Source organism: Trachemys scripta, chromosome 5 (assembly GCF_013100865.1).
Source record: "Trachemys scripta elegans isolate TJP31775 chromosome 5, CAS_Tse_1.0, whole genome shotgun sequence".
Taxonomy (NCBI): domain Eukaryota; kingdom Metazoa; phylum Chordata; order Testudines; family Emydidae; genus Trachemys; species Trachemys scripta.
This window is the reverse complement of record NC_048302.1, coordinates 119294016-119417487: the sequence shown is the minus strand read 5'-3', so window position 1 is coordinate 119417487 and position 123472 is coordinate 119294016. Positions and strand designations below refer to the sequence as shown.

At 41.9% G+C, this 123472-nt stretch overlaps 1 protein-coding gene across 1 annotated transcript; it reads left to right on the top strand.

Moving 5' to 3' along the window:
* The first annotated feature begins 2971 nt into the window (after nt 1–2971).
* On the top strand, nt 2972–104304 carry DOK7 (docking protein 7). Its single transcript, XM_034772337.1, has 12 exons — nt 2972–3109; nt 3291–3336; nt 11456–11686; nt 17817–18017; nt 32109–32228; nt 44190–44297; nt 46385–47259; nt 79431–79473; nt 89814–89879; nt 90927–90998; nt 93132–93284; nt 101262–104304. The coding sequence occupies exons 1-12, from the start codon at nt 3056–3058 to the stop codon at nt 101396–101398; spliced, it is 2106 nt and encodes a 701-aa protein (XP_034628228.1). The 5' UTR covers nt 2972–3055; the 3' UTR covers nt 101399–104304.
* Nucleotides 104305–123472: the final 19168 nt, after the last annotated feature.

Genomic DNA, 123472 nt, shown 5'->3' with positions numbered 1-123472 from the left:
ACCCTTGATCAAGGAATTAGGTGCCGACATAACTTTGAGGATCTAAGCCTAACTTAGAAATTTGTTTAGATGGAAATTTTAATTATGCCTCATACTTCACCATTCCCGTATATTTACAGATGAGGGATTATCTGACTGGAGAGAGAAATCCCATCCTATATTTATGCTCAAATTAAAGATGCTTTTAGCTAGAAATTGAGCTAAAGGAAAAAGCCAGTTAATAAAAACAAGTCGCTAATAAAATACAAAGCACATGTCATGCACAATTTAATAAAATCTCCTTTATTATGTATCAGGAGACATCTCATCCAAAGTGACTAATTCAAAGGAAATAAATACATTTAAGCATCTAATGATACCAGCTAAAACCAGAATATTCTATTATGCCATTGTAAGAAAAGTCTACTGTGATGTGGCTACAGAAGCTCAAAGAAATTCAAAAGATGGAATTAGTTACCACCAAATTAAAACTCTGGTAGGAAATATTTTTAGAATGATCGACTCTAATTAATTCATTGTTTAATTATGTAAATCTAAGGCAGTCAAATACATAACCAATTTTATTTATTCTATCAGCTAGGGGTTAAAATTAAGTGGGACTGTTCCACTTCATTATCTTGGGCAGTCCCTTTTGAAAAGAAAAAAAAAAATTATTCATCTCAAGTAATCAGCATCTTGTCTTATATCATCTTTGAGGCGGTCTTGAGTGGAGTTTCCAGAAAGTATTTTGTGATAGAGCTTTTATATTATGTTAAATACATTTTAAAAAAGAGAAATTTGGCATTATTTTATAACGGAGGGATGTTTATTGTTGCAGTTTTCCACTAATCTGGTGGCAGCTAATTCCTCTTGTAAGTAGTCAAACTATAGCACCCTGGGCTGTATATTCCTCCAAGGGAGAGGAGAACTTCTGTTTGATATGATTTACCTTTTGTTCATATAGCCCTCAGTCCTGCAACAGGATCTGTATGAGGTGTGGATCCTTGCACCTGTGCAGTGCCCCATTGATTATAATGGATCTGTGCACTGGATTGCAAGAGAGAGGCTTGGCACCGTAAACTCTTCCAGGCACAGATCTGTCTTAGGCTAGGTCTACACTACCCGCCTGAATCGGCGGGTAGAAATCGATCTCTCGGGGATCAAATTATCGCGTTTTGTCGGGACGCGACAATTGATCCCCGAATCTACGCTCTTACTCCACCAGCGGAGGTGGGAGTAAGCGCCATCGACGGGGAGCCGCGGAGGTCGATTTTGCCGCCGTCCTCACCGTGGGGTAAGTCGGCTCCGATAGGTCGAATTCAGCTACGCTATTTGCGTATATTAAATCGACTCCCCCCCCCCCCCCGTAGTGAAGACCTGCCCTTAGTCTTTGAATGTAAAGCACCTAGCACACTTTTGGGCACTGTGAGTGAGTGCGGAGACACACAAGACAATTAACTGCTTAACTCCCCTTCATTTCCCAACTGCCCTTTGTGCCTTGGGAAATCTCCTCCAGTATAAATAATAAACATGTAGAGCAATTGTGTACTGCCATGTACCTCAATGGCACTGCATACACGGTTAGCTCAGACTTTTTGGGAAAATTCACTTCTGGGTTGAGATGAAGCACAGAATATTTCGGTTTCTAATGGAACGAATGTGCCCAAATTCCAATCTAAGGGGATGGAGCTAGAGTGGCAGTAGGGAGCATTGCTCACGTTTCATAGGATAACGAAGTAAGTATTTATGTCTTAATCCCGACTCTTGTCTTCCTGCCTATGAAAAGATGAGAGAGTGTGGGAGGCCGGAATAGAGCAGCCAGGCCCAGGAAGCGGGATGGTGACGGCGATGGGGCTTTGGTTCCTGTCTCTCTCCCGACGGGCTCTGTGTGCCCCCCGCCTGACCTCGCTCCCTGCCCGATGCGGCTATCGGGGGGAGCTCCCCGGCCGACTCGCAGAAGGACCTGCTGGAGATCCCCTTGCCCCCCTGGCAGGAGCGCCCCAGCGAGCCCCTGCAGGCCAAAAGAGCCTGTTCGAGAGCAGGAAGCGAGCCATGCTGGAGAACTGCCTGCTGCTCAGCCTCTTTGCAAAGGAGAATCTGAACAGCATGATCGAGCGGCAGCTGAACCTCCATGACTGTCTGATCAACGAGCCCAGCAACGACTGGGATATTTACTACTGGGCAACGAAAGCAAAGCCCCCCCCCCGGAGGTGTTTGGGAATGGTGTCATGGTGAGTATCTTGGTGCGAGAGAAATAGAACGTGATAGCATTAAAGAAAAAAAGAAAGAAAGGTAGAGATGACTCTAAATGGCAGAGTTCAGTGCCATGGTTTTGGCCCAGCACATTAAGCACGTGCCCAATACTGAACACCCGAATTCTCCTGCTGGCCTTTCACAGGCCTACGCGAGTGCTTGAAGCCATGCCTGGAGCTCAGCCCTTGGTTAGATCAGGGTCCAAACCCAGTTCCCAGGGTTCCTCCGGGGCGTTGGGACCAGGGCGCCGCTTCATCCCCTGGATCAGCAGCTAAGTTGCCTTAGGGTGGGTGGGGATCCAGTGTTTCACCCTGGCCCATTATACTAGGGTGACCAGATGTCCCATTTTTATAGGGACAGTCCTGTTTTTTGGGGACTTTTTCTTATCTAGGCGCCTATTACCCCCCATCCCCTGTCCCGTTTTTTCACAGTTGCTATTTGGTCACCCCCATTTCACAGCCAAGCGCCTCTCCCAAAGTTCAGGGCTGTGCCCATGTGAGTATTTGCCGCCTGCTCACACAGGCGAGGGAAAAGGGGGATCTTTCACACCGTGTCTAACCACTTGTCCCAGCCCGGCCAGAGCGCAGACAGCCGCCCCGGCTCGGGATGGGGGGGTGCATTGGCTCGGCCGTGCCGCCGCAGGGCGCGCGTGGCTCCGGCTGGCGCAGCCCCCGCCCCCCCCCGGCCGGCTGTCCGCGTGCAGCCGCGAGCTAATAAAGCTATTTTGAAAGTGACCCCGCGGCCCCGGCCCCGGGAGCGAGCAAGCGCCGCGCCGCGCCGCGCCGCCGGGAGCAGCTGTCTGGCTCCGGAATCATGACTGAAGATGACGGATTCCGTGGTGGTGGAGGGTCATGTCAAATTGAGAGATGGAAAAAAGGTCGCCGCTTTGCACCTTCCCGCGGCTTTGTGCTTGCAGGGGAGGGGGAGGGGGAGCCCCCCCGGGACTGCCCCCTCTCTCCCCACCCCCGGAGGGCGCTTAGCCCCGGGCGCTGCTTGGCTGGCGGGGGAGGGGAGAGCTGGCCCCGGGCTAACTCTGATGTCTCCTTGTTTCTCTGCAGTGGAAGAATAGGTGGCTGGTGCTGCGCAAACCCTCCCCGGTAGCAGGTAAGTGCAGCCGCGGCGGCCTGTGCGCTTCGCACGGGCGGGGAGTGGGAGACAAATCCCCCTCCCCCGGGCTCCTGGCAGAGGAGACCGACCTGGGAGCTCGTCCCCCTGGGCCGCGGGAGTGGGGTGGTGGTGGTGAGGAGATTAAACTCTCCCCGCACCCCCGCTTAGCAGCACCTCCCCAGACAGTGGGCTGGGCTGGTTTCTCCTTCTTCCCTCCTTTTCTATTAGCCCGTCACTTGGCAAGGGCCAAGCAGCTAGAAATAGCAAGAGGATATGGAAGGCGCCCCAAAGTGTAATCGAAAGAGAGCATGGGAAAGCACCGGGCTAGTGCGGAGACCTGGAGAGCTTCATGATTCCTCCCTCGAGGTCTGGCTGGCTCGCTTTACCCTCTTGGGGGTCACTGCTGGGTCCTGGTGCGGCAGCGCAGGACTCGATTTCTTTTCAAGTTCACACATCTCATGTATTCGGGGCTGCTTGCTACCCCTTTTGCTCAAACTCTGGTGGAGCCTTGCTGTTCCCTGTTCAACAGCACTGGGTTAAGTATCAGAGGGGTAGCTGTGTTAGTCTGGATCTGTAAAAAGCAACAAAGAGTCCTGTGGCACCTTATAGACCGGGGTAGGCTACCTATGGGACCCTGATTTTCAGTGGCACTCACACTGCCCAGGTCCTGGCCACCAGTCCGGGGAGGAGCTCTGCATTTTAATTTAATTTTAAATGAAGCTTCTTAAACATTTTAAAAACCTTATTTACTTTACATACAACAATAGTTTAGTTATATATTATAGACTTATAGAAAGAGACATTCTAAAAACGTTAACATGTATTACTGGCACGTGAAACCTTAAATCAGAGTTAATAGATGAAGACTCAGCACACCACTTCTGAAAGGTTGCCAGGCCCTGTTATAGACTAACAGATGTATTGGAGCATAAGCTTTAGAAGTGGGCATTCACCCACAAAAGCTTATGCTCCAATACATCTGTTAGTCTATAAGATGCCACAGGACTCTTAGCCCCTGGGTTGTTTGCTCCATCTAATCTGGGCTCCTCTCTTGTAATATCTGACCACTTTGTAAGTGGCTTTTTTCGCTGGTGGAAGGGGTGGTTCCTGAATTGTTAGTAAACTTATTAGGGCCGTTTGAAAATCATTTAGTTGAAAAGCTAGGTCAGTACTGTGCTGTTATATTGTCAAATCTGGAAATATTTTCAGTGTCACATGGAATGCACATATGTATGTGAGCCTGCATTACCTGAAAGCTGATTTTGGAATCACCATGAACTATTTGTTTGCTTTGGACTCAAGTTTATACTTTTATCTTCTTTAGGGTTCATTTTTCACATGTACGTGCCTAAAGTTAGGTACCTGTATCATTATTTTAGTAACCTAAATTCTTGTTTTTATTAATATTTACATGCTGATTAAATCACCTACATCTCTATTTAGCATCCAAAGTCTGTTGTTCATAAAGCTAATGTTTAGGCTTCCGAATATGAACTTAGGTTCCTGACTTTAGGTACTCAAAGTAGGAAACTAGATTCTTCAGAAAGTGGCAGAACAACAAAACATGAATGCTAATTCTACACTTTAAAATGTATTATTTTTATTATTTAAAATAGACCGTGATTGTTGAATGTCCATAAACCAGGGTGCCCTTTCTTTGATGTGTTTTTAGTTTTAATTTCTTTAGACAGTTATACGGTAAAGCTCTTAAATTTTGCATTTGCAGCTGTTTCTGCTAACAGGTGCAAGAATGCAATCCAAAATGTCTGTTAGTTAATGTACAATGTAGTTTTTTCAGCTGTTTTTCACCTCTTTGGAGGGATGCCCATTCTTTGCCCAACTGAGCCCTCTAATGGCAAGTTGCCAGGCGTCAGAGCGCCACACCTAACATTCATAAAAAACGAGCACATGCAGCTCCTGTTGTTTCGCTTGGAAGTAAGTGTGAGCTATGGAAGTTAAATCTAAAGATCCCTGCTTGAGATTATCCATTTATTTCACTTAAGAGACAGCACAGCCTGCTGGGAAGGGAATCTGCACCCTGTGGATGGGGCTGGGGTGCATTTCTGTATCAAGGACAAAGGAGGTGGTAAGCTGCACTAATCTTCCTTGTGGATCCCGATATGTTTGTGAAATGCACTCCTCCAGTGAGACCTTGAGATTGTGATGTTTCATTTTGTTGTATAGATGTTGTCTATTAAAACATCTTTAGGAAGAGGTTAAAACAAAAGGTGACAAAACCAAATATTGAAAACCAAAGGTGCAACACAGAATGATTATGCAACAGTAGCTACTGTGAAGCATTCAGCTAGGAAACCTGATCTGAGATGAACAATTTGGCAGTGTAGACCACACTATTTCGTATTTGACTAAGTTGTCAACTACTGTAAGAATTTCATTTATGGTTCGATATGTTCTAATGAACATAAGAACAGCCATACGAGTTCAGACCAATGTAAATCTAGTCCCGTATCCTGTCTTCCGACAATGACCAGTGCCAGTTTTTTGAACCCAGTTACACTTTTGGCCTTCATAACATCCCCTGGCAATGAGTTCCACAGGTTGACTCTGCGTTGTGTGAAGAAGTACTTCCTTATGTTTATTTTAAACCTCCTGCCTATTAATTTAATTGGGGACCCCGGTTTATGTGTTATGTGAAGGGATAAATAGCACTTCCTTATTCACTTTCTCCACACCATTCATGATTTTATAGACCTTATCATACCTCCCCTCAGTTGTCCCTTTTCCAAGCTGAACAGGTCCAGTCTTTTTAATCTCTGCTCATATAGAAGCTGTTCCATACCCCATACCATTTTTGTTGCCTTCTCTGTACTTTTTCCAATTCTAATATCTTTTTGAGATGGAATGATCAGAACTACACACAGTATTCAAGGTGTGGGTTTGCCGTGGATTTATATGGTGGCACTATGATATTTTCTGTCTTATTATCAATCCCCTTCCAAATGGTACCTAACATTCTGTTAGCTTTTTTTGATTGCCCATGCACACTGAGCAGATGAGTGAACTATCTGTGATGACTCCAAGATCTCTTTCTTTAGTGGTAACAGCTAATTTAGACCCTATCATTTTGTATGTATAATTGGGATTATATTTTTCCAGTGTGCATTACTTTGCACTCTTCAATATTGAATTTCACCTGCCATTTTGTTGCCCACTCACCCAGTTTTGTGAGATCCCTTTGTAACTCTTCACAGTCTGCTTTGAAGTTAACTATCTTGAGTGACTTAGTATTGTCTGCAAACCTTGCCACCTCACTGTTTATCCTTTTTTCCAGATCATTTATGACTATGTTGAACAGTACAGGTCCCAGTACAGATTCTTGGGTGACCCCTGCTATTCACCTCTCTCCACTGTGAAAACTGATCCTTTATTCCTATCCAATTTCCGATCTTTTAATCAGTCACGGATCCATGAGAGAACCTTCCTTCCTTGTCTCATGACTGTTTACTTTTAAGAGCTTTGGTGAGGGACCTTGCCGAAGGTTTTCTGAAAGTCCAAGTACACTCCATCAAACAGATCACCCGTGTCCACATACTTATGACCCCCTCAAAGAATTCTAGTAGATTGGTGAGGAATGATTTCCTTTACTAGAGCAGTATTGACTCTTCCCCAACATACTGTGTTCATCTATGTCTCTGATCATGCTGTTCTTTACTATTGTTTCAACTAATTTGCCTGGTACTGAAGTTAAGGCTTACTGGTCTGTAATTGCCAGTATAGCCTCTGGAGGCTTTTTTAAAAATCAGCATTACATTAGCTATTCTCTAGTCATCTGGTACAGAGGCTGATTTGGGTGATAGGTTACATATCATAGTGGTTCTGAAGGAATTCAAATATGAAACTGCAGAACTCGGGTGAATACCATTTGGTCCTGGTGTTTTATTGCTGTTCACTTTATCAGTTTGTTCCCAAATGTCCTCTATAGATCCCTAAACCAGGGACAGGTCCTCAATTTGTCACCTAAAAAGAATGGCTGAGGGAGGCATGAGAATCTGATGCAAATAATTCATTTAGCTTCTTTGCAACAACCTTGTCTTCCTTGAGTGCTGCTTTAGCACCTCGATCATTCAGTAGCCCCTGCTTCTTATGTACTTACTATTTTTTTGGTGTTAGATTTTGACTCTTTTGCTAATTGTTCTTCAAATTTATTTTTGGGCTGCTTAATTATACTTCTACATTTAACTTGCCAGAATTTATGCTCCTTTCTGTTTTCTCCAGTAGCATTTGACTTCCAATTTTAAAAGATGTCTTTTTGTCTCTCACTGTCTCTTTTACCGTGTTTAGTCTTGATGGCATTTTCAGCTCAGGCTCTGGAGGCTCTGCCCAGCTTCAGAGTCTGAGCTCCTGTCCAGGCTGCAACATCTGCAACAAATAATAAAAGTTGACAACATGGCAACTATAATATTTCTTAATAACGGTGGCCCCCATCTTGCATTCTGATAGCGCAGACAAACCCTGGACACTTTTAACCCTGGAACTAATGTCACATAGGGGTCAACAGGACTGCAAGCAGGCTTAGGAGTCTGCCCATGAGAATTGGGTTGTAGGATTGGGGTTTGTTTCCATTTCCACACCAGAGACTGTTGGGACAAACTGTTGCCAATTTTACATTTTGTAAACCTGAAGAATTTACAAAATTTAAAACCAAAACAAATGTTTCTATGATATTAAAGAAGATCCACTGGATTTTTTTTAAAACAAAGAAATATCCCCCTGAAGTGTCTATAATTCAAACACTGCAGTGTTCTGCTAGAACTCAAAAAGAGTGACGCTGATCATGAACAAAGAGGTTACTACTGGCTCATCTGTTTTCACTGTCAAAGCTGAAAGAAATGCAAATAATAAATGAATGATATTGTCCTAAGTTTGCAGCCCTCACTCAGGCAACATTCCTAATGAAGTCAATGGAAATTTAGTCTGAGAAACCGGGGAGTGACAATTTGAATCTCATAAGTAGTGAAAAGTAAAAAAAAAATTGTAAAAAAAGAATCCTTTTCATTTTAATGAACGATGGTGTTACAGTCTTGCTCACTTTTTGGTTTTTATTGTGAGATTTATCATATTGGGTATTTTTCTTGAACCTGTAGCTCCTGGAATCATATGATTATGTCTCATTCTTTCTTTTTCATTTTCTTTTTCTTTTTTAAAGTATATTTCATGGTTGTGGAGAAAAAGCTTGGAAGTGTTCCTCAAGTATAGCCTAAAATTTCAGAAACCAGAAAGCAAACAAAAAGAACCCCAAATCTGTTATATTTAAAATTTCATGTTTGGGGGCCTAATTCATGAATTTTGACTGCATGGAGTTGGCAATAGTGGTGTTATTTGTAACATAGATAAGGAATGTTGTAGGGGTTTTTTACACTATCAAGTTAAAAACATGTTTTTCATTAAATTTAGAGCATCACAAAGATGTACTACTTTTACTACTGATGTCAGCACTAGCTCTTTTAATATTTAGTACCTTAATTTTAGGAAATTAAGGAAATTGCTGGTTATGACATGAAGCACATGGAAAACCGTATGCATGTCTATAACGTATACAAAATGTGTACATTCGTGTGTGTTAATCCTAGGGTCATGAATTTCAGTTGACTTAGGCCCTGGATCTGCACTTTACAGTGCATAGATGGGCTGATGTGCCTACAAAAAGCTCCCTTGATGTCCGTGGGGCTGCCCACTTGCACACTGTAAATTACCGCAGTGATCTGAAGAGGTTAGCCCTGCAAGGTGTTGATGCCTTTGTGTGATGAGTCATCCGTGAGCCTAAGTCTGATGAGTCATCAGACGTAATTACCTGGGAGTCCTAAGGGTCCAGTGAATCCACAAACTGGGGTCTAATCAGGTGACCCCAAGCTAGGTAGGTAGGCTCCTAATGAAAGCAGCCACTCAATGGCACTAAGTTGTCAGGGATAGGCCCTGCTGCCTGGTAGCTCTGGTGTATGCTCCTGACCATGCTTGTTCCTGTTCCAGCTCCAATCACAGCTGGCCATTCCACTGCTAGAGGCTATGTCTGTGTGCACTTGAGGCCTGCCAGTCGCACCCTGGTTTTTACCAGCCTGAACTATACTGCAACACACTCCCCAGTCCCAGATATTTCCCCAGAAATGTATGTCTTGTGTTGCCCAGCTCTCTCCTGGACAGTACAAGCTCACATAATACAAATGATATGCACAAATCCTGTTATCCCAAATGGAGTTTCCCAAACTCTTCAATTCAAACACTCTGGTTTAGATAAAACGACAAAGAGCTGAATTTTAAGTGACTACAATTAATGAGGCATACAAATCAGAAATAGTTACAAGAAAAATAAAGATAAAACACAACTAATACCTAACTTAACAAACAATGTTAAATTCAAAGTAAACGTTTTCCCCACCACATGCTCTCAACAGTCTTACTGGCCAAACTTGTTAGGCCAGGACCCCTTCTTCTGTTTAACAGCTGCTTCCTTTGTTCCTTCTTGTGCAGTGACTCAATGGACAGAGGGAGGGGTGCTCTTTGGATGTCTCCCCTTTCTTTTTATAGTCCTCTTCCTCCTTTGAGAAGCATCTCCAGCTGAGATTCAGGAGACAAAAAGTTTATGTGGACGGGAATACTATGCTGTTTCTTTGCTAAAATGTAGATTTTTCGCCCAAGTCCCCTTTCCTGCTAAAGAATGGCCATTTAGGCCTGGTCTACACTGTGTGTGTGTGTGTGCGGGGGTTGATGTAAGATACACAACTTCAGCTACAGGAATAGCATAGCTGAAGTCGATGTATCTTATTTCGACTTACCTCCCATCCTCATGGCGCGGGATCGACATCTGCGGCTCCCCCGTCGACTCCGCTACCGCCGCTTGCCCTGGTGGAGTTCTGGAGTCGATGGGAGCGCGTTTGGGGATCGATATATTGCGTCTAGACGAGATGCGATATATCAATCCTCACCCGCCGATCCGGCAGGTAGTCTGGACGTACCCTTAGTAAGTAATGGCCCATTGATCTTGTTTACACCTGGCCTGAGGCATCAGCTCACCTTTTGTCTCTGAGGAATTGGTTTGACCACTCCCCAGACTTGGAATATGTTTTAGTAACATCATACAGTGGAATCTTGTAACTTTACATAGAGTGTTGCTAGAGATATTTTACCAGGACTGTAATGACCAGCAAATTAAGTTTTCAAATGATACCTCACAAGGCATACTTTATACAAAGATTATTACAGTAGTGCGCAAGGGGTGAATACAGGGGTATACAGTCTGTCGCACCACTGCATAGCCTGAGATGAGGAAGACCGTCATAATGATGGAACTTACAGTGAGACTAGATTTTAAAACATAATTTAAAAAGTGTAACAATTACTGTTATCAAAAGAATACCAACAGTATAATAGCATCAAAATAAAAACAGAAATGTCAAATCTTAAGCAAATAATTCAAGTCCTGGACACATCCTACAGGGGCTCACACAGACACCATGAATAAAAAGAAATTGAACATAAAGCATCAAATGTTGACTTATACAATTTAAGCCCAAACCTTGCAACTTCTTGTGCAAGAGGGGACTGATGTGCCTGCACGGTGCCCCCTGAAGTCACTGGGGCTCTGCCCAGGCTCAGCAGTCCATTCACACACAGGGAATTGCAGGATTTGGGCCCTACATCAAATACTACACTTCAGAACACAGTGAATTCTAAGAAAGGAAATATGAGTGTGAATGCTAGCTAAAAATGAGAGGGCATAGATTTAAGTGATTCTCTACCTGATCCATTATTGGCATTATCCAGAAGAGATTCTTTACTCTTGTTCATCATTATAAAAGTAAGATTATAACTTTAAAAATCATGATTTAAGCATAGTTTTGACAGGAAATAAAGCTGAAAGGCAGAATTCCAGAGAGACACATTCATCTGTAAAAAGTATTCTTCCCTGTCTTATCTTAAGTCACCTTAAAAACAGCCTGGAGAATATTCACTTCTTACAATTTTTTTCAGTAGTCTCCACAGAATGAAAACTGAATTGAGCCAGCCTATGGCACAGTTGCCAAAAGTGTTTTCTCAAGTTGAGTACTGAGAATTGTGTTCCGTTACGCATCAGGTTCTCTGACAGCTCTGCTTCTTTCAGATTGTTTAGTCATGTTGGTGTACAAGGATAAATCTGAGCGAGCCAAAGGACATAAGGAGAGGAGCAGCGTGACCTTAGAAGACATCTGTGGCCTGGATCCTGGGCTCTCCTATGAGGGCTTAAATCACACACTTGCTATCATCTGTCTATCTCAAGTCGTGATGCTGGGATTTGACAACAAGGAAACTATGTATGCATGGGATGTACGGATTCGGTACAGTTTGGGGGAAGGTAACCTTTGTCTTGTCACATTCTTCTCTTTTGGAAAGAACACAAACAAAGCCTTAGTTGAAAGGGCCGAGATTGTCGCTGGCCTTGGAGCAAAGAGCCTCATTCCTTGTGAGCTCTAGATCAGCTGTCACGTGCAGTGTAACGTGTGTGTACTGCCCACTAGAGGTGTGCCACAGAGAGAGTAAGGTAATAACTGTCAACGTGCTTCTACTATCTTCTTTGGCTCAGATATTAAAGGCTTGTGGTTTTTGGAGCTGAGAGGCCAGGGCTCTAGTCCTAGCTCTTCAGGTCAGGGGTTTGTCAGCTTTAGCTTTTAATTGTGTCTATAGCACATGGATTCATGACAAATCCTTGTGCTCAGGGAGGACAAAAACTATGAGTGGCAGAGCCATGATTAGAACCCAGGAATGGCTGACTCCCACTCCCCAGTTCTGTCCAAAAGACCAGATAATGTGCAGTGCTGCTGAACATCCACTCTCAAATACATGTAATGAGAGAATCTCACAGTAAAGATGCCATTCTCACCTGTATGTTTAGCTTTATTCTAGCATGTCCTTCATTTTCAGTTCTGTAGCTCTGAAATGCATTGTAGTGGCTGAGAATTTATTATATGGGGATAATCCAGGGTAATTGGCTTTTAGTGTTTGGTAAAGCATGAGGACATATATTTATTATTACTGACCATCATTATTATTTATGTATAGTTTATCACCTGTTAAGTGTTGGCAACGGGCTTGTCACTATACAAAGACAGCCCTTGCCCTGAGAAGCTTATGGTCTAAAACAGTGCCTCTCAAAGCCGGTCCGCCGCTTGTGCAGGGAAAGCCTCTGGCGGTCCAGGCCGGTTTATTTACCTGCCGCGTCCGCAGGTTCGGCTGATCGCGGCTTCCACTGGCTGCGGTTCACAGCTCCAGGCCAATGGGGGCTGCAGGAAACGGCGCGGGCAGAGGGATGTGCTGGGCGCCCTTCCCGCAGCCGCCATTGGCCTGGAGCAGCGAACCGCAGCCAGTGGAAGCCGCGATCAGCCGAACCTGCAGACGCGGCAGGTAAACAAACCGGTCTGGACTGCCAGGGGCTTTCCCTGCACAAGCGGTGGACCGGCTTTGAGAAGCACTGGTCTAAAAGACAAATGCAGATAAGAATAGATGCGCTGAGAAAGGTGGAGGAGGGTGCAAGCTTGGCAGGGTTTGTTTGGTTTGTCTGATCTCACTCTAATGCAGTGTTGGGGTGGGGAAAACATGTGATATAAGTTTGTGTGCCGGGGGGGGGGGGGGTATAAGTGAGCCTTTAAGAAGGACTTGAATGAGGTGTAGGGGGAACCAACTATATCAGGATAGAGAAGTTGTTTCAGGCATAGGGGGCAGTGTGGAAGGCATGGAGATAGGAGTGGGGGAAAGAACTGGAGAGGCGTGAAGGTTGGCACAGTTGGCAGAGTGAAGGACAGGGCTTATTGAAAGGACTGAATGGATATGTAAAACTTGATCAGGAAAAGCTCTTTGGAGCTCTTGGGGAGAACAGTTTCAATGGAGCACAGAGTGCAGAAGCAAGACAGGAGGCAATTCAGGAGGGATTTAGAGGAGAGGGAGGTAAGGCAGTGGATGTACACCGTCCATTCGGTTTAGATGTGAAGGAAACCAGGAAAATGGGACAGTAGTTGTTTGGGGTTTGGTTCTTTGAAGATGGGGATAATAAAATGTGCTTGTATGCAATGGGGCAAAACTAGGAGTGGGGTGGAGGAGTTGGAAACAGACAGTGAGCAAGAGACCTCAGAGTCTGACTGAGGTAAAGGAGGAAAGGATATTAGGAAGGGATGGAGGAAACTCACATGAGAACCTGACAATTTTCTCCTTGAAGTCAACAAGCTCCTGGGCTGAGGGGGAGGTAATATGGCCTGTGTTATGCAGGAGGTCAGACTACGTGGTCAGAGGGGTCCCTTCTGGCCTTTGAATCTATGAATTTAAGGATGGTGGTTAAGGACTTGAGGGGGCAGTAAAAGGTGGCAAATGAGCATTGGGGGTTATAGGTATGGAATGCCATTAGGGAGGAGAAGTGGAGCTATTTTTCAAGGAAGATGGCAGAACAGAAGGAGGAGTGGGTGAAGTTGGAGTAGAGGGTTTCTTCCATAAGTGTTCTGCAGAGTGAATAGATACAGAGGGGGTTAGTGAGATGGATGGTGGGAGAGAGAGGCAAGAGAGTCAGGGTTAGAGGATCCAGTGGAATTAGGGGAATTAGGGGAGCCAACTATAAAACTGAGGAAAATGAGAGAGTAAGCCTACAGGTGCAGAGATGTCAGGAGGTCACAGAAGGACTAAGGGTAGGGGAAAGGATAGTGAAGTTAAAGGAAATAAGGAATGCAGACACATCTCAACAAAGGATCCTAAGTATAACTGAGTAGGTTCTGTATTTCTGTGTAGAGTGGGAGTGGAGATTTGGGGACTACACTGAAAAGGTTACATTTCAGGTAGGAAAAACTGCTGCTTTCTAAAGCTACATCAGAGCTGGGCTTATACCACAAAGTTTCTATCCAGATCTAAACTTTCCTCAAATGGGGTGCTTAAATCTAGGTGTTGACTTGGCAGTTGGCACATTTTAGGGGTGATTCTGGAATTCTAGCTGCAGATCTTTATGCAGCCATTGGAGTTTGCAACCATTTGTTACCCTGTTCATCATTTAGATGCGGTGGAACAGAACCACTAAGCTCACAGTCTGGTAGCCTCTAACCTAGGGCTACTTACAAAGCTCCATCTTGTACAAACAGAAGTAACCTCCAAGGGATGTCTAAGTTGATGTAAGACTAAACAAGGAACATTCTATAATCAGTGATGATTTGGTTTCACTTGGTAGTGTATTGGATTTTTCTAAATAAGTGGTGTTACATAATCACACAGCGGACAAGCAACATCACCTGAACATAGATTTGTTCCCCAGCAGTGTTTCGGGGCCAGGTGAGTTCTCTCTCTGGCTTCCTTTTACATTTCTCTTGAATTACTTTGTGGCTAATTCTGTTAGGACCTTAGGGAAGTTATCAAAAGAAGATGGCTACCTTTACATCTGCTATTGTGTAGCCATCTTACAGCAAAAAAACTTCAGGACCAGACTTCAAAGAGAAACTGCTGAGCTTCAGTTCATTTGCAAATTTGACACAATCAGATCAGGATTAAACAAAGACTGTGAATGGTTAGCCAACTACAAAAGCAGTTTCTCCTCCATTGGTGTTCACACCTCAACTGCTAGAAGAGGGCCTCACTCTCCCTGATTGAACTAACCTCATTATTTCCAGACTGATTCTTGTCAGCATATTTATACCTGCCTCTGGAAATTTCCATTACATGCGTCTGATGAAGTGGGCCTTCACCCACGAAAGCTTATGCTCCAATACATCTGTTAGTCTTTAAGGTGCCACAGGACTCTTTGTTGCTTTTTAGCTAGAATACAGCAGAATACTTATATGAGAAGCAAAGATCAGATGCTGTTAAATCTCCTGACATTTTAAAGGTGAGAAAATCTAGTCAAGGGGAAGGGAAGAATAGTTCTAAGAATTGGTTCTTTAGTGCTATCCTGTGGATTTTAGTGATGAATAGGCAGCTTTTGGGTTTAGTGTGTGCCTGTGATGCAGAGGAAATAAATATACATTTTAAATACGTAGTAATACTTTAGATCAAGGTAATCCTTAGGAAGTTGGTCCGTTTCCAGGTGTCTGTCACCTGAGAATCAGCTAACTTCCTGGGATACAACAATAACAATAGTAATCAGCGCCTTTCATCCATAGATCTGGAAGTGCTTCACAAAAATGGGTAGGTGTCATTATCCCCATTCTACAGGTAGGGAAACCAAGGCACTGAGATTGGGGATGACTTGTCAAAGGTGACAGTGAGTCAGTGGCATAGCTGGGAATAGAACCTAGCCTGCTGTCCTGTCTACTGAACCACATGGATAGTACCTGTGGGGAGGAGAGTCTGTGACTGTTGGGAGAATAGGATGGGTAAGAGCCCCTGCATAAAGTGAACCCCTATTTAGTTCTTGGGGTATCCTCCTGCTCAGTCAGCTCCTAGTCCCGCCTTCAGCCTAGGAAACATCAGAGCAACTCAGAACAGCCAGAGAGGGGTCAACGCTCAGTGGCTCCTTTCTAAAGAGCAGGCCGGAGGGTGAGAGCAGGAAGTGTCAAAGTGAGACCCTCCATTCACACCCTCTGATTTCAGCAGCCACGCAAGTGCCTATGGAGGCCTGACATGGCGGAGGAGGGTTCATTTTGAAGAAGGAGGGTAAAGGAGGTGGGAGGATATGCAGCCAAGAGTTGAGCAATCAATGGAATTGAGGTAGAGTGTGGCCAAGATTCTGGATGATTCTACTCCCTATTGTAGTTCAGTTATCTGGGGATGAATATATTTGTCCTCAGGTCCTGATGGTTAAACATGAGGCGAATCATTCGGGCAAGACAATAGGGGTAGGAAACAAAACCACTGAGGAACGTATTGTGACGGGTTGGATCACAGATACCCCCTTGGGAGCTGCCACCAGATGTGCAAAGACTACCCCTGCTTCTGTTTTCCCTGCCAGCTCAGGACTCCAGCACCCTGTCTTGCTGAGCCAGACACTCCCGTCTGGCTCCAGACACAGACCCAGGGTCTGAATCACTTGTCCCAAAGCTGCAAGTTTACCTGAAAACAGCTCGCAGTAGCGTGCTTGTCTTTAGCACTCAGATGCCCAACTCCCAATGGGGTCTAAACCCAGATAAATCCGTTTTACCCTGCATAAAGCTTATGCAGGGCAAACTCATAAATTGTTCGCCCTCTATAACACTGATAGAGAGATATGCACAGTTGTTTGCTCCCCCAGGTATTAATACATACTCTGAGTAAATTACTAAATAAAAAGTGATTTTATTAAATACAGACAGTAGGATTTAAGTGGTTCAAAGTAGTAACAGACAGAACAAAGTAAGTCACCAAGGAAAATAAAATAAAATGCGCAAATCTATGCCTAATCAAACTGAATACAGATAATCTCACCCTCAGAGATGCTTCAGTAAGTTTTTCTCAGACTGGACACCTTCCAGGCCTGGGCACAATTCTTTCCCCTGGTACAGCTCTTGTTGCAGCTCAGGTGGTAGCTAGGGGATTCTTCATGATGGCTCCTCTCTCTCTCTGTTCTCTTCCCCCCTTTATATATCTTTTGCATAAGGCGGGAACTCTTTGTCTCTCTGGGTTTCCACCCCCCCTCACTGGAAAAGCACCAGGTTAAAGATGGATTCCAGTTCAGGTGACATGATCACATGTCACTGCAAGACTTCATTACTCACTTGCCAGCACACACATATACAGGAAGACTCACAGGTAAATACAGCCATCTGCAGACAATGGGAGTCATCAAGATTCCAAACCATCATTAATGGTCCACACTTTACACAATTACAATAGGCCCTCAGAGTTACATTTTATATTTCTAGTTTTAGATACAAGAGTGGTACATTTATACAAATCAGATGATCATACTCAGTAGATTATAAGCTTTGTAATGATACCTTACAAGAGACCTTTTGCATGAAGCATATCCCAGTTACGTTACATTCACTTATTACCGTATTTTCTCTAAAACCAGCTCAGTTACATTATATTGACTTATTATCAAGTTTTTATAAAACCATATAGACTGCACAACGTCACACGTATCACCCTTTAAGGATGTTTGGGAAAAGCTGTCTCTAGTCGGTCATGTTGCTGATCTATGGCTTACGGCCTGAATGCATTACTCCAAAAGCTAAATTGGCCTAATACCTGTGCAACTGATCGGTTGCCAGTTTTGGTTGGACTTATTCCTGGAGATTTAATCACATGACATAATCTTTAATTAAAGATTAATCTTTAATTCCTGGAGACTCCAGGCCAATCCTGGAGGGCTGGCTACCCTACTGCCGTTGCCAAGCTATCTGGGTGCTACCCAGAACTATTAGAGGGGGAAAAAATGCTCTGAGTTCCTTATCTGATAATGGTAGATCCAAATGGCATAGTAGCTAGGGCTCAGTCTACACAGTACTATTAAATAAACTGGTTTCTGTTACAAACATGCTTGCCTTTTTTTCTGTTTGCTACCATAATTAATTGATTTATTTGTATTTTTTTTGCCCCCTAAGTTCATAGGTTTCATGTTGCTGTAGCACCTGGCACTAAGCTGGAGAGTGGACCGGCTACTCTTCACTTCTGCAATGACATTCTAGTCCTTGTAAAAGACCTTCCACCCACTGTCATGGGGCAATGGAAGCTCTCGGATTTGCGCCGATATGGAGCGGTCCCTAATGGATTCATCTTTGAAGGGGGCACCAGGTGCGGCTTCTGTAAGTACGAATGGAAACTGTCTTCACTTAAAAGTTCTAGTTTTTTTAAAGATATTTGTAGATAAATAAATACCAGTCTGGTTAATGTGCAATTTAGGGACCTAATCCTGAAGCTCTTCTTGTATGAGTAGTCCCATTGACTTCAGTGGGACTATTCATGTGTGCAAGAAGCTGCAGGACTGAGCACTGTTATGCAGACAAAAATAGTATTGGTGTGATGGATGCTGTGTGAATATTGCTGGATGCCTTTCTGGAAGGTAAAAAGAACAGGAGTACTTGTGGCACCTTAGAGACTAACAAATTTATTAGAGCATAAGCTTTCGTGGACTACAGCACACTTCTTCGGATGCATATAGAGTGGAACATATATTGAGGAGATATATATAAACACCTACAGAGAGCATGAACAGGTGGGAGTTGTCTTACCAACTCTGAGAGGCCAATTAAGTAAGAGAAAAAAACTTTTGAAGTGATAATCAAGATAGCCCAGTACAGACAGTTTGATGAGAAGTGTGAGAATACTTACAAGGGGAGATAGATTCAATGTTTGTAATGGCTCAGCCATTCCCAGTCCTTATTCAATCCTGAGTTGATTGTATCTAGTTTGCATATCAATTCCAGCTCAGCAGTCTCTCGTTGGAGTCTGTTTTTGAAGTTTTTTTGTTGTAAGATAGCCACCCGCAGGTCTGTCATTGAATGGCCAGACAGGTTAAAGTGTTCTCCCACTGGTTTTTGAGTATTATGATTCCTGATGTCAGATTTGTGTCCATTAATTCTTTTGCGGAGAGACTGTCCGGTTTGGCCAATATACATGGCAGAGGGGCATTGCTGGCACATGATAGCATATATCACATTGGTAGATGTGCAGGTGAACGAACCCCTGATGGTATGGCTGATGTGATTAGGTCCTATGATGATGTCACTTGAATAGATATGTGGACAGAGTTGGCATCGGGCTTTGTTACAAGGATAGGTTCCTGGGTCAGTGTTTTTGTTCAGTGATGTGTGGTTGCTGGTGAGTATTTGCTTAAGGGGTGTTGGGGGGTTGTCTGTAAGCGAGGACAGGTCTGTCTCCCAAGATCTGTGAGAGTAAAGGATCATCTTTCAGGATAGGTTGTAGATCTCTGATGATGCGCTGGAGAGGTTTTAGTTGGGGGCTGAAGGTGACAGCTAGTGGTGTTCTGTTATTTTCTTTGTTGGGCGTGTCTTGTAGGAGGTGACTTCTGGGTACTCGTCTGGCTCTGTCAATCTGTTTTTTCGCTTCAGGAGGTGGGTATTGTAGTTTTAAGAATGCTTGATAGAGATCTTGTAGGTGCTTGTCTCTATCTGAGGGATTGGAGCAAATGCGGTTATATCTTAGAGCTTGGCTGTAGACAATGGATCGTGTGGTGTGTCCTGGATGGAAGCTGGAGGCATGTAGGTACTGACCGCTACACTTAGGTTTCTGGTATAGGGTGGTATTTATGTGACCATCGCTTATTAGCACAGTAGTGTCCAGGAAATGGACCGCTTGTGTGGATTGATCTAGGCTGAGGTTGATGGTGGGATGGAAATTATTGAAATCATGGTGAAATTCCTCAAGGGCTTCTTTACCATGGGTCCAGATGATGAAGATGTCATCAATGTAGCGCAAGTAGAGTAGGGGCGTTAGGGGACGAGAGCTAAGGAAGCGTTGTTCTAAGTCAGCCATAAAAATGTTGGCATATTGTGGGGCCATGCGGGTACCCATAGCAGTGCCGCTGACTTGAAGGTATATATTGTCCCCAAATGTGAAATAGTTGTGGGTGAGGACAAAATCACAAAGTTCAGCCACCAGGTTAGCTGTGACATTATCAGGGATACTGTTCCTGATAGCTTGTAGTCCATCTTTGTGTGGAATATTGGTGTAGAGGGCTTCTACGTCCATAGTGGCCAGGATGGTGTTTTCTGGAAGATCACCGATGGATTGTAGTTTCCTCAGGAAGTCAGTGGTGTCTCGAAGATAGCTGGGAGTGCTGGTAGCGTAGGGTCTTAGGACAGAGTACACATAACCAGACAAGCCTGATGTTAGGGTGCCAATGCCTGAGATGATGGGGCGTCCAGGATTTCCAGGTTTATGGATCTTGGGTAGCAAATAGAAGGTGTACTTCAATCAAACACAACTTTTTGCTCTCAGTACAAGAATAACTGAATGAAATTCTATGGCCTGTGCTCTGGGTCAGACTAGTTGGTTCCTTCTGGCCTTAAATCTATTAAACCCTAAGATTATATTATCATTTGTATTGTAGTAGAGGATAGTTGTTTCCTGTAGGTCTCAATACAACCAGAATCATGGTTCCGTTTTTGCAGACAATAACTGAGAGACAGTCCTTGCCTTGAAGAGTTTTATAGTCTAATTTGAGATGAGAAAAAACAAAGGCATTTAAGAAACAAAAGAAGGAAAGGCGGAGGGAGGACAAGGATAATGAAAATAAAATCCTGTGGTTATATATGTTAGTTATTACACACCTTAATGATTCTGGGTATTTCAGAGAAATTTATTTGGAACCAAGCAAAGGCAGATTAAGATTTATTGGGGTCCTGGGCACAAAGAATATTGGGGCCCCCAACACCCCGGGGGCCTACGGGGCACCAGAACTGGGGGGGAGGCAGTGAGGGGGCCATGCCCACCCACTTTTTAACATGGGTGTAGTAGCCTTGGGCAGGCGTGGAGCAGCGGTGGAAGGGGCTGTGCTTCGTGGGGGGGGGGGGGGGAGATAAGGTAATCAGCTCCCCTACTGTGAAGTGCAGCCCCTACTAGCAGCGCCAGCCTCTTCCTGGTGGGGGGCCTGATGTGGCCCTTAGCCCCTCCTCACCATGGGGCCCTGCCCCTGCTCCTCCTCCTCCTTGAGGCCCTGCCCCCTGGTCAGGCTGGAGACCGGCAGAGTTGGGCTGTGGTAAGAGCCACCCTGGGAGCCTGGGCCACTGTGGGGAGCCCTGGATCCTCCAGCTGCCTGGGTGGTGGAGACATGGGCCAGGGGCTCCTCACTGCGGCCTGTGCTTCCTGGGCGGCTCCAGCCTCTGGCCTGGACTGGGGCAGAGCCTCAGAGGGAAGAGGAGGAGCAGGGAGCGGGGCTACAATACCATTGCTGGTGGCTCCCCCCCCACTTCTACCCAGGTTCCGGTGCTCCTGCTCCTGCCCCAAATTTGCTGGGGCCCTGTGACATGGGCCCCATGCGCTTGTGCATTAATCCACCACTGGAACCAAGTCTCAGTGTATCATTTATTTTACTAAACTAAACTGTCATATCAATCTATCCATTCAAATCTAGCAGTTGATCAAAATTACATCAATCACTCTAATATAATTTTTCAGGATGCCAAATCCTAGCAGTCCTTTAGCATCACATTTTCAAAAGCAAACTTTGGAACTGTGCTTGTCAGTTATGTGCATATCCATTTTCACTTTCAGATCATGAAGTCAGAGGTGCAGCTACTTGATTTGCATGTGAAAAAAACTGTTTATATGCAATTTACGGTTGTGTGTTTAAACAGATGTGTATGCTGTACTGCAGGAGTAATTTCAGAGTCCACGTTAGAAAATGTGGCCCTGAGTTACTAGCTGAAAATGCTAAATGTATTTAGGTTTTGAATGGAGCAGTTTACCGTGTAGGGTTTATGCACAAGCATCTAAAACTGAGTGAAAAGTCCTTTAGAAGCTGTTGCTGATTCCTGACAATTTGTACAGAGTACCAAGTTTTGAACTGATGAAATCTGAAACAGCTGCAATATTTAGCTCCTCATCCCCACACTGTAGGGAATTATCATGGAAATGCCAAGCAACCTTTAAATAAATTTAGTAACAGATTGGTAGATTAAATCAAGTATTAATATTTATTAACTTAAGCACCTCAAAGGAGACAGTATATAATTTCACTGTTTGAACTGAGTACTGTATTCACTTAGAACTGAGGCTCTCTTGGAGATAAGAAGTGCTGTGATTTGTACTAGATAAATGGTACAAAAGTGTTGCGATGCTTTGGCGTCAATTTTTCCCCTGACTCTTCAAACAGATGCCTCAGGAGAAGACATGCTCCTTCCCTCTCTGAGCAATGGGGGCTTTAAATGTTGTCTTGATGAGCAGTTCTGTGGTTTGTGGGATGTTGCAATTGGAACATGTTGGCTTCAGAGTGTTTTGTTTTAGCAACTTTCATTGGAAAAAAACTAACGTTTTCCTGAAATTTCTCAAAAGTGAAAATGGCAGTTTTTGTACCTTATTGGCAAATAGAAAACTAATATGAAGTCCAGGCCTCTGTGCCCATAACAAACAAAACCTCAACACTTCTCTCTGGTGCCTTCCCCTCCCTTTCCCAGGGAGAGGTTCAGTAACCACTGAAAATGTATCTGAAATCTGCATTGTTTAAAAGGTTCATTTGTTTAGTGCTTTGCTTAGCTGAGAAGAGGAGAATGTTATTACCGCGTGTGTAAAGCAGAGAGATTTACTGCTACTTAGTGTACATGAGAAGAGAATGACTGGATGCAATTCCATTTTTAGTTTTCTTTCTTGACAGTAGAAATGTTAGGGGTAATTGAAGACCAAAATGAAATATGCTAACTTAACAGCCATCCAACTCTGGAAGGATGTTTCTTCAATGGCTGCCCTGACTGAGCCAAGACATCTGGGAAATGCATGGTTCATTGCAGGAGTTGGGTACTTTGGAGAAGGCAGTTGTGCTGGTTGTCTCACAGCTGGCCAGTAAATTTATGCCATGGTGCTGTGTACTACTGCGGTCAAACCACCTCATTGTGTAACATGGCTACAAGAGGACATACAAGGACATGAAGTGTTCACAGAGTGCAACTCTGTAAGGAATAGTGAATGTCCCTTCAGTTAGGGCAGGGATTCTCAACCACTAAGTTAGGGGACAATCCGGTCATTGATGTTCAGCAGGAGCAGTTGACTGGTCACTGATGAGCTCCCCAGGGAGGGTGGGGAGAAATTCACTCCTAAAGGCCATAGAGTGGCAGCACCAATATCCTATAGAGGCTTTTCCATCCGGATAACACTATTAGGCCCTGCAGCCCCCTCTGTGGGGTGAAGGCAAAGGACTGTAAGGTAGCTGTAGATCTTCTGTCTCAGTCCCATGCTTGGCTCAACTGTGTCTGCCTCTGAATGCTCCCTGCACACTTCTTCACAAAGAGGCCCCATGGAGCTAAGATCTATGCCATGTAGAGGGTATGCACTTCTTGTGTGGCTTCCCCAAATTGCCACCGTCCCACCTCTGGCAGTGGAACTGCTTGAGTTCTGCTGTCTGGGGAACCTTGGCACCTAGATACCTCGGGGTGGGATTTGGCCCATACACATGCTCTCATAAAGTTAACTGAAACTGACTATTCACAAGCCGTTATAAAAGAGTAAAGGGCGAAAATGTGTTTAGCAGAGTCCAGCTACACCGCCCTCGCTACCCCTAAATTACACTTTCTTCACAAAAATTATATACCTGTAAGAAATACTCACCTAAACATTAGAAAGACTAGAAATGAATAGATAATTGAACCAGCCAGTTCCATATAATCCACTCCAATACCTGATCTGTAGTACCCAGCCAGCCTTAACCTTCCCCCTTGTTACGTTCTCTAATGGAAATGGATATATACTGTTTATTATCTATATTGTATTAATAATCTGTAGTTACAATTTGGAAAGGAATATAGTCCCAAGGTACGTTACTTGAGAGTTCTATGCATTTTCTCAGTGTGATGTGCTGATAGAAAAGGATAGAGTTAGAGTGATTGATCTGTGTGATGTTATTTAATATGCTGATGTTGAAACACGATTGTGTAAGTGTATATAGACCTTACAAGTTTTGTATTTTTCACTTTATTAAATATATTGTGTAGGAACTAGCAAATATAGTGTTTTTTCTTGTAGTGAATAATGAAGTGTATATTAATGTCATTGTATATTACTAAAGATATATAGGAGGTGCTTAGACATTTCTTTTTAATGAGGAGGTGTTATTAATCAAGAATCTTGGTATATATATTTCATGCACTATTGCTTTATTCGATAAAATACAGACTTACTAATTCACATTATTGAATGGTGAAAATTAGTGAACAAAATAAAAATGATAAAACTCAAGGAAGTAAAGCATCTCAAATGTAATATGTTCTATTTTGTCAATTGAAGTTTAGTTTTATGTATATACTTCATACAGTACAAGTAAATGTGCTGTAGTTTATTTTGCAAGAATGACATTTTAGCAATACAGGATTTGCTACATCATCTCTTCAGTCTTTCAAAAGAAAGGGATAGGATAGATCTCCCATTTTTTGCAAAGTTAACAAAGTGCTGATTATTGAGGGTCTATCGCACATAGTAAATAATGTTTTAGTTTAATGATAGGCGTTTATACGTTTAGCTACTTAAGTATCCTAGGATACACAAAGGGCTTGATATTCCTCTCACGTACACAGGGTAAATCAGGAGTATTGCCACTGAAGTTAGCGTAAAACTGTTATCAGTAAGAAAAGAAATAGGCCTGCTATCTCTTATTGAATGGGGCATTTTCACAGACCCAGGAAGACGTGCTGTATGTCTTGGTATGATGTTGATTAAAATGGTCTTTAAACACATGGTTAAGTCTGTGCAGGTGAAGTGTCTGACTTCTGGATGGTCGTCAACTATTTATCAATGTCTGGTGTTATGAATGTTGGTGTTGCTATGGCTCTGTAATCCATGTTTAAAAAACCCCACAAAGTATATATTAGCCATAATGTAGTATGAGTTTTATAGGTGTAACTGAATGTGCAGTATGTCATCTGATGCAGAGAGTGCTATGAGCAGTATCCATGTTTACTGAATATGTTGGAAAATAATCAGTGGGAATATTCTGAGACCAGGCTAAGAAGAACCCTGTAGACTTTTTTTCATTTTTATTTTTAAAAGTAACATTTGCATATATTTCTATTTTGGTGTTTTTGCTGCTGGGGGTGGGAAGCGGGGCACTAATCTATGATCAAGAGTGTGCAGCTGATATATTCAGGTCCTGAATGCCCACAATTCCCATTGAAAGATGTGCCATCGTCTGCAAGTCGTACATGTGCTACAGAAGAGCAAGAACGTGTGCATTTATTTGTTATAAGTTGCACCAAAATGTTTCATATTTATATAATTCGCAATTAGCAACATTCAAAACATTATCAACGTATGTCTATACCGAATTAAAAACTCGGGCTTGTGAAGCTTGGACTAAGGGGCTGTTTAATTGCAGTGTAGACATTTGGGCTTCGGCTAGAGCCCACGCTCTGGGACTCTGTGAGGGGGGAGGGTCCCAGAGCTCAGGCTGCAGCCTGAACCTAAATGTTTATGCTGCAATTAAACTAGGGTGACCAGACGTCCGGATTTTATCGGGACTGTCCCGATATTTACTTGTTTGTCCCGCGTCCCGATGGATGTTCAGTCGGGATGCAAATTGTCCCGATATTTTGCACCCTGGCGCACAGGCGGAGGGGGCTTGTGTCTGGCCCCTCCTTGCCCCATTGGATCCCTCCCCAAATCCCTGCCCTGGCCCCGCCTCTTCCCCAAGCACACCACATTCCTCCTTCTCCCCCCTCCCTCCCAGGCTTGCACGAATCAGCTGTATGGTGGTGCAAGCGCTTGGAGGGAGGAGTAGCAGGATGTGGCAGCCCACTCGGGAGGCGGAGGTAAGCTGGTGCAGTGGGAGGTGGGGAGCTGCCGGTGGGGGCTCAGCCCCCACCAATTTTTCCTATGCTCCGGCGGCTTTTTTTTTTTTTTTTTTTTGCTCCGGCAATGACCTCCCTGTCCCCCCCGTGTCCCAGTATTTCATGTCTCTCATCTGGTCACCCTGTGAACCAAGTCAGTTAGCATGGGTCATCCATGGGTGTCTAATTGCAGAGTTGCTATGCATCCGAAGAAGTGAGGTTTTTACTCACGAAAGCTCATGCCCAAATAAATCTGTTAGTCTTTAAGGTGCCACCAGACTCCTTGTTGTTTTTGTAGATACAGACTAACACGGCTACCCCCTGATACTTAATTGCAGAGTGAGACCCTGGTTCAGGACAGCACTTGTGTACATCCCTATACACAACAGCATTTAAGCATATGCTTAATTTTAAGTCTCAGTTAAGAATTTGCTTAAGAGCTGTCCCAAACAGGGATGCTTTTCTGAATCAGTACCTAAGTAGAATGTTATTCTAATCGATTGTTGCAGAAAAAATTGTGGCACAGAAGAGCGCATCCTCATGCATATATTTAACTCTCCCATCTCCTCATCCCTTATTCTTCTTTACTGTCCTGTACTATCAAAACTGGGCTATTTAATGAAGACCACCAGTTAAAGGGACGTATTAATTTTATAGACACAAGAAATCTGGTTACAAAAAGAGCTGAAAGCATATATTTGCACAAGTTGGCTGCCTAGGTTCTCCAAAACCTCCATAAACTCCAAAACCTTATGTAGAGTATTGGGAAGTGTGTTTTTATTTGAGTTACTGTGATAAGTCCTACATTCTAATACTAGTTGTTAGGTCATCGTAACAGTGGTGCTCTTTGTTATGTAGAGTCTTCTAAAGTAGTCTTGCTTTATGTTAATCCATCATTATTCCCTCAGACTATCACTCTTCCTCCCCAGTCAGAACGAGTTTAAGATTTTATTAATAGATTCCACAAGAACATATTCATTATTAGGAGGAGGAGGAGATGGTCATGCGGTTAAAGCACTGGACTGGCTTTCAGGAGAACAGAGTTCATTTCTGGATGTTACTGAATCATAGAATAGCAGGATTGGAAGGGACCTCAGGAGGTCATCTAGTCCAACCCCCTGCTCAAAGCAGGGCCAATCCCCAACAAAATCCCTAAATGGTCCCCTCAAGGATTGAACTCATAACCCTGGGTTTAGCAGCGCCAATGCTCAAACCACTGAGCTATCCTTCTCTCTGCCAACTTTTTTTTTTTTTAAACCATGAGACACAGAGGGTCTGAATATTACCACAGAGACTGTGCCTTGCTTCCTCCTAATACTTTCCCCTGGTGAAGATAAATTGATCAATATAGGTAAGGCACTAATAACCTGTGCTGGCAGGTGCTATAGAAGAACCTAAAACAAATGTACTTTGATGATAATTATTGATTCAGGTAGGAGTTTGAACACGTTCCACTTTAGCACAACTAAATTGCCAGCATGAAGAAGATTTACAAGCCCAGTTCAGATAGGTGGGACAATATTTAAGAATATGCTGCCAATATATTTTAAATCAAACAGCATTTCCATGGGAGTAACTGATTATTCTTAAAGTTGCAAAACAAAACATCCACCCAACCCAAGTTTACCTTAATTTCTGATTCTTTTACCCTTAACAGCACTATTTTTATACTACAATTTCAGATATTGGAAAGTACTTTCTTGTTCTGTTTCCAGTAGTGCAAACAAGTGTGCATTCAGGCCAGGGATATTGTATGCACAATACGCACAACATTTACAAAAAAATGTGTTTTGGCTAAAAATAAATTGAAAGAATTATCTAGGGAAGGAATTGCTCACATGGTTGGTAATGACTGGTTCAAATATAGCGTAGATTTGTAGTGACCACAAATTGTTACCCTTTACTTAAAGATTTTTTGATTTAGAGGGTGCTGTGAAAAATTCATGAAGGATGCGCAAAAAGCCACTAAGATTCAGCCTGGGCTCAGGTTCTATTACATTTGTGTACTTCAGTCCAAGACTGAGAAAATGTTCCTAAGCCTGGTCTGAAGCTGCCCTACCTTCCCCACAAGTGCATCTCCTAGGAGGAGAACCCTTAAGACGATGCCAGCTACTGTGCTAGGGTGTACGCAGCTGGCTGGCAATGGGAGCAGGAGTGTTTTCCGTGATCTCACTGACATTTTGGGGACAGGGAAGTGGGTGCTTCCTAGCTTCTCCACTACAGTGGGTGCCCCTTGAAAAACCTGCTGGCACCCCCATGAAGCCCAAGGGAGAGCAGAGGCGGCCATTTAATCAAAGGAGCTCCGCATGGGGAGGTCAGTGGGCCTTTTCTTGAAGACAAATGATAAGGAGGGGATCATTGAGGCATAGATTGTGTGTAATGGCGGAAGACTTTTCTGGGCAGTTCTGGTTTGTGTAAAGTCTCCATGCCAACCATTTTTACCATGGCTAGCCCTTTGCAAACTGGGCCCTGGAGGTTTCATGCAAGTCTAGGATAGGTAAACTGGGTTAAGCTGACTATCCTATTCTTAATGGATGCAGTTTCAAAAAAGAGGACAAGGCCTGACTGAGCTATCTCATCTCTACAGGGGGTCCTTCAAGGTCAGGATTAAGGCACGTTGATGGGAAAGTGTGAAGAAACTTGCATTGCTGCTGTGTAGTACTTTTTCTGTGGACTTTGGTCCACAGGATTGTCTACATGGCACTTTTCATGTGTAGTAAACTCACTGAAAACTATGAACCTTCCTCCTACACAGACAGACACGCAGAGTCTTACTTGTTCTGGGGTTCCATGTGAATAGTTTGCCGGTGCATACCATTCCACAGTATAATTACAGATCAACTTCTGTGGGGTTTTTTATGTAGAATTAAAAAAACACTAAGCAAAGTTCAGCAAGATATTATTTAGTTTCACCACCGGTTTCCCTATCATAATTTCTCTAACATTTGAGGACTGATTGTACAGTATCATACTGCCAACTGTCACTAACGAATGGCTTAGTGTTTCAGTCTTGCATGATTGGTTGCAGGCTGCTTTCCACTAAGTCCCTTACCCACGAAGAGAGAGCTCTTCAATCTAGTAAACAGCTGCACGGTATTACAGTGATGCATACCACATATTCCTGAGCTTCCAAATGCTTGTGCAGTGAACTCTGTTCCAATGCACGACTGAGCTGTATAATTTCTAGTAGCAGAGAACTTCTCAATTAGAAATTTAACACACTAGAAATAAATAAGTAGTAGTCACCTGCATATACATATTTAACATTTAAAAGCACACCGGAAGTCCATCTATCCACCATGTAGCATCTTACCAGGACTCATAAACTACTATTTTCCTTATTGTCAATCTAGTTTTAATTGGTAAAGCAAGAGACAGAGGTCACTGTTGTCACTTCTTTTTAAGGGTGGGGATCAAACAGTATTGTGAAAAGGCACATAAGAGAACCTAGATAGATCGATATTTATTTTGCTGCAGAAGCCAACATGATTGTCTTTCTGTTTTTCTCTCACTGGGTCTCTGAATTCATTGCTTTTACTTCCAGTAAAGTCATAAGTCTGTTTAGTAGCTGTTGTATCGGAGCCCTCAGGAGCGCAGGTAGGAATTGATCTATTTTTAAATTAAGTTTTAGGTTGTTGAGTCCAATTTTATGCAATTTGGTGGAAGTTATCCCCCTTTCAGAAGGCCCTCCATGTCATGGAAGCCCTGTTGTACTCCTCCATGGCAGTGGAAGGAGTGTTTGGTGGGTAGGCAGTAGGAACCTCCACCAAAGCTTCTGCTAATTGCGGGGGGCAGAGTGGGGAGGAGGGCGTGGGAAGAGGGCAGAAGGCAAGCTTGTGTCCACACTTACAAGGATCCATGCACAGAAGCCTGTCCAAATGTGGTCAGGCAGCAATGGTTTGTAGGCATCATGGCAAAGGGACTTGAAGGAGGACAAGGTGACAACTTGACAGAAATTGTTTCCCATATGTAAGGCGCAGCATGGGTGAAAACACAAAAGTGCTTAAGCAAGATGTGCACTAACAGCTAATAAAGGGTGCTGTTGAACAAAGATGGAGGACGATGTTGCCATAGAATACCAGATCTCATAGGCAGTATGGCACTATAAGATGAAGGGCCTTGAAGATGAATACAGAGGTGTTTTGTTTATTGTGATGGGGAAGTGGGCGACCATGGAAGGGCACTAACAGGGATGGCATCCCAGAGCAATAAGTCAGGAAGATGATTCTAGCAGCAGTATTTTGAATGGACTTGAGTGGGGCAAGGAAGGAGGAGGCAAGGCCAGAAAGAAGGAAATGACAGTAGCTGTGGTAGGAGATGATGAGAGCTTGGACAAGAGCATGTTCTGTGGCAAGAGGTGACAGGATTTACATACAGGCTGGAAGAGTCTAAAGAGGGCTGAGTCAAAGATTATGCCCAGATTATGGGCCTGTGTCACAGGGAGGATAATGGCTGAAATCTTCTGTTTATCCGCACTGCAGGGCACAAGCTTCCACACATTGCCCTTCTAGTGTGTCTCAAATCCAACTTGCAGGAACACTTTAGGGTGGTGCATATAATAGTTCAGTCTTGATGCCTGTTCAGTCATTGTTGTCTCTGCTGAGGTGGTCAGTCATGGCAAAGCCCTTTCTGATGTGGACACTTGTCCACTGGGAACTGGACTGAGAGCAGCAAAAAACCAGCAACAGAAGATAATTTTTTGGTCATGTCTGACCTGAGCTGGATTTATACTGGCCACCTAGAAGTAAAGGATTCTGTATGGCCTAGCAATCCCTGAGCTATCCAGCCTGCCACACAACACACAGCTCAAAGCTTGCTTATTTATTTACTTATTTAGGATTCTTATTCTAAGTTTGCTGAGTGCTATTCTTAATGAATGGAAAGCAAAGTACTAGAACAGAGTGAAGGGTAAAGATCTGATGACAACTCATGGGATCGCCTTACATTCTGTTAATAATAGGCACACAGAACTGATACGAGTAGTTTGGGTACGCAGGAAAATGGGTAAAATATTTCTTAGCTCTGCAGAAAAATAACTCTTTGTGGACCAAGTCCTGACCTGTTTGAAAATAATAGGTCAGGTTCTGCTCTTAGTTATATTGGGCTGAATATGGAGTAACTTACTTAATTTCAGTGGAGTTACTTTGGCTATACACCGGGGTCACTGAAAACAGAATTTGACCCAATGGGAGTTTGTCGTTGACTTTACTGCAACCAGGATTCAGCCACAATTGATAACAAAATGTCCTGTACCTTTTTAACGTTTTCCAAACTTTTTAAAATAAAAACATTGTTTCATTAAAGCCACAAGTCTTCCGTGTATTTATAGACCTCAGACAGTGCAATTCTAAACAGCAGCAAGTGCAGAGGCAGGCTGCAGCCCAAACATTTGAGCAGACCACACTGCAGCCTGCGTGGTTGACTCAACACAGACTGAGTCTCTTCCAATTTCTGCTCTTGAACCACCAGCAGCTTCAGGCATTTTAGTTGCACTTTGATTGTGGTCAGTTATGGGCCTGAAGAAAGGTGGACAGATCTGTTTGTCTATCAGTATTCATAGCTCACCAATCATCACAATATCTAGGTGTTGTGTATAGTAACTTAAAAAGCACCCCATAAACTATGGGAAAATTCATACCTGAGCTTCAAGACTCAGGCCTGTCACAGTTCAAGGCCTTAATCAAACCCTAATGCTAGCAAAAATTTAAGAAGGGAGATTTAACCTCCATGCTTCAGTACTTAAGCCATCTCTAAACTATTGGAGGTCAGGTTGAGACCTAATGTGGGGGAGCAGATTATCCCACATTTGCCTACTGTGGGGTCCTTTCACTTTCTTCTGAAGTATCTGGTACTGGTCACTATTGGAGATATGATACTGGACTAGATGGATCTTGGTTCTGATCCAGCATGGTAATTCCTATGTTCCAAATCCAAACACTCCTAAACTTGGGAGAGGTTCAGGTCTGAAATTCACTGCTCAGCCCCATCTCTAACTACGACTTAGATTTCTACAGTAAATACTTGATATGTAAACAAATCTCCTAAGTTCTAAAGCAGAAGACTGATCCAGCTCTGACCCCAGAAAGTTGATGTAGAAATATGAATATAAGAAACAGGCAGCTGTTGTTTCCCATTTTGACTTGGTTTAATTTGTTTTTGGTTGCATGACTCTCAGAAAGCTAACTGAGAAGGTAGAAATGATTGAATCTGCTGCTTACAGTTTCTCGGATCAAAATGTGTTTCCATTAAATTTATTCCTTTTATTTTTTTCTCAGAAAATCTCACTGATTTCTTTCATGACTAGCACACAACATTCTTTTGATCACCACGTATAAATGTTTAATCTTTATGTTTCTGTTATGCGTGCAGATGAAAAGTCTGTATTACTGTTGTGCTTTCTTTCAGGGGCTGGCGTCTTTTTCCTTTCTTGTGCCGAAGGAGAGCAGATCAGCTTTCTGTTCGACTGTATCGTTCGTGGCATCTCCCCGACGAAAGGCCCTTTTGGGTTGCGTCCAGTCCTACCAGGTTAATATAGGAAGTATAGAGTAACCGTGCAAAGTAGGAACTTGCCCTGTCTAGCACTTATTGCTCAGATTGGAATTACAGCTTGCAGACACTTGCTGGGCATGGAAAGTGCAAAGTGATTTTCATTCTGAAATGTCACAGTACAGATTTATCAGTTGAATGTCCCAGTTTCCCTTGCTGCTCTAGCTCATTCATATTTCTGCTGCTGCTGGCCTTTGCCTGGTCTTATCTAACTGTACCAAAATATAATAATCTGAATAGAGATGGGCCCAAACCAAATCTGGGGTTTAAATAGTTCCAGTTTGAACCTAGAGCCATATCTGAATCTGGCTGCTGGTTGTAATATTGAAAATTTGCTGAGCCAAACCCCTAGAATACTAATTTTGGGGCTAGATGACATCTGAAGCCCATTCCAAAGCCCCCTGAAATCATTGGAAAAACTCCCAATGAATTTCTAGTGCTTTGGACCAGGCCCCTATATCCTGATCTCAATCTTGCAGTTCAGGCTCTTCTCTGGTGAGTAAGGATTAAATTCCTTTTTCTGTTTTGTGGTACATGCTGCATGCACTGTAGTGTTCAGAGAAGAAATTAGATGTGATCTTGCAGGAGTTCTATGGCCTTTTGGTTTTAGTAGGTGAGGAAATGTAATACGCAGTTAGAAGGAGTATGTCAAGCAGGGCAGGAAGGTGGAAGATGAGCTTGTCGAACAATAGCTGTGAAGTTTCTGTGGTGAAGGAGGAAGCTTTTAAAATGGTGGAGGAAGGGGGATTTCACATTTTTAGCAAATGTTTGCACTTCCATAGCTAGGGGGATTTAATGGCTTTCATGATAAGAATAGTTTTACAGGATTTTTACCATTGCTGTAAACATCAACCAAACCAATCTCTTGTGTTGAAATGTGATATAAAAGATTTACAGTAGAACCTCAGAGTTATAGATTCATAGATTCTAGGACTGGAAGGGACCTCAAGAGGTCATCGAGTCCAGTCCCCTGCCCGCATGGCAGGACCAAATACTGTCTAGACCATCCCTGATAGACATTTATCTAACCTACTCTTAAATATCTCCAGAGATGGAGATTCCACAACCTCCCTAGGCAATTTATTCCAGTATTTAACCACCCTGACGGTTAGGAACTTTTTCCTAATGTCCAACCTAGACCTCCCTTGCTGCAGTTTAAACCCATTGCTTCTTGCTCTATCCTTAGAGGCTAAAGTGAACAAGTTTTCTCCTGCCTCCTTATGACACCGTTTTAGATACCTGAAAACTGCTATCATGAGTTACCACACACCTCATTTGGAACCAGAAGTACGCAATCAGGCAGCAGCAGAGAGACACACACACACACACACTCACACACACACAGTATTTTTCTTCTGCATAGTAAAGTTTCAAAGCTGTATTAAGTCAATGTTGTACTTCTTTGAAAGAACAGTCATAATGTTTTGTTCAGGGTTAGGAACATTTCAGAGTTACAAACAAACTCCATTCCTGAGGTGTTTGTAACTCTGAGGTTCTCCAATAGTTTAGATGTGAAATTTATGGAAAGATTGAAAAAACCTCTCGGTCCTGCCATTTTAAAATTAGATGCATATTGTATCCAGCATTTGATTCATTTTTCGCTTCCTTGAAATCAATGGTTGTATACCACTGTAAATAAAACCAGTGAGAGAAAGGCAAATCAGGCCCATAACAGCTCACTAATTTTATATGCTGTTTTTTGCATTTGTAATGTGAACGTTAATTAATTCATTTTAAAATTGCCAAACAGCTAATTCATAATAAAGTCTTTTTGACATGTACAAAAGTGGTTGGGATGTTCAGATTTATAATTTTGTCAGTTTGGATATACTCAGAAAATTGTAATTTACATAAAGACTTTTATTGTAGACATGCAAAAACAAATTATTTAATTACATACAAACTTATATGGTCTCCAAAAGAGGTTCGGTTCAGGTAAAGAATTATGACAATGGGCCACTAAAGAAGGCAGCCTTAATTCTAACTTTTGAGTGCTTGACTTTTGCAAATTGAATGTTCTTTTAACATATATTTTTTATATAATTTCCTTTTTTTTTTAAATTGAAAGTTATAAACAAAAATTGCATCATGTAGAACTATACTGACCCCCCACAGAGCCACAGCACAATCCTCTATCGCTTGAGGTAAGTAGGTAACTACTTGCAGTAGAAGCCCGTTATCTTCTGTGTGGGCCTAACAAAAGAGTAGGATGAGACCTGCTTTGCCAGTGGATTTCTGAGCTATTTACTAGACAGGAATAATAGGTTCAATTCCAGGTTCTAGAGGAGAGTGTTCTCTAGTGATTACAGACCATTCTGCCCCATCCTCTCCCCCAGCTTCTCCCTCTCCTCATCCCCATCCTTGTCCCTCACCCTGCCCCATCTTTCCCCTTCCTCCTGCCCCCGTCCCCTCCCTCTGCTGCTCCAGTCTCAGTCCCTGCTGAGTTCCCCCTGCCTGTTCCTATTTTCCCCACCTGTTTCTCATATGCCCCCATTCTCAGCCTCTGCTTCTCCCCTCCACCCTGCTCATATCCTTCGCAGTTCCTTCCCCTTCCCCCCTATTTTCTGGCTGCCTCTCCTGGCTCCAGTTCCTAACCCTTCTACCCCTTGAGCTTCAGCCCCTGTTCCTTAACCCTGCACCTCTTCCTATGCCCCATGTTGCTTCTCATACCCCTCTGCATTCCAGTCAGGCTGTTTCCTCCTCCTCCACCATGTTGCCTTGGTGAGCACTGAGAGTACAAGAAAGATGATTTCCCTGTTCTCGGTTCCTGTGCCTGGTGTCAGAGCAGTCCCCAGGTGCCTGGAACAGCAACCGCAGGAAGGCCCAGGTCAGCTATGCTCAGTGCAGATGGAGTCTTCAGAGAATTTAGCTGTTCAACTCTAACAAATCTCTACTGAGCACGTGTGAACTGCAATATTTTCAGAGGCTGATAACTGATAAGACAGCTATAGCTTCTCAACAAAGTGGTAGTAAGAATTTTTTTTTAACACGGGCGAAGCAACCTATTTTCCCCTAATCTCATTTTTGGAAACAGCTGAACCATTTTATCTGAAACTCTATAAAATAATCCAACAAATTATTGATAATAAATAAGTTCCAAATTGAGGCAAACATCTTGGATAGAAAATTCCAACCTGAATTGTTTAAGTTTGGCAAAGTTATTAGCAACTGAAAACTGGTTCTTATAATGGAAAGTGTCAATACCTGTGCCACCTATAATACATTTTGAGACGAATTGTACCCTCTGTTAGTCCAGATTTATCATAACCTCTTCCACTGGAGTTACACTAACTTCAGTGGAGTTATTTCGATTTATATTAGTGTAACAGGGAGCAGAATTTAGCCCTATGTTGGCTTTGTACAGTATATTAAGATTTTACATTGCTAGTAGCCAATTCTGCACTAGTTGCATGCCCAAATCTCCCTTTGGCTTTAATGGGAGTTTTGGGTGTGCAAGGAATACGTATGAAACCCATATTGGAACAGATTTGAAAGAGCTAATCCAATAGGTTGAGTAAATAATATTTTCCCCTACCAGTTTTTTATTTTCTGGAAAATCCAGAACAGCAGCTACTGTTGTCTGTTATCGAAAATGTAGTTCATAATCTTGCTTGAGAGAATAAAATGTGCAGCCAGAAGGCATGAACTAGAAGCAAAATGAGAAAGCAAGAATAATCAGGATCTCTAATGATAGACAATAGCTTATGAGAACCGGGAGAAGTATTTTACCCATGTCATAGCACTGCAGAATTGATTTGGGTGCGTTTATAGCTTATTTAGTTGTTTTGTCTTCCACTGAAGCATTAGAATTGGCTACTCCTTATGCAGGCTTATGAGGATTGCAAAGCATATGTATCTGAATGATGGGGTACTTTTTTCATTAAGCTAATACAAATCAAAGAATTGTAATATAAAACCACCAGTGAAATGATCAAAACTGACAAGAGGCATGTGATGTATTGTCTGTTGTTCTTGCTGTTAAACTCTCCCCCCCCCCCCCACCCCACAGCACTAGGGAATGTGTGCTGGCTCCTCCTGCAAGCTCTGCAGCAGTGGTTCACTAATAAACATTATTCTTAGAGCTGGCCACATTCCTGCTGATAAAGTGTTGGGCAGACAGAGGGAAACAAAAGTACACAGATCTCTTGAGGTGCTTGAAACCTGTCCGGGGGGGGCAGAAATGCTTTGAATTTTTTCTTTTGTTTCTTTTTTTCATTACAAAGAAGATTGAATGTGGTTATAGAAAATTGTCACTTTGTTGACTAATCGATTCAGACACTGTCACTGCAGCTCAACCTGCTGCCAAACTCCCCCTTTAATTGAAAAGGCCAGACCCTCACATGGTGTAAATAGCACAGAATCATAGAATATCAGGGTTGGAAGGGACCTCTGGAGGTTATCTAGTCCAACCCCCTGCTCAAAGCAGGACCAATCCCCACCTAAATCATCCCAGCCAGGGCTTTGGAAAGTCTGGCTTTAAAAACCTCTAAGGAGGGAGAACAGGAGTACTTGTGGCACCTTAGAGACTAACAAATTTATTAAAGCATAAGCTTTCGTGGGCTACCGCCCACTTCTTCGGATATATGCATCCGAAGAAGTGGGCGGTAGCCCACGAAAGCTTATGCTCTAATAAATTTGTTAGTCTCTAAGGTGCCACAAGTACTCCTGTTCTCCCTCCTTAGAGGTTTTTAAAGCCAGACTTTCCAAAGCCCTGGCTGGGATGATTTAGGTGGGGATTGGTCCTGCTTTGAGCAGGGGGTTGGACTAGATAACCTCCAGAGGTCCCTTCCAACCCTGATATTCTATGATTCTGTGCTATTTACACCATGTGAGGGTCTGGCCTTTTCAATTAAAGGGGGAGTTTGGCAGCAGGTTGAGCTGCAGTGACAGTGTCTGAATCGATTAGTCAACANAAGAACAGGAGTACTTGTGGCACCTTAGAGACTAACAAATTTATTAGAGCATAAGCTTTCGTGGGCTACCGCCCACTTCTTCGGATGCATATATCCGAAGAAGTGGGCGGTAGCCCACGAAAGCTTATGCTCTAATAAATTTGTTAGTCTCTAAGGTGCCACAAGTACTCCTGTTCTTTTTGCGGATACAGACTAACACGGCTGCTACTCTGAAATCTGTCATTAAGGAAGGAGATTCCACCACCTCCCTAGGTAACCCATTCCAGTGCTTCACCACCCTTCTAGTGAAAAAGTTTTTTCCTAATATCCAACCTAAACCTCCCCCATTGCAACTTGAGACCATTACTCCTTGTTCTGGCATCTGGTACCACTTAGAACAGTCTAGATCCATCCTCTTTGGAACTCCCTTTCAGGTAGTTGAAAGCAGCTATCAAATCCCCCCTCTTTCTTCTCTTCTGCAGACTAAACAATCCCAGTTCCCTCAGCCTCTCCTCATAAGTCATGTGCTCCAGCCACCTAATCATTTAGTCCCATTGAAGTCAATAGAGCTACACTGGATTGCTCTCGTTAGGGATCCATAAAGGGGGGGAGGGGTCAACTTTTTCTGCAGGGCACTTTTTTGATATTTTTAGTGGTCTGCTACCTCCCAAAACTTGGGCGTAATTGTACTTTGGTATAAAAAAATCCTCTGTGAATACAGATATGTATGTGTACTTCCCTCTGTTTTCTAATGATCTGTTGTAACAGGATTTATGCTGTATCAATCACCCTGGATGCCTAAGCATCTGTGGGCCATTTTTCTGTCTTTTCCCTGATTTTCGTAGCTTTCCACTGTTGTCATTCCTGTACAGAAATCAAATTGTGATCTACTATTTTTATATCTTCACCTCCCACATCAACACTTCAGCTAATATATCCATCTAATGTTCCCAGAAATGCATTTATAGATTTTTCTAAGGCCTCATCTTTAGCAACAGTCAATATATGGTTTTAAAGTTTACTCTCCCACCTACGAATTTTGAATGCTTCACAGATACATGTAATATTGTCATAGTTGATTGGAAAATTTACATGGCTTTAATCAGTAGTGAATGGCAGAACAATATACAGACATATTGAAAGCAAATTTTAAAAAGGCGACCTCACTAGCTTATATTACTGTAAGAGGCGTATCTTTGCATGCAACTGCATTTCAGACTTGTGTGTTGTGTGCCATTCAGAAGTTTAAGACATGTATGGTAAAATGACACAACCTATCCTAACTTGTGTATAGTGCTGGACATGCATGTGCAGTCTAGTTTTCCTTATCAAGTATTGTATTACACAGAATGTACTGTATTACTTGAAAAGGTCAGATTGCCAGCAGCTGCATACTGTATCTGGCAAGAGTATCAAAATCCACCCAGTCTGTTGAAAGGAATATGTTAAATAGATAAATCATCCCTGCACTTTAGCTAACTAGATCTAAACTTCCTCGTAGTGGGTTATACTCAGAAATCCTCAAGTTATTAATATTATTTACATTTACATTAATTAATGCAAAGTCGTGTTGGTTGTTAATACATTCTTCCTAGGGGCTTTATTTATGAAATCTTCTGAATTACATAATTGGGTGGTCTAGAAGCTTAAGTATGAACCAGATTTCTCTCCACAATTTACTGGTGGATTTTGAATTTTTGCCCTTGACCACCTCTCTCAGACTGCTTGGAACTTAGAGACATGCCTCCTTGACAGCTTCAAGAAGGAAAAGGGTCCGTTAATGTTTGCTTGATGTAACAAAGGGCATTTTTGTGAAAAGAGAGAGAATTTAGTGCAGTGAAAGGAGTCAGAGATTGAATTTTCCACTATCCACAGAATAGGTATAGACTGGGGAAGCAACAAGTCAGCTTCCCCAAACTTCCTTCCAGTAGGTCTGTGGATAGACATGGTGATGTCCACCTCTGGTAGCCTTTTATGTGCAGAAAGTTCACAGAGCATCTTTGCTAAATGGTGCTCTGTCATTACTAAATATTGACCTGAAAAAACTGTAGGGGCACAGGGGAAAATACTAATTGGAAAACTAGCATATTATCTTGTTTTTATTCACAGTAGTGATAATTTGTCTAATTAAAAAACCATCCAATTTCCAAAGGTGGCGGCATTAATTGCATACATAATTGAGCAAATAGTTACGCAAATGTGACTATTATACCGGTATGTTTAGGTGCATCCTTGTTTGCGCAAATGCAGGATTTGCATGTGCAGTTTAGGTGTTCAGTTTTGAAAAGTATAGTTCAGTTGTGTAGAAAACTTAATGAACTCTTGATACAAAAGCATTTTCCTGATCCATACTTTTTTTTTTGGTGTATATGAAACTTGTTCTACATTTGAATAACCACTGCAATGCTTTGGAATGGATCATCCAAACAAATATAAATATCTCTATAATAATTAACCCATTATCCATAAATCCAAAATAAAGTTTAGAAGGAAAAGATGTGATAGTTCCCATTTATTAACAACTATTATTACATACAGTATTTGTTGATGGAGCAACATGCAAGCATTAAAGACGCAACCCCAGCTATGAAGATGTTACAGTCAAAGAGCTTGATTCTGCAGCATTTTAAATTGCAGCAGCATCCCCAGGCTGCCCTATAACTGGAATGTCTGCAGTGTTACGGCCCCATTTCAGCATGCCCTTGGTACACTTACTGTGTCAGGGCTCGTGAGTGATGATGTGCGTGGGCTTATGGTTGTTAGCTTTATGGCTGTCTTCCACGGTGCCTGTGCTGAGGGAATCCTCCTTCAATCAGACATGGAGCTTTTTAGGGCCCATTTACATTGCTCTCTCCCTTTTTACCTGGTGTAAACAGGCTGGAACAGGTGTAAGGATCACCCTAGACTTGTAACAGCAAGGATCTGACTTACACATGCAAAGGAAGGAAATGCAGAGATTGAGGCTGCTGCTCCATCCTTGACTGATTTTTGTAAAATAATGTAACATAACACAGTAATACATGTTTATGGCATCTGTAATGCAAGAGCATCTCAAAAAGTTACCGATTCATATTTTATGGATCGAAATAAATAACTAATTTTAAAATAATTGATTTTTACTAAGGCTTTTGACACAGTGCCTCATGACATTCTCCTAAGCAAACTAGGGAAATGTGGTCTAAATAAAATTACTATAAAGGGAGTGCACATCTGGTTGAGAGGCCATAATCAAAGAGTAGTTATCAATGGTTCTCATATCTGGTGGCGTCTAGCAGGAGTCAGTCCTGGGTCCAGTACTCCTCAATATTTTTATTAACGACTTGGATAATGGAGTGGAGAGTATGGGAGTTTGTGAAAGCCCCATCATTGGAGGTTTTTAAGACCAGGTTGGACAAACACCTCTCAAGGATGGTCTAGGTTTACTTGGTCCTGCCTCAGTGCATGGAGCTGGATTAGATGACCTCTCGAGGTCCCTGGCAGTCCTACATTTCTATGATTCTACATAGTGCTCATCCCATGCTCTTGGAGCTTTTAAATACATGAATAAAATGTCACAGTATGAAAGTATTCAAAATATCCCACAATGGACTGCTCAGCTGGTTCTAATGAATATCCACCAACGCTCATGGTAAAAATAAAATCCCTCCATCATAGGTATCTCAGTCAATTCAACCTTCATATAACCCCCTGCTAATTGACCAGGAAAGTAGGGCCAGGGGAAGATTTCAGCAGCTGATGCGCAGCTTTCTTCACACAAGGGGATCCATTTCTGTTTGGAAATGATGAAGTCTTTTTCTTAATTTGAACATTTGCATGAATCTAAGTGCTTAGATACTGTGGAGTCAGGTGTATGGAAAACCTGGGGGGTGGGGTGGGGGAGAGCAAGAGAGAGTACTAGTGTTCATGAAATGATTCTCTGGCTGGAGCTCTAATAAGATGTTGCGTGGGAAGACATTGTAAAAACGTCCTCAGACAGCTATGTCCATACCGGTCATGCTATCACTGTCCTGGGATTCTCTGGAGCAGAGACTGCCCATCATGGCAAGTTATTACACATTGTTTAGTGGTTTTGTATTGTGCACAAATGGGATGTAGGATGACACCACCAACTCATTTTTACTTGTGACCTAAACCAGTATTTTAAAAAAACAACAACAATTCTCCGGAGATCAGAAGCTAATACACTTTAACCCACGTTTCCTCCTAGCCCATCTTAATCAACTCTTTCATATAGATTCAGTCTGGTTTTGCTCACTCCCTCACTATACCAGCCTTGCACATGAAGTGCTTTGTAAAACTTATCTCTGCTGATCTAGATCCCCTTTTGGACGTGAGAGCACTTGAATAGAGACAGCAGAAGAAACTACAGCATGGAGAGCATGCCAAAATGGAGGGGCGTTACAGCTAACGGCTCTGCACCCTCAGGTCATGGACAGATACAAGCAGCAATTTGCAACCTGGTATACAAGGCGCCAACTCCTTGTTTAGGTGTGTCTGAGTTGAGCCATGAGGACTAATGGCGAAATCTTTCAATTTATACTGGAAAGATTCCCACTGTACGCAACTGGATTTTTACTTAAGTAAGGATTTGCAGGATTTGATCCTAATCAATGCTTAAAATGGGTTGGGTTGCAGGGGAATGAGGGTGGGGTCACAGACCCAGCCTCCCAAAAAAAAGTCTGTGGAGATACATCTGAGGCATGTCACTAACAAAGAGGATTATAAAGTCAGTGTGCCTCAGGATGGCCTGGGGTTGTGAAGTGGGAGTGACACTGACTTTGTTCCAGTCATGGTCATTGACAGACACAACATTTCTTTAAGAACACTTTAAGCCCTGCCCCTTGCAGAGCAGCTTTAATGTTCAATATAAATATCTATCATTAATACATAGTATACCCGATTCAGTCTGTCAGTGGAAACCAGGCTACAGATCTTCAGAAATGAAAAGCCCACCTAGATGGGGAGGAAAGCTAAAGAGTGCACCATGCCTGTAACCTCTTCTCCACTAAAGGGCTTAGAGCCAGCTGATGCAGCCCAGAAAATCAGTGGTGAGGGTCGGGGCAAGGGATCTGTGAGATATTTTGATTGAGCTCATTCAAGTACATAAAAGGTTGTTACAAGGAGGGGGGATAAAAATTGTTCTCCTTAACCTCTGAGGATAGGACAAGAAGCAATGGACTTAAATTGCAACAAGGGTGGTTTAGATTAGACATTAGGAAAAACTTCCTGTCATGATTAGATTAGATTAATGGAGATATCCCATCTCCTAGAACTGGAAGGGACCTTGAAAGGTCATCAAGTCCAGCCCCCTGCCTTCACTAGCAGGACCAAGTACTGATTTTGCCCCAGATCCCCAAGTGGCCCCTTCAAGGATTGAACTCGCAACCCTGGGTTTAGCAGGCCAATGCTCAGACCACTGAGCTATCCCTCCCCCCCTTAGTGGTTAAGCACTGGAATAAATTGCCCAGGGAGGTTGTGGAATCTCCGTCACTGGAGATTTTTAAGAATAGGTTAAACAAACACCTGTCAGGGATGGTCTAGAAGATAATACTTGATCCTGCAGGGGACTGGACTAGACAATCTCTCAAGATCCCTTCCAGTCCTATGACTCTATGATCTCCTGGATGTCCTTGGCTGGGTGGGTCCTATACAACCTTGGCTGAATCGCTAAGCCTACTGTCTCTGAGGGTGGCCAGCAATAGTTGGCCCATGCTGGTGAATGTCTCCATTGATGCATCTGCACCGTAGGAGTGAACCAAGCCCAAGTCTTTGAGAATGGAGAAACACAATGTGAGAACATGGAAATCTTGGTTTCCACAGTTAGAAGTTGTTCATCATCTCAACTAGCCCATCAACAGCAATTTATTTCTCTCTTTATCCTTCCTCTCTTGTTAAATGATTCCATATATGTTTGTTACAGATGCTGTGACTATCAGTGTGAGCAGGAATGTGGTAACTGCAGCTGTGCCAAAGCTAATCTCTATTGTATCTCACATTTGCTGCTTTTCCTGTGTAATTATGAGGCCAACTGAAACTTCAATGAGAATGAGTTAGCAGACCATATACACTGCAGCTGTTAAACATGCCATACATTTTTAAGATGTTTACAGTAATCTTGTCAAATTAGTTTCAAGAATATAATAATGATTGCTGCCAGCATCTGGTTTTATTGTGCATGGCTGGAAAATGAAGCGATACAGAAAGGAATGGCATGTTTTCTGAGGAAGGTATACGCTCAAGTTTGTGAAGCGTTCTATACCTTCTCTCCCCCTCCACTTTCATTGTGACATTTCATTGAGCTACACTGGCTAAACCAGTAGAAAATGTACTATAAGCAATAGTCCTGTATAGGCAAGGTCTAATTGACCTTTTCTATGTCTAATTTTTACAAGGTTTTAAAAAAAAACACTTATGCTGGGTATCCTTTTAAATAGCTGGCCCAGATGACCTCTTGAAGTCCCTTCCAGCCTCGTATTTCTATGATTCTAACTTGTATGGTAGCAAAAATATTACCGTCTTTGAATTAGTTTATAAATCCACACCAGAAACTCTGAGTGAAAACCCAGTCCCCACTGAAGTTAATGGCAAAACTCCCATTGACTTCAGTGAGGCCAGGATTTCACCCTTAATTTTCAAAGTCACATACTCTCGTCTTAATCCCGCAGATCTAGGGTCTCATCTGGGCACTCAATTGCCCTTGATTCCAGTACAGTACCTTTCAGGACCAGTCCCATAGTTACTACTTTTGCTGACTTTAGGTTAGATCCTGAAAGATGCTGGGAACACAGAACTCCCGCTGACTGCAGAGCACCTCACCAGGTCAGGCCTAAAGGTCGCTGGTCCCCTATCCTATCACCTTCTGGAGCGGGGAAATAACAAGATAAAAAGTTTGCCAATGAGATGTTACTTAGGAAGGTAGACTATGCAAACACATGACAAGGCTTGCTAAAGCCCTACAGTAGAAGATGCAGTATAACATTGTGTTGTTTTTCTCTCAATACTTTCACTGCCTTTTTCAGAAACTTACTCATTTGTTCCTTTCTTAAAGACCCAAGTGCAAATCCAGCCTACATGGAGGAGAGAGTGGCCCATGAAGCTTTGCAATTAGAAAAGCGCCTGAGTCTACTATCCCATTCAAGTCGCCAGGGCAGTGGAGGTAAGAAATGCTCACGATCAAGCTATGATACAAGTCTGGATTTTATTTCAAGGGTCTTTTTCTTGAGGCTTCCGAAATAAGAAAACCATAGCATTTTAAAATATTGAGCCTTCCAAACATATTGGACAAGGTCACTCTCTTAGGTCCCATTGCTTTAAGGGCATGATCCAAAGTCCACTGATGTCAGTGGGACTGTTTCTGTTGTCTTCAGTGGGTTTTGGATCAGGCTCCGGAGCCGCAAGTCAGGAAGGTACTTAAGCATGTGCATAACTTTAAGCATGTGAGTAGTCCCATTGAAGTGAGCAGTCCTGTTGAAGTCACATACGTGATTAAGTACCTTGCTGAATTAAGGCCTATGGCATGAAGTGACTTGCATAAGTCACACAGCAAGTCTGTGCCAAGATGAGGAATAGAACCCTTTGACATGAAACCTTTCCTTTCTCTGTGTCTTTGACAGCGTGTATGCATATCAATCTTAAAGACATTTTACATGTGGAGGCATAATTTGGTGCTTAGTGCATAATTTGGTGCTTCTAAATATACATTTACTTCCAAATACTTTTAAAAGCCAATAACCACTATAACTTTCTTTATCCCCAGTAAAAATCTCCTTTGTAAATAGATTCACTCATTCCAGGGTGTATTTCTTATGCGATACTCTGGATTTATTATTCTGATTTTTACTTATTATATATCTTCTGATAATAAAGCTAGGTCTTCCCATCTGGAGCCAAGGCACATGAAAAACAACGGTCAAGAGTCAATGAACGTAGCGGGGAAAAAAAGGTTAGATTTAGGGGGCTATATATTTGATCCGTGCAAATCCAAAGTGACACCACAGAGTCCAATGAAGTTACCATTGTAACTGAGAATAGAATTTGACTCATGCTCAGATCACTGAGTGATGCAAATGGACACAGCACCATTGACTTCAGCAGAGGTATACCTATTTACACCAGCTAAGAATGTGTTCCACCAAGTCTAAAATTAATACTAACAAAATGACTCATTGTCCACCCATTAATTTCCTTTCTTATGTAAGAAGGCAGAAAATCACTTTCTATACCATAATACCTTTAATTGGGATGAAAATGCCTGGCTGTCCCTACCATGACAATTCATAGCCCTTTCTTAGTTTTCCACTTCCAGTGAGTGCTTCAGGTATATATGACCTTCTGTGCAAATACTCTTGCTACAGCTACTAGTGGGGAAAATTGTTTTTCAATCCATGAATAAATGTATCATGGGATATGTGTATATATTATGGATACAACACTGTCATCATAGCCATATCAATTACATTTTCATCTGCTCATCAGTTATGTTTTTCTTTGGAACATTGTAGAATTTAGTTTCGGGTCTATCAGCTAAAAGATAATCTTGAGCTGAACAATTGATTTTTATGTCTGATGCCATTTTAAATGTTGACTTTGCAATTGTTCAATTAAAATTCATTGGTAAGAGATAAAAAGCATCAAACCAGCCTTGGCTTGGGGAATGGACTAGATGACCTCTCGAGGTCCCTTCATGCTCTACATTTCAGGGATTTCTATGAAACAGAAACTCATTCAACAGCTTCAAATCAAATACAAACGTTGAAATCTAATATACAGCTTGTAGCAATTTAGAATTAAAAATTTATATTTTAGAACATCCTCAGATATTTTGAGATCATTTGGCCTGCTTCTCCTCTCTGGTGTAAATTAGGAATAGCTGAACTGAAGCCAATGACATAACACTGGAGTAGAATACGCTGAGATATATTTTACCCAGTGTTATGTCATTGACTTCAGTTCAGCTATTCCTGATCTACACCAGAGAGGAGATTCAGGCACCTAATCTTCAATTTTAGCATAGAATGTGATATATTTTCAGAGATACAGTAAATTTACACTAAGGGCACCAAGTTGTTTTTTTTAATATTTTTCTGGGGGTACAAATTGTAACGTGCACTCTGTTAATATGGCAGAAACAGCCCTCCCCTAAAACAAATAGAAGTCCACAGTCCTCTCTGCTTATTTGTCCTTTTTTTGCTTTTAGTTTAATTATAATTTGAACATGGGTTGATCTAGTTTCTTTTATTCCAGGAGATGATAGAAGCCTGTCAAGTTCATCTTCAGATACCAGCCACTCGGACGCTAGTGTTGGGAGTAGGTTAACAATTTGGCCTGAACAGTCTTCGGCCAGCACTTCTCAAGAGAGTCATGGACTGGCAGCTGCAAAGGGCATTCATTTTGGGGAAGAAAAAACACTTGCAGAAGGGGCACGTGGCACCACCAAACCACCTCCTAAGCCTCTTCGGTCTAGACAGCTACAGGAAATAGGTCGTCAGAGTTCTTCTGACAGTGGGATAGCTACTGGTAGTCACTCTTCTTACTCTGGAAGTTTCTCTTCCTATGCTGGGAGTCTGGATATTTGCCACGGTGATGAGTTTGGATCATTGCTTAGCCTACCATTGAACCTTCCTTCAGATCAGAATTTATGTACTTGCCTGCACAGTGAACCCCAGAGGAGCTTGGGCTCAGAATATCAGGTTCCTAGCCCTGTCAGACATATTTATGACACACCCAGGAGTTTATTACAGGCAGCTGCTATAGACGTACAACACAAGAGTGCGGATTCCACCCAACCAAAGGACCAGGACCCAGCACCTCAAGGCATTAGTGACCCTAAGGTGCTGGTACCACACTCAGAAACACGGATGGCACCTGAGCAGAGCCAAGACAGGGGGAGGCATGCATCCTTACTCCCAGAAGGCACCAAAGACTCAAGTGATGAGACATATGTGGATTTTGTTTCGAGGTGGTCAGATGTAAAACCACAAGGACAGGTGTTAGACTCCAAAAGTAGTGAGTTGGCACCACCTAGTGGAGTCCCAGCTGACCCCTGTGAAATATATAGCCCCCACCCTGGGATGACAAGAGCTCTCTTTTCAGCTTGTCCAATCTGTGGTGGACTAAAGGTAAATACCTAATACTGAGCCGATGCTAACAAAGACTTAAGTACCTTATTTAACACCATTAATTTAAATGACTTAAGGATGTCAGAATAGTTGTGAATTGCAGCCTATTTCTTTTTAGGATAATGAAATTTGTGCTGTTTTATGGGTATGTTGAAAGGTTCAGTAGAGGGCAACCTCTCCCCTCCTTAAAAACCATGTCTGGAACAGGAAAACATTGAAACATGTAGCCCATCAAGCATTATCTTTCAATGGACCAGATTCTTTCCTTGGATACACGGGTGACTGGCATTGACTTCAGAAGAAATGTCACAGGCACATTGGAGGGTTGAATTTGTCCTATGATAATTAATTTAGTACAAATGAGGATGTCTTGCTGTTGGTATTTCTTGAGTAGAGTGAAGGGAGGCTGAAAAGGATGGATGATACTCTAGGATAGCCATTTTTAAAAGATGCATATTTATTTTGACAGATAGTTTGTGGTATGTGAGCATCTCATGTGCATGGGGAAGCCAGAAAGGTGGAGCTTCTGACTGGTGAAAGAGAACATAAGAGCTACTATACTAGAACAGATTAGTGGTCCATCTAGTCCTGTATCATGTCACTAAGAGTGGCCAGTGTCAGATGCTTCAGAGAAGGTGCAAGAAACCCTGCAGTAGCTGGTTATGGGAGAGCCAACCCTCAGGGAAAGTTCTTCCCAGCCATCAATAGTTAGAGGCTGACTTAAGAACTGAAGCATGAGGGTTTGCATACTTTCCTACACTTTTGTTTATTTTAAAATATTTACTATTATGATTCTGGATATTCTTGTTATCCATATAAATGTCTAATCCCTTTTTGAATCCTATTAAATTCTTGGCCTCAATGATATCTTCTGGCAATGAGTTCCACACACTATTAATGCATTCTGTGAAGAAAATATTTCTTTTTACCGGTTTTTGAGAAGACTTTTTGTGGTGTTTTTATTGTGGCTGCTAAACTGAAACAAAATAAAGCTGTTTTCATGTTGGTGAGGCATAGAAAACCTGGGAAAGAGAGAGAGAATGTAAAAAATTAGGAAATGATGTATAAATTGGGAATTCAGGCAAAATTATCTCACTTAAAGATTACCTTGTTAAATAAGGTACCGTATTTTCCGGCGTATAAGACGACTGGGCGTATAAGACGACCCCCAACTTTTCCAGTTAAAATATAGAGTTTGGGATATACTCGCCGTATAAGACTACCCCTCTTCCAATGCACACCAAAAAAAAATTAAAAAAACATCAGATTTGATTTCAATATGGTAATTTTAATTCAAATGCTTATGACATGCAGGTACTTAGCAGGAAAACTGTCACTTATAAACATAAGGCTGTTTGTCATCAAACATGTAAACATAAAACAGTGCAAGTGGATTAAACTTTTCCTAATTCACTCTAAAGCTGAAAGGAAGGATAAGACAATAAACCCATGGGAGCTGCCATGCTGTTTGTTTTCTAAGCTGTCAACCAAACTGGAACTGATGATGATAGGAGGAAGATAACAAACAAGAGAGAGAGAGCAAGTGCCGGGCAAGTCCCTGGCAAGTTAGCAACGCCCATCATAACTGCAAGCTACGGCATTTTTACAGGGTTTGCTGGCGTGACAGTTTCCCTTTAAAAGCCTTCAAAATCCTCCTGTTCGTCATCTGATATCATAAGTACATTAATGATATCTTGTGATACATTTGTAAGGCAGTCATCGTATGGATCGAATTCCGTATCAGATGGTGTGGTCTCAGCTTCGGCTTCCTCTTCATCTTGCCACAAGTAGTCGTCCTCCATACCATCTAATGAATTTGATATGCCACACTTCTTGAAAGACTTGATTACTGTTTCTGCATCAATATCATTCCAGGCTTTTATGACAAACTTGCACAAAACATCCAACTGTGGAGCACGCATGTTTCCTCCTTTTGTGAATGACTTTTCGCCGCTAACCATCCATTCATTCCACTGTTCTTGAATGCGATCTTTAAATGGCTTGTTTAGGCACACATCCAGTGGCTGTACCAACGATGTCAATCCTGCAGGAATAACTGCTGCATCTGTGTTTAGTCTTGCAAGCATTTGCTTGGTGCTGGGAGTTAAATGAGCCCTGAACATATCCCACACCAGTAGACTACATTTTTGAATAAGTCCACCTGGTCGCCTGCTCCATACATTATCAAGCCATAGCTTTACCCCTTCTTCATCCATCCAGCCTTTTTCATTCACATGTACAAAACAACCAACAGGGAACTTGAATTTCGGCATTGTTTTTCTTTTAAAAATAATCATTGGTCTCAGTTTGGCGCCATCAGCTGTGCATCCTAGTACCACTGTAAAACTGGACTTCTCATGTCCTGTTGTTTTAATTAAAATTGTTTTTTCACCTTTTTGATGGACAGTTTTATTTCCAACCATATCAAAATTCATTGGAGTTTCATCCATATTTCCAATACTACTTAACGCATAGCCATGTTTAGTGCGCTGTTGTATTACGTATCGATGGAAACTATTTACTTTGCTATCAAGATCTGCAGGTAATTTTGGGGCAATTTTCATCTTTTGCCTCAGTACCATATTATGCCTTCCCATGAATCTAGTACACCAGGATACAGCGGCCTTAAATCTGTTGCTGTGATCTGGGTTAGATTTGGCCCACTGAAGTGCAAACAAATGTATTTTATTTCGTGTCACTCCATAACTGTTTTGGCGATGCTCATTCACCATGTCTGCTACATGTTTTTCAAGTTCTGGCCAATGTGGAGTGCCTCTTCTTAATGCACACTTACCCCTTGGCATACTCTTTAATGCTTTTTCATTTGCTTTCCAGTCCCGAACCATCTTTTCTGTTACTCCATATTGTCTTGCAGCAGCGCAGTTATTATGTTCCATGGCAAAGTTTACAACTTTAAGTTTGAAACTGGCTTCATATTTCTTTCTTCTTGATGGTGGAGCCATGATGGGGTTTTGACTGTTGGACATTTGTATACTGTACTGTATGTACTGGTGCTATACTGTATGAACAGGTACAGATACTGGTGCTGTACTGTATGTGGTACCCAGTATACAACAACCAGCCAATCACGGCAAGCGATGTACCTTACCGGCGATTGGCTGGTTGTTGTATACAAAGCCTGCTTGGATTGGTCAGCTCTCCCTGCCTGCCCAGCCCTCCCTGTCTCCAAGACTATCAGAGCGGTAGCGCAAACACGCCTCTTTCACCCGTCTGGCCCGCCCTTGTATCCTATTACCTCCTTCTCTGCCTCTCAGATCTCGCACATGCGCGCCTGCGCCGCTTCACTGCAGTCCTCAGGAGCGAGATCTGAGAGGCAGAGAAGGAGGTACGGTAATAGGATACAAGGGCGGGCCAGACGGGTGAAAGAGGCGTGTTTTTCTGGGCACAGCGCCGCTCTATCTCTGTTTTCCATACCCCGGGCGTCCCGGACGCCTGCAGCTTGCTCCGCCCTTCACTTACACCTTCCCGGTGAGGCGCCCCCTCACCTCGTCATCGGGCGGGGATGCGGCCGCGGCCGTTTTTGAGCTCCCCCCACCATATGCGGCGACCGCAGATTCTCCAGTCCGGCTCAGAAGTTTCAGCACCCGCCATATAAGACGACACCCGGCGTATAAGACGACCCCCGACTTTTGAGAAGATTTTCCTGGGTTAAAAAGTAGTCTTATACGCCAGAAAATACAGTAATTACCTTGTTAAATAAGGTAATTTAAGGGTATAATTTTAAATGAGTATGTGGGAGTTACATAACTCACTGGAGAGAACAGGTTTTCATATTCAGAAGAAGTTAATGAGCTTGTTGGGCTATTGGCCTTTTCTTGTCCTGCAGTGCTTCATGTGCTTGTAGTGCAGTCTATTTTTAAGTCTCTGGGTACTAGAGGATGGTATTGGCGCTGTATGTCTTCAAAACTGTAAAGGACTGAAGTCACTCCTTCCCCCTTTTCCAGTCCGCTCCCTGATTGGACGATTGATTTTAAATGCATTAGACCAGACCCCATATAGGAGGAAAACTGTGGTGCCACTGTACTTTCAGCCATTCTAACTGTAAGGAAATGTTGAAAAAGGTCTTATGCGGAATGGACAGTAATCTAGAAAATAAATAGTGACATGAGAAAGGCTGCCCCAACTTGAACTTGTTTTAGTACAGGATAAATACTTTTGCTTCTCTTCCCTGCCCATTTTAAAGAACTCTGAAAATATGCTTTATTGAATTATACAAATAACAATTGTGTTTCTGTTAAAAGTAATCAAACCATTATAGCAAGATCAATTGTTTTAGAAATGTCTAATGGACCCTGTCCGTGCCTTCTTCACACGTAATATGATGAAGACACAAATCCCTATTCTGTAATAAAATAATTCCTATTCTACATGCTGTGAATAGGATACATTTGGGATACCACTAGGAGCAAGCTGAATTGAATCATGGATTACTTGACATCAATTCTCCACATCTATTTGAAGATGTTCAGAAAGTCTTTATTGGGCCAATGTTTTGCGTGCTTTTGCAATTTCAGATAAACTGTTAATTAAATTGTGTTGATGTTTTTAAATTCCTGATATTTAGTCTAAGTAAATGAGATGAAGAGAACAGTACAGTCCATAACAATAATGAAGTACAGCAGCAGTTTTTCATGTTCATCCTTGTTAGTGAACTTTTGCAAATCTTATAGTCCTTACTCAGGCAAAAGTTTATTTCAGTGGTAATTTGACCAAGAAAGAAGGGAGTAAAAATGTCAAAACTGGAGCAAGTACAGGTGTGCGGTGTCCTCTGGCAACAGAACCAGTGAGGGAGGCAGGATTTGGGGTTGTGGTGCAAAGGTGCAGACACCTGTGTGTAGGTGAGGTGTGTATCAAGGGACTGAAATGGGTCTGGGGTAGAAGATGGAGAATGCTGGATGTGGAAGGTAATATTTGCCTTTTCTAATCCAGAGTGACTCCAGTAGCTAGTTAAGGAGCAGAATTGAAAAGGGTCATCCACTCCACTAGTAACCGGAAGGATGATGACCAGAATGCAGGACATCAAGATTTGGCATGTAAACTGGGATCTTTCAGGCTCAGACTGAAAATATGGCACTAACGCTTTCCTGTTTCACTCAAGGTGAAGAATATAACCACTGAGAAAATCTATTGTACATTGAAATAAAACACAAAGGAACTAGAAATATATTAGCAGCTGAGGTTTAAGATTAGGAAGTAAATGTGCTTTTGTATTCTGTGGTACATTGGCCCAGCGTGCACAAGATTCCCTTAATTATAAACTGCATTGAGTGTGCCTTTACCACTGTATTTTCATATAGGTATTTTCAGTTATGCAGATAAATATTTTAGCTGAGATCCTTGTATAGTATATACATAGGGCATATTTTAGGCTTAGAATCTTGGATTGTTTTTATTAAGGTTTGCAGATTTATTACTGGACCGTGTTCATTCCATTTCCGACTACCTACTCACTATTAGAATGGGGAATAGCACTTCACTGTACATATTTTTTTTCTGTAACTTCATTTGATGCCATAGTTTAGGAGATAACATCAAGATTTTTATAAGGTGGTGGTGGTGTTTTTTTTCTTAAACTTCTCCATTGTTTGTAAAATTTCATAGAAGCCTGGAAATAAAACTGTCTTTTCCAACTGATTTTGTCCTTTTCCATCTGGCAGATACTGTTTTTCCTGCCCCAAACTGTCATCCTCTTGCATTTTGAATGGATATGAAATGAATATGGCTGTTTTTATTGACTTCCTTGTGGTGTATCAACATCAGTGAGGGTAGCAAGAAATGTGCCTAACTGTGGAAACGCTGGCCCAGATCCTATATTCCTGGCTTACCCAAAACTCTCATTGATTTCAATGGGAGTTTTTTTGCATGTGAAGAGTATAGGATTAGAAGGTTTTGCTAGTTAACTTACTGTGATGCAGTCAGCATAAAAATAAAAATAATTGTTTTTCTGTGGGTCTGTTATGAAACACCAGCATATATTCAGCCAGTTTGATTGCTTGATCATCTGGAAATACCACTACCTCTGTGGAGATGAGGGCCCCTATTCACTTACAATGGTACAAATCAGGAATGATTCTACTGAATTCATCCATCTAAGGTACTTGTATAGCTCCCATTACCATAGTATCTGAATCCCTCACAACCTTCTCCACAACACTCCTGTGAGGCGGGGAAATCGCTGTTATCCCATTTTACAGATGGGAAGCTGGGGCACAAAGGGGTAGATTCACAAATGGCATGTCGATGTTGCAACACCTAAGTTCCAGGCTTTGGGGTATTCTGGGGTGGGGCACTCTCAATCTCTCCTGTTAGAAATTTGTAAATAGTTAAATATTCATTGGGCCAGAGCGCAAAAGGGAAAGTTTGACTTTCTAGCCTGGTGGTTGGGGTACTCACCTGGGATATAGGAGACCCAGTTTTAAGTCACAGGTTCAAATCAGGCAGAGCAGGAATTTGAAAACACATCTTCTACATCCCAGGTGAGTGCCCCTATCTGGTGGACTATTGGTTATAACAGTGGGTGGGTATCTCTGATTTTTTGTGAGAAAGAGCTGGCCTGGCTTAGATTCTTAACTCCAGGGGTGGGTTCACAGGCTGTGACTGAGCAGGGTGAGGAACCTCCCTCAGGCCTGGACTTAAATGCCTACCCACTCCTCTCCTTGGCATTTCCTACTGGCTAGTTTAGGTAGCTACCTTGCTTAGCTTGTTGGCTGTTGTGAATCCCATTCTGAGGAATCTAACTCTGTCCATGCACTGTAAAGTGAACCTGGGTGCCTATGTCATTAAGGATAAACTCATATAAAATGGGTCTGAAAGAAGCACATCTGTAGGATGTAACCTTGTGCAATGGGATGGCCACAGACTATTTTATTGTCGTGTCTGTAAAGGGAAGTTTTTCAGTTTTTTTTTGTTTTAACACTGAAGTTTTCATTAATTAAAAAAAAAGATGCTAAGGAAATCATAGAGGTGCTTTATAATTAGGCTGGCAAAACTAGATTTTTAAAAAATAATTATGATTTTAAAATAATTATTTTAAAGCATTTTTATTTCTCCATTTTAATATTCACAGTTGCACAAAACTTTAAGCATTTATTTTCAATATTTATGTAAATTTTCAGAGTTGTGGGAAATAGTGGGGGGGATCAGATAATTATTTAATGACAGTAGACTGAGATTCAGAAAGTTAAACCTTTATAACCTTCAAAACATTGTCAACATCACATGTCAAAATATATACAGTAAATATCCTTAAATCAAACTCGAATAAGTTCTCAAGCAACATTTTTCTTAATTTGCCTATCTGTAAATTTTGATTATTATCAATGGAAATATTTTTAATCATTTTGTGTGTTTACGATGAAATCGGTGTTTGCTGATAAATCTAATCCTTCCAAGTCTGTTGATAATGTACAGTATCAGTATACGTATCCATTTGTCTATTAGTGTCATCACACTCCCATCTCACATAAGACAGAACTGCTCATTTTTGTCTTGTAATGTCTCTGGTCTCTTCTGATTTCCAAATATAAAGGACAACATCGGGTGACATATCATTGGCAAAGACACTTATCAATGTTTAAACCATGTAGGTTCAGAGGTTTGTGTAACTCAGCTCAGAACAAATACGATACTTTTAAGTCTTATCAGCACATATACGTATTTTCTTCTAAATGACAATAGGTAAACTTTGTTCTAAAGAGATTTTTTTTTGCTTTTCAATCAGCCTCTACTAGAAAATCTCTACTAAAAAAAAGTCTTACTGTCCCTTGCATGTAAGTTAGCGTGTTTTGAGGCTTAAAAATTCTGAGAGTTATTTCTATATGTAAATCACCTGCTGATTAATACTTCTATGGATGCTTTGCATTTCTATACTTTTTCTTTTCATTTGAGGATTTTAAGAGCTTTAGAAAATTAATTAACCCATTTCAAAGATACTGAAACAGACACAGAGAGGACATGACTAGATCAGATCAGCGAGATAGCAGCAAAGCAGTTCTGTCTCCCAGTTCCCAGGTCTAACCATTAGACAACACTTTTTATAATCCTTTTTTCCTTCTTTGAACATATCTATTGAACCTCAACAAAAATATTATACTTTTTTTACCTTTAAAACTCCAGGGCAGTTCTAAATTAACAGGAAAGGCTGTTCAATTTTTAAAGCTCCACACCTTCCTCTTCTCACTAACAGTTCTTCTTCCATGATCAGAGCTGTAGGCAGTTCCTGAGCATTCCCACTTACCTGCTTTCATTTTTATTGACAAATAGGTGCTGATCCTGCACCACTGAAATCAATGACAGATTTGTCATTGACTTCAATGGGAGCGAACAAGGCCCATAATAAATTGTGGGTTTTGTCTTATGTAATTTCTTTTTCAATTGGAAACACTTTAATGCATTGGGACAAACTTGACTAGATATCATTTCTTTCATAGAGGTGCAGTGAAGAAGCCTTCAAGCCCAAATGCTTTAAAATACTTGATAACAAAGACAAATCCAATAGTTCCAAATAAAAAAATCAACCCACTGATTATTGTGCAACATGTTGTAACATCGTTATAAAAGGAGAGACTGTCACACTCAGATGCAAATAAATAACAACCCAACAATAAATAATATTTAATTGCGCAAAGAAGAGGTATGTCTGGGGATCTATTACATTTGACTGACTCTCACTACGAGAATGGTCTTTGATGCCATTGGCATTTGGCATAAATCAGAACAGTTTTCAGGCTTTCTATTTCTATCCATTTCTATTAATAGTATTCTCTTCAATTACATCTCATTTGGTTCTCTTAGTTAGGGCCAGACTAAGTACCTTTACTCACAGTGAGTAGGACTTTTCATCCCATTGCCTTAAATGTGGCTATTCATGGTGGAAGATGAGCAAGGGTATCGCAACATGGCATTTCACCTGCATCAGTTTATTTTCTAAGGCTATGGCTACACTACAGAGCTTGCAGCTGCACCACTGTAGTGCTCCTAGTGCAGATGCTCTAAGCTGATGGGAGAGAGCTCTTCCGTCAATTTACTTTATTCCAGGCCCCGCAAGCAGCGGTAGCTATGTCAGCAGGAGAAGCTCTCCCACCGTCAGAATGCAGTCCACACTGGCACTTAGGTCGGTGTAACTTACGTTGCTCAGGGGTGTGGCTGATTCACATCCCTGAGCGACATAACTTGTACTGACATAAGTGGTAGTGTGTATGTAGCCTTAGACAACAAAGCTTCTACAGAGACAGTGACAATAGCAATTATCCTTTGCATGAACTCAGGGGCACCTTAAATAATTACCTCATAACATCCCCCTGAAACAGAGGAGGAATCTGAGGATCACTTCACTCACCATTCAAATACAGCCACTTCTGAAGCAGTTTACATCAACTGAAAACAGCACCCAGCAGCAGAATACCAGTCTAAGCCAGGAAGGGAAGAATACTTTCCCAAATGAAGCTGTTAGGGAGATGTTCTATAAAATAGGTGGGCAGAATGCAATAATCGGAGCTGGAATTTGGCCCAGACCCCAGGGTTCACATCCATACTCTTATAAAATGTGCCACAGGATACTTACTAGCAAATGATGATGACCTTTTTATATCTCATCCCAGAGACAGTACCTCCAGTGATATAGGGTTCCCTAGCTCTATTGGTTTACTACTGACTCAAAGAGAAAGAGAGCCTTCTACTTGTATCATCAGCATCATTTCCTACAGCACCTTATTAGTGCTCCTTGGAGGTCTTCCCTGCGAATACTATAATGTGTGACTCCCAATTCCCCAACAAGCAAGATGAGGCCCAGCTTCCACATGAGTTGCTAGAAAATGTTTTGGTGAGGTTCCCTATAGTCTTTGAGAGATGTGGAGCACCTGCAGTTTTAATGGTTCACCAAAGGTTTCTCTAGAAAAGCACAGGGAGACTGAGACACTGGTTTGGAGCCCTACTAAAAGGGTCCCAGCTTGGATGGGAGACATTCAAAGAACACACAGATGCTGTAGGAAATTATGTTGGTAACATAAACGGATGGCACTTCCCTGAGTCAGTACTACAACCATGCTACTGGAGGTGCTATTTTAACCACACTCTGTGTGTGTGTGTGTGTGTGTGTGTGTGTGTGTGTGTGTGTGTGTAGGGGGGGGTAGGAGGATTTTTGTTTCACTGTAATGGCTGGTATATATAAAGTTTTTTGTGTCTGCTGCTGCTTTCAGCTAGTGGGCTTACTCCTTCAATTTGAGAGTAGAGGCTCATGCATTAAGTTCTGAAGGTTCCAGATTTGATCACCACCGTTGGCACAACTAGAGCCTGTTTATTGTATTTTTCAGATGAAATGTAAATGAGATCAACTGACCATCTGTCATGAAAGACCCCATCACACTTTTCATCAGTAGGGATCTTAATCCAAACTGGTTATTATAAATAAGAACTATAAATACTCAGCACCTCGTAGGATCAGGCCCTAAAAAAATAGGTGCCCAAAGATCTACATTTGGAAAGGCACTGGCTGGCATAAGAGCACTGGTAAGTGAAATGGTATCAAACACCTCAAGAGTGATAACAACTGAGGGTGATTTTAGTATATTAATTCCCTGTAGTGAAATAATTGCTCAGAGCGCTGGGTGGGCAGCTCAGCATTATTTATCCTCGTAGCCTAAGCAGACACTTTTGCCAAATTGTTTGTCTGTCGGTGAGCTGATCAGGATACTGATAGTTTGGATCCATTATACCCAGTCAAAATGAGTAAATGAGAAAAACTACTTGTACTCGTGAAAGAAAAAGAAGCTGAACAATATAGGATATATAAGAGCAAAAAGTACAAGAGCTGACTACCCTCCTCTTTCTCATCTGGGAGTAAGAGCGTCTCTGGAGAGAGAAAATCAGCTGTTTTAGAGGAGACGGAGGAGGAATCTGACAATGAGAATCAGGAAAAATGGTTGTCTTCTGAATTGATGGTAAAGAATGCAATCAGAACACTGGGAATATGGCTAAGACAGGAAAAAGGAAAAGAGAGCATTTTTCTTCTGAATCAAACACATTCCTCACTAGAAGAATTATCAGCTGGAACACTATACAAAGTAGTGATGGAATCCGCCAAAAAGAACAGCATCCTATACCTTCCTTCTTTTAAGATGCAGAAAGAAGAATCACCACTCCACCACCACACGGCAGAAGAAAGTATTCCTTTTACCCATTCAATCAAATAAAAGATAATAGAAGAGACTCCTCTTATGAGAAGGATATACTGTGGAATATGGGCTGTTCTGGGGATGATAAATTCTGGCAGAACCCAGGGGCATGCATTGTGCCCTAGTTATTAAAGCAGAGGGCTAGGATTAGGATTCCTTAGTTCCTTATCCAGATGTACCTTTGACTTGCTCTGTAGCCATAAACAAATAATTTTAAAACCTCTTTTCTCCTTGGTTTGCCCATCTGCAAAATGGGTATAATGTTCACCTACCTCACAAGGCTCTTGTGAAGCTCATTTAAGCCATATTTGCAAAGTGTTTGTTTTAAGATATTGTGATTAAAAGAAGGTATGTAAGAATTATTATTTATTAGCCAACAATGCCAAAGTAACTGCATGAGTCAGAAAAGGACTCTGTAAATGACAGCACGATAGGAGTGATATGCATGAAATGTCTGGAGGCTTGGCAATAATCCACTATGGACAGATGGGCCTTGGAGGTGATAGAAAATGAATACTGAATGGAGCTAGAGTCTTTTACCAAAAACCTTTCCCATAGAATCACTGACAGTTGACAATATGGACAAGTTTGCAATGATGACTTCGACCATGCTGATCTAGGAAGTCTAATAACCCAGGAGCACACCTATACCCTTACATGGACTATATGCTTTTCAGAGCTAGCTCTCAAGAAGGTGACAGACATAGTTACAGAGTGGGCAGTAGATGCATGCTAGAAGTGCGGGTTTGTCATCAACTTTACAAAGAGCACGTTGATATCCACTCAGAAAATACATCTAGGAGTTATGTGTTCAGAATAGGATGAGGGCAGGTTTAGAAAACCATCGGTAAGTCATTCTAGTGTGGATGGAAAATAAATAGGCATCTGCCATGCAGGCTCTAAGACTGACATGATTAAAGTTTTTTTTTTTTCTGCAAAAAATGGTTCTTGGACCATTCTGCACATTGCTACAAATGTTCCCATTGGAATACTGGAACTGTATGGAAGGCATCTTGGGAAAAGCTTCAAGTGATTCTTCAGACTTTACACAGCAGAGCGAGTAAGGACTCAATCCACTGCTACTTCTACCTTCTTCCACCAAGAGTAATGGCAACAAATTTCAACAGCTTGGCCGTTCGCTCCTTGCAGAGGTCAGTACAGAGCATATAGTGTGATTAGGAGAGATACGAGGACATGAACTTTCTTCAATGCAATGCCATAAAACTAGCCATTCTCACTTTTCAAGCACATCTTGTGCAGTTAATTATTATGGTAAAGTTGGACAACATGGAGGCTGTTCCCTCCGTATTCTAGAAAGAAAACACAGGAAGTGTGAGAGAGAAATGACCTAGTGGTTCGAGGGTGGGACTAGATTTAGGACATCCTGAGTTCTAAGCCTGGCTCTACCACTCTTCTTCTGTGGCCTTAGGGAAGTCAACAATGCCTCCGTTTGCCCATCTGGTAATACAGGCATGATAATATTTACCTCCTTCCTGGAACTACTGGCAGGATTAAATAGATGATGTTTGTATAGCACTTTGACTGTGTAAAGTACTATACAAATGCTAGCCCTTCACTCATTCCTCTCTCAGGCAAACTCTCTCTGAAGTCAACAGCAGTTTTGCCAGAGAAAGGGCTGAGTCAAGATTCCTGGATTTGGCCCATGGTGAGATTCTTAAAAGCAGTTAAACTTGTGGCGCTTCTATAACTATTCAAAAATCTGCTGAGGAGCCTTAGCAGGGTATTTCCATTGCTTGGCCAGTCCCCTTACAAGCCAATAATCTATTCATTGTTGGATTTTCTTTATTGTGAGATAACTTACATATGAGCTATTTCAAAGTTAGGAGCTAGGCCTTCTGGGTCAGGCCCATGGCAGCACAAAAGTACCTGAAAGCTGCCTTAAATGAGGAGCTGAGGATTCCCCCAGCCTGAAGGAATTCTTTCCTGGTGTAAAGTCAGCATAGCTGATTTCTGTTCCACTCCCACCTGCTGCACCCCACTCCCTCATGGTATGGGAGCATGTTGTAGATAGAAAGGGATATGACAGGAACTCATTGTGCTCTGGCCAGTCTCATGGCTCATTTGGTCGCCATCATAAGCTGGTGCAAGTTGAAGGAGTTTTTAAGCTGCTCTACCTCACTCTGGGGATCAATTTGGCCTCCAACTAGGCCTGGTATTGTGGTGAATTCAACTATACGCGTGCAATGAGCGTATGCCTCGGAGTGAGCGTGAGATGGGACACGTGAATCTGCTGTTCCCTCAGTCGGTCTCAATTCCTGCGTGCCTCTCATAGTGTGAACATCTCGCCATGCTGAGTGTGAGTCTAGTGTTTAAAGATACGTATTTTTCGTACAACATGGCTCCTAAACGCAAGCCAACTACTTCATCTGGTGCTCAACCGAAGAAACGGTGATCTGTTCCAACACTGGAGGAAAAACTGGCTGTGTTGGACTTATTGAGAGACGGTGTGTTGGTCTCCAATGTGGTGCATAAATATGGCCACAATGAATCTAGCATCCGTGCCATCAAGATTCGAGAGAGAGAAATTCGTCAAGCCGTGGCATCAAGTGCTCCAATAACTGCTAAGGTGACGAGCCAGGTGCGTGATAAGACTTTAGTGAACACTGAAAAGGCATTAAACTTATGGCTGGAAGACATGAACCGTAAACATGTGCCTATCGATGGCAACACGTTGCGAGAGAAGGCTCTTAGCCTCTACGCGCTGTTCAAAACTCCGGCTGAAGAGGGACAGCCTTCTGATGAGAAGGAATTCAAAGCCAGCCAAGGTTGGCTTAACAGTTTTAGGAACCGCTTTAACCTCAAAAACCAGACTACTGGTGAAGCTGCATCTGCCGATGAAGAGGCAGCAAAAGCCTACCCTGAACAATTAAAGAAAATCATAGAAGAAAAGGGCTATCTTCTGGAACAAGTTTTTAATGCTGACGAGACTGGGCTCTTCTGGAAAAAAATGCCAACCATACTTACATTTCAAAATCAGAAAGACAAGCCCCAGGCTTCAAAGCAGCTAAAGACCGTGTGACTGTGTTGTTTTGTGGCAATGCAGCTGGGCATTTAATAAAGCTGGGCTTGCTCTACAGGGCTGCAAATCCCTGTGTCCTAAAAGGCAAGAACAAAAATCTCCTGCCTGTGTTCTGGCAATCAAATAAAAAGGCTTGGGTGACGGCAGTATTATTTCTGGACTGGTTCCACAAGTGTTTCATTCTGGAGGTCAAGTGGTACCTTGAAGAGAAAGGACTTGACTTTAAAGTGTTGCTGATTGTAGACAATGCTCCTGGCCACCCAGAGGGACTCCGGTTTGTGCATAACAACATTGAAGTCGTCTTTCTCCCCCACAATACCACCTCCAACCTCTCGACCAAGGCGTGATTCGCTGTTTAAAGGACACATACATGAGGCTTATGTTCTCATGGATACGTAGCGCTATGGATGCTGATCCCAATCTTAATGTGATGGAGTGTCGGAAGTCCTTCAACGTTGCCGATTGCATCACTTATATTAAACAGGCAATGGATGCAATCAAGCCTGAAACAGTCAATGCATGTTGGCGAAACCTATGGAAAGAATGTGTGAATGATTTTAAGAGTTTCCCGACCATTGACAAAAAAGTGAAACACATTGTTCAGGTGGCCAGGAAATTGGTTGGTGATCGCTTCGTTGACATCCTCGAGGAAGAAATTGAAGAATTAATTGAGAGCCATAGAGCAACATTGACTAACGAAGAGTTAGAGGAACTGATAAAATCGTCTACAGAAGACGAAGATGATGACGACGAACAGGAAGAGCCAGCAAGTTGGAATCTTTATAAATTTGCTGAAGTGTTCCAAGAAGCGAAACACTTGAATGATTTAATTTCTGAATACGATCCCTCTATGGAACGAAGCCTCAAAATCACACGTAGTATTACGGACAATTTGAGACTATATCAAGAAATGTTTGAGCAGCTCAAGAGACAACAGCGACGGTTGCCGATCGCCATGTTTTTCAAGAAAAAAACAACCAGCAGCAGATGAGCCTGACCCATCGTCTCCTGGATCAACATCAAGCCCTGACGACCCCCCAATAGTGTCATCGTCATCGTAGATTAGCAAGAATATCCAGGATGAATGGTGAGTGGTTAGGTTCACTGTTTTCCTTTTTTATTCTTTCATTCTTCCGTCTGTCTCTCTCTCTTTTATGTAATTAAAAATACAGTACTGTAAAATTATAATTTGATTATGTACTCTTTATTATATACTGTACATTACTGTATACATTTATACATACAGTATTACTGTATAGGGTTGTATACTGTAACAAAACCATGTATGCTGTACTTTATAGGCAATTTAAGGGATTTTCAAGGGTGATTTTGACTATACGCGATTTTCGCCTTATGCGCTGACTTTAGAACCTAACCTTTGCGTAAGATGCGACTCCCCTGTATATGTTGTAGGTGCCACTTTAATCCATATAATAGTAATAATTGCACCCAATTGAACTGTTGTTTAGGACGGGATGTTTTCTGAGTTTACAAATGCATACGGTGCAGAAAATAGTCTCTTCTTTGGCTCCAGATCGGAAACGTTCAAAGGAGAAGCAGTCGCACAAATTAGGGGCAGGAAAAGCACTGAAAAAGGAGGCATCAGTTCTCTAGTATGGTTGAAGCGTGCACACACAGGTCCAGAGGGTAGATAGAAAAGTGGCTTTAGGGCCTTTGATACTCCCTTGATCCTGGGGCATTTGGGTCCTGGCCCTTAGTGTAAATTAGAGGAGCCAGCTGCCAGTGAATTCAAGGTACATAAAAGAGTCCTGCCAGGTTCTCTCTTTCCCAGCTATCCCCTGTGCACCGGATACTCTAGAAGCAGCTCTGTGCCACCCCAAATTTCCCCTACATGAGGAGAATCCTCTACTGTCAGGACACACACAGGTTTAAGCAGCCCCAAGGTACTAGAGAACTGAGGCCAGAAAACGTTAAGCAAACAGGAATACAGTCAATGTTGGACTGTTCATTACGTTCCATCTGACACACAAGGGCAGAAAAGCATCCTCACCCGATGGCTTAGCAACAGCATATCTGAATTTTGTGCAGCACTTTGCAAAATTCCTCCAGTTGAAGTGAGAGTCAGGGTTGTAGCAGAGCGTGTGGGTATTCGGGTGATGATTGCTATAGAAAATCTGATAATAATAGTAATTAATAATTTGCAACACTGCTCTTCATCAGCAGAGACAACATGCAAGGCAGACCCTGTATCTGGGTAAGTTTCAAAGTACTGCAAGGGGCTCCAGGTTTTCTGATTAAGTTTTATTGCTGGTGCCAAATTCTAACTTGAGTGATGGGCTGCGAATGAGCGGAAAATTAATTTTTGTTTTCACTATATTAATTTTGCTGTTCATGTCTTCTCCCCCATTCTTTCTTACTTCTGGCCATTTCCGGTTCATGATGGATCTGTGAATGAGAAATGGACAGAAGTAAGAATGGGGGAGAAGTCATGAACAGCAAAATTAATATAGCGAAGACAAAAATTATTTTAGTTAATTATTTTAACATATTCAGTGATGACTGGAGGAAAATTCCTTACCTATTGTTGTTTTTTTTCTGGGAGAAGTTGACTAACCTCAGCTTTAAACAAGAGGCAAGATCCAGCAGTTAGAAAGGAGAGAAAATGGTTACAAAGGTGTTTTTCGTGAAAGGCTTCCATTTTTATTCTGATTTGGCTTGCTCATATGTTTTGTTATGGCCCATTGTGTTCCTCTGTTTGTGCGGTGAAAGATACTCAGGCTATAACAAGATTTTTACTTTCTCTCCTTATGTGGAGTGGACTTGAAGGAAGGAGTCAGATCCTCATCTGATATGAATTGGCACAGCTCCATTGTCTGAGGACCTGGCCCAAGTATATTTTTAGTGCTGGTTCATGAAAGCAGAAATTTATCTCACTTTGTAAGAACAGTGTAAATGGGAAAAGAACAAGGAGCAGATCCTCACTAACATAATCTTTAGCTGTAAATTTCAAAGTTGTAATCACAGCATATTGTAAACCCCAGAAACCATTGTTAGTTTTGCTGCTGTGTTCACACTCCAGACACAGAGGTTCTTTTAATTGTAGCATGATGCCAGACCTGTGTCTCTACCAGCTTTTGTAGCAATTCCACATTTGATCCCCTCTGGCTTTACTGTGTGTGTTTGTTATTGTAGAAGTGCCCAGTAGCAGTGCCGCTATAATTAAGCGGCTGAGTTTGTTATTTTCAGGGGTTTCCCAGCTTTGCAGGGCCCTATCACTCATCAGTAAATTTTTATTGCAGGCAGTAACTTAGCAAGCAGTAGAAAATATGTTGTTTTAGTTTTCTATAATTGCTTGAATTGCTTTTTAGGTTACTGATGTTTTAGAACAAGTACAAATAATTGTGATAATTTAATAGCCTATAGCTGTGCATGCATAAAAACTATTTTATGATGAAATTCCCTCAGAGTTTCTACTATGATCATTGGCTGAAATTCATCCCTTTTCACTGGGAAAGGACAGATGCCTCACTGAAGCCCTAGGTGAAGGATTTAAGTGAGTCACTGGACCTTGTGCATGATGTCTAACCTGCTGTGAATTTTACTCAATCACTGTGCTCACATAAAAGACTTGTTAAAATCTATTGGGTCAAAAAATCTGTTTTTGTTTTTAAAAGTCATTCCTGTTCATTACAGTCCAAGAGTATAATGAATAATTCCAGGGATAATTACTGAATTTTCAGTTACTGATGGCCAACTTTTTATAACTATAGCACTATATTTATGTTGGCTTTCTTTAAGCCTTGAAACTATGTCATGGTTTTCTACATAGAAAATGATTTGTTATTTAAATTGGGGCTTAGTTACTCCACCATTACACACATTGAATAGTACCTCAGTCTGCACAGTCTGATTGCTTCACTGGCCTACTTGAATACTAAGGTCCTACTCACTGTGAGTCTGGGTGGCACCATTAGGTACATTCTTATGAATTTGAACAAACCATGGAGTTAATCTTCTGACATGTGTGGCAGACCCAGACCAGTGGGATACAGGAGTCTGGTAGAGGGCAAATATACTGGTCACTGGATGAGTAGTTTTCTGTTCCCGGAGTGACCAGAGCAGGGCCTGCACTAGAGTAATCAGGAACCTGCTAGAATCAGTTAAGGCAGGCAGGCTAATTAGGACACCTGGAGTCAATTAAGAAGAAGTTGCTAGAATCAATTAAGGCAGGCTAATCAGGGCACCTGGGCTTTAAAAAGGAGCTCACTTCAGTTTGTGGTGCAAGTGTGAGGAGCTGGGAGCAGGAGGCGCAAGGAGCTGAGAGTGAGAGGGTGTGCTGCTGGAGGACTGAGGAGCACAAGCGTTATCAGACACCAGGAGGAAGGTCCTGTGGTGAGACTAAGGATGGTGTTTGGAGGAGGCCATGGGGAAGTAGCCCAGGGAGTTGAGGCCGTCATGCAGCTGTTACAGGAGGCACTATAGGCAGCTGCAGTCCACAGGGCCCTGGGCTGGAACCCGGAGTAGAGGGCGGGCCCGGGTTCCCCGCCAAACCTCCCAATTGACCTGGACTGTGGGTTCTTCCAGAGGGGAAGGTCTCTGGGCTGTTCCCCAACCCACATGGTGAATCTCTGAGGCAAGAAAATCCGCCAATAAGCGCAGGACCCAGCAAGATAGAGGAGGAACTTTGTCACGCATGCTAAATGATGCCTGTGAAGTACTGTGGAACCTCAGCTCCCATTGAATTAAAAATAATGAAGGGTAGGTTCAGACCCCCAGTTCGTTAGATGCACACAGTGTGATGAAAATCACCCCTGTTCAGAGGGTTTGCATAAGGTACTAGCTGGGTCCCATTTCAGCCCTATTTTGAGGATGAGCTGGTCTTGAATGGTGCTGAGGCCTTCTCTGAGCTCTTTGCATGAGCTGAGCTTCACCCAGTACAGAATCAGTGTGAATTAGCAGCTTTAATTCAATAGGAAAGTCTGATGCCGTAAATACGGTACTATTGAGTGGCTTTGTTTTATTTATTTATTTATTTAAATCATCTATCATTCCTGCAGTAGTGTGACGTTAACTCCTGCTGGAAATGACAGTGTATGGCTGTTTGCCTTTCTATTCAAGGATTTCCATTGGCTCTGATGAGACCTATATATTCAAATGGCTGCCATGTTCTGTTAAGAATTTAGTATCATTACTAATCACAATATATTTGGACAAATGTAAAAGAACTTGCTATTTTGCCCAGTTATCATAACTGGATTTATTTTGAAACTATCTATTTTCATGTGTGTGAAGGGCTACAAGTGTTGTCTTATGTACTGATTCTTCAACTGCCCCATCTTTCTGAATTTTGTACCAAGACAGAAGGACTACAAATTTTGTATTCTGGACAGTTTACATTGATTTTACTATTCATGTATCTCTAGTCAAAAGGGCTTAATCACTTCTAAAAAAGAAATGATTTGTAGCAAATCTTGTCTCTTTGCATGGCTAAGGAGATGGTAGAGAGCCTGGGTTATTCTTTTCCTTTAGTTATTTTATGAAGTAATAACAGGAAATGGGTATGCATGATCCATTAATTATTTAAACAACAAACAAACCTTTTTTCATGAATCCTTATTACCCGTGAAAGTGGCAATAATTAATGCAATGCTAAGGTTGTACTGCTGTGCATTCATAAATCAGGTTGAATGCGTGCTAATAACTTCCCCCTTTTGCACATGTATTACAATGCAATCTTTTAATATCACATAAAATTTCTCTGATGCACAGTCACATAGATGACATTTAGAAGGTCACACTCTATCTCTCAAATGAGACAATCTAAAAGTATTACTTTTTTTCTTGCACCCTGCAGTGAGCTTTGTGCATCTATCTGGGATATGTTTAGACAGTTTTAAAATATATTATTGGAAGTGTTATTTGTATCTCTCCATTTCTAATGTCAGATGCCTAATTACCAGGATTCAGGATGCGAGAAAAATTGAAAGTAATATTTTAAAACATCCCCAGAATAGCTGTTCTATATATAAAAATGCTTTACAGTCTGATATTGGAGCATCTTTCAGGGCTAGAAAAAATGCTATATGTTGTATTAGTAAGCAGAAGAATTGTCTCTTTCCATTGGTTTAAAACTTCTTTCCAGATCCTCTGGTGGAGTAAATCAGCATAGCTCAACTGAAATAAATGCAGCTACATCAATTTACACCAATTGAGGATTTGATCCTCTTTGTCTAGTCTCGAGGAGTCATGATATATTAAACCTTAAATTTATCATTGAGACAGGACTGATTATTGCCTGTTCAGAATTACTCAGTAAAGATTCTAGGAGTGGAATCCCACATTTGGAAGAAAGAAGGAACCATTTTTGTAGAGTTTTTGTTTTAATGGTGATTGAAGGCACCCTGATGATTGGAATGTAAGGAACAAAATGGCCCCTTGCTAACTCCTGTCTGCCTGCAAACCTATCAGGCTGTGGTTACAATCTGTGGACTTTGACAAACCTCATATGTGGGTTGGAAACCCAGAAGATGGAGCCAGAGAACAACATTCAAGAGTAGGGAACAGAGAGAGCTCGCCAGTGCCAGTCAGGTGTAACTACTATCAATGGGAAGACAGGACAGTGCTTTGGCTGGTAACTCAGCAGAAGGCAAAGTTTAAAAAAATAAGTCAAGTTGGTTTAGGTTGGACATTAGGAAAAACTTCCTAACTGTCAGGGTGGTTGAGCACTGGAATAAATTGCCTAGGGAGGTTGTGGAATCCCTATCATTGGAGATTTTTAAGAGCAGGTAAGACAAACACCTGTGAGGGATGGTCTGATAATACTTGTCCTGCCACAAGTGCAGGAGACTGGACTAGATGATCTCTCGAGGTCCCTTCCAGTCCTAAGATTCCATTAAAATATTCCCAAGTGAGGTGGACTGGTGGGCAGAATGAAGCTGAAACAGTTAACACTGGATTTATGGTTGCTCAGGCAATTGTGGTGGGAGGGCTCAGCCCAACCCTCCCCTCCCCCCCCCTTTGTTCCTTTGTTCCAGTGGCACAAACCAGCTGTGAAGCTGGCAGATCTGGCCCTCTAAGAGGGAATCCACAGGTGACATGCTGTAGTGAATCCAGCAGAAAGGGGGAATGACTAGTGTCCCTGTGCTCTGTGATCCCTTGCTGCTGGATGGTCCCCATGAGGCTATGGAAAGATGGACATAAGCTAGAGCAGCCTATAAATCTCCAATTTATGTCTGAGACGGTTTCAACCCCTGCCAGCCCTAGCATTGCAGGAATGTGAAGGAGGTTAAAGATTACCATTACACCCCACCTCCCCTAGTCTTGCAGTGAGCACAGTTCAGACAGGATGAGGGATATGGTCCACTATCCCTATAAACAAATATTGTGCTGCCAGTGCCAAATATAAGTGGCATTTAATTTTAATCCATCCTGTTGATGTAACCAATGGCTAACGAGGGACTGAGTGTTGATGATACCATACATACTGTAAATAGAAGAGCTACATGTTAACATAGAAACCATGACACAGCATGCCTTCACCTCCACCTGAAAATCACTTGCTTGTACAGAGTCATAAAAGTGCCATAACAATATAAAATTGGGGCTAAGTGTCCAAAAGTGTGGCAGCATGAATACTGCTTCTCATATGACTATGGCACCACATAGTCCTCTACAGCTGGGGACACCATAAAAAGACACGAGCTATCCCATCCTTCTCCTCAGGAATACAATGCTCATCATCATCATGGTTGAAAGAGAGCACCCTGTGTACTGTTGCTGCGGTGATTTGCTAGGTGTCAAATCCTACTTACTGCAGATGTGTGGAGCCCTCCATGCCTGCCATGGAACTTCTATCTTGTGTCACTAGGGCAACCTATTATATGTAATGTATACAGATTGGGTGAGGGAGGGAAGGGAGACATGATTTCAGATGTGCCAAATCTCCAGCACCAGTGTGACTCCCTGGATAGTTGCACACTGAGGCCAGTGGATCTGCTGCCATACAGATGCACTAGCTACTCCTTCGATAGAATAGACAAATCGGGGCCAGAGGAGAGTAGTAGCTTCCCCAGAAATTTAGAGATTGCATAAATAAATAAAGGAAATACTGCGTTTGAAACAGAAGTTTGTTTATCTCACTTTATTAAAAGTGGACAAATTTAGTCATGGTACAAAATTACTCATTTTTTTGAACATGAATAAAAATAATGACATATATTCAAAAAAATGTTCCAAATGATCTTTACCCTGGGTTTCCCGAAATGAATTCCTCTGCAACATCTGCAAGCTGTCGCTTTTTCCCTTGCATACATATAAAATGTTATCTGTGCGTATATGTAAAATCATACAGCATTGGAGGTGTGATTGTCCCATTGTGGATCCAAGCCATGTTTTAGCATAGCAGAGAGCACTGAAACTACACTCACAGTGTTGGTTGCTGGTATCACCAAAATCATTTTCATCCACATCATCACTTCAGAAAACAGCTGACATTTGGTTTGGCTGAGTGAACTGAGATATTTATGAACTGACTTCAGTGATCTTTCTGTAAGCTGACAGTTGGCTTGCAACAGATGAAGCTGAGTAATCAGAAAATCATAGATGAAATTGGAACCATTCACCTGAAGCAGGCCATGAACTTGCATATTTGGAGTTATGAGAGTTTCAAGATTTTGAATATTTTGGTAGCCTTTCTGTTCAAATATTGATTGACTAATGGACATTGTAAAATCAGTTACTTTGAGGTAGATATACATACAACATTCTTTTGCTGCACTGGGTTCATCTGTGCCTGTTTGCAGTTTCTTGAACTTTTATCTTTTATGCTGACCGTCTCCAACTTGAAACTTTTCTGGGGGATTTGCTCCCAAAATAAGTTCTAGCTTTCATCTGATTGGATGGACTAAGGTAAATTAAGTGTCATTTTCATAAAAGATTGGCCTTCTGTTGCTGAAATGTCTGACACTTGCAGAGTTTTGGACATACCATCTAGCACATTGAGAACTTTTCAAGCAAGTTCAATACCAAAAAGGAAATTCAACTTTCCATTTGAGTTGTTACACCATCAGTTTGAGTGCTCATTTCAGGACCTTTTGTTGCATCCTTTGCAACCTTTGGAGATGCTCAAAGCGCAAGGTAGTTCTTAGAAATTGAAGCCAGTGCTTCTGCAGAGAGTCCACTTTTTTGGACAGAGGATATTGATGCTTGGCAATGTATTTAACACTTCATATTTAATGGGCTGAAATGTAATATTTCATTTGGGTGATTTTAAATTACATTTTGTGACTTTTTTGTAAATAGTTTCAAGGGTAACTATTAGGGTTGTATTATTTTTAAAAAGTCCCGGCATGCCAAATTCAAAGCATGTCGATAGCAATGAGTTATGTAGCTCATGCGGTCTAATTGTTACGCCTGATACTAAGCCTGCCATATTAGCACGACCCTCATAACGTCCATGATAGTTGCTGAGCCTCTGATTTAGACACAATAGTATATCTTTAATTATTGACACACATACCTCTGCAGACGTACAGGTTATATTGTACAATCCAGTGAACTCTTCATCAACATTCATGTCATCATCCACATATCACATCCATAAAATCACTTGCTCTTTGATGGAGAATTCCGTTGTTTCAGCTACCATAATTATAGACCACTTTCCAGGAAATTTCTCAGAAATCTCCCTCCTGGATTTAAGACTCATGGTTTCCACTATCTCATTTTGAATAACTGAATTTATCTTGACTCTTTTTTTCAATTATATGGAAATATCAGGATTATATTCTGCCTGCAGACAAAACAGTTGAACATAGTTGCAGTCAAGCTGTCCACATAAGGGTGTATTTTCAGCTTGTTCAGTATAATGGCCCTGAAATGCAAGTCCTCGTATGACAAGATAATGTATGCTACTTAGTATTTTTTTATTAGAGTTGTCTAGTTTCTTATGAGAGTTTTGAAAACTTAGCATATCACCAGCATTCATTGTGATATTTTGAAGACTATCAACTGCTTGGTGGTGACACGAAAAAGCTTTTAATCAGCCATGATTTTATTTTAGCACCTTGACAATATACTTTTGGTTTTTGTATTCCATTTAATCACTACCATTTTTCTGAAGGGCTGGGGTTAAAAAATGTTCTCTATACTCCTGCAGGCCTGATATTGGACCATACAACAGTTCTACTGCCAATCTGTGGTGAAGTAAGGCATAACCTGGTGGCTGTGCAGCAGCACTAATTAATGGTGGATTGGGTACCATTGCACTCATCAGTACTTTTTACCTTGTACTTGTGTGTGAAATTCTTTGCACCAAGCCAAATTAATCTCTGACTAGAGCTGGTTGGGAATTTACCACCAGGATGTGGGAAAGCCAGGTTCAAGTCTCTGATCTGCCTGATGCAAACAAGGGACTTGATCGTGGGTCTCTCACATTGAGTGTCCTAACCATCCGGCTACAGAGCCAGTCTCTGGCTGTCTCAATCTCTCCTGATGGAGCAGTCCTACTGTGTATAAATAATTAAATATTCACTGGCCAACGTTCAAGTCCCTGGTCTCAGTCAGGCAGAGGAGGGATTTGAAATATGGCTCTCACATCCCAGATGAGTGCCCTAACCACTGGGCTATTGGATATTTTGAGGTTGACTCTTCCTGTGTGTGTGGGTTGTTGGTTTTTTTTTTTTTTTTTTTTTTTAAATATACAAAGGTTTCAGCTTTGTCCCAGTATGGAACCTAATGCCAAAAACCTCAAAATTTTTCACAAAATGGAATTCTTGTTTTCCAGCCAGCCCTAGCTCTGACTGGGTGCCATCCTACGGAGCAATCACAACTTCTAGCTGGCAGCTTTTAAGATAAGTTTTTCATGTTAGTTGCTACAAACTTCTTCATTTTGCACATGATACAAGAGCCTATCTGGAATATAAATCCTCATGCATCAAGGCTTATGCCAACCTAGAACTAGTGTGGGGGAGGGGCTATAAAGAAACTTTCCTTGTACGCAGGTTATTCTTGCATCTTCACAGAAGCACGTGGGACTAGCCACTGTCAGAGTTAGGATACCACATTATATGAACGTTAGTGTGACCCCATGTGTCAGTTCTGTGTTCCTGTGCATATAGCCCTGAATTAGGAACTTTGGTTCCAATTCATCCAGTCATAACTTGGACATGTAGTGGAGTGTGATGGCTGCAAAAAGATTGTTGTGGCTCCCTTATCCCTGGCTGCTTGGCCTCGGTAGAAGTTAAAGCAACAGGGAATCTATTCTAACTTATGAGCTTTTACCACCAGGGATCATGCATAGTGGAACCTGGCTTCATGACATTCCTGGCACACCCACTGTCCACCCAGCCCCAAACAGGTTCCCTTCTCCCCTTATTATACTGAGGAGGTGGGGGACAGCTGGCCTAGGAAGTGGCTATGCCACCTACATCAGTCTAAAGCTGTCAGAAATTTCCCTATGCAGGGAAATTGTCCAGTACAAATATCAAGTTGGCACACAGCAAGCTTAAACCATGTTATCTGGTGGAGTAGAGAACCTGGGCTGTTGAGCCTTATCCTGCATCTACTGAAGTGATAGACAAAGCTTCCATTAACTTTAGCAGTGCAGGATCGGGGCTGTATGAAGTGATGCACGTGAGGAGATCAATTGTTGTATATTAATATTTCAGTAGTTTGTAAATGAGATTGTAGGCCTGTTAAGAAAGGAAAAGCTGTACATTCTACATGACAGTATTTCTGACTGGCTTATAGTTTTAAATGAAATCTGGTCAAGTAAATCAGCAGTTTAATAGGATTTAAAATGGACAAATGCCATCTTAATATCAACCGGATGAACACATTGCTATGGAATAGGCACATTTAAAAACATACTTTTTTGACCATAAAAAATCATGTGCCATGGTCCCTATTTGCAAAGATGGAAATGCATGCCAAAGTTAGGTTATGTGTAGTTAGTCAGGGTAACAGAGCTAATCTGTGAATAATGATCCAGTATATCAACCTAGTAGGTCCTTCTGACATCTATCATTGAACCCTACCCAAGATATTTGAAAGTAGAACATCAAAAATGAATGTCATCTGACAGCAACCAGATCCCTACCAGAGTTAAAATAGCCTTGGACATGGAGTTCATGATGTGCAATACGCAAACGGTACATATCCGTTTACTGTGGGTGTTGTAATGGTGAGGTTGTTTGAACTAAGTCCATGCATTACATTATTTCAATACCCAGCTCCTGGGTCATAGATAAAAAAGCCTACATTAGAAAGCTGCTTCACCTAAATTATTTCATGAGTCATAGCAGAATGGTTGGATTTACATAAACTTTGATACTCATTGTCCAAGCTTCATACCGTACATAACAAAGATACACATAATTTAAGTTGGGTAAATTATCTTCTTGCTGCTTTGACCCAGCTATAGTTTACAGATCTATACTATGCACCTCTTTATATTTTTCATTTTGTATTTGAGAATGTTGTGTTACATTTGTAAACTTATGTAATAATGTGAAAATGGTGCAGACAGACAAGAACACTTTTTTTTGTTTCACTTAAACATGCCAACCCCAACTTTTGTATACTAAAGGATCTGACAATGCTGTCATTACTGTGGCAAAAGTCATAGTGATTCAGTGGAATTTTTCACTGAATAAGGATTGTAAGATATGGCCAAAAGGTGTAGAAACAGCAAAATATGGCGTATTGCATAAAAGGACGGACAATGCAATTCTATTTGAGTATGGCAATTTTCTGCAAAGTTAGTCAGTAAAAATGTCATTATGGGGTTCAATGTTTGTTGTTTTTCTGTGACTATCTAGTTATTCAGTCTACCAATTTTATCATTTTTTTTGGTCTATCTAGTTGTATGTAATCCCATCTTATTCTACCTAGTATCTAATCTTATTTATCTTAATCTGGTCCAGATATTCAAATCTAGCTAATCTAATTTAACAGTATCTAAAATCTTATCTAATTTTACCTAATCTTTTCTAATTAACCATTTCTATCTTTATATCTACTTATTGTAATCTAACTATTCTACTTTAATTATGTATCTAAAAATCATATGTATTTGATTTTCTCTGTATAATTTTTCCTGTCTATTTAATTTATCTGCCCATTTGCAACAAACTCCTCATGGTAGCTGCGTGTTCTCATTTATTATTTTATTTTATTTAGTATTTGTATTGTAATAGCACCTAGCAGCCCCATTGTGCTAGGCGCTGTACAAAAAGGTGTAAAAGGATGATCTCTGAGGCTTTTTATTATTTCCATATCAAATTAGCTCAGTTTACAAGTAAAAAGGTGGTTTTCTGAACTGTTAGTAATGCAAGCTCATCCTGACATCTGAAAGTCTAGCTGAATTCTTTCTAGCTCTCTCACCAGCAACCCTAACAATTCTGCAATTGAAATTTAATTAACAATTCTGTGGATGGTGCATGAGCCAACAAAGAATCCTACTCATGTTCCTGTAGGTGTTAAGCTTCTGCAGTGCTGACAGGACTAAAAAGGAGCAAAATCTTATTTTTGTCAGTTAAGTGATAGTTATGACTTTAAATACATACAGGGAGCAGAGCTGTTCAGTTAGAAGGTGTCAAAGCCACTTTTTAGGTGATAACTTCAAGTGAAAAATCTAATCAATTAGTAGTAAATTATTCAGAATATTAGAATACACCTCTACCCCGATATAACGCGACCCAATATAACACGGGCTCACATATAGAGCGGTAATCCCGGGGCTCCGGCAGTGGGGCTTGGGTGGTGCTTTAAAGGGCTTGGGGCTCTGGCTCCTACGGGGAGCCCTGGGCCCTTTAAATCACCTCTGGAGCCCTGCCACCGCTACCCCGATATAATGGGATTTCACCTATAATGCGGTAAGGATTTTTGGCTCCCGAGGACCGCGTTATATCGGGGTAGAGTTTACTACCACCATACCTGCTTCCTACCTCTCACTTTCTCAGGACTTGTAATATCTTGCTGTGTATTTATATGACTGTACTTTGACAAAGTTAAAAGAATGCTCTACAGGTAGCTATTTAATTCTGGCCCTTTACACAACCATCCTGTATGCTGAATGAGGAAGGGGCTGTCTCATTTTAATGCAGGGCAGGAAGGGTTCTTGACTTAACCTGTTCTTAAAAACCTCCAAGGATGGGGATTCCACAATCTTCCTTGGAAGCCTATTCCAGCACTAACTTCCTTTATAGTTAGAAAGTTTTTTTCTAATATCTAACCTAAATCTCCCTTGCTGCAGATAAGCTGATTACGTTTTATCCTACCTTCAGTGGACATGGTGAACAATTGATCACCATCCTCTTTAAATTATCCCTTAACATATTTTAAGACTGTTATTAGGTCTCTTCCCTTCCCCGCCTCACCTCCCATCTTCTTTTCTCAAGACTAAACATGCCCAGTTTTTTAACCTTTCCTCATATGTCAGTTTTTCTAAAGCTTTTTGTTGCTTTACTCTGGCTTCTCTCCAATTTATCCACATCTTTCTTAAAGTGTGGCACTCAAAACTGGACACAGTACTCCAGCTGAGGCCTCACCAATGTTGAGTAGAGTGGGACAATTACCTCCCATATCTTATAAATGATACTTCTGTTAATACATCCGAGAATATTCGCCTTTTTCACAACTGCATCACATTGTTGACTCAATTTATGATCCACTAAGAACCCCAGATCCTTTACAGAGCACTCCTGCCTAGCCAGTTATTCTCCATCTTGTATTTGTAAATTTGATTTTTCTATCCTAAATGTAGTACTTTACACTTGTCTTTATTGGAATTCATCTTGTTGATTTCAGACCAATTCTGCAATTTGTCCTGGTTGTTTTGACTTTTAATCCTGTCCTCCAAAGTCCTTGCAACCACCCCCATTTTGGCATTATCCACAAATTTTATAAGCATAATATCTTGCCAATGAAAATATTGAATACTACTGGGCCCAGGACATAGTCTTGCGGGACCCCACTCAATACACCCTCCCAGAGAACCATTGATAACTACTCTTTTGAGTACAGTCTTTCAATCAGTTGTGAACCCACCTTAGAGTAATTTATCCTAGACCATATTTCCGCAGTTTGTTTATGGGAATGTCGTCGGACTGTGACAAAAGCCCCATTAAAATCAAGACATATAATGTCTTCAGGTTTCACCTTATCCACTAGGCCAGTATCCCTGTCAAAGAAGGAAATCAGGTTGGTTCGGCATGATTTAGTTCTTGACAAATCCATGCTGACTATTACATATTGCCCCATTATCCTCTAGGTGCTTATCAATTAATTGTTTAATAATTTGTTCCAGTATCTTTCCAGGTATTGAAGTTAGATTGACTGGTCTCTAATTCCCTAGGTCCTCTTTGTTCCCCTTTTTAAAGATATGTGCTATGTTTGCCCTTCTCCAGTCCTTTGGGACCTCCCCATCCTCCATGAGTTATCAAACATAATCACTAATAGTTTGGAGATTGCTTCAGCAATCTTAAATACCCTAGGGTGAATTTCATCAGGCCCTGCCAATTTGAATACATCTAACTTATCTAAATAGTCTTTATCTTGTTCTTTCCCTTTTCTGGCTTGTGTTCCGTTCTCCTTATTGTTAATATTAACAGTGTTAAGTATCTGATCATTTTTAAACTTTTTAGTGAAGGCTGAAGCAAAACAGGCGTTAAAAACCTCAGCCTTCTTGATATCATCATCATCATTCATATGCACAATGGGGGGAAATTAAAGTTGCACTGGCAACCTTAAATCTAGCTTTTTCTCACTGGTGAGTGCTTGACTTTGCAAGCTAAATAAAATGTTCTTTGAACACAGGTTTTGTGTATGTAATTATGTAAGGTTTTTTTTTTTAAGGAAAAAGGTGAAAACAAATTCTTATATATACAACCCCTCATCATTAGCAGGGTAAGAAACCTAAATCTACAGCACGTAATCGATCACTTGAGGTACTGGATTAACTAAATTAACTGGCAGCTGCTGTTTTTGTGGTAACATGGGCCTGGCTATAGAATATTCATGTCCAGTCTTCCAAAATTTTCCTGAGGAACACAAGTGAGAGCTGTGGTGATTGTGAACATATTATAACCTAGCAAACCTGAGTTGTTATGGAACAAAAAAAAGGCACTTCTCTAGCCTCAGGGAGTCACCCCTGCAGAATTAAAATGGAGATATTATAGCTTCTCAAAAATGGTTGCAAGAATCTATTATAATGAAAAAGTTAGGCAACCGAAATATATCAACTCCCCTTATAATATCAACTCCCTTTGTAATAGTGGATATAATAGATCAACTCTCCTTATAATAACAACTTTCCTCTTAAAGGAACTCAAAACATTTTTCAGACTTTACATATATAAAAAACATTTTACTCATCACTGAAATGCATCCACTTGTAGATTGGCACCCCGTAACTATAGAAATGAACAGCAACACTTGTGTTTAATTTGAACAAATGCTCTTTTCTTTTTCTGAAATGCTGCTGGATTTATGGAAATGAAATCTTGGCTCTGCTTCTTTTTATGGAGTGTTTTCTTTCCTTCCAGTGTAAACAATTGCTCATAATCAATCTCCCAAATGTTAAAAAATATAGCAAGCATGATTACACAAGTAAATATTGAAGCTTTAGATTTCATGACTGTAGTGGAGTCAGTTAAGGCTTGAAACTGTCTCCTGTGTGCTCTTCCCACAGTTAGAGATGGTTTTGCATTGCAAATCTAAATACTTCTCTCTTGTTGTTTAACATTGAGCAGAGTTCTTTCTAATGTATAGTTCTTCTTGGAGAGTGTCCTTGTGGGTGCTCCGCTATAGGTGTCTTGACACCCAAAGTGGAGCACCCACAGGGACAACCATCTCAAGGAACCTCAATTACCGCACAAGGTAAGTAACCTTCTCTTCATTACCTGAACCAATATTTTTTCTTCTTATCTTTAGGTCCCAATCCAACTCCCATCCAAGTAAATGGGAGTCTTCCCATTTACTTTAATGGGAGTTGGATCAGGTCTCTAAGGCTGTATTTATTTATTTTTTACTGAATTTATGTATATAACTTCTGAACAGAGGTAGGCAGTTGAAAATCAGAACTTGAAGGAAGTAAATAAATTGAAAGATTTTTATTGCATGAGTTTTCCACTGAATTAATGTGTTATCAACCAAAAAAGCATAAGCAAAGTCTGACGTTATATAGGCATTGGAAAAGATATAGGGATTCTAGAGTAAAAATTATAACAGCCTTTTGAAGATCACCTAACAGATTAATTACTAGTAAAAACTTGAGCTGTACATCTGCCACAGTGCTTAGATTTTTCTCACAGATAATGAATCATCTCACACAGTTTCCCCCAGTCATCAGTGTTTGGTGCCACACTACACTGTCACCCAGTGGCATATCACATCATGTGTTTTTAGATTTTAAAATAACATGTTTTCTTTGTGCATGTTTCCTGCAGGAATTCCATGTGACTTGAATTTTAATGTAGCTAATAATTAATGTGGACAATTTTACTTTGTTTTCTACTGATTGAGAAAAATTATTTCAGATTTTTTGGGAAGTCTAACGCCGTGTGTGGCAAGGTGAATGTGATCTATTATATTGCATATGGAGAGACTCAAGCACACATACAGCCTTACATTAAACCTGTTACTTTAATTTTGATTTTATCTAATCTTGAATTAGAGTTAAGCTGCTTTTTTCCACTTAATTCATAATTAATTCATAATCAGTGCTGAGTTTCAGAATAGCTGTTTATGTATGTTTCAAGGCAGTCAAAGTAATGTTAGTGACCCTTAAAAGTATATTGTAGACATTTCATATAGGTATTTTTATACATTTTTTTCCAGGATACCTTTGTTGCTGCTCCAGATTTTAAAAAGGCTTTTTTGCATAACTAAAGATTCCTTCACAATGTTGATTGTACTTTTATGTAACCTTTTTTACATGTAAAGAGAGATTTCATACTAACCCTTTCTGTTTTGTTTAGGGAACAGCAGTTTTACAGCCTGGAGTCTTACCAGCTCTCCCAGGTAGGAGCCCATTTAGTTGATTGGTTTGCTAATAATACTATTTGTAATCCCAATTTGCCAAAAAGGTGGGGGGGGGGGAGGGGGAGAGAGAGGCAAATTGAAGGCCAAATCCTGCAGTCGGTAGGATTGTGGACCATGTAAGGATTGTACATTCAGGACTGAGTTTCTTTGTGGGAAAGGATTCCCCCTGCAGTTGGTTATTCTAGTGCAGTCTGTATGATTTACATTTTGTAAAATATATTAAAAACCTGTAGTGTCTTCAACTGCTGTTCAACACAAGGCATGGGTTCACAAACTTGAAAAAAGTATTTAATTTAGAGGTTTGGTTGCTCAAGTGCATTTCCTACCAATACAATCAATAAGGTCAGGGTGTATGGTGAAGGCTCCAGTAGCATCCAGAGTAAACTCAATTCACATGCCTTCCACCCAAACTCATTCATATCCCCAGGCACCTGAAGACTCTTCACCTCCACAACGCGCTTTCTTTCGCTGCGCACATAGAACCATTCATAATGTACACATCCAAGTCCTCTAAATAACATTCAAATGCATAGGGCCAGATCCTCAGTAAATCAGTACAGCTCCATTGTGGAACTACACTGATTCACAAAAGCTGGAAAAGAAGCTACAAATCTGGCTCACAAGATTAACTAGGACCTCAGGTTATTTAGGTAACGACAACTTGTTATGTACTTTTGCATGGAAACTGTCTTACTCTCCCTAAGGTCTCTGTCTAATTTACCATATTGTTCCAGCACCTTCTCTTTCAGAGAAAGGTATAACACGATCTAATGGCTAGAAGATGAAGCTATACAAATTCAGACTGGAAATAAGGCGTAAATTTTTAAAGGTGAGATAATTAACCATTGGAACAATTTACCAAGGGTGGTGGTGGATTCTCCATCACTAAGTATTTTCAAATCAAGATTGGATGTTTTTCTAAAATATATGTTTTAGGGATTATTTTTGGGGACATTCTATGGCTTGTGTTATACAGGAGGTCCGAGTAGATGATCATTATATTCCCTTCTGGCCTTGGAATCTATGAATCATCTCGATCTCTGATAAGATTTCATCTTTATCTTAAAAGAGTACAGTCAGTCTGGGGTATGTAGCACCCCCACATTGTCTTCAGTGAAGACAGTTGCAAAGAAGTTATTTAGCAACTCTGCAACATCCTTATCTTCCTTAACTGCTCCCTTTACTTCCTGGTAGTCCAATGGACCCACTGATTTTTGTCCCAGGTTTCCTGCTTCTGCTATACATAAAAAACAAAACAAACAAAAAATTGTGTTTACATATTTGTTTCTCATTTTATACCATCTATCCTACTTCTAAGGCTTTAGCAGCTGGATTTTATGAGATCATGAGTAGATTGATTCCAGAATGAACAAATCAAACCGATTTCTTAGCACCAGAAAGTCTTTCTAATGAAGATCACTTGTTATTGAAATTATTTGCATTATGTAAGATGGAGATAATTCATTTAGAACCTTATGGCAAGTCTTGTCCTCTGTTACTGCAGTAAAATCAGTGGAGTTACTCCAGGTTTATACAGGTGTAACAGAAAGCAGAATTTGGATTGCTGCTTCTAATTTTGTCGTCTTTCCTTCTACTACCCAGTCTTCTAATATTTAGCAATGTTATCCTAAACAAATTAGAGGTCTACTTTATGACGGAAATGTTTATAAAATAGAAAGAATGAAGTTTAAATGACTTAAGGACTAAAATTCAGCAAGGCCTCTCATTTGTAGTTGCAATTTTTAGCTGCAATATTTGGGTTGCCATTATTTCAACCTGCAAATGAACTATAGGTTCAAATAATAGCACATAGACTACTTACTCCCTGATTTTGTGTGCAGAGGAAGTAGTCGTCTAAGTACCAGTATTTGTACTTTCAATATTTTGCAGGAGTATAAGATATAGGTGTAAACTGCATCTTCAAAAAGGATCACTTGATTGTGGCAACTTGCACTTTTTATCTGTGGTATATTTTCATCTGGCGAGTATTTGTATCTCTAATTGCCTGATTTGTGCCTGCTGTCAAGTAGCTAGAGGCGCGCACACACACACACGCGCGCGCACACATACACAGATTTGTGCTTACAATTAATGTGCAGATTTCCTGGGGGCATGCTGAGCCAGCAAAAAGGGAGATCACCCTTCTTGAAAAAATACATCATACTTTTGGCTTTTTTATATAATAAGCACTAGAACATTTTATTTAAGCAAATAAGCATTTTCTTACAGTGATGATACTCAGAAGTTATGGAATAATTCTAGTGCATGGCAGGAGGATATAATACCAAGGGTTGGATTGTTACTCTTGTTAGTAGTATCTTACTCCTTGAGTAGTCACATTGAAATGAATGAGGATACTAGGGGCAGGTCTACACTACGGGGCTAAGTCGACCTAAGTTACACAACTCCAGCTATGTGAATAACGTAGCTGGAGTCGACGTACATTAGGTCAACTTATTGTGGTGTCTACATTGTGCTAGGTCGACGAGAAACTCTCCTGTTGACTTCCCTTACCCTTCTCGTTCTGGTGGAGTACCGGAGTTGACGGAGAGCAATCAGCAGTCGATTTAGCGGGTCTTCACTAGACCCGCTAAATCGACCCCTGCTGGATTGATCGCCATGCGTCGATCCCCTGGTAAGTGGAGACAAGCCCAAAGAGTACTACTTAATGTGAGTAATGGTGTAACAATCTATCCCCAAGTAATTTAAAAGTCAAATGACCACTTCAGCAGAACAAAAACAATAGTGGAATTATTAATGGGACCATAATAATATAAATGCATGTAATGAAGCTGGCAAAAGGAAGAATATGCTGTGGTTTTGCCTCTGAGTATATTTCAACATGTTATCTTTTAGCAAAGAAAATGTAATCATAATGAGAGTATAATGGCTGTATCTACAGGAAATGTTTGCTCATCTAAGCAAAGCAAATCTAACAGTACATTATATAAACCCACTGATGTAGTTCAGAAGTTCAAGATGTTCATGAGATGAAGAATTCTGCCATAATTTTAAAAAAGTATGCATAAAGAAAAACCTTGTTGGAATTATAATAATTTTTGCAGCAGAGAAAGTGTTTCACTTTATTATAAATGTGCCACTAAGAGAAATTTATTTGAAAATTTACAATCTTCTCCCTGTTATCCATCTGAATACAAGGAAAATGGGAAACAGATGCAAAGCTCTCTCAAAATTTACAATTAAATATTCACCTAGTGAGAAAATAGATCTTTCCTTTAAAGGATGAGAAGATTTGAAAGTCATTTACACAAGCAATGATGCATGGCAAGAATATTAATTGAAAATGGATCAATATAATTCATCTGACAGAAAGAAGAAGAAATCAGCAAGATAAAGAAAAGTGGTGATTTGAATGTAATAGTGGGCAAGATATAGAATGTGTAATAAAGGTTAGAAAATGAAAGAATGGCAAAGGAAGGTAAGAACACTTTTATAAAAGTCCAAACAATTTTTTTTTTAATTCTTCATCTACCTTTTATTTTCTTAGCCTCCTTTGTGATATCTTCATCTCTTCTACTTTTTTATAACTGCATCTTTGGAATTTCTTCTTAAATTCTATATAAGAAACCCACAACTTCTTTCTCAGTGTCTCCTCTTTATCAATCTCAGATGTTTCCTTTTAAAGTATTGTCTTTGTATTTGCAGACTCATTAAATGTAACTGTACCTGATGTGTTGCAATGCTTTGGAAAGTAATACTGTCAGGATATCTTGCTTCCTTCATCTTTAATCCAGGTCACGTGCTGAAGGTCCCTTGTTATCCAACCGTATTCAAAGAATTGTATCAGGCTTAGGGAGTCTCATTAGAGCTTGCCCACATTTCTTTATTACATATATTTTTTATCTCCGTTTTCATCCCCTGCCTTTAATTTGCTGGTGCCAAACTAAAGACCGTCTCTGACAAGGAGTTTTGAGAAAATCACTTAATTTGAGGTAACTGATCTAATGAATTGGCCAAATAGGCCATGCAGACAAAAAGCCATGGTGCAAGATGTACACATTCATATGTATAACTTGTGGGTGTAACTGCATGCACAACTGTTACCTGAACATGCAGCAACCCAATTAGTCACATGCCTGTTTCTTTGTGCATCTTAATCCTCAGTTTACATAAACAACTGCACTAACTATGCACATAAACACCTTGCACAAATGCAAAGACTTCTTTACAGTGCTATGAAGTTCTATGTCCTCTATACAACATTTCTTTTGCTAACCACTTCGGTTTTGAATAAACAACTGGAGTTACATGTTCAGCTACCAGTGGCACGAACACAATAGGTTAAACATTTCTCAGTTAATTACTAGTGGTTACATATAGTGAACAGTAGCTCCATTAGCTTAAAAGAAATGTGTTTAATTCTAATAGCAACTCAAACATGCTGTGGAAAAAGTGTTCACAAATATGTCCATGAATAACACTTTTGTTCAAATGTCTTTCAAGAACTGCTACTAAGTGCAAAATAACCTGGTGAAATGAATAATTTAATTCTGTTTTAAAATCATGTGTTGCATCTGTCTTAAAAACTTCAGCCAGGCTGAGCAGAATGAGATGGAAGTAGACTTCCTGGAAAACTTGGTGCTGCTGGATTTGCAGGACTAAGATATCCTGAACTCCATTATGGCACTGTGATAGTATCCATGGGAGGGCGCAGAATGGAGCTGTTCCCTGTAGGTACATGTGTGCTCAAGTAAGCAAGATGCCTCCAGGAGCCAGTAGTGCCACCACAGAATCAGCTTTGAAGGAGCAGCATAAAATCCCTTCTGATTAGGGCAAGCTCTGCTGTCAAGTGCTGAAAAGGACAGGACAATATTCCTTCCACCTCCCCATCAACTAGCACCAACTACTAGCAACAGCTAGCACCAGTGGTGACTCTAGCCTTGCATAGGACCTATGTATTGGGACAAAGTTGTGGTGGCCTCACAGTTGCTACCACCACTTTTTACACTCATAGAAGTGGGACAGAATTTTGCCTTCATTTTTTAATTGACTGTGCAAAATCAGGAACTTAATTAAAACCGTAGCAGATAATCCCCCCTAAAGCAATGAACCTGAATATAATTAGGCTTCATCATCATTAAAACTTTTCCATTTCTTGTGTGTGCTGTTCCCTTTTTTAATCTTTCAAATGATCAGTGTAATCTATATCACTACAGAGCTTTCTCCATGTGACAACTTCTTTGCTTGTTATACAAAAGCTGCATAAAGTTGACTTGGAAATGTTCTGGAGGATGAATAAGGGAATAAAGGCAAAACCGTGGAATGGAATGCACTGAAATGTCAGGATGCTAATTATGAACATGGTATCTTGGTTAAATTGTTCTTATGTAGATAAAGAACGGAAGAGAGAAACCCAAGACAGCTTAAAGTAATGTATATAACAGAGAGAATGAGTGCTGAAATTAAACCAAACTATCTGGTAATTTAGCTCTTATGAAGAAGAAGAAAGAAGAGGCTTTTTAGGAGCACATCTCTTACTGCAGAACTGTTCAGCCTCATTCCCCTCTCCTGAAGCTAGTTACTGGTGTACCTTCATTGATTTCAGAGGGGTTATTCCTGACTTGGATCACTGCAAGAGAAGAATCTGCCCCATGGTGACTTGGTGGCCACTGACAAGGCTGAAGGTAATTTATAATTCAGGAAAGCATGGCAGGAAATTTATTGTCAGTCCTTGAGGTGGGGAAGATACAGTAGATTGTAATATTTTATTGGACCAAAAAAGGATTATATTTTGAACATTGTCCACAGTTAATATGTCATCCTTAGCAGTGATAGAGATTTTAATATAGCAAAGTTTTTACAATGAGAAATTGATTAATAATAAATAGTCTTCTGTCCTATGACTTACTCTTGCTTGACTGTACTGAATCTTATGCGAACACAATTAAAATTCCTTTTGAAAAAAGAAATGAGCTCATAAAAAGTGTAGATAAACTGATACAGAATTTTAATCAGTTTATATATTTTATTTAAGGGCTAAATCTTAGCCTGAGTGCACATCTGAATAATGGGATCTGCGTTTGGGTGAGAAGGGAAGGAATCCTTCCTATAACACCATGGGCACTTGCAGAATCACTCAGTGGCTGCTATTTCATCTTCAGAGTAGAAATAGAGCCCATCGTTCCTAATCCCTGCTCCGTGGGAGTCAAAGGGTGATGGAACTGTGACTACACAGATAAGCTCCTCTAGTAGTCTCCTGCCTCTATTCCCCACCTGCCCCAGTTCTCCTAGCGCTGAGATGCCGGGAGCCTGCAGATCTCAACTCTGTGGTGCACACAGATGCAGACTCTTGTGTGCCAGCATGGTGTGGGCACCAGGGTTTTTCCTTTAAGGAAATCCATTCTCATGACCTACGTCCTCAGCCTACACAGATCCCCGACTTGGGGTGCATCAACATTTTTACAGCAGACACATTTAATGCACTTTTGAAAATACATATGTCAAATAGTGCACCTAAAGAGAGGCACCTGAGATAGGAAACACTGAAAATGCCAGCCTTAACGCCTTCCAAGGACTGAAGAACTGGACCCGAGAGGGTTCATCAGCATGGGGAATTTTATATTCTTTATATATGATAGGGACCCCTGCCTGGCTCTTCCTGGCACCACAAACCACCATAAACTGTTTAGACAATATCATGACTATGGGGTGCCCTTAAAAATGTGTACAGTTTTGAAAGATTCTATCCTATCTGGAGAAATTCCCCATTATAAAGTTGGGGAATATTTCAGAGTATGGCAAGATCTCTTTAGAAACAGTAGAAATGTTTGCAGATGTCTGCGCATTTACGTGCCATAGATACACACCCAAAGTTCCCCCCCCCCATCCTCAAAAAGTCACAATGGCACAGTGCTTTGGGTGCTCTATTACGTAAGGTAACATATCTCTTCAAAGAAAGAGATGAAAGAGTTTTCATCTAATTAAGTGATGTGCTGAGCATATTTAGGTGCCTCATCTAGTTTTAATGCAGCAAGAAACACAACTTTATCTCGGAACTTAAACTATTTTCCTTTTCTGTAGGTAATGACTTTTCCAGACAATCAGGCAGTCTAGACATTCAGACCTTGTTGCCTACATTGTGAATGCAAACAAGGAGCTTCTGCACATTCCTATTCAGTGGCCATCACATAGGTGGCAAAGTTTGAAAATTTAACTTGTGAGGCTCAGTTTATAATATTTGTACTTAAACCTCCATAATCTCTCATTTATTTTTATGCATTATCTACTTAAGTACATACACAGCAAAACGTTCTGCCTATTGAAGAGTTGGCACAAAGGACTGACTACTGACATGAAGCTACAAAGCAGGCCAGCCAGCCATTTCAAATGTTGATTCTTTTTGTCATAGCTGCAGGAGCTATATGAGTACAATTCTATGGATAGAATCAGGACCGGCTCCAGGGTTTTGGCCGCCCCAGGCAGCCCCCCCCCCCCCCAAAAAAAAGCCGCAATCTGCGGCGGCAATTCGGCACGAGGTCCTTCGCTCCGAGCGGGAGTGAGGGACCGTCCGCTGAATTGCCGCCGAATAGCTGGACGTGCCGCCCCGCTCCGAAGTGGCCGCCCCAAGCACCTGCTTCGTAAGCTGGTGCCTGGAGCCGGCCCTGGATAGAATCTATGACTGTGGACTTGATTTTCACAAGAAAAATGCCTTGGAAGGGTACCAATTCTTTGTTCCATATTGAACATTTTTTTTCCTCTTAGCATGAAAAGTAAAATGTAAACAATTTTCTAAATGAGCTAATGCATTTGAACACAAGGCATGGCAGAGTCAGCCACACTGAAAATGGACATCACCAAGAACTGTTTTTAAAAAACAAAAAAACCCCACATCATATGAAGTTGCTTGGCAGAAGAGCTTGGTGATGGAAAGGGAATGCCTGTCATGGAGATGGCTGCTTCAAATTCTGGAAAATTTACCTTCTCAACCAGCTCCTCTGATTCGCTGCATTTTGTGTCCTTGTGCCTATAACCAAGAACAGGACATACCATATGTGTGGCTCTAAAGAAGCAGGAGGACATCACATCCTGTCTCAATAGACAATGTATTTATTTTAATGTTCTCCATTAGCACAAGCAGATGTAATATGGAGTTCAAAGCCTCATGAAAAGAATCCACATGAAATTCCACAATCTACCTTCATCAGTCACCAGATTAAACCCAGTGGGTAACATCAGCCTGACCATAAATGGATTCAAATGTTTAATTTTAATTGTTTATTTTCTCTTTTTGGTTCTTTTGTACAAATGTCAGGACAGAGTCTCTCCTTCCACAACTCATAGAATGTTGCTTAAAAGTCCCCCTGCCCTGCTGGATGATTCCTATTGAATTGCACTGAGTTCCTGATTAAACTCACTCAGCTCAGTTTTGTGATGAAGAGGAAAATGAAACTAATTACACTGCAGTTAAGAAACATCTGTGTCTGTCTCCCCTAAAAAGTTGAAACTGTTATTTGCATAAAGTTTATTACAATGTCTCAAAGATTCACAGAGAAGCACATTATAGCCTCTGGGAAGCTAGAGGAGGAAAAAGAAAACCAATCACAATGAAAACGTAGCTGGTCATTACCAGGAGGCCAGATTGTGAAACCCTTTTTCACGCTAAGGAATATTTACTCATGTGAGTATTTCCATTGAAACCAATGCGACTGAGTGAATAAGTGCTCACCAGGGTGTATAAGAGCTCTATAATCTGGCCCCATGTGAGGTGTGTGGGTTTTTTTCTTTTTTTCTTTTTTTTTTTAAATCCAGTTCCTCAGTATTAGATACTTTTTAAAATGTGTGTTTGTGTCCTGTGATTATGGAGTACATACAATTTGTGTGCACAAGTACTGTAATGCTGAGATTTTTTGTCAGGCTGTGTACTTGTGAAGTATTTGTTTACTACCCTTTAATCTGCATTCATATTTGACTTACATCATTTTTGTGTTGCTTCGATTTAGCATGTTCCGTGGTTATTCAGCTTTGTTTGACAGTCGAATATTGAGAGCCCTGTTTATGTTATATAATTTCTTCACGGTGAGGGTGAGATGTTTGGCTATTTTTAAACTGTGTCTCAGAAACTCAGTGGCTCACCTCTTCAAGGAATCTTCATAATTTTAGGAGGTGAGGATAATTCTACACCAGGTACCAAATGCAGTCTCCTTCTGCCAAACTGAACACAGTGCAGCTGTTCTGTCACCAGTAGTGTGGTATTCAAAAAAAAAAAAATACAATACAATAAAGGGCATAATCCTCCGCCCTTACTTAAACTGAGCAGCGCTTATACGCACAACTAGCCCCACTGGGATTATTTGAGTAAGTGCAACTCATCATGAGTAATGGTGCCCACAATGAAAACTGTAAAGAAAACAGACTCTGTTCCACATTGCCTAAATAGATGTCATAATAACAGTCTTAACAGGTTATATAACTTGGAAAGTGGTATAAATCTGATGTATATTTCTACATCTGTACCATATTTAGCAGTTCTGGATTGATGGAGAGACGGTCTGGATAATCTACTTTTCTTGTTATCTCAGACTTCTGTGATTAAATAAGACAGTAAAACTCTGAACAATATTTCATCGAAGCAAGTGAGGGCTGGATCCAAACCCACTGAAGTCAAAACCTGTCCCTTTCCCCCTCCAGGACTGGCTCTAGGCACCAGCAAACCAAGCACGTGCTTGGGGCGGCACAATTCCAGGGGCGGCATTCTGGGAGGGTTTTTTTTTGTTTTTGTTTTTGTTTTTTTTTGCTTGGGGCAGCAAAAAACCTAGAGCCGGCCCTGCCCCCCCTCTATTTGTTGCTTATTCATTGCATCATGCCTACAATTCAGTTGTTTTGGATCAGGTGTGATGAGACATTAATTACAGCACCAAGGTTTGGGGCTAAACTATTCCAAAGACACAGTTAGGGTTGCAGCAGCAGCAGCAATTCACAACTTTGTGTGTGATTCTGTCCCTCTGACCCACACTGAGTAGTATCTTACTCTATGAGTAGGCCCATTGATTGGGTGAGTAAGGATGGCAGATTCTGACCTGTGGAAACTTTTTTGGGGGATTCTTTGTTCCAAAGAAACAACACAGAAGAATTAATTTATATAACAACAATTACAAGATGAGGATTTCAATGAACTGAAAAAGGGAGCTATTAGAACAAAGACATCCAATGACAAAAGCAATCTTGTGTTTTCTTACCAATGATTTTTTTTCCAGAGTAATTTATTTGGAAACATTGACTGTGAATGCGTGGGCACAGCAGAGAGCTAATACCAATGAAGGATATTTAGCATTAATGTGCAGATTTCTCTTTAAAAACAGGTGCTTCTTCTGTCATGGCAGCTTCTGGAGCTCTGAAAGTACATAAAGGGCACACTCTGCAAGCTGGTAAGTATAATGAATTAAGTTCTGTGTGTGTGTACATAAAAGTGTGTAACTTTTTTCCCTTAAAACAAAAGATTTTTAAAAGTGATATTTAACAATGATATTTTCTGATGTGATCCGTATTATGGCTTATTTTTTCCATTCAATTTGCAGATGAATTAATATTTTGTTAGAAACGGCATTGACAGGTGGGATAAGTTTAGAAAAGGCAGTGACAGGTGGGATGTGTGCCAAAGCACAGGCACTAATCCTATTCATGTCAGTGAAATGCTGCCAATATTTTAACAAGGGGCTCCCACAAACATTTTCCACCTTAGCCTGTGATAGATCCTATATACTGGCGGCGAGGGCCATTTAAAATATACGTCACTGTAAAAATGAAGGAGTGAGGAGACAAGCAAGGGCAAACAAGCACATTAAGCTGGAATATTTGTAGATGAAAACCTAATGCAAGTATATTGATAGTATAATATAGCCCTCCTATTGCAAAAGTTTGATTGGGAGAGTGTGTGAAGATTCTGTAGAGGGAGCTGGGGGTATTCTCCCTGGGGTATGTTTTGAAAACACTTGTGATGTGGTGCAACATGGTCCATTCCAAAGATGACAAGCAGAATCTGGAGGGGTGGCTTAAGCAATTTCCAGGGAAGAGGCGAACTCCATCCCAGGCAGGGAAATCATCCTGCCATTCTGGTGGTGGAACTTTAACAAGGGCCTTCCAGGAGCTCCCAAGATCAACCTCCCACCCCTCACTGAATCATACACTCAAGGCTTGATATTGCTCCTACTGCAGTTTATGGCAAAACTCACATTTATGTCAACAGCTCTCAGTTGAGAACTTTTAAAACTGTGTTAATTTCCTTGCAGTTGTTCTCATTAGAAAATATGAATGTCTTCTAGTTGGCATGTATTTAGATCCTCAATTGTTTTTTCGCATTGTTATTTAGATTGTGCCTAGAAAACTGAAAGAAAGCAAATATGTACTTTATTATCACCAGTCAATTTACTAGCTACAATAGGACCAAATATGTTGGAAATTTTTCAATGTTCTAGGTCCTAAAGGTGGTTTTGGGTTCATGGCACCACCTGCAGAACTTGGAACTTCTAGTGGCCCTGAAGAACCCGGTGAGTAAACAGAACTTCAACCAATTACATCAAAAGGTAGTAAATTCACTTAAATATATCTACACTTTAAAGAAGAATTCTTCTGCCTACCTAGCTATCACCTTTAAGGAGGGTGGTTTTACTATAGTGACAGAAAAACCCTTTCCATCATTTTAGTAAATGTCTACACTAGAGCAGCGTAGCTGTGGCTGATCCACTGTAACATTTGTAGAGTAGACACACAGTGAGGGTGGTGTCTGTTATATTTCATGGCATACAAACAGAGAAGTTAGATAAAAACATAAAATACTCTTGCTGGAATGTTACAACATATACTTTCTTATAATTCAGAATGATAACATACAAGACCCCCAAAACAGAGAGCAACAAAGCAGGCTGCTCCCTAAAACAGAGACACGCAGTTCATCCTTCCTTACTCTAGGCCAGGGATCAGCAACCTTTGGCACACGGCCCACCAGGGTAAGCCCCTTGGCGGGCCAGGCTGGTTTGTTTACCTGCCGCGTCCTCAGGTTCGGCCAATCGCAGCTCCCACTGGCCGTGGTTCGCCTCTCCAGGCCAATGAGGGCAGCGGGAAGTGGCCCTGGCCAAGGGATGTGCTGGCCGCCACTTCCCACCGCCCCCATAGGCCTGGAGCGGTGAACTGTGGCCAGTGGGAGCTGCAATTGGCCGAACCCGCAGATGCAGCAGGTAAACAAACTGGCCTGGCCCGCCAGGGTGCTTACCCTGCTGGGCCACGTGCCAAAGGTTGCCGATCCCTGCTCTAGGCTATTCGTTGGAAGACTGACTCTGATCATATGCTCCACTACAGAGCCCCCTGCCTGCAAGCAGCACCAGGAAAATGCCTGAGAATTTAATGTGATAGATCACAATTTTCATTACATCACAGTGTCTGCAAAGGGATCAGAAACATGCTAACAGCAAGAGAAAAGTTTATGCCAAAATACTGCCCAGAAGTCTCAATAAAGCATATCATTCCCCCCTGTGCCCTGAAAACCATCCCATCTTCCTCCTTTCTATGTGATTGTTGACTACACCATCCTTCCTGTCCCCATAGCTTGCAGTCTTGGTTGCAGAATCTCTAATTCTTCTTTCTTTCTCCTCTCACATAGAGGCAATTGCCAAATCTTGCCAAATTCTTCTCCCACAATATCTCCAGAATTCAAATGTTCCTTATGGTCTGTTCATGTCCAACATATAGCTCCCACCTTGGCTACTTGAAACTCCTATTCCTTAGCCCCCTCATCTTCCACCTCCAGTTAATCTAGAAAACTGCTACCAAAATCATCTTCCTTTCACGTTGCTCTGACCATCCACCCCACTTTCTAGAATCTCTTTGCTGTTTTTCTTCTCTAATATATATATTAGCACTTTTTGATCCAAGTGTTTAGCCAATTTTCAGGATCAGGTTTGGTTTTGTTAGGAGGAGAAAATGGTGATGGAATCAGGTATTTCTTTGATGCACTCCTGTTTATTTATGAATAATGTACTAAGTCAAGTTTACTGAACGTAGTAGAAATCCAATAACAGGAGACAGTTTCTTTGCTCACAGTTATAAGTCTCTTTCAGCTAGTCGTTTACCCTCATGCTCTCCCTTTAGCTTTTTTTCTCAGGGTTACACTACCAGTGTTTCTCTGGCTGTATCTGGGGCTTCTATGCTCTTTCTCTGTGCTTTTCTGCTACTTCTCACCCACACAGCTCCACCAATTAATGTCCCAGCCCCTGCATTGGTGGTATCACTCTCTGTAGAACCCCCTGGGCCACCTAGTTCAGCTTCTACTCCAGGTGGGTCACATACCTGTGTTTTGGATGTAGCTTCTACTGTTTTAAGCTATTTGGTTCCACGAAGGAGCTTGATTGTTACATTTATTCTAAATGTTAGTTTACACCAACGAGCTTCAATGAGGTTTTCTCCAGTCTTCCAACATAACATATATATGAATGGTTCAAGATTCTCCTTAGCCCCAACCTGATCAGGTCCACAGTTACATACATTAATTCTTTAGGGTGAAGACCCGTTGTGTCTTTTTTCTGCTGAGCATTTCCTTATAGAACATTTGAAGGAAATGTTTGCTCTTATTAAATGGATTTTTAGTAGTTCTGAACTTCAGTCATAATTGTATGTTAATTTTTTAGGAGGGGCAGTAGGTTATTCAACAGATCTACCTGTATCTGATCGACCCCACAGTGAGACAACAACCTATGTTAATATTCCTGTCAGTCCTACATCGAAGAAACAGCTCCACTACATGGAACTGGAGCTTCAAGAACCTAGCACAGGCATAAGAGGTAAGGGCCTTTAAGTGGGCCATTACTACTACTAAACGCTAACAAATGTAAACTGTGTGTGCATCCAGAGGGAGGTCCTGTACTCATGGCCGCCAGCTGCTTGTGTTGGAGTCTGCCCGCAATTGTCAACATTTAGAAACATTTTATTAGGGACACCTGTCCTGCTAAGCTGGGGCTCTGGAGGCTGCTATGTCTCCAGCCCTTGCCATTTATTTAATTTTTAAGTCTTATATAGCACACAATTGTCAAAAGCCCTCTGGGGGTTAGGTCAGTGTCATCCTCTCCATTATACAGATGTGGAAAGTGAGTCACATAGGCCCAGATCCACAAAGGTATTAACCACCATTGATTTAAATGGAAATTAGCAGCTAAATACCTTTGTGGATCTGGGCCAGAGAGCCTAAGCCACATTTTTCAAACGTAGGTGTATAAAGCCCATATTTAGGCACCTACATAAAAGTAGCCTTACTTTCAGATGCATTGAAACATGAGAACCTGCAGCTCCGTAGGGCTGCAGGGGCTCATCACCTATGGATTTAGAAGTCTCTGGCAGGCAAAAAAGCCACACGCATAAAATTAATAAAACAGAAAAAAGCGAACCCTCTCAGGAATACCTCCTCAATGTGCCAAACCAGGCTGCACAGAGCCTCCACAGTCCATCTAGAAACTGGTGTTGCTGCTTCTCAGAGATGCAAGCCCCCAAAAGGCCCTACTAAGCTTTTGTGCCTACCTGATTCTGGGCTGCTCTGGTATCTAGCACTGTCCTGGTCTAATTTAGGTAGCTCAGGGTCCACTGCACTCCTCTCTTGCCACGCACAGATTCCTCTGCTGCAGTGATGTTGGTAGGGCCTCCCAGAGTAGTGGGTATTGGCATTAGGGTGCCATTAAGATGAATGGGACTTCAGCCCTTTCCGAGCAAATGTTTCAGGCTGTCTGCAGTCTCAGGCAGATATGATTTAATTGCCTGTACTTGGTTCATAGTTTCAAGGTTTTCTTCACCTCTATGAGGTTTAGAGACTTGCCTTTTTAAATAACACAAGCTAAGAACCTGATATAATTTCATGACTCCAGGAACTGGGGCCCTAGGCAGTGCACTTCTAGGACTTGCTCCTGGAAGATTCTGAATACTCTGGTATGATCCATAAAAGAATACCCATACTGGGTCAGACAAATGGTCCATCTAGCACAGTATCCTGTCTTCTGACAGTGGCTTGTGCCAGATGTTTCAGAGGGACTGAACAGAACAGGGCAATTTATGGAGTGATCCATCCCCTGTCATCCAGTCCCAGCTTCTGGCAATATTTAGGGACACCCAGAGCATGGGGCTCCATCCCTAACCATCTTGGCTAATAGCTGTTGATGGACCTATCCTCCATGAACTTACCTCATTCTTTTTTGAACCCAGTTATACTTTTTGCCTTCATAGCATCCCCTGGCGATGAGTTCCACAGGTTGATTGTGCATTGTGTGAAGAAACACTTATGTTTGTTTTAAACCTGCTGCCTATTTATTTCACTATGTGACCCCTGGTTATTGTATTAGGTGAAAGGGTAAATAACACTTCTCTATTTATTTTCTCCACACCATTCATGATTTTATAACCTCAGTTGTCTCTTTTCTAAGCTAAACAGACTCAGTCATTTTAATCGCTTCTCATGTGGAAGTTCTTCCATACTCCTAATCATTTTTGTTGCCTTTCTCTGTACTTTTACCAATTCTAATCTCCAGGAAAGCACTTGAGTATGTGCTTAATTTTAAGCACATGTATAGTCCCATTGACCAGTGGGATTACTCACATGCTTAAAAGTAAGCATGTTCTTAAGTGCTTTGCTACATCAGAGGACCATATACCTTAATCTGGCTCTGGCTACTTAGTCCCTTGCAGCATTAATCCTTTGGCACCTCAGAATAAATCATAAAGACCATACATGGAGATTTGGAAGAGTAATTCCCCATTCAGATAAATTCCAGTGAGAATTTTGCATGTAATTCCTTGTACTCAGGACTGACAATTTTCCCTATCAGATCTTCAAGTATTGACATTTTAAGCAATTTTGGGTATGTGTGTTTTTAAATCTAGTTTTGATTAAACAAGTTTATAACTTTTAAGTGTTACCACTGTTTCTCCATGCCTATCTAAGGTACTAATCTGGGCCCTATCACTGTGTAGTATCTGAGCACCTCACAATCATTAATGTAGTTGTCTTCACAACACCACTGTGAAGTGCTATTACTGCCATTTGGGGATGGGGAAATGAGGCATAGAGGTCTAGATCTACAAAAGACTTTTGAGGATTTGGGCCTAAATCATTTAACTCCCATTGAAATCAGGATCTGGCTTTCCATCATTTAACTACCCTGCCACACAGTGGATAACTCAGCCCTGAGTTATGTGCCCAGGCTCCATTTACAATGAATGGGGAGTTCAGTGCCTAAGAATGGGATTGCATTCTGAGTAGGGAGCTGCCTAAAGTAGCCAGTAAGAAATGCTGAGGAGAGGGGCATTGCCTAAAGCCCCACCCCAAAAAGCTAGTTAGACACCTCCCGGAGTTAGGTTTTTATCTCCACTTGGGGCTCTCAACTATGAGCGCTCTCCTGAAGTTAGGTGCCTAAAGTCAGATCAACCCTTTCTTGGAAATAAACGAAGAGGAGGTGACTCCCACTTGTGCCCAATGCTAGAGCACTCATCTGGGATGTGGGAGACCCAGGTCCAAATCCCCACTCTGTCTGATTTAGAGCAGTGGCTTAAAGATGGGTCTCTTACCTCCCATGTAAGTTCCCTAACCACCAGGCTGTTGGGTATTCAGAAGTGGCTCCTTCTCAATCTCTCCTGTTGATGCTGTTCAGCTTTGTATAAATAAAATATTAATTGAATCAGGGGCTGGAACCTGGTGCCGTTCCTTCCAGATGAGTGCCCTAACCATCAGACTATAGAGCTGTTCTTGCTCTCTGCTTACTTAGCCATCTAAGTCCCTGTGAGTCAGGGAGCTGCTCCATGCCAGCTGGCGAAGGACACACCATTCCATAACTCACAACAGGCCTGACACACTCATTGCTCCAACAGTGTTGTCATAATCTGTATCTAAAAGGTGTCAGGTAAAGTATCGTATGCAAACTGGTAACACTCTGGTCATTAAGATTATTGTGTGATGTATGTATGGGTGGTGCATAAACAATTAAAAGATATGTACTGGAAATACATTCTTAAAAGGTGTTTTGCAAACAGGGAATAAGCCTAGCCTGTCCTAGACAAAGGAATGTTGTTTTGCCTCTTTTCCTGTGTCTCCAGGGTAAACTGAGCCAGGTAATACCTCAGGGGACAATGAAAAGTACATCTACATATAAGGTAAACAAAGCCATCAACTAAACTAGTGGTGTGGGAAAGACCACTTAATGATCATGTGGGATGGAGCCTGCACCTGCAGCAAGCCACCCCGCTCTTGAAACAGACACAATAGATTTTGGAAAATATAAGCAGAAACACAATGCCATTTTGGCATCCATCACCTAGGGGCCAAAGGGGGAGCAGTGCCGTTTGAGCTGATGAAAAGTGTATCTTCTTGGATCCAGCTGGAACTGACTATAGGTGAGAAATCTACATAGACAAAGATTGTCACTGGTGGAAATCAGGGTGAATAAAAATCAATGATTTAAAAAAAAATCTGATTTTTTTAAATTTAAATCGGATTTTTTTGATAAAATGCTTTTTGAGGAAAAAACCTATGTAAAGATAGTTTTAATTAAGATATATTATAGCTCAAAGATATCTCAACATGGAATAGGGATTATAAATTCTAATTCTATAGTATGAGACAATCTATTCGTGTAATGTTTAAGAAAAGTCTTGTAAATGAGTTCCAATAGTTCATGAATTAGGGACCCAATCTTATGGGGTTCCAGGGGCTTCAGTGTAGGTTATTTAGGTTAATTTTTATATCTATCCAATGGGACTCAGTGCTCAGTCCAGAAGATACCATCAGAGATGCTTAGTTTTTCAGTTCTCAAACTGTGGATGTGTCTCCAGAGATAAAATGCTTGTTAACAGCAAAAATGTTTTTGAATAAATAAATAAGATATAGAGGTGAGAAATAACAGACCTCAACCCTATTGTCCCACTGCAAATTTGTGTACACAGAGTCAATCCCTTACCTCTCTCTAAAAGTGCAAAGTTTCAAAAAGTTCAATGAATAGAAGATTGTTGGGGGAGGAATAGGTCTGGACAAGGCGAATAAGTCTGGAGAGAAATGTGAGAAGGGAGTAGAACAGGCAGTAGAAACAAAAGTGAAAGTGTTTGAGCAGCATATTCCAGAAGTCTTGAGGTCTTTCTGAGTGTAGCCTTCGTTGATTTGAGATCTACCATACCATTCTCTCACTAGAAGGGAAAACCTATATCGGCAGCAGGCCATAAAAGAGACCCAATTTGGGAATATTTTAATGAAGTTCCTCTACCTGTGGGTAAGACAGTCATGCATGCAAAATGCAAGCAGTGCAACAAAGAAATGCAAAGCCTGGTCGCCTGAATGAAACAACATTATTGAGGAAGCTGGGTTGAAGATTATGAAAGGAACATGTCTGAACATGCAGGATCTTCAAGTTGGCAAACTTTTATTTCATATTTCTTTCTTAAGGACTACCTGTCTTCCTTCTAGACTATCTTGAATTCTCATATTTGAGCAAAAAATATAGTTGTTACTCTATGGTACTATCATTTTAGATGCAGTTGTGATAAAAAAATAAATAGCTGAAATAGGCAGATCTTCCTTTTACAATTTCACCTTTGAAGTAGTACTGAGTGTCAGTGAATGCAATGAGTAATACTAAATGAGCAATATGGTAATAATAATTAAATAACTGCATTGACTTATTTTGTTTAGGAGAATACATCCTCAAAATACAGGATTCTGAAGACTATCCACCTTCAGGATTGCCATCATTTTCTATAGTTTCAGAGTTATCTGCCAATGGTAGTGTTTCATTCACATTATATATGTCACATAGCCACAGTATATCACCTGTACCCCCCAAAAAAAATCTCCATCATCCAGAAACAACCATAGATAAGTTTGCCCGGTTTGTTTATGCAACAACTTCTCCTTTCCATATGATTGAGAACCCACACTTCATTAATATGATTCAGTCATTAAGACCAGGATACAGACCACCCAACAGAGCAGGTGTCACAGGCAAATTGCTGGATAAAGTGTATGAAAGAGAATTTGAGCAGTGTGCAAAAGGTCTAGAGGGTGAAAGTGTTAACCTGAGTCTTGATGGGTAGAGCAATGTCCACAATGATCATGTTGTATGTGCTTGTGTGACAACAGAAGAAGGGAATGTCTTACAGAAACAATTGATACATCAGGAAATGCACACACAGCAGAATACTTACAAGAAGTAGCAATAAAAGCTACAACAAACTGTGGGGAAAAAAATTCAAATGTCTAGTGCACAGCTTGGTCACAGACAATGCTGCAGATGTATCCAAGATGAGAAGAAATTATTTAGAAGAGAGTGAAGAGAGTCCCAAGCTAATAACATACGGTTGCCGTGCTCATTTGATGCACCTCCTAGCCAAAGACTTCAGTGTTCCAGAAATAAAGGCTAATGTTGAAATTGCAAAATACTTCCGTAACAACCACTTTGCAGCAGCTGCTCTGAAAAAAGTGGGAGGAACCAAGCTAACTCTCCCACAAGATGTGTGATGGAACTCAGTAGTGGACTGTTTTGAGCACTATATCAAGAACTGGCTTAATCTGATGACAGTTTGTGAACAAAATCGTGAAAAAATAGATGGCACCGTCACAGCCAAAGTTCTCAACATTGGGCTTAAGAGAAATGTCAAACACATGCTGAGTACCCTGAAGCTTATTTCTGTAGGCTTGACTAAAATGCAGGGAAATAGCTATTTTATTGCTGATGCTGTTGAAATTTAGAAGGAACTGAGTGAGATCTTAAAAAGAAAAGTATGCAATGACAGAGTAAAATTACAAACATTAAAAAAACAAATGCAACAAGCACTATCACCAGCTCATTTTCATGCAAATATTCTCAATACTCGGTACCAGGGTCAAACTGTAACAACTGAAGAAGAGGAGTTGGCTATGACATGGACATCCAGCAATCATCCCTCCATAATGCCAACTATAATAAACTTCAGATCTAAGGGTGAACCATTCAAGAAATATATGTTTGCTGATGATGTTTTAAAGAAAGTCACACCAGTGGACAGGTAGAAGTCACTTAAGCTTGGAAGTCACTTGGATTCAGAAACTGTTGAAGTGATAATCTCACTTTTAACAGCAGTAGCTTCTTCTACCAGTGTACAAAGAATATTTTCTTCCTTTGGACTAATTCATTCCAAATTGAGAAATCGTTTGGGACCTGAAAAAGCAGGAAAGCTTGTTTTTCTTTTCCAGATTATGAACAGACAGGAGAATGAAGGTGAAGACGACTGAGTTAGCTGCAGAAGCCAATATTTAAAGTTTCTCATGTTGACATGGCTGACATAGTTGATTTAATTTTTGTTTTTAAAAATATTTCATTTAACTATTTTAGTTAAAAACAATTTTAACCAAAACAAACATGATTTTATGTGTAATGTTTAAATTAAAAATTCATATGCTTGTTTTGTTAAAATATTTTATGTTTGCTGTTGAATAAAAAAATCCAGAATACATAACGTTGTTGTTGTTGTTGTTGTGTTTGTTGTTTTAGTTAAATAAAACAATTTAAATGTCTTTTTGGTGATGTTCTCCTCCTAATACAGCATAGCATGAAAATCCTCCAAATATTAATGATTAACCTGTTGAATTGGAGATAGTTCACCTCCCAATGACTTATTAAATATTTGCTTCGATTACCTTTGGTGAATGAAATAACCAAACAATCATTCATTTTCTGATATAGCTGTAAAACTAATCTGAAAAGTTTTCAGAATAAATCACTTAAAAATGTATAGTGTGTACCTTCCAAAAATGAAACCTACATCTATTTCTGAGTTGTGAAGAATGCACTTTTATGTAGAAATCCATGGTTAAATCTAGTCTTCCTGACTAGTGAGTTAAATCATTATTTAAATAAATTTGATTTAAATCAAATCCACCCGGGTTGAAATTAAGTTTGTCACCAGAAAGCATGTTTTGTTTGTTTTTGTTTTATTTCTAACCATGTTTGTCTTCGATTCTTACATATTATTACTTAAATATCTGTTAGTTAATAATAAACTTATTCTTGTTTTATTATAAAACCATCTCGGTGCTGTGTGTTAAACTGAAGGGTGAAATCCTCAGCTAAACTAACAGGCTGGTGTGGGTTCTGTCTCTTTGGAGGCAGTAAACCTAATAACTTCTGTGAGTATCCAGTGAGAGGGATTGGACACTGTGGGGGAGATGGTTTTGGGGAGATGTGGGACTGGAAGGGCTGTTGGTGTTGCCCTGCAACCAGGCTGGTGGAAGCCAGGGGGTGGCAACTGTGATGTGAACAGGCTGCTGGTGTCAAGGAACTGAGCCAAAACTGCACAGCACATGGTTACAGGGCAGGCCTGGGTGAAGTCCCAAAGTGCCACAGCCCCTCTTCTCTCCCTGCCATTTCACTTTTGGCTAGCCGAGGCAGCTCCCCACTCAGCTTGTTGGCTCTGAAAAATCCCTTTCTTAGGGGCTTAGCTGTCTCCAGGCATAGGGGACAGCTACAGGCAGCTTAGATTACATGGCGTCACCCAACTCAGGATTGAAAATTCCACTAGGTGGCTGTCTGTCTGTGGTGAGGCATTGCTCCCCGCCGTCAAGCGACATCTAAATCCTTTTGAAAATCTGTTTCTAAGTGACTTCCCAACATCACAGAGGAAGTCTGTGGTGGACAAGAATTGAACCCAGGCCTTCCACAGTCCAGGGTGGTGCATTTAACCTCTGGACCAGCATTCCCCAGAAATGCATGATATTATAGTCAACAGTACAGTTGTATTTGTTTTTTTGTTTTTTTCAGGGGGCGGATCAACCAAATATGCACAGATTGACATTGCGGCCACGGAGACAGCCCACAAAGTGGGAACTCAGCATGCTCAATGCCGTGAGGACCGCCTGCAGGAACTTGAACACAAGAAGAAAGGGTCCCAGGAGTGATCTGTTTGGGAAAGAACTTTTTGCTCACTGTAACTTGGTACTAATTTAAATTTCAAATGATTCACATATTTATTATTTAAAACATACTCTTATAAAAGCTGCCCTTGTTTATCATATTTATACCAGACTCATTCCAATATTCTAATTCCTAATTGGAAAACTGGTAGCAAGATGTGTGTTTTAAGCTTTGAGTGTAATGTCCAGAAGTTCTCTTCTTTTTCCATATACAGTATATGTAAGTTACTGTTTTCTTTTTCTATAACTCAATAATCCTGGAAGAACGTGGTGCCATATCTCAATGACTACTGATCTGGGGCATTGTATTTAAAGAATTTTGAATGTGTGCAAATAAGGATGTATGTTTGTGGGTGGATGTGTATGCATACAGTATTGATCTGTGCAAATAGACATATATGTATCCATACACGTAAGTACATAAAAACCACAAAAAATATATTCAGATATTGTTAAGTATCTTACTTAAATACCAAAGAAAGAAAATTCAGAGTTTAAAACCTTTTTCTACTGGCATATTTTTGTCCAAATACAGGCTCACTTATGCACATGCTTAACTTTACATAGGTGCGTAGTCCTATTGAAGTCAATGGGTCTACTCCTGTGCGTCAAGTTATGCATATGTGTAAGTGTTTGCAGTGTCGGGCCATTTTTATGACTGTCTAGTTGTGCCTGAAAATCAGAGATTTGAGGCCAACATTTCCAAAATCCACTATTTTTAGGTGCTTTGGTTTTTGGGTGCCCAACTTAAGTACAAAGCCTGGAGCTTTATTTTCAGAGGCATTGAGTACCTGAACCTCCCACTGACTTTGACTAGAATTGTGGGTGGTCAATACCTTGAAAATCAGGCTCCTGGTTTCTCAAGTTGAGCTGTCCAAAATCAAGGTACTCCAAATTAATAGTCACATTTGAAAATCTGGGCCTGCATTTGTATCTCCAAAACTGTGCCTCAAAAATGGAAGCCAGGATCAAAATCAGTCCATCAGAGTTAAAACTAAAACTACCATTTATTCATTCCAGGCTATGCCTAAATATTGCAGAACCAATGCTATGTAAGATCACACTGTCTTTTGAGACCCTACAATGCATAGGCACAATGGGATGTAATATAGCAATATAGTTTTAGCTAGAATTCTGAGATGTCTTGCTTTAGCATAGTTAAAGTGACATTGTATGCTTCAAAAACTTGACCTATTCTTTCTTGCATCAATTTGTAAGTCTGCAGTTTTGTGGTTTGTCTTTTTGTCCTGAGACAAAGTGCTATTATTTATTTTTAGTCTATGCCAGAGAACCTACAGTAACAAACCAGCGTGTTTGTACTCTGGAAAAAACAAAATGTTGGCAATGAGTAACATATCAGTTTTGAGCTTTCAAGGATTATCAGAAGCAAGTTAATTAAACAAATACTCTAAGTACTGAAAAATACTTTGACAATATCATCTTAGGAACCAATTCTGCTTGTAGATCCATGCAGTAACTAACATCAATGAGTGAAATTTTTGGACTGAAACGAATTTTACTCACTGACTTCAATCCCTTGTGTCTATTTGAAGGCAATTTTTTTTTGTTTTACATTTAACAATTAGCATTAAAAATGCCCCAAGCCTCTTTAGCAAATAAATAAGCATATGAGAGCTGACAATAGCTACTGTCATCTTTCATATAGAATTATAGAACCGTAGAACTGGAAGTATAAGTATATACTAATGTGCTATCTCTTTAGGGACAATGATGGGCTATCTTATAAATGTGTTCACCCAATTTTAAAAATGTTTTTTTTTGTTTGTTTTCTGAATGGACAGTTACAATTTATTTTGTAAATTTGTATTGAAAAGAACGATGATATCCTGGACTCTTACTGCTTCTTGGGACCTGTTTCAGTTAGCGCCAACCCTATAAGCCTCCCCTCCTCCCCATGCATGGGACTGCCAGTGGAGTTGATGAGAGATTTCCTTAGGGAAGGCTTGCAGGATCAAGCCCTTCGTTATGTAAATATTTGTATTTAATGTTTACAATTCATATTATTTACTGAAAAGTTTTCTTATGTTTTACTGCGTCACTTTGTAGTTAGTCACTGTTTTTTGAAAAGGTGGCTTTTTGACACAGGGCTGGTGTTAAAATACTTGCAATATATACTAGTGACACGGAAGGCCAATGTTTGGACTTGAGCAGCCTGATCTTCCCTGTCATGTATATAGCAGCAGTCTTGCCAGTGTGGAGCTTATGTCATGATACGCTAAGCTGTGTTTTACACATTGCAACATTACCTTAATAAGTGGCAATACTGTGTCACAACAGCACAGGACAGAGCTATCATGTACTGATTCAAAGTCATACCCCCCCCAAGGCCCTGATTCTGCACTGGGATCTGCTAGTGTAGATCTCTGCACCCACACAGAATTTGCATTAGTGAATCCTGATGCAGGATTGGGATTGTAATCATTGCAATATCATGACACAACATGAGGCTACCTGCAGCAGACAATTTGAAGGGGAAGGGTGATGGTATTTCCCTGCTTTGGATAGAGTTCATCACTCTCATCCCAGCCAGGGATGAATGACTCTTATCACCAGTTCATTCAGATATTTCTGATTAGGTAATACATGTATGGTCTTTCAAATGTACCACAGTCCGTCATGGTGAATATATCGTGAATACACCTTACCAGGGAAAGATACATTCTTTTAAGGCCGCATTTCCCTACATGCTCCTCCTCCCCACAAATTACTCTTTGAACACTGCACATTGCAACATGGTTATTTGGGGCAGAGGGGACACACAACGTTGGAGCCCACAAATTCTTCAGCTACTTCTGCCTTTAAATGATGAGTTACAATGTTAGAGACCCAGTCAGGTTAAAATTTATGTCTCTCTGTGTTTTTATAGATATATAATAATATTACTAAAGAAAATAGTCCATCCATCCAGAGAGATATGTCTCCTTTCTGAGGATTCTAATAGCACCCTATAGGGCTGTATGAAAAAATAAATTTTTAAACCTCTTATTTACTTTTCAATATTCATGCTCTTTGTTTCCTTTTTGCCTTTCAGATAGCTTGGACAATGAAAAGCAGACTACCATTTTTCACTTTTCTATGTGATCAGTCTGTTTTTATATCTGATTTCAGTGTCAGGATTTCATGCAGAAGAGTGAGGGTACCATTTGGGATGCAGATGCAACATGGCAGTGTAAACTTATTGAAAAGAGAAATCTGTTTCAATTGGAAATGCATATAAATCACAGAAACATTTCCATTGGCCTTTCAGTTGATAAAAGCTTGTTTTTAACAAAACATATATTCTGGGCTGAATTTGACCTGGCTGGTATCCCTTTAATATGATTATATGGATTTTCTGATATTGAGAAATTTTGTACAGGGATAAGCAGTAGCTGTTCAAATCTCAATATCTTGGCTATGTTAAAGAAATGGGTTGTTGTTAGTTTTGTTTTTAAACTATCTCACAGGCCTCATCTATGTTCTGGACCTACACAAGCTTACTTTAAGAAGGTTTCCTGAGCTACAGCACAGGAGCACACAAAAATGGGAAGTGTCTATCTTTTAGATTTCCATGAAGGCCAAACAGCTCTTTCTCTCAACAGGTTGCATTACCAAAAAAAAAAAAGTTAGTTTCCAGACTAATACCTTGGTCCCAGTGCCAGACCAAGACATATTTTAAAGGCTAAGCTATAAACCCATGAACAGACCTTTGTTAAATATAGCAGTGCTTCGATCACATACATTTATAGGGGTACACACACACATACCCTTAACAGAAAGAGGGGGGAAGAAGAGAGAGATCTAGACTGCAGTTTGCCATTCAATTCAGAGTTGTGGCCAAAATACCAAAAACCAATAAATCCCCTTTTCAGATAAATTTGGCATTCTGATTTGTCCTGGGAGAAGTGAAAAGTTTTGGTGTTGATCCTACATTCTGCACACACCCACTGACTTCTGTATGGCTTGCGGGATCTCATCATGCAGGTGACCTACTCTCCAAAGAGCAAAACAGCACTATGTCTGCTGATCCCTGAAAGAAGTTGTTACTCTTTGGAAGTGCCATCACCACAGTAACAACACATGCCAAAAGTGGGAATTTATGGAGCAGTGCTTCTAGGGATGAAGTCAGAGAAAACTGGCTTTAGCTACCTGTCATCAGGTGAAGTATTGTGTGCATAATGGTAGTCAGGCAGATCAGGTAGTCTAGCCAATATTTGGTCCATCTTTAGTATAGGTATGTTTCACACACATTTATGTAAAAAGCAACAGAGGGTCCTGTGGCACCTTTAAGACTATCAGAAGTATTGGGAGCGTAAGCTTTCGTGGGTAAGAACCTCACTTCTTCAGATGCAAGACTTCTTGCATCTGAAGAAGTGAGGTTCTTACCCACGAAAGCTTACGCTCCCAATACTTCTGTTAGTCTTAAAGATGCCACAGGACCCTCTGTTGCTTTTTACTGATTCAGACTAACACGGCTACCCCTCTGATACTTGACACATTTATGTGTACTCTGTGTAATACCTCTTTGATTTTGCTAGTCTTACACAGGTAGGATATTTTCAAACATAACTATTTCAGTGGATTTTATGGCATTGTTTTAAAGCAATGATGTGGCATTCATTGTCATTTGTGACCCTTCAGGTGAGAGAAGGAATTTCTCTAAACTAAATTGTAGTGCTGTGGCACTGGAGCTAAGATTTGTAAAGGTATTTAGCTGCCTTAAAATGCAAATAGACATCTAATGGTCTTTTCCAAAGCATGTAGGCACCTAACTTGCTTAGGTGGGTGTGAAATTCCCCCTAGTGTCTATCTGCATCTTTAGGCACCTAAATACCTTTGACAGTCTGGCCTGGGGAATCCTCCTCAGCAAATAGCTTGGGCAAATGCTTATGCTTTTCTCTGTAAGACTTAATATAGTTTGGTGGGTTGTACTATTATTGACTTATCCTTGATTTACATTGTTTTGTCAGGTCATGAAAGGCATGCAGTACAGTAAAATAAGCAGTTTGTTGGTCCATGGAAGCCCTCTTTACCTTTGCTGAAAGGCCATAGCAGGAAGTGAATTGCCAGATAATACCATAGTCTTGCATTTATACAGCATTTTTCATCCAGAAGGGTCTCTAGTTGCTACACAACCTGTTCCACAAACAGGTCATTTCACACACAACTGAAATGTAGTTAGAGTGGATTGCAATGCAGCATCACTTTAACCTTACCCAGCAATACTATGCAACAGATTAGGGTAAGGAACAAGGAAGAATACCGTACTGAGCTGAAGTTGTAGTTAAGTAGGCAGAATATGACATCCTGGCCAAATGTCAGCTCAGGGAACTGGGATTAACAAAAAGTGCCATGCAATCTTTAATGATCACATGTGTTGATGACCTCACTAATGCATTTCTTCTGAAAGATGGAGCTTTGGCAGCACTGTATTCTTTTAAGTTTTGGGTTGTTGATGTTCAGGATTTCATAGATAACTAAAACATCCTTATTTGGACTTTGTTTGAATGGATAGAACATGTCTCACAGGGAAACATAACTAATGGACATTGTGAATTGTAATACAATACACTTTTTTATTAAAGCTGTGTGAAATCTTAGAAGAGCCTAACTGCTAAGCAAGCTTACATTTTAATAAAAGTTTAAGGGAGTTCTAATTAGTTTCTTACTGTAACTTCAAAAAATACTTGCTTCTGCTCTGGTGCTGCCTAAAGAGAGTCCAGGAAGAATTTTAGTCTGTTGTTTTACTGCATAAGTGTATGTATTCAATATAAGCATTTTATTAAAATAGTAAGTGACAAATTCTTTGAGGGATAAGCAACAGGGAAGGGGAGATCAGAAGGCAGAGTTAGTAAGTGTGTGAGTAATTTCTTTCTTGGTCGGTACTATATTATATTGCGAAAGCTCAGAAATGACCAGCATCGGTTATTGTGTTCATTCAGCTTTACCCATCTGTGAGCTATATTGATAATCTACAGGGAGCATAAGTTGTACAAAATGTAGTAGATTGTGGTTGTTCTCATCTTTAGTAGGGACACGTGACACACTGAAACTGCAGGGCCAGTTTGCAATGAACCATATAGATGTGTAGTACACAGGCCCGTGTTTCCCTGTTACAGGAGACAGTAGAACCCTGTGGGCTGCATTTGGCTTTCATGTCACACTTTTACTATGAAGAGGCTGGATCTAGATGCTGTAGGCACAAATTAGACATACATTAAGAATTAGTATTGGGAGTCTGACAGACAGGCAGGTGGACTGGCAGTGAGGGTCTGAAAAGCCCTACTGGTCAAGAGCAGCACTTAATTTTATCAAGGAGGAGACCAGGGCTAAGAGCAGTGCAGTAGAAATCAGGTACCTCTTAAAAAACCAATACTATAGTATTGTTGTAGAGGAATTTCCAGAGCCACCCAAGCCCGTGAGATGTAGTGTTTGGGACTGTTACGGAAGAATACTTTATTTCTTTGTAGACAAAGCCAGGCGGCAATGACCTGAGGTGACTGCACCTTCTGCCCTCCTAGTCAAATGGAAAGTATACTAGAATGTTGATAGAGAGCAGGGGAAAGAGGCACTGGGAATGAAGCGGAATCTCCAAAACAGAAGGATAGACAATTCCCATGCCAGTTCTTGGGTGCCTTAAGAACCCCATATTAGTCAAAAAGGTATAAAAATATAAATGAGGCTCAGGCTAACTGCAGCAGCTACAACCATGGGTGTGGTGCAGTTAGCAGTCCATTCCACAAGTCGTAGCCCAGGCCAGGTCCTATAAAGAGCCTGGACCTGATTCTCCTATCATTTATACCAGTGCAGATCAGGGGGATCTTCCTGGAAATCACCAGCTTTATTGCAGTGTCGTGGGAGAATCTGCTCCCTATCAGATGACACTAGTCAGCACAGAACATGTTACTAATTCTGGGAGTTGGGGAGAACCAATTCAATCTCACTGTGTCCAGCTAGCTAACTAAAGCTATCTCTGGATTTGTTAGTGTCTCCTCCTGTCTCTTCTCTACCCTGCGGTATACAAGGTTACAGTGATCTGCATCTTGGTGAAAAGTTAGCAAGTTGCTCAGGCTGTAGATGTTTGATACTCTCATGCAGCTGTAAGTTTTTAACCCATTCACATATACTTGAGCATCCTTGGTGCAGATCATGTTCTTTACCCTTAAAGTATTGGCCGTTATTAAGATACAAATATCCTTGTAAATCACTCTGGTTTGCACTGAAATTCAATGGGATTTGGCCATCTGACTCCCTTGTGTTCTTTCGTAAATCTCTGACTTCAGCTCTAAATATAGGGCAGTTAAGAAAAGGAGGAAAAGTAGCTATAAGAATGCCTCTTGCGAGACAGAAAAAAAAAAAAAAAACAGCGCCCATCCCAATTGTAAGGTGATCACTTGGGAGAACTATGTTTTGCAGCCATACAAACTGCATTTCTTTATAGGGGAAAAATAATGTAGGTATTTTTGTTATGCGTATTGCGAACTGGTGGCCAATATGGGAATAGCTATTTACTGTTAGAAGCTCTAAGGTTGTACTGAGCATACTCCAGAGGGTTGTGGAGGTGTGTGAGGAAGTTTTTCAAAGATGGATGCTGCTTTGCTGTCTATGTGAACCTGTACCGGGGCCTGCTCCAGGCACCAGCAAAGGAAGCAGGTGCCTGGGGCGGCCAATAGAAAGGGGCGGCAGTCCGTCCGTTGTTGGGGTGGCACGTCCGGGTCTTCGGTGGCAATTCGGTAGCAGGTCCTTCAGTGCCTTGCTTCCTCTTCGGCGGCACTTTGGCAGCAGCTCAATTGGGGTTTTTTTTTTTTCTTTTTCTTCATCACTTGTGGCGGCAAAAAAGCTGGAGCCAGCCGTGACCTGTACCAGAATGAAAGTCCTCCTTTTTCAGTTCTAATTGGCTTTGGGTCTCCAAACACTATTGGCAATGAGGATAAACTGAAAACAGCAACCAGCAAGTTCTACACGCTATGTGAATAAGTGAAAACCTTGTTTTTAATTGCAAAGAAAAATGGCTGCATATGGAAAAATGAAGGAGTATGAAGAAGATCAGGAGGAATGGATTTAGTACCAGAAAAGCCCAGTGCCCTTTGGTGAGCTTGTTAAAGTTGTCATGCACCATCGTAACTCCATGCCATCACAGATTTTGCTGCATTTTATATTTAACAGTTTCTCCCGACAGCCTGGAATGTCCATGGAAGTTTTGGTAGCAGAACTGCATCATTTATCAGAGCGCTATGATTTTTGGAGCTATATTAAATGCCATGCTGCAGGATAGATGTATCTGTGGTACCAATGATGAAAGAATTCAGAGACATCTGTTGGCAGAGTGCACCTTTAGATTTTAAAATCCCCTCTGGAAATAGCACAAGGCATGGAAGTAGATGCACAGCAGGCTTTGGATTTACGGGGAAGCACTAACCAGTACGTAGATAGCCTAAGAGTCATGGGCACCCATGCACAGATTGCCCAGCATTCTACACCAAGCAAATGAATCTTTAAGCACACAGAGGTATCTCCTTAAGAACACACACTATTGCTTTAGATGTGGGGAGAAACAGAGTGCCAAGTTTGCCGGAAACAGGTCATCTTGCAAAAGAGTGCTGTAAAAAAATGTACATTTGGAAGGGAAAATGTGGGTCACAAGAAAGAGCCAGAAGCTGAGGACTTAATATATTCCATGTTTAATGTTACCAGCAAAACCCAGAGGGAAAAGCCACCGCGAATGGATGTTACAGTTAATGGACAAAGACCAGCCATGGAGATGGATACAGGAGCTTCTCTCTCTGTAATCGGTGAGGTTTCTTATCACCAGTTGTGGCCAAGGGACAATACACAACAGTTGGGACTAGGAAAGGGGTTAAACCTATTAAAACTTAACTGGGCAGACATCAACCATGTTCACACATTAAGCATAGAAGCACTTCTTGAAACACACTCGGAGCTGTTCAGTGAGGGTCTTGGTACTCAGAAAGGAGTCACCGGCAGAATTTACATGAATCCAGATGCTAAACCATGTTTCTTTAAACCAAGCCAGTTTCCTATGCAGTGTGCCCTAAGGTAGACCAAGAAGTGGATTGATTACAAGCAGCTGGTATTATTGAGCCTGTCCAATTCTCAGACTGGGCTGCTCCTTTTGTTCCAGGAGTGAAATCAGATACTGGAATGAAGTCTACAAGGTCAACTGTGTGGCCAAGTTAGCTACATATCTGCTCCCCAGGATAGAAGACATGTATGCCACCTTATCTGGGGGGAAAACTTTCACAAAAATCGATTTAAGTAATGTGTACCTCCGGATCCCTCCGGACAACAGATCTAAACCCTGTGTAATGATCAATACTCCTAAAGGGTTGTTTCATTACAACTGCCTCCTATTTCTAGTGTCGGCAACTTTGGGTATTTTTCAAAGGGCAATGGACAATTTATTTCAAGCCATGACACATGTCTACGTATATCCTGATGATATCTTGATTACAGGGGATCTGAATCAGAACATTTACAAAACTTTAACTGGTCCTGAAAAAATTGGCTGACACAGGAACACGTCTTCTCTTGAGTGTATTTTTCGGGCTGCTGAAGTCATTTACCTGGGACACAAAATTGCTGCAACTAGCTTACTTGCAGTAGAGTAGAAGGTACGGGCCATTACTGAGGCAACATCACCAGAGTCTGTGAATTTAAATCCTTTCTAGGCCTGCTAAACTATTTTAGTAAATTTTTAATCCAGCCTGGCATCTTCATTGGCTCCATTAAACAAACTGTTACAGAAAAGGATAAAATCCTCCTGGGGTCAAAAACAAAAAATAGATTTTGCAGAAGCGAAGAAATTGCTAAAGTTATCAAATCTTTTAGTTCATTCTGATAACCAGAAAGAACTAGTACTGTCATGTGATGCTAATCACATGGGGTGGGCGCGGTACTAGCCCACTGAATGTCAGATGGATCTGAGCAGCCCATCATTTAGGCACAAAGGTCACTAGCTCCAACAGAAAAATATTATTTCCAATTAGAACAAGAAGTGCTAGCCATGGTTTTGGGGATAAAGAAGTTCCACTCTTATCTATGTGGCAGGCATTTTGTTATACATTCAGACCATAAACTACTGAAAAGTCTGTTTGGTGGGAGCACACCTGTACCTTCTGTGGCATTTGCCAGAATTCAGATAGGGGCTCTTCTCTTATCAGCTAATGACTACGAGTTTGATTATAAACCCGGGAAAGTACTAGATAATGCAGATGCTCTGAGTAAACTTCCTTTATGGGATAACCCACTCAAAGCACTCTGGCCTGCAGAAACCGTCTTCCTTATTGAAGTACTGTCCACTTCCCTAACCAACGCCGCACAGCTAAAAAGAGAGAGATCCATTCTTGTCTCGAGTGCAGGGAATGGTTACAAAATGGCTGGACAGGGATGGTAATCGCAGAGCTCCAATCTCATTATTCCCGAAAAGAGTCTTTGTGTCCAGGATGAGTGCTTATTATTCGGGTCCCGTGTGATCGTACCTCTAGTAAGTAGACCGGTGGTGCTAAAGTCATTACATGAAGTGCATCCTGGCATTTTACACATGAAGCTCGCGTGCAGTAATGTGTGGTGACTGGGAAAGGATCAGGCTATTGAGTGTGTGGTTTGCCAAGCCAGCTGCCATTCTCCACTGAAAGTTCCTTTGCACCCATGGGAGCGGCCTCAGTGACCCTGGATGAGGCTTCATGTAGACTATGCTGGTCCATTTACGGGGAAAATTTGTTTTTAATAATAACTGAGTCTCATTAAAAATGGAGTGAGGCACACATAATGCCCTTGTCTACAGCTGAGGCTACAATTGATAAATTTTGACTGACTTTTTCCATTTTTGGAGTGCCTGAGCCAGTGGGGAGTGACAGTGGTACCCAGTTCACTGGTGCTGGATTTCAGGAATTTATTTGAAAAAATCAGTATTGAACACATTAGAACTGCACCATGCCATCCTTCTCCAAATGGCCCAGTAGAGAGGACGGTGCAAATCAGAAAAGAGGGTATGAAGAAGATGGCATATGGTAGCACATACGCCAAGCTGACCAGGCTTCTGTTCCAGTATCACATGACACCATGAGCCACAACAGGAAAATCACCTGCAGAACTCTTAATGGGAAAGAAACTAAGAACTCATCTGGACTCTTTACACCTTGATGAAGCTGTTACAGTGAAGGAAAGGCAGGCAGCACAAAAGTTATATTATGATGTAAAAGCATCACCAAGAACGTAGTGTACCTAATGCTCTTAATTTTTGCAATGGCCCTTGCTGGTTAGCAGGTTGCATCATAGCACATGTGGGACCACTTTCTTGGGTGACTCAGTCACCAAATGTGAGGCATATTCGTAGATATCATGAATAGATTCATCTGCAGTACCATGAGGAGTTACCTATAGAGGATTCTTATTCAGATGTTGAGGTACCAAGTATTACGGAGTCATTAAACTATCCAACTGCTACATCCAGAAATAGTGAGATTGGTGAGGACCCCATGCCAACGACTACAGCGGACTTGGAAATTATGCCTGCAGGGATGATTGTATTATCAGAAAACCTTTCTGCACCTGCTATGGATCAAAGACCACAGGTTTCCCACAGGTTTCCATGGCACCATTCCAGAAGATCTCCCAAACCTAGAGACAGACTGGAATGATAATAGTAAAACAATTATATTACAGGGCAGAATAATCCCTTGTAATTGCTAGAGTATCCTAATCCCCAATCTCAGCCTTTTACTTAGGATGTTTTGTTTTGTTGTTGTAAGTTTATTATTACTAATAATTTAAAGGGGGAGGAGTGTAATGTTGTAGGTATTTTTCTTATGCTTAGTGCCACCTGGTGGCCAGTGTGAGAATAGCTATTAACTGTTAGAAGCGCTAATGCTGTACTGAGCATGCTCCATTGGCGTGGAGTGGATGTGTGAGGAAATGTTTCAAGTTGGGGGCTACTTAGTTGTCTATGTGAACCTGTACCAGAATAAAAGATGTCTTTTTAGGTCTAATCTGTTTTGGGTCTCTACACACTACAGGAAAATGGTCAGTCTCTGGCAAGATCTGAAATAATTAACCAGGATTAAGGTTGTCAGAATAGCACCAAACTGAGGCTAGGATAAGCATCGGCTATGACACATGCCTTTTGTATAGATGACAGATTTTACTTGTTTGTCTTAGAGCAGGGTAACTTGAGTGTTTCAGGGCATATTTAGTTGAGCTGAAGTTATTCAAACTGCTGGAATATGGCTTTCTGACTGTATTAAAGTCAGTCAGACTGGATTTGAGTTTGGTACAGATTGAGATTGGCCATGGCCTTCATAGTCATGCCAAGTTAAGTAGGCCATGGATGCTGGCTCAGAAGCTATTCAGGGGATGTGGTCAGTCTGGAGAAAGAACTAAACCTCCTGCCAAACTCCAGTGTTGTGGCTGTACCATTCTTCCTGGTTAGCGAATACCCTATCTTCTGTCATAGGAGTTGCTGCCAGCCCTAGTGCTCTCTCTCCTATAAAACGGGGGAAAATACCAGATCCTCGACCAGACTCCAGCTGATTGGACGTAAAAAAGCCAAATCTTGGAAATTGGTGGGGGCAGGTGGATGAAGGGCAGGACAGATTTCACCCGTCTTCCTCCCTGTCAATGATCTGCTGCTGGATTGGGAGGATCTCCACCTTTCTTTTTAGACTCTTGCTATGAAAGTGGCCTCTTGTAACAAATAGTGGTCCCCATTCCTGCTCTCTCTGTCCGACCTTTGAAATGGAGCAAATGAGTTCAAGAAGGAATTTCATGGGCCAACATCTGCGAAGGCTATTTTCATCTTGATTGGGTCTGAAGCGTTTCAGATGCTGCATGGCTTTAAAGCTAGCGATGGGCCTGACCTATAGAATTTGGTTAGGGGTTTGGAGTAGAAGCTGGACTCCACTCACATTTGGAGGTGTTTGGATTTGGTGTTCTGGTTCAGTAACATTATAGGGTTGAGGTCCAAGATGTGAAATTTGGATCTGGACCCAAACATCCCAAAAGTTTATTGATTTCAAATAGTGTTCGAGTGCTGACCCATCTCTGTTTAAAAGCAATCATTTAAATATCCCCTTTAAACTTGATTAGCCTGGAAACAACTGCAGAATGTTACTTGGTACATATGTCTTTGAATTAAAAGATTTATTTCAAAGTGAGTGCTTGTAGTTCCCTGGGTGGAGACAGCAGATTTAGAGTCATTTTAGGCCACCCGTGATCATCCCTTTGAGTTTAGACTGTTAGTTTAAATACAATTCTTAACCTCTGCAGGTTTCTGGTAAGCAAACTGATGAAGGAACAATGTGTCTATGTTCTACTTTAATATATCTGTCATAAAATTATATGTTTAAATGTTAAGCATTAGTCTGTAGTAATGTTTTCCTACTGGGATAGGTGGTTGTGCATTTGTGATGGGCCGGAATGACCTGTAAATAATAATAATATACACAGATTTGCATATAGGAGACTGATCGATTATAGATATGGATATTAATGGGGCGTGCACTTGGTTTACAAGAGCTACTGTACTGAATATGGCTCACACTTGAAATATTTAATAGGAATAGCACATTTTGATGTGGCTATTTATAAGTATGTTCTTGTGCAACAAGGACAGATTTTAATGAATGCTTTATTTCCTACCTATTGGTATTAAGCAAATATACATATTTTTCTACAGACAGATAAGCTATTCCCCAATGGTCGCTGCATGGTTGTCTTGAAATAGATGTTAACTATGCAATTTATAATGGGAATGTTGATTTTGAGTCTTGATGTTGTTTGTTACAATGAGGTACTGTATACTATAAAATGCAGTCTACGTCTCTTGTAGCTAAACTGCAACTTTCCTGTTTTCTAATGTACAGACTATTCTATTTGTGTTCAAAAGTGAGGTATAACATATTGAGTTTTATTTTATGCCCTTTTTATTTATTTATTCTATCTTACATAAACAGCATGGGGGACATTTATACTTTTAAAACAGTTTTAGAACTTGCACTGTAATACTTGTTGATATTTTCATGTAAAGTAGCTCAATTGTTTTAAGGCTTAGTTATGCTGGGGTGGACCATACTAGAGAATGAGCGATTTTCTTTTTTTTAATTTGAAGAGAAACCCCACAATGATAGCTTTGTGCCTTTCGGGAGGCATCATGTGTGATGACACTGTCCAGCGTACCGAGGCCTTAGTCCTGCAAAGCATTAAGCATGTGCTTAAATGCAAGCACGTAAGCAGTCCCATTGACTTACATGGTTTATTTTAAGTATCCTGATTTATTGTGTTTTTCTTGTATTTAAAGGATTGTGTGTTATTTCCTCCCCTCTCCCCCAACCTGTGCCCAATAAATAAAATCTGCCCTATGTGAAGCCAGTGACAAATTTATTTCATGTAAGCTTCCCAACTTTGAATAGACTACGCATAAAGCTGAAGAGGATTCAGATCACTTTCTTATACCAAACACAACACACTCTACTCTCTCCAGTGGTATTTTAAGTTGTTTCCCCCCAGTGCACTGCAACTGGCACTCCTGGGGGAATTCTGTGCCAAAAACCTAAAAATTCTGTGCACCGTATTTTAAAATTATGCATATTTTATTTGTTGACATAACACAATATAATCACACCAGTATTAATGAAAGGTATCTCAAAATACCTGTCAACAAGTCTATCTGTAACAATACAGACAGCAAAAAAGACTCCGCAATGTTTTTTGACAAATGGATTCCTTACTAGGTATATTAATACAGAACTTTGAGTAATAATTCATCTAAACTACAACACAGAAACATATTTCCCACACTTCTCAGAAGCAGTGCAAAGGCTTGGGGGAGTCAGGGGTAATGGAAGAGCTGAGGGACAGGGAAATAATTGCTCGGAAGGACCCTGGGAGTGAACCTGGAGGGTTGTTGGGTGTGGGCGGGAGAAATATGAAACAGGTTGGGTTTTTTTGGTGGGGGGAGGGATTCTTAGGGAGTTGGGGAACCTCCCACATGCAGATCGTGGGTGACCCTAGCCTCTCCCAACCAGTCAGGAACATCTGCCCTGTCCCCATATGTCCCTGCACCCCCACTCAGCCACCCTTCCTCCTCCTCGTCCCCATGTGTCCCTGTACCCCCCGCTCTCCTTGCTTCCATGCAGCCTGTGCACCCCTTCCCCTGTCCTCATGTGTCCCTGCACCCCCACTCACCCACCTGTCCCCATGTGACCCTTTTATCCCCCCCCAGTGTCCCTGCACGTCCACTCCCATTCAGAACTTGCCTCTATCTTTCCCCGCCAATGGCCCTTCTGAACCCCAGTCTGTGACCCCCCCTCTATCATCCCCGTGTGCCCCGCTCTGTCCACCCCCGCCACCATATCCCGTGCCTCCTCACCGGGCCCCCACAGGCAGGATGTTGTGAGGAACATAGCTTCTCCTCCCTATCGGCTGCTACAGTGGAACTGGCTGCCCTCTTTTTTGGTGCCATGGCAGCCCCTGGTGGGCAAAAGGTGTAACTGCAGCGCTGTTCCAGCAGAATGTATTTTCTGCAGAGAAAAAAAATCTGCGGGGGACATGAATTCTGTGCCTGCGCAGTGACACAGAATTCCCCCAGGACTAAATTGTTGACAATCTGAATAATGACACATAAATCAGATGAGTGTATGGATTAATAAAGGAAAAGAGAGGGTGAATAATAACAGCTTTGTCACCCAGGGGCTCCTATTCAAACATACTTTTTCATATGAATTCTCCTTTGAGCTTCAATTATGCACCGGTCACTACACCAGTGTTTCCAAAATTGTCTTGGTTCAGTGACAACCTGCTTAGAAAAAATGCAGATTGAAGTGCCACATGAAAATTTTCTGTACATTTATTATAGGCCTTAGTCAACATACTTATTTCCAGATTGTAGTAAAACAACTGCCTAAAATGTTCAATTAGGCCAGCCTTTGTAAACATCTCAGGGATTTAGACAGTAAATCACAGGAGATGCACAGAGAAGCAGCCATTATTAGAATCATAGCATATCAGGGTTGGAAGGGACCTCAGGAGGTCATCTAGTCCAATCCCCTGCTCAAAGCCTTTTGGGTTACCCACGCTACATGAAACAAATATGTCATAAGTGACTTTGTGATATAGTGTGTGACTGAACTAAGTTCATGGGCTTGTCTTTTTAACTTGCCTAATTAGCTTGAAGTTTCTGCTAATTCGATTCTAGGTTATGATTGAACAAAGCTCATTCTGCTTCCCTTTGACAAAATTTAAAGTGAGAAAAATACAGAACATTGTGAGCAGTCCTTGGAGAAAACAAACCAACCTTCCCACCCCAGTGCATTAATGAGAATGGGAGACATGTGCAGCAGCAGTCAACAAAGCTAACAGTATGTTGGGAATAATTAGGAAAGGGCTAGCTAATAAAACAGAAAATATAATGTCACACTCACTATATAAATCCAGGGTACATCCAGATCTTGAATACTGCGTGCAGATCTGCTAGCCCCATCTAAAAAAAGAGCTATTGAAATTGGAAAAGTTACAGAAAAGGGCAACAAAACAGCTGCCATATAAGGAGCAATTAATAAGACTGGGACATTTCAGCTTGGAAAAGAGACTAAGGGTGGATATGACTGAGGTCTATAAAATCATGACTAGTGTGGAGAAAGTAAATAAGAAGTGTTATTTACCTCTTCACATAACACAAGACTTCAGAGTCACCAAATGAAATTAATAGGCAGTGGGTTTAAAACAAACAAAAGGAAGTATTTCTTCACACAACGCACAGTCAGCCAGTGGAACTCTTTCGCAGAGGATGTTGTGAAGGACAAGTCTATAACAGGGTTAAAAAAGAACTAGATAAGTTCATGGAGGATAGGTCCATCAATGGCTATTAGCCAGGATGGGCAGGGATGGAGTCTCTAGCCTTTGTTTGCTAGAAGCTGGGAATGGATCACTTGCGGATTTATCGGTTCTGTTCATTCCCTCTGAAGCACCTGGCATTGGTCACTGGCAGACAACAGGATACTGGGCTAGATGGACCACTGGCATAGGTGCCAACTTCTCCTGGTGCCAGTGGGTGCTTGCCCCCCCTGACCCTGCCCCACCTCCACCTCTGCCCCGCCCCCTCCTGCCCATGCCCTGCCCCCATTCCAATCCCTTCCCCAAAGTCCCCACCCCAACTCTGCACCCCTCCCTGCCCCTATTGGACTCTGTCTCCAAATCCCTGCCCCGTCCCCGCCTCCTCCCCTGAGCACAATGTGTTCACACTCCTCCCGCTCCCTCCCAGAGCTTGTTACGCCATGAAACAGCTGTTTCACGGCGGCAAATGCTGGGAGAAGCCGGGATGTGGCGCGCTCAGGGGCGGAGGCGGAGGTGAGGTGAGCTGGGATGGGATGCTTGGCTGCCAGTGGGTGCAGAGCACCCACCAATTTTTCCCTAGGGTGCTCCAGCTCCAGAGCACCCACGGAATCGGCACCTATGATCACTGGTCTTGGGTTGCCAGGCCTCTGGTTTTTGATGGGAATGGGCCATTAAATGTCTGGTCAGCAGTGCGGCAGGGCTAAGGCAGGCTCCTGCCTGCCCTGGGTCCGTGCAGCTCCTGGAAGTGGCTGGCTTTTCCCTCTGGCTCCTAGGCAGAGGCACAGCCATCAGGGCTCCATGCACTGGCCCCGTCCCGCGCACCGGCTCCACAGCTCCCATTGGCTGGGAATTGCGACCAATGAGAGCTGCGGGGGTGGCACCTGCAGATGGGAACAGTGCACAGAGATGCCTGGTTGTGCCTCCACTTAGGAGAGGGAGAGAAATGCCAGCTACTTCCAGGAGCCACCTGAAATAAGCACCACCTGGAGCCCATGCCCTGAACTCCCTCCTGCACCCCCACCCCCGGTCCCAGCCCTGAGCCCCCTCCCACACCCAAACTCCCTTCCAGAGTCCACACCCTGCACCACTCCTGCACCCCAACCCCCATCCCAGGCCTGAGCCTCTTCTCACACCCAAACTCCCTCCCAGAGCCCATACCCCCTCCTGCACTTTGAACCCCACACCCATAGCCAGAGCCCTCACTTTCCCCCAACCCCCTGCCCCAGCCAGGAGCCCCTCTCTCCCCCTGTACCCTGAACCACTCGTTTCTGGCCGCACTCTGGAGCCCTCACTCCCTCCTGCACCCCAACTCCTGCCCAGCCTGGTGAAAATGAGCAAGGGTGGTTGAGCGCGAGTGATGGAGGGAGGGGGGATGGAGTGAGCGGAGCCTCAGAGAAGGGGTGGGGGAAGGGGAGTTTAGTTTTCTGCAATTGGAAATTTGGCGACCCTACACTGGTCTGACTCAGTATTGCCATTCTTATGTTCTTAGACGTGTGCAACAGGGGTGAGGGGTCTGGTAGGTTTGTGTAACAGCAGGGCTGGGCTGAGGGTTGGGCCACCCAGGCAACCACCTAGGGTGTCATTGTCTGGGGAGATGGTGCCATGTGGCAGTGCAGACATGCACGCTGCCGGTGTAGTCACCTGGCATTGGCCACTGTTGGAAGACAAGATTCTGGGCTAGAGGGACCTTTGGTCTGACCCAGGGGTTCTCAAACTTCACTGCACTGTGACTCTCTTCTGACAACAACCATTATTTCATGACCCCAGGAGAGGGGAACCGAAGCCTGAGCCATTCTGAGCCCCCCGCCCCTCCCAGGCCGGATGTGTGTGTGTGTGGGGGGCAAAGATGAAGCCCAAGGGCTTCAGCCCCAGACGGGGGTGAGGCCTGTAACCTGAGCCCTGCCACGTAGGGATGAAGCCCTCGGGCTTTGGCAGTGGGGCTCGGACTTCAGCCTCGGGCACCAGCAAGTCTAATACCACCAACCCTGGTGACCCCATGACTCACTTTGAGGTCCCGCGCCACAGTTTGCAAACCAAAATGGCTGTTCTTATATATAGACAGAGACTGCTTGGTGCTGGCAGGGGAGTGTCACATGTGAGGGGATGTGCCCAGACTTCTGTGAGCTTCCGCCTGGTGGAGGAACAGGGGGTGAGTGGTGACGCACAGATATTGCTTGCCCCCCCTCAACATTCCTCTGTGCCCGCCAGGGGCAGGGCCATCCTTAGGCATACGCAGCATATGTGGCTGCACTCGAAAATTTGTGGCACCCCTGGGTCTTAGTGTCCACCCTTCTGCCCCTTCCTATACCTGGTCTAATCTCACCCTTCCTGCAGTGCCCACCATAGCTAGTTGCTGCAACCTGGTGAGTCTTCCTCTGGAGGGGATCTAGTACTTAAAAGTGAAAAAGCCTGCCGGACCTATTAGCACAACATTGAGCGTGTTAAAGAGCCAGTCAAGTGGTAATGAAGTCAGTTAACAGGCATTTGCCCACCTCCAGGTATATACTGTCAGTTTCTGAATTTACAGACAAAAACAGTTGGGCATTACTGTAATATTTACTCAGAACATGTTAGTCTACAGGACCTTACAGATACGCCCCCCCCCCCTCAACTTATGCAATCATTCCATTCTGGAAAGCCTTGCATAACTCGAATTTTGCGTAAGTCAGAAACGTATACCCATATGCTCTCCCCTTATGCAGCCCAGGTGGGGAAAGTGACCTGGGTGCAGGGAGCCCTGACAGGGCTCCTCATCCCCCATCCCACAGCCCTGCAGGAGGAACAGCTTTTGGGGGAGGTGGGGCGCACAGCAATGCCAGCTGCTCTGTTAATCCAGGTTAGTTCCCCCACGTGAGCGCAGGAAGGGAGGGTAGCGGTTAGGGGCAACGATTCGGGGCACAGGAGGGGAGTGCAGGGGTTGAGGTGCAGGAGGGGGCAGGGGTTAGGGCAAAAGGGAACTGAGGGGTGCACGATGGGGGAATGCAGGGATTGGGGCAAAGTGCAGTGGTTTGGAGGGGGGGGAAGGGCAAAAGACTGGAGGCTGGAGAGCCCACAGGGCCTGGGGCAATTGGGAGGCACCCATGGGGGGCCATAGGGCAATGGGGGCTGGCGCTGTGCCCGGTGGGGGCTAGGGTACCAAAATACAAGTTTGCCCAGGGTGACTCTTTCCCCGAAGGCTAGCCGTGTGTAAAGGCAGAGGGCTCAGCAGGGCGAGGTGGACGTGAGGCCTTTAGCTGAGTGGCTGGCAGCTTCAGCACCAAAAGTCATCTTGTGCCTCAGCAGCTCCACCCCTCTCCCAGGCAGGGCCCACAGTCACCCACAACGCTGGATGAACTGCACAAGGTCACCCTTTGCTGGCGAGAGGCTCAAATTGCAGCCAGCTGCTGCTCAAGGGCCAGGCTCTCCTGCAGCCTGTAGCCAGACTTTGACCTCTACTGCCAGACCTTTCAACTTAGCTACGCACCTGCTCCCCCTGGCAGCAACTTCGGCAGGCCAGGACGTACGTAGGGAGCGCCTGGGCTGCAGCAGGTGTGGAGGTTGTTGTTTGGTCCTTGGGCTCTTTGTGACTAGAGGCTTTGCAACAGCTTGGAACTGGTCCGTGTATGCGTGGGCACCAGGTAACCCAGGCCAGGGGAGGCTAAGCCTCCCTAGTCAGCTGGGCATGGCCCCACCCCACACTCCTCCCCCCTCCTGCTCTTCCCACATGACCCCAGGCCAGGCTGCTCCTCTTCCCCGAAGCGGGCTGGGGCTGGGGCTAAGGTGGGCTGGCGTTCAAGCTGGCAGGGGCAGCCTGGGGTGGATTGGTTAGGGTGGGCCGGGCAGTAGGCTGGGATTCGGGGCAGCTGGGGTGGGGGCTCCTCTGGCTGCGGTGGGGAGCTCAGGGCTCCGGCAGGGAAGGAGGGTGGAGTGGGGGCTGCAGGCAGAAGGGGCGGGGCTGAGGGGTCTAGCCTTCCCCAACGGGTGGTTCATGCACCATCCATGCTCTTAGGCATGTGTCTTTTTTGGGTGAGAGTTGCTCCTGTGGCATGATCTGGAACTTCACCTCCATAGTGTGAACTGTGCCACTCAGTGCAAGCTAAAGGCTAGGAGAAGACAAGAGCCAGGCACCTGTGTGCCGCTGCTATGAGTACAGCAACCATCTGCCTAGCCACGGCCCAGGGTTATATACTACTACCATGCTGACTTGGTTGGTGCGTGTTAATTACCATAAGGGCTCAAAGCAGCCAGGATAGGAAGCATTTTGCTTCCTGGCTTGCTGAAGAGCATGTGACAACTGTTTGCTAGAAACTGACCCCCCCCGCCACAAGAGATTTTTGACATGTCGCTTCCAACCAGTTGTACCATAGTGTGGGAACCCCTGCACTACATGCAAGATTGCCATCAGCTGGGGCAGGTACATGAATGAATGTTCAATTTCCGGAATATGCCAGGGGATTATGTTTGGATTATTGTCAGCATGCACGTGTTGCATCCTCTACGCTGAGCTACCACTATTATTTCTTCCTTTTTGTGCGATAAGATACCACCTATCTTTCTCTCCCTGGAAAAGCTTTTAATCGCTAGGACCGGCTACTGCCCATTCTCACCAAACTACTACAAATTGGCTAAAGTAGACATCAATGTACAGTCCAGATCACCCAGGTCAAATATCGGGATGTAGGGGGAGCAGAGCAAAAAAAAAAAAAAGAAAAGAAAAGGGTGGCAGAGCAAAAAAACACACACACCCTTCCTCCTCCCTCTGCAAGCGCTGGAGGGAGGCCCTGGAGATGCAGGGGGAGCGCAGAGCCGGGGTGAGTGAGAGTCCGGCCAGGCAGAACTCAATCAGTGGTATCTGGAGGGAGAGTCGGGGGGCGGCCCACGCGGCCAGGCGGCGGCTGTTCTCCCCACCTGGGCAGCGGGACCTGGGAGCAGCCGCTGCTGCAGCTCCTACTGACATGGCCGGAGTGGGGGCAGCAGGCCCCAGCCCCCCCATCCCGCTCGGGTCCCGCAGGGGAACGAACAGGGCTGGGCTGCCGCTGCCTCGGCCCCGGGGCTACCGCAGGATTGCACCAGCTGGGCAGCCAGCCCAGACGCGACTGGCCAGGGGCTGGGCGCAGTGTGCGCGCTGCTGGGTCCCTGCAACAGGCCTGGGTGATTCGGGCCCGGGCGCCAGAGCTGCAGCCGCCGAGCGCCGTGGCCACTTCCTCCAGCCCCGGCAGTAGGAGCTGCAGC

Bases quoted from the DNA above. Each gene is read 5' to 3' on its own strand.
- DOK7 (XM_034772337.1), top strand. From the start codon at position 3,056: ATGACGGATTCCGTGGTGGTGGAGGGTCATGTCAAATTGAGAGATGGA. The intron at 47,260-79,430 runs GTAAATACCTAA...TGTTTTGTTTAG, and splicing joins CAATCTGTGGTGGACTAAAG to GGAACAGCAGTTTTACAGCC. The intron at 90,999-93,131 runs GTGAGTAAACAG...TTAATTTTTTAG, and splicing joins TAGTGGCCCTGAAGAACCCG to GAGGGGCAGTAGGTTATTCA.